This window comes from Micromys minutus (assembly GCF_963924665.1).
Source record: "Micromys minutus genome assembly, chromosome: 7".
Lineage (NCBI taxonomy): Eukaryota > Metazoa > Chordata > Mammalia > Rodentia > Muridae > Micromys > Micromys minutus.
Genome location: NC_137976.1, coordinates 73,244,104 through 73,385,144, shown reverse-complemented (window position 1 = coordinate 73,385,144; position 141,041 = coordinate 73,244,104). Strand labels below are relative to the sequence as shown.

The 141,041-nt window shown below is 48.5% G+C and overlaps 8 protein-coding genes across 9 annotated transcripts; 5 read left to right on the top strand and 3 right to left on the bottom strand.

Annotated features, from left to right (window-relative positions):
- Positions 1-18,772: 18,772 nt before the first annotated feature.
- Positions 18,773-21,792, top strand: SLC25A1 (solute carrier family 25 member 1). Its single transcript, XM_080919408.1, has 9 exons — positions 18,773-18,987; positions 19,298-19,405; positions 19,485-19,584; positions 19,657-19,795; positions 20,247-20,331; positions 20,450-20,554; positions 20,706-20,821; positions 20,907-20,980; positions 21,084-21,792. Exons 1-9 carry the CDS (start codon positions 18,894-18,896, stop codon positions 21,196-21,198), a joined length of 936 nt encoding a protein of 311 aa, XP_080775534.1. The 5' UTR covers positions 18,773-18,893; the 3' UTR covers positions 21,199-21,792.
- A 12,281-nt stretch (positions 21,793-34,073) lies between these two features.
- GSC2 (goosecoid homeobox 2) lies at positions 34,074-35,487 on the top strand (the record flags this gene model as incomplete). The annotated part of the gene is made up of 3 exons (XM_080919562.1): positions 34,074-34,323; positions 34,439-34,692; positions 35,386-35,487. The coding sequence occupies 3 exons, from the start codon at positions 34,074-34,076 to the stop codon at positions 35,485-35,487; spliced, it is 606 nt and encodes a 201-aa protein (XP_080775688.1).
- Positions 35,488-37,832: 2,345 nt separating this feature from the next.
- ESS2 (ess-2 splicing factor homolog) lies at positions 37,833-47,668 on the top strand. Of its 2 annotated transcripts, none has more exons than XM_080919141.1 (10): positions 37,833-37,981; positions 38,856-39,024; positions 39,109-39,204; positions 41,229-41,398; positions 41,511-41,628; positions 41,882-42,015; positions 42,553-42,655; positions 43,229-43,338; positions 45,442-45,557; positions 46,088-47,668. In XM_080919141.1, exons 1-10 carry the CDS (start codon positions 37,838-37,840, stop codon positions 46,365-46,367), a joined length of 1,440 nt encoding a protein of 479 aa, XP_080775267.1. In that variant the 5' UTR covers positions 37,833-37,837; the 3' UTR covers positions 46,368-47,668. The 2 variants fall into 2 exon arrangements, with proteins under 2 accessions (XP_080775267.1, XP_080775266.1); XM_080919140.1 differs by having other exon boundaries at positions 41,226-41,398.
- A 954-nt stretch (positions 47,669-48,622) lies between these two features.
- TSSK2 (testis specific serine kinase 2) lies at positions 48,623-49,699 on the bottom strand (the record flags this gene model as incomplete). The annotated part of the gene is made up of 1 exon (XM_080919329.1): positions 48,623-49,699. One exon carries the CDS (start codon positions 49,697-49,699, stop codon positions 48,623-48,625), a length of 1,077 nt encoding a protein of 358 aa, XP_080775455.1.
- Positions 49,700-52,797: 3,098 nt separating this feature from the next.
- Positions 52,798-53,895, bottom strand: TSSK1B (testis specific serine kinase 1B; the record flags this gene model as incomplete). The annotated part of the gene is made up of 1 exon (XM_080918749.1): positions 52,798-53,895. The coding sequence occupies one exon, from the start codon at positions 53,893-53,895 to the stop codon at positions 52,798-52,800; it is 1,098 nt and encodes a 365-aa protein (XP_080774875.1).
- A 2,339-nt stretch (positions 53,896-56,234) lies between these two features.
- Positions 56,235-104,621, top strand: DGCR2 (DiGeorge syndrome critical region gene 2). Its single transcript, XM_080918864.1, has 10 exons — positions 56,235-56,512; positions 76,840-76,962; positions 87,461-87,583; positions 88,722-88,932; positions 90,020-90,096; positions 90,422-90,598; positions 95,229-95,432; positions 99,975-100,127; positions 100,980-101,216; positions 102,348-104,621. The coding sequence occupies exons 1-10, from the start codon at positions 56,434-56,436 to the stop codon at positions 102,602-102,604; spliced, it is 1,641 nt and encodes a 546-aa protein (XP_080774990.1). The 5' UTR covers positions 56,235-56,433; the 3' UTR covers positions 102,605-104,621.
- A 2,596-nt stretch (positions 104,622-107,217) lies between these two features.
- LOC308422354 (carbonic anhydrase 15) lies at positions 107,218-109,991 on the top strand (the record flags this gene model as incomplete). The annotated part of the gene is made up of 8 exons (XM_080918900.1): positions 107,218-107,284; positions 107,490-107,525; positions 107,887-108,057; positions 108,447-108,607; positions 108,700-108,792; positions 109,340-109,406; positions 109,501-109,667; positions 109,779-109,991. The coding sequence occupies 8 exons, from the start codon at positions 107,218-107,220 to the stop codon at positions 109,989-109,991; spliced, it is 975 nt and encodes a 324-aa protein (XP_080775026.1).
- A 1,044-nt stretch (positions 109,992-111,035) lies between these two features.
- FAM246C (family with sequence similarity 246 member C) lies at positions 111,036-111,716 on the bottom strand (the record flags this gene model as incomplete). The annotated part of the gene is made up of 1 exon (XM_080919062.1): positions 111,036-111,716. The coding sequence occupies one exon, from the start codon at positions 111,714-111,716 to the stop codon at positions 111,036-111,038; it is 681 nt and encodes a 226-aa protein (XP_080775188.1).
- Positions 111,717-141,041: the final 29,325 nt, after the last annotated feature.

The following is a 141,041-nucleotide window of genomic DNA, read 5'->3' as shown; positions in this document are numbered from 1 at the left end:
GACTGTTGCAGACCCACGGACACACAGATGATACAGGTTAAACCCAGATCACAAAACTATGAGCCGGGTGTGAGTCATCAGAGCGCACAGTGTGCATGAAAGTGTCAAGAGCACACGTTTCATTAGCTTGTAAAAACCAATTCCAGTCACATAGATATGGTTACCGCCATCTTGGCCTTCCTGCTTCCAATATAACAGGAACAAGAGTGGATTGACTTCTTTATGGAGAGAGCCTTCCTGTGTTCAAAAGGGGAATTGTATTCTAAAACCTAAGCAAAAGGTTTCCTGCCGAAAAGTGAAAGGAAACATGGTGGTCCTGAAGATAAAACAGTGCAGTGGGCAGAGGCACTGTCCCCTTGATGACATGGGATCCCAAAGCGTCTCCCAACTCGCTGTTGTCCCCACCCTCTCCAACTGCATTCCTCTAGCAGAGCGGTTCTCAACCAACCCAGTGCTGCCGCCATTAATATGGTTCCCAACCGTAAACGTTTTCTATTGCTACCTCAAAACTGTAATTTTTCTACTGTTAAGAATCATAACATAGTCATCTGTGTTTTATGATGGTTTTATGTGACCTCTGTGAAAGGGTCAAGACCCACAGGTTGAGAACTACAGTTCTAGCATTTTCCAGGAGCATAAGCTTGCCTGCATTGTCACCAAGGCCATCCCCCCCTGACGCCAGCAAAGTCTCCTCAAGCTCCCTTCTGCAACCGTTTCCAAACCCCTTCATCTGTGTACAGGGGAGACTCTGTGTCCCACCCCCTGCAACATTCCCACAATTTCTGGAGGATTTCTGCCGCCTTGAGACATCAGTAGACAGTGTTTCTTTTGTCCCCCATACTCTCCAGGACTGCTGGGCATACTGCTTAGGGCAGCCAAGACGAGCAAGGGAACAAACCCCACACAGAAAGGACCTTCAGCCGCAAGCTGGCCTCCCCTGTCCCTTACCAGTCTGGCCCTTTAAGCTCTGGGGCTCCAACTCCCCTTTTCCTCTCCTGTGATTCACCTGCTTGTCTTCTGTCCACTTTTCCCTAAAACTCTTGCCATTACATTTTAATAAACCTTTGGAAGCAGCATTAGAGAAAAGCCCATGCCTTTTGAATCTTTATTGTAATCACTTTCAGATCTAACTGGCTTGAGGATTTATCTGATGGTAGACATTTTCTATGTCTCCAAAATAAACACACACACACACATATGTATACACACATACACACACTCACACACGTACGCACACAACCATTGAACTCCACAGGGACCAGGAAGAGTCTGTCAGATTCTAATGCGATCTATATTTATATTCACGCTCATGACGTCAAACACCTCTCCAGGCATAGCCCAGCCTCAAAAGACATGGGGGTGGGGCAGAAAACAGCATGTGGCTGCAGTCAGTGGGACCCCTTGCCGCCTGGTTTCTTTGTTACTTCTGGGCTAATCCTTGTGTCTGTTCTGATTGTCTGTAGCCACCTCCCAGTGGGCACACTTCTAGTAAAAGTGTACAGGCAGGAACATGCTGCTTTCAGGCCTAGAGTGGACCTCATTACACAGACTTCTGAGAGCAGTGTGTCCCCAGGAGATCTTAGCTTGGATGTTGATTCAGCTAGCGCAGGCAGTAACAGGCGGAAATCCACGTCCACCCTCAAACCCACTCGGATATGTGTAAAGGCTCTGCTGTTTTCAGGAGCTGTAGCAATGTCAGACAGTGCATCTGCTTCTCTGGATGATCTGTGTACTGTACTTCTTCATGCCTGTCCCTCAAAGTCAGCCTTTCTGACAGGACATCTATGCTCTGTGTATTGATGAGACTTTGTACTTGGTGAAAATTGGTAGGTAAGTCACTGAATGCTGAGGGTTGAGGTTAGTCTGATTGTGTGTTGTAATGCTAAGCGCTGGCCCCCGAGACCTGGGACTGTATCTAGACCTGTCACTCTGCCCCCAACAGATGCCAATGTAAATAAAGATGCCAACAGCTAATAGCTGGGCAGGAGAAACATAGTTGGGGTTTAGGGTTCCCAAGCTTGGGGGTCAGAGGAGAACCAGGAGGAGGGTGAAGAAAGTGATGGAGGAAGAGGAAGATGCCATGAGGTAGAAGTCAAGAAAGAATGGCACTGAGGGCTGGCCAATTGGAGTTAAGAGCAGCCCAGATGAAACATAGTGTGGTGGTTTGAATATGCTTGGCCCAGGGAGTGGCCCTATTAGAGGAAGTGTGTCACTGTGGCAGTGGGCAATGAGACCCTCCTCCTAACCATGTGGGACCCGGTCTTCTAGCAGCCTTCAGATGAAGATGCAGAACTCTCAGCTCCTCCTGCACCACGCCTGCCTGGATGCTGCCATGCTCCTGCCTTTTTTTTTAAAGATTTATTTATTTTATGTATATGAGTACACTGTAGGTGTCTTCAGACACACCAGAAGAGGGCATCAGATCTCATTACAGATGGTTATGAGTCACCATGTGGTTGCTGGGAATTGAACTCAGGACCTCTGGAAGAGCAGTCAGTGCTCTTAACCACTGAGCCATCTCTCCAGCCCCTGCTCCCACCTTGATGATTCTGAACTGAACCTCTGAACCTATAGGCCAGCCCCAATTAAATGTTGTCCTTATAAGAGTTGCCTTGGCCATGGCGTCTGTTTGCAGCAGTAAAACCCTGACTAAGACACATAGTAAGTAACAGCTCAGGGTTAATAGGAAAGTAGATCCTAACAGCATAGAGGGTAGGTATCTGCCCAGCTCTTGTGCTATTTAAGGCTTATTGTAAATATAAAGGTTGTGCGTATCTTTTATCCAGGAACTAAATGATCAAAGGCAGGGTCAGAATGGAAACTTTCTATAACGGGTGAGTATTGGTGGGTGAACTACTGAGGTTGGTGAGTGAGTGTCAGTGGGGAGGCACTGGGACTGATGAGGGCATCATAACCAGGGATTGGTTGCTCACTTCAGAGGATGATTCTCAGCACATCTGGGCTCAGGGTGCACATAACACAGCCGGTGTGTGCTGTGTGACAGTGACAGTTCCGTGCTAGCACAAGCTTCAGAAGCTCCCCTCTCCCAGGGTGGGTATGGGGACACACACCTTTAATCTTAACACTTGGGATGAAGAAGAGGCTGATGTCCACAGTGAGTTCCAGAACAACCAGTGCTATATAGAGACATTATCTCAAGTAAACAAATGAACAAATGAATTCAGGTGCCACCATACTCACTGCAGCGCAGGTGGACACAGACTGTCTGGATGTCTTTGGTGTGAGAGGCAGGACACTGTGCCCAGCACTGAAGCTCTCTGAAGTACTCCCTACCTACCTTGACAGAGGATCCCATTTTCTGTCCTGCTCCAGAGCATCTGGAGTCCTCCCTCCTCCTCCTTCTTTTGATTTGTTTTTATTTTATGCTTGCCTACATGCATGCAATGCCTGTGGCGGCCAGAAGAGGCGGTTGGGAGCTACCATGTAGATATTAGGAACCCAGATCCTTTGCAAGAGCTGCAAAATTTCTCCCTTTTCTTCTTTTTAAAAATTACTTATTTATGTAATTTTTCTCATGCATGAGTGTCTGCAGGTACACCTGCATGCCAGAAGAGGGCATCAGATTCTTTTAGAGATGGTCGTGAGCCACCATGTGGTTGCCGGGAATTGAACTCAGGACCTCTGGAAGATGGTTCACTGAGGCATCTCTCCACTACATGGCAAAAATTCCCAACTTCTCCAACCCTGCCCATTCTTTTTAACTTTAAAGATACCTTCCTTTATCCCACCACACAGGAGGCTGAGATAGAAGGATCAAGAGTTCCAAGCTGGCCTGGGCTACATAAGACACTAAAATTTAGGGCTGGAGAGATGGCTCAATGGTTAAGAGCACTGGCTGCTCTTCCAGAGGTTCTGAGTTCAATCCCCAGCAACCACATGGTGGCTCACAACCATCTGTAATGGGATCTGATGCCCTCTTCTGGTGTGTCTGAAGACAGCTACAGTGTACTTATAAAATAAATAAATCTTTAAAAAAAAAAAAAGACACTAAAATTTAAAACTATATGTTTTAAAATGAATATTAAATCAGCTCAAAACATGGAGTGTGGAGGCTGGAGAGATGGCTCAGAGATTAAGAGCACTGACTGCTCTTCCAGAGGTCCTGAGTTCAAATTCCAGCAACCACATGGTGGCTCACAACCATCTGAAATGAGATCTGATGCCCTTTTCTGGTGTGTCTGAAGACAGTGATAGTGTAGCTACATACATGAAATAAATAAATAAATCTTAAAAGAAAAAGAGAAAACATCAAGTTGCTCAACTGTTTTCTAAGCTCAGAGAAGTGGGATTTGAAGATGCTCTAGCCTCTGTCAGACACCTGCTCAATAGTCACCCCAAAGACCTTGCCTGATCCCACCTTCAGCTTCCCACACCCCACCCCATCCTATGACTTCCACCTCAGCTTCAGACCACCCTAACCTCCTTTCTTACACCTGCCTGACTCACAGCACATCGTCAATCTGTCCTTCTTTCGAGAGCCTTTGTTGCTCTTGCTGCCATAGGACACACTGCTCTGAAACCACAGCGCTGTGGCAGAGCTGGTGCCTGGTGAGGGGCTTCGCATCCTCAGCATGTGTCTGTGCTGGAGACAGAGTGCAGGGGACAGAAGGAGGCACATAACCAGTGGGACTCTGCAAAGGGGAAGACCAGATGAGAGGAAGCAGTGGGAGGAGGGGCATGCTGGACACAAGTGTCTAAATCAGGCCCTGGGAGCTCAGACAACGTCTTCACCACAGGGTCCTCTCACATGCTGCCACTTCAAAATCAGCCACAGCAGAGGCTGTGCTGGTCTGTGGGGCACACGCTTCCTAAACCCTGCTGGGAAGATTTAACTGTGAGATTAATTGTTAAGGCCGGAAAGGCTTTTAAGGGCTTTGAAGCTGTAGGAAGAGGTGGGTGGTTCTGAACTTAGAAATTCCATGTGATAGATTATGTGATTCGTAATATATTACAGGATCATAAGCCATGAGTTGTGACAGACAGGATGGTGGGGCCCATGGTGGCTAGACTATTCTAGTTTGCTGTCCTGCACAACTTTCTTAGGCACTGGCTGCCAGGCACTCTGACCACTCCATTACCTTCCTGCATCCACTTGTGCAGGGGACCAAACTCTCATGCAGATGGAAATAGTCCAGGTTGATGGAGAACAGCTAAGGTTCTGGATCACCCAGTTACAGGTCTGTTGTTGGATTTCTCCTGTCTTCGTCTCCGTATGCTAAGGTTACAGGTGTGAACACCACCCCTTTTATTTTTTACAGTATCTTTTATTTTTGCAGTATCATATTTTTAAAGTAATATTTATGAAACTGTTTGACTGTTTAATGTCATAATGTGTTTTCATTTGAGATGAGTAGAAAATGGAAAGTTTTTAAAAGGTGTGAATACTCAGCATGTTAAAAGTGAAACCTTAATCAAAAAAGAAGAAGGAGGAGGAGGAGGAGGAGGAACGAAAGAAAAGAAAGAAAGAGAAAATAGTCCAGGTTGCCAATATGTGCTAGAAAGCTTGAAAGGTCCTATAAGAAGAATTTTTCTAAATTTGGGGTGAATTTCAAACTCTTGTGAATTATTGAGCAAAGAGGAGGCAAATAGAGGCTGCGTGAGAAGAGGGGTGGTGGGGCTCAGGGCACCGTCTGACCCCAGGGGCAGTGGGGCTCAGGGCACTGTCTGACCCCAGGGGCAGTGGGACTCAGGGCACTGTCTACTGCCAGATGGAGCCAGGCTGGAATGCTCCCCATGCAAGAGGCCTTGTAAGTTTCGTGAACTTTTCTCCTTCTAAGAGGGTGTATTTCAAGAACTGACACTGTGGGGAATACATCCTAAACATGAAGGGCAGCTCAGGATTGCACATCCCTCTGCCAGAGGCCAAACAGAACTCAGGGCAAGTTCACATTCACTAACACAAGGTTAAACATGCTCAGGGAAGTGAACTCAGCTGTCTTGCAGAGAATAACAAATCCTGAGAAGAACCTGTCTTCTAGAGAAAGATGTTAAAGATTCGTGCAGAGAGCTGGGCTACTGCTCCGTTGGTAGGACACTTACCCCGCATGCGTGAAGCCCTGGAGCTTACCCCGCATGCGTGAAGCCCAGAATCAACCCCCAGCATCAGAAGCTGGGTATGGAGGCTCCTGGGTGTGGCCGCACACCTGTAATTTAAAAATCTGGGAAACAGAAACAAGAGAACCAGATGTTCAAAATCATTCATGGCACATTTGAGGCCGTCCTCTGAGCCTTCTGGGCATACCTGCAGGAGACTATTAATCTCATTAATTAAGGTGGGAAGCCCCCCGCACACTATGAATGGCACTTTTCCCTGCCTGAGCTATGTGAGTGAAAAGGGGATGGAGCGGAAGCCAGCCTTCTGTTTCTTGTTTGTGGATGCCATGTGACCAGCTACTTCACGCTCCTGTGGCCTTGGACTGTGAATTGAAGTGAACCCTCTTGAGTTGTTTATATCGGTGTTTCCTCACAGTAGTAGGGGAAAAAATAAGACAGAGATTAAGCACAGTTTCCAAAGCTCCAAATAACTTTGCCCGCATTTTGAAGACAACTCCAAATGGGTTTCGTGCTGTTAGAGAACAAATGCCAAGAAAACATGAAAGAGGTCAGGAAGGAAAGGACAGAGAGAAACCCAGTCGGATCACCGAAAGGCACAGGAAGCAGCAGACGCTCCGTCTGGAGGAGACCAGGACAAGACCTGACAGAACAGTCTAAAGCTCGGGAAGCTACGGCTGGAGAGACGGCTCGGTGGCCAAGAGTGCAAGGTGCTTTTCCAGAGGATGTGGCTTGAATTCTCAGCACCCTCATAGCAGCTCAATCCATATGAACCCCCAGTTCCAGGGGATGCGACACCCTCTTCTTGCCTCCATAGGCATTGCTTACATGTGGTGTACCAACGTACTCACAGGCAAAACATTCATTTACACAAAATCAGTAAAAACTTTAAAGAGATCCAGGAAGCTCTGAAGGTCTAAAGGTAACTATTATTTTTAATTTTAATTCAGAGCTGGGCATGGACCTAAGGGCCCCACCCATGTTACACACGACCTACCACTGAGCCACTGTCACCCCATGTCACACACGATCTACCACTGAACCACTGTCACCCCATGTCACACACTACCTACCACTAAGCCACTGTCACTCCATACACCCATCACAGAACGTCAAAGCATCAAGGAAGAAAATTTAAGTAGCTGTAGAAAAGACAGATAGATTGGCTATAATATTATATATTATCAGGTGAGTATAGCTCGGTGGTTAACAGTGCATACTGCTCTTCTTGTAGGTTGATGTCAAGGCAATGCATGATTGGACAGTAGAGAGGTAGGCGGGGAGAAGTCTAGGAAAGTGGAAGAGGAGAGTAGGAGGAAAATTCAGGAAGAGGCAACATGGAAGTAGACATGGATGTTCCTCTCAGTGCATCTCTAAATTGATTAAGATTGTTATGGTTATTTCTAAGGGTTTCTATGGGAGCCGACCCTAGTGTGGGTTAAAAGGTTAGTAACATGTTTAATATTTACCGCAACAGGACCTGAATTCAATTCCCAGCACTCATGTCAGGCAGTTCCGCTCCAGGAGATCCAAGGCCTCCTTCTGTCCCCTCAGGTCCCTGAATACAAATGGCAAGCAGACGGTCATATCAGCACATACATGCGAATAAAAACTAAAATAGCCATTTCTTACGTGACTCAGAAGCTAAGAGTGCTTGCAGCTCTTCCAGAGGACCCAGATCTGGTTCCCGGTACCCACGTTGGCAGCTCACAATTGTTTGTGACTTCAGCTGGCTTCTGAGGGCACCAAACATGCATGGCATACACTTGCATAGTCATATGCACATCCTTTGTAAAGTTAAAGTAAGGGACACAACAGTGATTGGTACAATGACTCCGGAGTACTTAGGAAAGTAACTGTGAATGCATCTACGATGCTCCTGCAGCTGCCTCCGCTCAACCTTTGCTGACACTGGCATCCAGCTGCTTCCACCTTCCAGTGTGGCCTGAGCACTGATGTCTCCAGACGTTCCCCTGGCCTTCAGCACCAGATTACGGTAGCCGAAGCCCAGCCTCATCACTGAGAAGCTACTGGTTTTGTTTCTCATTCAGACTCAATGCATCCCTGGCTGGCCTGGGATTTAATATGTATACCAGGCTGGCCTCAAATTCAGAGATCCGCTAATCTCTGACTCCTTGAAGATGTGCCACCATGTTCAGTAGAACACATGATAACACATCTTAAATTTCAGCAGAAGCTCAAACAGTCAATCGTGAGGGAGAAAACAGTGCTGGGGGCACCACCACTGACTTCCAGTTGTGTTACAGAATAACCAAACCAGCACAGTACTGACACACACACACCAAACAGAAGAGCCAGGTGTGAGCCCATGCAGCTTTGGGAAAACCAAACCAAACCAACCAAACAATGGTGTCAGGAAAACTGGCTATTTCCATGCTGAAGAAAGAATGATTCTAGATTATTTCTTGCCCTTAGGAAGAATAACTTTCGATTGATCGAGGACTTTGAAAGGACATCTGAAAGTCTGAACTATCGTTTTCCAGAAGCAGAAACTGTACAGATATTCAGGCACAGGCAAGGGCTTTCTAAACATGACACTAGTTCTTTCAAAAACACAGCCCATGACGGACAGATGGGCCTCATGGCTTCTACACGACACAGAAAACAATACTGCACGGTGACAGCCTTCGGAGTGAGAGGAAGTATTTACCAGATAGGCATCTATATAGAGAACACGGGGGTAGGGAGGACTCAATCAAAAATGGCTTAAGGGGAGCCGGGGAAGTGAGTTGGTTGATAAGAGCACAAGCTACACAAACATGAAGCCCTGGGTTCAAATCCCCAGCATCCAGAAGGAAATAGAATCTGTCTGTGCCAACAACTGCCAAGTACTTATGTATACCCCTGGCCTGCTGCTTCCTCTCAACCTTCTATCCGTGTATAGCTGGCCCCATTCCCAGTGTGGCCACATGAACTCTCCTTTCTCTGCTTTAGTATTTCTCTTCTCGTCACGTCCCATTAAGAGCCAAGCTTGTTAGCACTGCCAAGACCCAGCCTCTCACCTGCACAACTGGAAACAAAAACTCTTTATTCTCTTCTCTTTTCCTTTCCCATCTTCCCACAACTGCAAGTGAAACTTCTAAGAAACACACAAGCTATGGTCTCCCTCATCTGGAAGCCACTGCAACTGCCAAAACCTGTACTACCACCTGGGGGCAGCCTCGCCAGCTGCCCAGCCAAGCCAGCCCTGCTGGGGCCAATGAGCTAGCCTGCTCCCAACATTCACACAACCTGCAGTGCTGTCTCCCGTCAGGATAAAAAGGCACCTTCAATGTTGTGCCTCCAGTCAGCAAAGCTCGTGTAAGAGAGTATCTGCATGCATTTCCTTTCTGTTAGCGTTTCTGTGTCTGTGAAACCCCTGCCCATACAGTGGCTTCTGTCTCCATCAATCCTTTCATCTAAGAAACACTTGGGAGAGGCAGGGGGATTTCTGTAAGATCAAGACCATCCTGGTCTACAGAGTGATTTCCAGGATAACAGCCGGGGCTGCACAGAGAAACCCTGTCTCAAAAAGGCAAAAGAAATACAAAACAAAAACCCCAGGTGGCCCAAGAAATATTTGGTGTCCAACCGCTTTGCACTAAATTGAAATGTTCAGGTGACTGTAGCAGCATAAGCTAATGAAACAAGTATGTCTGGTTCTAGGAGTGTCCAGTAGCTGTGACACAGGCAGACCCTACTCTAAATCCTGGGTCCTGTGAGACACGGTAGAAACCGAGACTGGACTTGTAAGTTTGCAATGATCACGGTGAGCCAGCCACTTGGAGTCCCCTGCCAGACCCACTGTGGGCAGGCCCCACTACAAGAGCCATGAACTTCATCAGGGCCTGGGATGCTGTTAGAATAAGGGGGCGCAGGAGCCAAATGAGGCTCTAATGCCTTCCTTCTCTCGTTCTTCTTCTAGTGAGAATTCTAGTCATGATGAGAAGCACACCCCAGGGACCTGGGCGCGTGAGACGTCAGAGTGGCAAGGCTACACTTGACTCTGGTCTTCAGCTCACTAGGTAAGGTGGTTTAACCACTGCTGTGGCTATTACAACATCACTGACTTACAGTCTGTCCCCGGACATCTCTGCTGTTACTAGTTGATTTTGGCACCAGCTCTTTGGTGGCTGGATGGGGAAGGAGGGATGGGAGGAGGTGGGTGTGAAGTAGTTACTGACCTGCAGGACTCAGATCCCTGCACTGAGATGAGCTTTCTTCTGCAGTGGGATGGGGCTTCCAGCAGAAGACTCCCCTGCTGTGCTCCATCCAGATGAGGGTCACAGTGACAAGCACAGTTCCTGAAATGTGGCTGGGGAGAGGGGCAGGGTGCTTCCCACCACAGGATGCATCCTGGTGGAAGAGCTGACCGGGCTGGCTGACTCTTTTAGTCTGAGAGAGGAGCCCACATGAGCCCCGTGGTGTGATGAAACAGCTGATGTGGGAGCCAGGGGGAAGGCAGCCTGGGGGAAACAGGGCTCCTGCTGCACGTCTGCCTTCTGTCTGCTAGGTGCCACATAGCTCTACAAGGAATGCTGGGGGATCAGACTTCAGAGGGATGGACACACACAGCACATGGTGCACAGTGCTCACCGCCATTGCTCAAAGAGGAAGTCAACAGGCCTGACACCTCAACGTTCCAGAGCAGGAGAAACGGATCGGAAAGAGGCTGGAGACTCTTGAGAACGTAGTTTCCTAAATACCATGTCGTCTTCTGGAAGTAAAGTCTCTGGTTGGACTCCTGAAGTAAAGTCTCCTGAAGAAGTGCCCAGGAAAGAGAGGTGAAGCGGTGGCAGCCTCTGGGTAACATGAGGCTAGAGCAATAAGATTCACTGTGTTGTCCTTGTTTCTCGGGAAAGAACAGCATTTCCTTAAGCCTATTGAACTGGTGGGTTGATATGAGCTTGCTGGGAACTAATTATGGAGCAAAAGCAGAAACTAGTGATTCAGAGTGCTGGTGAGGGAGATTCCAGAGTCCCAGAAAGGTGGAAGGGCTCTTCTGAGGGGAAACAGCAAGCTATGTGCTCACCTTGTGGAGTTAGAGGTTTGAGGGGAGAAAATAGGAAGAAGTCACCAGGAAGGAGTCCTGCTCATCCAGGCCCATGCTCATGATTCTCAGAAGCCCAGCAGCAGTCTGCTGAGGCCCTCTCTGGCTCTTTCTCCAGGCCCCAGACTAGGTCACGCACAGAAGTGGCACAGGGCTGACAACACCCAAGAGGGTCAAGGGCCACACAGCATGAGCTGAGCTGCTTGAAATCAGCACAGGCGCTAAGCAGGGAATAGGTGCCAAGTGGTGCTGGACGGAGGTGCTTGGGCGGGGCCCAGTGCAGGCGGAGTGGGTGCCTAAGACAGGGATTCCTGTATGGCAGCATTTGGGCCTGGTGTCAAATGGCCTCTGTGCTAAGGAAGGCAAAGTTCTCCGAGTACAGGGCATCGAAGACCTTGTCTGGGGATAAGGAAGACTCTCTGCAAATGGTAGCAAGGAGGAAGGCTGCTGGGGCAGTATGACACCAGCTTCAGTCACAGGCTGGGGGTACAGCCAGTGCCCCTGAAGCCCAGGTGTGGAAGGTGACAGCAACAGTCACATGGGAGCACTCAGGCTGAGGTGCCCTGGAGAGGAGGTGGGCGTCATAGGAATGGAAGGCTCATCTTGCTTTGCAGGTGTTCTGAGTGACCAGGAACATGCTTGTCTCCTGGGGACACGAGAAAACATACCATCCAGTCTCTGAGAACCAGGTCAGGGGAAAGCGTCCCATGTCAGAACACCTCAGCAGAGTTCCTAGTTGGCTGTGGGGAAAGAGACTATTAAGAGGGGCATATGAGGTCACCACACTGCCATAGAATTCTATTTCTGACTTTGTCTTCCTGGCCTCCTCTGTGTTCCCACACTGGTGCCAACAGCACCTAGTTGTGAAAGGTGAGCCCAGCCGTTCCAGGTAAGACAGTGCAGTGAGCAAACACTGGCCCTGGTGGCCGCGGTGTCATACTGGTAGGCTCCAAGAGCATGGTGTCCACAGCACTGTGTTATCACACTAATTCTGAATCAAGTGGCGATGTTTGTGGTGTAATTAGTAGAAACGGACATTATTAGTCTTATGGCAAGTCAGTAAGGCAGGTTGTTATCGGGTCTCCAATAATGTCAGAGTCATCTGTAAGTGACCAACTTTAGTCATAAAGAGAGATACAGATTAGCTGTCCTGTTCCGCAACAAGACTGCTTACGGGGAGATTCAAATTAACCACCACTACGTCCTGACTCTTCCGTTAAGTGGTTCACTTGCTACTCCTCTACTACAGCGCTCAAAACAAACAGGCCGGGTGAGTGACAGCGGTGGCGTTCTATTGGTACAGCGTTGTCCTCACAGGCATGACGTCCTGGTTTGATAGTGGACATGGTGCCAGCTCTCAGCAGGCAGCAGCAGAAGCTGTCTGATGTGGCTCTGGGCTTCTCAGAAGCTCCTCGCCATCAATGAAGGTAATGGGGCACTGGCATTAGAGGGGTGGCCACTTTTAAAACACAGGGTGAGAAATGGGAGGGATATGTGGCCCCATTAAATTTATTAGGATTGAAAGGTTCTTATGCTAGACCTAGTGACACAGGCCTATAATCCTTGCTACTCTAAAGGTTAAGACAGAAGCATAGAAAATTTGAGCAGGTTCAGCTACACAGTAAGGTCAGCACCAGCCCGAATGATCTTATAAAAACTAATCTCTGTTCATGAATTGTGAGCCAGTGGGTGAAGCATGTGGAAGGTAGAGGCAGGGGGGCAGGAGTTCAAGGGTCCACATAAGTTTTGAGGCCAGTTTGGGGTCCATAGCTCAAGAAAAGAAAGGAAAAGTGAAAGAGAAGGCTGTGGATGTAGCTCAGAGGGAAAAACATTTGCTTATTATCTGAGACCTAAGCTTCAATGCCTAGTAGAACAAAAGGCAGGGGAGGGGAGAAAGAATAGGCTAAAAGGCAGATTCTTTTTTTTTTAAGATTTATTTATTTATTTATTTATTTATTATATGTAAGTACACTGTAGCTGTCTTCAGACACACCAGAAGAGGGCATCAGATCCCATTACAGATGGTTGTGAGCCACCATGTGGTTGCTGGGATTTGAACTCAGGACCTTTGGAAGAGCTGTCAGTGCTCTTAACCACTGAGCCACCTCTCCAGCCCCTAAAAGGCAGATTCTTAAAGATATATCTTTTAAGATATATGTGTGTATGTGTGTTTTGCTTCCACATGACTGCGTGTGCCACATTCTGGGTGCCTGAGGAAGTCAGAAGCCAGATTCCCTGGATCTGAAATTATGAAAGCTGTGAGCTGTGTGAAGTTAGGAATCAAACCAAGGTCCTCTGCAAGAAAACAGAGCTCTGAACCACAAAGCCCTCTCTCTAGGCCCAACAAAAGGCAATTTCTTTTTTTTTTTTTTCTTGAAAAGATTTACCTTGTGTATTTGGTTTCGTGTCTGTACACAGTGTGTGCACAGTGCTCCCAGAGGCAGGAACGGACTGTTGTGAGCCCCGTGTGGGTTCTGGAAACTGAACCTGTGTTCTCAGCAAGTGCAGCTAGTGTTCTTAACCGCTGAGCCACCTTTTCATCCCCAAAAGGCAGATTTTAAGGCATCTTCTCCAGAATGAGGTGGTTGTAACTCAATCTAACCAGTGTGACAGAACTCACTTCCTGTCTCCTGCTTCACTTCCTGTTGAAATGAAAAACCTAAGCTAACGCCGAACCTAAAACATGCTCCTGCCAATGGGAGGTAGCACAGACCTGAATCCGGGAATCTGCTAGTCAGGTTGGGCAGCCTGAGGGACTGCCAAGACCCTGGAGGCATTGCCAGCTCTGTCCAGCCTGAGCCTGTCCCCAGTGGGACAAAGTGAGGTTACACAAGCCAGCTACCCTGGTCGCATCATGCCTGCTCTCTCAAGAGCTCCATGTGCCAGAACTTAATGAACCCCAGCAGCTGGCAAACTTGCCTGAGAATGTAACTCTCCATTGTTGTCCCTGGGCTTTTCTAAGTATCTTCCCGGGGCACACAGGCTGCTATGCACACAGCACGGGTGCTTCACTCTCAGAGTACTTGGTCTATACCTTAGACTCCAGAAAAACCATGATTCTCAGTTATTTCAGTCGTCCCATGACATCCAGCCCTCGGTGACCGTGTACATGAATGGTCTTTCTTGAGGGCTAAAGCTGAGAGGCGGCTCAGTGCTGCCTGCTGTGGGGGGAAACTCGGCTATACCCTAGCGAGGTGACAGTTGCTCAGAGCTGCAGCAGAAGGGCTGCTGAGACCTGCCTCTTCCAGCCAGAGGAAGACAAAGCCACCAGCAGAGAGCCGCATGTTCCGCATAAGAGGAGAATTTTTGGTCTTTCTGTCACGACTTGGGATATGTAGGAGATAGAGGCCAGCAGTGGTGCCCAAGGCAAGCCCGCCCCCCCAGTGCGAGACTTAGCACTCCTGTGAGAAGAGCCTGCTCTGCAGTGCTGGAAGAAGGTAGGTGCTCCTGTCACAGTGCCCTACAGGAAGCAGTATCTGCAGTGATAACAGTGGACAGTGGCAGTTTTGGAGGCTGGAATGCAATTAGCTTAGCTGCTGTGAAGACTATACAAGAGTCTAAACAAGAGGCCAGTGAGGGACGGGACCCTGCCACACACGCCAGTTAAGGAAGGGCTGGAGCCAGGCAATGGAGTGACAGTCATGAGTGAGGGTCACCAGGCCCAAGTCTGACAGGAGGAGGCAAGGCCTGCAGAAGTGCCTTGAGAGGACGCAGTGGAGAATGGTGCTGTGAAAGGGAGAAAGTAGGGATCTCAGCCCAGAGCCAGCTCCAGCACAGGGCCAGGACTCAGTGCTCACCAGGGGTAACCCTTGCACCCCGAGTCTGCTAAGAAACCACCTTGGCTGGCTACACTTGGTCTGGAGCACTGGAGATCTGGAGATGGGCCTTTTCTTTATAGCAGTGGTTCTCAACCTGCAAGTCATGAGCTCTTTGGGGAATCAAACAGCCCTTCAATGGTTGCCTAAGACCACTGAAAACATTTATATTAAGATTCATAACAGTAGCAAAATTACAGTTATGGAGTAGCAAGGAAAAGAATGTCATGGTTGGGGGTCACCACAGTATAAGGACCCGTATTAAGGGTCATACACAACACAGAAAGCTCGAGAGACACTGAACTATGGCTTCATCCCACAACATGTCTATGTCAGGTCAAAGCCCATGAAGGGAAAAGGACAGAAGAGACCACATGAACTCAATTATAAAACAAGCCTACCAAAGATAGCCCAGTCAGGTAATCATGAAAATTGAAACTGTGACCCTGTTGGTATCAGAGGTCCTCATAGATGCATGTGACAGAAACTTAGAGCTTCCACTTCAGGAGCAAGGCAGGACGCTAAGACAGGTATGAGCAGGTGGGGAAAAAAATCCACTTATACTGATTTTCAAGATACCTTACATATCAGATATTTACATTATAATTCACAGCAGTAACAAAGTTACAGTTATGAAGTAGCAATGAAAATAATTTTATGGTTAGGGGTCACAATGTGAGGAACTGTTTTAAAGGGCCAAAGCGTTAGGAAGGTTGAGAAGCACTGGGTGAGGAGAAAGGCAGCAGATGAACTAGTCAGAGGTTGCCAGATCAACAGCCAGATCTCAGTGGTGGCCGTGAGATTAGACTTCCCTAACCTCACGTTCTTCCTCCACAGTACAGGTCACAGTGGTGCATAAGCAGTGGGCTGTGTGACCAGGATCAAGTGACTTCCCAGTCTCCTTTTCTCCAAAAGAGGCAGTAGCTAACACCTGGCCCAAAGGAGGAGCCAACAGTGTGACAAGCTTGCATAGGACTTTGGAACACTAGCTACAGGAACAGACCACTATCCTGGCATCACTGAGAGGCTGGGTAGGCCTGGGCATGAGCCACTTGCAGTATTTCTGCTTAGACTCCTTGGGAACTTTATCAGCACATACCCCCCAGTGTGTAAGACAGCCCTGGGCTTTACCAGTGGCAGTGGGGTACCAGCTGACATACTGCTATCCAGTGAAACCTTCCGCATAGCACAATGGGCTCTGTGCAGCCAGGCTGTGTTCCTGTAAAACATCCAATGGAGCCTGGGGTGCACAGGTTAGTGACCCCATCGGAGTGATGCCCTTCTGCTAAACTCTTGGTAGTAATGTTACCACACAAATAAATGAATGGCTCCTTTCAACAGTTGGGGGGGTGACTTTACTTAGCTCACTGAGGTGACAAGATGATAATGCATGATTTTAAAGTCCTTCCTGGGTATCAGAGTTCTACTCCAGGGACCCATGTCACCTGACCGAGCCTGGTGTTTCTAATGATATGGAAAATCCATCTCCCAGGAGCACTTTCTAACCCACTGCTGAGTTCCAAGACCACTTCAAGCCATGTGGATCCCAAAGTCCTATCCTGAGGCTGTGATTCTAAGGCAGGGAAGCTATCCTGGTTGGTGGAAACTAGAAAATAAACAGGTCTCCTGGGTTAAGGCTGCTAGCCCTGAGTGCCTTTGTAGGCTAAGGCTGTCAGCTGCCTGTAGCCCCTCCAGCAGCTTCCTGCCTTATCAAGGGCCCCCAACGAGGCCAACGAAGGGTCATCACCCTGTTATAGCTAAGAGTTCCATCCACACAGCAGGCATGGGAATGAGGCACATAAACACATAAACGGGTTAGGTTTACAAAGGTCCTTAATTACCTATGATCACAGACCGCAGTTCCCTGTAGGAACAGCCCTCTGTAGATCAGCTTCTCTTTTCCCTAAAATGTATTAACGGGTAGTCAGTGCAGAGGCCAGTGGAATGGAGTGTAGCCTGAGTCTCTCTTGGCAGTGAGAGCTGAGAGTAAAGCAGGGCCCACAGACCTCAGGGATGCCAGTATGCGTGGCCTCAGCTTTATTCTCCTGGAGGCTCCTGTCTAGACAGACAAACTCGGTGCCTGCAAGAGACTGAGCAAACAAGGAGCACGTGGAGAGCACGAGGGCTGCGTTCTTGCTCTGGTGCATGCTAGTGTTTGGCAGGTGGCATCTTGGAGTAGAGAGGGACATAGGCAATCCATGGCACCCTGCCCTGGTGCCAGATGGGGAGGTAGGGTGGGAAAGACCCAGTGGAAACCAGGTGTAGCAGTCAGTGTGTCTAGAGACACTGGTAAAGTCCCAATGCCCAGCTGTGGACTGCTGCCGTGACCCATCAGGCTCTGGGAGAGTTCTTTCTGATGTGTGCTGGAAAGGGCTTTGCATTGAAAGCTCAGCCAGGGTTGCATGGAACAAGACCTCAGAGGCTGTCGGACCCTGAGTCTATTGGGTACAGTGAGTGCTAATGCTGATGGGAGAGGATGGGGTGCCAGCTAGCCTTCACCAGCTGTGCTTACCTAAACTAAGAGTTCAGGTTGGGGGTCCAGCTGCATCTCTAGCCTGGCCAGTCTCCCACTGCCTCCCAACCACCCTCCCCATACTCCTTCCCAGACATCTGCTGGCCCTATGCCTCAGGCTCTGATTAGTAGAACTGATTCTGTTCTTTCTGCCCCTTGACTACTCAGTGGCATCCAGAACAAGACTCCATCTCCCAAAATATTAACAGGCAGCAGGATCTGTGCTGGCTATGAAGGCTTATAGGCTTATAGGCCAGAAGCCAGGCTAGCTGTAGGCTCTCCTCTGCGGCCCACCAGCCCTACTGGCTTCCCCTATTAATATTCTATAGCTCCTGCTTGGACCGAGCCTCCTCTGAGTGCTTTTGTTTATACTGGGTACTGTGTCCACACCCAACCCTCAACCTCTAGAATCACAAATGACTCCAAGTGGGAAGTACAATACCTGGACACTGTTTTTTGCTAAAGCCCAGTAATAACTTCTGAGCCAACCCAGAGCCTGAGGAGGTCACTGACCACCTAAAGAGACTGCTTCCATCCGACAGCAGGGTGGTGGACCCCTAGGCCTTGCCAAGCAAAGATTATTGTCTACAAAGACTCCAGGGAGCTTCACCCCAAGCCGGCTGGAGCTGCCCCCTCCAGGCGGCTTTGAGGATATGTATGGCAACAAAGACTTCTCAAGACTTAGAGCCTCCTGCCGACCATAAATATTAAAACATGTACATCAGAGAAAAGCAGCTCTGCCTGGCGATTGTGTGGGTAGGAGGGACAAAGGCCAACTTAATAGGCCCTTCAAAGATTCGCTAGAAACTGAGAGGAAGGGAAACCTGCATTTTTCCGGGGAACCCGCCTAGAATTCTGTTTCCGGATGGATCCGGGAAGGGCAGAGTGATCGTCGCGCTGCCCAGTAGGGTGCACGAAGGCCAAGCTCTGTGATTACAATGTGTCCAGAAGACTGAACTCCCGCACTGGGGAGGAAATGTCCTTACCGTCCCCAGGATCTTGGGGAATCCTGTCATTCGAGGCCCACCTGATCGCCAAGGCGCGCTCCAGGCGCACGTGTCTCTACTTTAAGAGTTAATAGAAACTGCACCTTGACCCACTGCTACCCGCCTTGGCGTAGAGTTGCTGTCCAGAGACCACGCCTCCGGTTCTCCGTCTACCCGGAACCCAGCAGCGGCCATTGGCTGCTCTCAGCTCTCCGCCCCGACGCGTGCCTCGGTGTATCCCGCCCAAGCCTCAGTTTCCCGGCTGGTACGGGGCGTGGCGTGGGCGGGGCTCAGCTCAGGCCACGCGGGGCGGAGCCCGGGATCTGACGTGACCACCCCGCCTCCAGGACCAGGACTGGTCGCGGTCTCAGTAGCCTCCGGCCCCGTTTCTTCCCCAGTGCCCCGCGCCGGAGGCTCGGACCCGAGGTCGACGCTGGGCGCCCCTCCTCCTGACCGCCATGGCTGCGCCTCGCGCACCCCGCGCTCTGACGGCCGCAGCGCCCGGGTCCGGGAAGGCCAAACTGACGCACCCCGGGAAGGCTATCCTAGCAGGTGGGTCACTCGGAACCCCAACTCAGAATCTGTCCGACAGCGCTTCCGGGTGGGCCGGGGACGCCCAGGCCCCGCCCAACTTCCGGAGGGGCGGAGGTGTGGGGTGTGCGACCCCGGACCCTAGCCTACGCGCCTTCTCTGCCCCGGAGTTTCTCGAGCGCTCCCGGCGGAGACCACCGGATGGGGGCGTAAACGTGGGCATCGCCGGGACGTGGGCAAAGTCCGAGCGGGGGAGGGGCCGCACGGCGGCGGCGGCGGCTGGGTCTACCGGGTAAGGGTGTCCCAAGCCCCCGGCATTTGGTACCCACAGGCGGCCTGGCTGGAGGCATCGAAATCTGCATCACCTTCCCGACCGAATATGTGAAGACGCAGCTGCAGCTAGATGAACGCGCAAACCCACCGCGGTACCGGGGCATTGGTAAGGAGGGGCTGGGGGAGGCTGGCGAGGGGGACACTGAGGGGCGGAGGAGCTAGGGTCCTAACCGCGCCTCCCATAGGGGACTGCGTGCGCCAAACTGTCCGCAGCCATGGCGTCCTGGGCCTGTACCGCGGCCTCAGCTCCTTGCTCTACGGCTCCATCCCCAAGGCGGCTGTCAGGTGAGACTCGGCTTGCCTGAACGACCCGGAGGGAGTGGCCGCAGCGGCCCCCTCATATGCCGTTTTCTTTAGGTTTGGGATGTTCGAGTTCCTCAGCAACCACATGCGAGATGCCCAAGGTAGGCTCGACAGCAGGAGAGGACTGTTGTGCGGTCTGGGTGCTGGCGTGGCAGAAGCAGTGGTAGTCGTGTGCCCCATGGAGACCATCAAGGTGAGGGATTGAGTCTTTCATGGCTAGCCAGGGTGTCTTTGAGGTTCCCAGTTTTAAGGGCCATGTGCCCCCATGGAGACCGTCAAGGTGGGAAGGGTCTCCACACATCCACACCAGGTTCTTGGAAAATGGGTGGCAGAAAGGATCTCCTGTGGAGGCTGTCCCTCCATAGCAAAAGCATGATCAAAGTCTTTAAAGCTACTTCTGTGGGTACAAAACCTAGCATAACTCACTGTTGAAAATCTAGGAATAGCAAATGTGGTGGAGGCCCTTAAACCTGAGGAATCCTTGGAGATCTTGAGGCCTCTGTGTAACTGAACTCAAGAACAGCCTTGGGGGGGGGATTATGCAGAAGAGCTGGGAGTCCTCAGCTTTGGCCTGACCTTGGTGGGGCCTAGATCTGCTAGCCAAATGTGGCCAAGGATCAAGGCCATTGCTTCCTTCCTTTTAGGTGAAGTTTATCCATGACCAGACTTCTTCCAACCCCAAGTACCGAGGATTTTTCCATGGGGTTAGAGAAATTGTTCGGGAACAAGGTAAGCCTGGAGAATCAAGACCTCTGCCAAGTGGGATAGCCTCTACTTGAGTGGCTCCCCCTTGACTACAGGAGGGGCCTGGAAGGTCCCAGCTTGACCCATGTCTGCCTGCCCCAAGGACTAAAGGGGACATACCAAGGCCTCACAGCTACTGTACTGAAGCAGGGCTCAAACCAAGCTATCCGATTCTTCGTCATGACCTCCCTACGCAACTGGTACCAAGGTATACCTGTGGCCCAGAGACAATTTCCAAACCCTGAAGGCTAGCTTGTTCCTGGAAGGGGAGGCGCACCCTACCCCAGGTTCTTCCTGACTTCAAAGCTCCCTCTGATTCAGTCCCCCCAGTATTCTCACAGCAACTCTGCTCTATCCAGGAGACAACCACAACAAACCTATGAACCCACTGGTCACAGGGGTCTTTGGAGCTATTGCGGGTGCAGCCAGTGTGTTTGGAAACACACCCTTGGATGTGATCAAGACCAGGATGCAGGTATGGATGGGAAGCTGAGAGAGTGGGGATAAGAGCCCTAGTCAGAGGCTAGTTGCTAAGGACTCTGGCCTTCGGTGTCCTGCAGGGCCTGGAGGCACACAAATACCGGAACACCCTGGACTGTGGCGTGCAGATCCTAAAGAATGAGGGGCTCAAGGCGTGAGTAGGACAGAGGCAGAGCTATTGTCCCCATTGCAGGCCCTCTTGCCCTAGGCTGTCTTCCTTCTTCCATTGCTCACCTCAGACTCTCTGCTCTACCCAGATTCTACAAGGGCACCGTTCCCCGGCTGGGCCGAGTCTGCCTAGATGTGGCCATCGTATTCATCATCTATGATGAAGTGGTGAAACTGCTTAATAAAGTGTGGAAGACAGACTAACCCTGGAGGGCAGTGGGGTGTCCCAGCTCCTCCAGTCCAGACCCCCGCCACCTACTCTGACGATTCCAGTGCAGTAGTGCCAAAAGGCCCCTTCCTTTGTCCTTCAAGTTCTGTGCCCTGGTGTGTCATAGTGACTATCCATAGTTCTGTGTCTCCCATGTGCTCTGTGTGTGACACTACTATTGTATCTGTGCCCAGCCTGGCCATGGCTGGGTGTCTCTTTGGCCTGTGAATATGTGCTCACTTATCCATGTGCTTGCTTGTGAGCCATGTGCCTGTTTCATGTTCTATGTCATGTGACCCTGTGCCCCACTTCCTGGGGTGCCTATGTGCCCTGATCCATGGCCTTGGAGCCATGGGTCAGGTCACAATCCGGTGCCTTCCACCCCCTATGGCAAGGGTACCCTGCCCTGGCCTACCACAGCTGCCTCCGGGCTTCGGCCTGGCTTCACCGCATTCCAGGGGCTATAGGCCCCCTGCTTCTCCCGCCTTTGGCCTTAAATGGCCCTCGGGCCCTCCCTCTGCCCGGAACAGGGTGGCACCTGCCACTCTCAGGACCACCTTGCCAAGGAGAATAAACCGGATCCTGTTACACTCTCCTGTCCATCCCTTTGTAGTTGGGGGGCATTGGTGACTGAGCCTGCTCAGAGACCAGCCTCCCCTGCACCTGAAGACACTGAAGGTGACTGGGCAGTAGGAAAGCTCTGCAGCCCCTAAGAGCTCCTTTAGGAGGCCCAACTTGGAACCAAAAGGGATTTGTGCTACTTCCTGGCCTTATAGGCCAATTGCTGCCATCAGCTGAAAGGGTTTATTCACAAGGCCCTTGGTGGACTGGCAGGATAGAGGGCTAGCACTGGATAATGTTCCCAGGGTGCCTCTGCCCATCACTGAGAAGGGCTGGTTATAGGGCTTGTTGGCCTGTCTGCCTGTGGCATAGCCGACCCACCCTCTCAATCTGAAATGCAGGGAGGACAGTAGTAAGTGCTTAGGGCTGAGGCAGAGAGACACTGACCCTGTGCTCCCTTAAGATTGTAAGCACTGGGGTGACAGGGAGAGCTTCTCCCAGAGTAGGACACAGCTGTTGTGCTAGATTGAGTCCCTAAGGCCAGGGAACATCCAGGTGCCTCAATCCTGGACCCTGAACATTAGCAGGTATGCCCAAGGTGGAAGTTCCCTGCTATAGAGTCTGGGTACAGATGAAAGGCAATTCAAGGCTGGAAGCTATATAGCTGAACTAAGGTCATTGTGGCTGGGACCCCTTCTGCCATAACCATGGGCAAAGAGTAGGAACCCAGTAGACAGGGTCAACAGGTAATACTCCCAGCCATGCTGGGAGAGGCAGCTTCCATGCCTGGAAATTAGGGACGGGATGGGGAGTTGTAAGCCTTTTGTCCAGCCCTGGGGGATTGGGGTGGGGACCTGACAGTATGAGCATCCCTGTAGGCCTGGGCCTTTGGGGAAGCGTGGCAGATACCGTGGAGACAGCCATGAATTGTAGGTGGAACCTGTGGCAGGTGAGAAGACAGTGCAAAGTAGGCGTGGGCAACGTAAAGATGGGTATGGTGTAGAAGCCTTCAGTGGGACTTGGGCAGAATGATCTTAGTGGTCACAGCTATTCCAGGCCTCTACAGAGAATGGTGCCCACGCCTCCAAGGCCTGCTTCTACCTCCATCAGAGAGGGCTGCCCCTGCTACCGAGATCCCACACTGACTTCCTGTCTCTTAGGCCCAGGCCACTTCCAAATTCCACCTTGGCTGTAGTGGTAAAATGGCACTAGCCTTCCTGATGTCCACTCCCAAGAAGTACCTGAGAAGATGGATGAGTCATGCTCTGCCTCTCTCCCACATCTGTACAACCTTGGGCAAATTACCTAACCTCAATTCCCTAATCGGAGAAATACGGTTAAAAGAACACACCACTAGGCTGCATATCTGAAATGACTCCTGTGGGGAGGAACGTGGCACCTGGCAATTTCACAAGGGTTGCTTTTCTTGAGTTACAGTTAAGTGGCTTTTAGTTTCCCCAGGTGCCTGATGCTACCAAGACAGGAAAAGCCCAACAATTGCCCAAAAGGAGTTCCTATACCCACTATGGTCATAACGATATCGATCACTGTACAGACATAGAGGCTCATGCCCTTCATAGGAAGGACCAATAGCTATACATGATGGCCCTTGACTGGCCCCAGATCCTCTTGGCCTTGGAATATGATTAGGCCTCTAAGCTAGGGCCACTGCCTCTCCGGATAGCAGTGGGGGCAGAGATATGAGATGTGGGTCTTTGATCAAGATGCTATGCAGAACACACCCAACTACCTCTTCTTAAAACCCTGGAGGCAGACAGTTTATGTAGGGAAGAATTGTGCCAGGAAGAACAATAGCCTCAGAATGAGGACAGAGCTAGGCAGCAGGACAGCAGAACCCCAAGCTGATGTCTTCCACCCCATTCTAAATTATGTTAAGCTCCCCTTAAAGCTGTATAGGTACCCCCTGGAGTTTACTGTGTATGCCCCTGTGTAGGTGATGAAATGGCAAATCATGGTTTAATACCAAAAGAAGCCACACTTTGGAGAAATGCTTGTTTCCTGCCCCGCCCCCAAAGACTAGAGAACCAAGAGATTCAGAGTCCAAGTTTGCCCCAGCCCAGGGACTGTCTTGTTTTAGGCAAATAAAAGAATTCTTGCTTTTATGTTGTATCCCTCCCGGCACTCAGAAAACAGTCTTAAGTGTAAGACTTCACAATTCTTTTTCTTGCTGGCTTTTAATTTCCTGTTTCACAGATTCCAGGACTTATAAATTTGTAGGTATAAGGCACAGACTTAGAGTCTGAGGAACTCCTGGCCTCCTCAAGATCTGGGACCACCAGGTCCTGGACACAGGACAAAGAATGGAGATGCCGACACTGCATCTCCTAAAAGGACAATGGAAAAAGCACTGGAGATCGTGGCCCTGTAACTTACCATGTCCCACTCTCTCCTGGCGATACCCAAGAGCATTCTCCCTTCTGATCTGGTTGTGGCAAGTCCTGAGTCCCCAAAGTGGCCTTTAACACTGTTGCCACATTTGTCTTTTCTGTGGAAGCCAGTCACCTATCCACCCCACACGTTATCCTCCATGGCGACGCTTAACTGGAAGCTACTGCCTAAGTGTCCTATGCTCCAAAGGCATTATCTTAAGTGATCCAGGAGACAAATTACCCTTTGGTCTTCAGCCTTGCTGAAATGCCTACATTAGCCTATTATCTTGACTACCAGCGCAGCGCAGCCTCCTGCCGTTCCCAGGCTTGGGGGGGGGGGGTTCAAGTACTGACTAGTAAGGGGGGACAGCTCAGGCTCTCTGGTCAGCCTGCACAAAGGTCCACACAGACCTACACCGGTTGGCCACGTGCCAGGATCTCTCCGCCAAGGTAGCACCTCAAGTAACTAGCTCCTCGGGTGTCCGGGAGATTCTCCCGGTGCTCTAATAGGAAAAGCAAAACGCCTGCTACCATGATCCAAAAGCTGATCCGGACGAAGCAGAACACAAGAGAGGAGCTGTGCCCACCTCGACACGCAGCTTGGAGGGCACAGACAGTTTTGTGTGCGAGCGAAGTTTTCCAGAGTTCACTTTTCGAAGAAGCGCTAGCAAGCGCGTTCCAAGGCTTTGAGAACACGGGACAGAAACACTTCACCAGAAGCCGGAGCAAGCCCACTCACATGCCAGGCGGCGCTTGTTGATGACATCACAAGGACGCGGCCGTAGCCAGGGGCCGCGCATGCGCTCTGCCGGCGGCTGGGGGCGCAGGAATTGCTTTAATAGATCTGACTACCGTATCCTGTGGGTTTTGCTCTCGGTCGCCAGTCTAATCTGGAGGCGTCTCAGGGACACTCCCGGTCCTTAGGTTTTCCTGCGCTCGCTTGCACGCCCCACCACACTGTCCAGCTCAGCCGTCACAGTCCACTCTCCGGAGTGTGATGGTGCCACAGGCGAACCCTAACCCCTCAGTTTGAGGAGACAGTCCCCACCAAGTCCCAGAGTTCCGCCCCCTGTGGCTCCTTCCTTCTGGCCCATGCTTTTTGACTCTCCATATTTGCCCTGTGATTCTAACTGCCCGTAAGGCCCTGTGTAACCTATGTGCAGGCCAGGGACCTAATCCTTTTTTTTTTTTCTGAACTACTCTCTCACCTGTTTGTCTTCCTGTGCGTTCGTATCCAAACTCACTGACAACGTGGCATTTATTTCCCCAGTGTCCCCTCTACAGAGAATAGATTGGAAACTCATTACTCACTATTAAACAAAGAAAGGAAAAACAGCATTTCGTTGCCTTTTTAATGGTCCAGTGCGGATTGGGGTACAGGTTGGGAACCAAAGAACTTCACTTATTTCTGGTGCTGGCCTCCACATCCTTCCTACCTGGCTAGCTCCAGTCCAGTCTCCTATTGCTATTGTGGGTTTCTCAAAGGCACAGTATTTGTATTTCCGTGGGGAAAGAGACTAGATGCAGCCACATGTCTGAGTACCCTGCTCTGGGCCATGTCGTAGCAGCAGGAGGAAGTTATTTTTGTATGAAAGGCAGCAATGTGCACAGGCTGCACTGCTGTGCCCTGTCCTGCCCTGTCTCCTATGGGCCAGCCTCACTGATCAGGAGAGAAAAGCTGCACAGTGGAAACATGTACACCTTCCTGGGCAACCCAAACTAGGAAAACTGATGCCTCACTGCAGCGTGGGTCCATAAAGGGGCAAGGAATGTTCTTCCTTTTGCCAGGAACAGAAAGGGCAGAGGCAGTATGCTATATACTCTGTCCCCAAAGAGGGATAGCAATGAACCAAAGACCAATCAGGTTTCACACGCAGCACCTGCCCAGATCCACCCCCATCTGCCTCTGAACACGCGACAACTGGGGAAACTGAGACCTGCTAGCTGGCCCCAGGTCTGTCCAGCTCAGGAATGTTCCTTGCTTGCGACAATTGAGCGGCCAAAGCAGATTAACCTGGGTGTTAATCCCCTCTAATGGTTTCAGAATCCTCGGTGCGAGGCGCTAAGCCGGCCTTTCTCCGCGGCCTGCCCAAGCCCTTCCCGAAGCATCGCCTGCAGCCTCGCCGATGCTATCTCAGCCCCGCCTGGCAGCGAACCCGCGCTAATCCCCGGTGCTCGCTTTCTTCCCCTGCCTGCCTGAGATGGGGCCGATTGGCGTTTGATTACCGCGCTATCGAGGACCCTTTGTGCAATCGGTCCCAAATCCCCTAATTCTGTGATAAAGGAGGCATTAGTAGACGTTTGCTGTAGAAAAGGCACTGGCATGAAAGAATGCAATCAGGGGATTCCTGATGGCCTGGCCCAAGCCTGCTAGCGAGGGGGACGCCTCCATCTTACAGGACAAGGGGAGGGGTTGTGAGGCCCAGCAGAGGGCTTCTTGAGTCCTGGCTTTTTCTGATATCTCCAATCCATCTTCCCCAGCTCTGAACGTTTGGGGTGCAAGAAAGTCCACCCCACCTTCACCCTCACCATCTATCTCACTTTCAAGACCTGTCTTTGGCTGTATCTGCCCTTGTCTGCTCAGCCTCTGCCCGTTGAGAACCTGGAGCTTGTCAGAAGTAGGATCCTCTCATCTGCCCTTCTCTTTGGGCAAGGATGTTGCTGGGATCAGTATGCTGTCTTCACATTGGGGATAGGAGAGATGGGAAGAGAGAAACAAGGTAATAAACTCCTAAATGAGGAAAAGCTACCAAAAAAAAAAAAAGGCCTAATTCAGCTACATTAGTACTTGCCTTAAAGTTGACCCAAGAGACTGGCTCTGTGAAGCCAAGTCATGTAAAAGGTAATAATACTATTAAAGACAAAACCTGTGCTGCACAGCAGTGTAGGGACTGGAACCTGGGTCCTAGTGTTTGCACTCCAGCAGTGAACACTATTACAGCCCCATTTTGTTTTATTTTATTCAATATGGAAGACCATGCCCCCCTCAAACTTGAAAACGTCTGCCTGCCTCTTCCTCTGAGTACTGGGATTATAGATGTTCAGCACACGCCTGGCTCCTCCAAGGTATTTCTGGGTTTTGTTCGTTTGGTTTCGAGATAGGGTCTATTGTAGTCAGGCTAACCTCAAATTGACTACATAACTAAGAAGACCTTGAACTGCTGATCCTCAGCTCTATCTCCTAAATTCTGAGAATCTGGATGTTGGCCGCCAAGTCTAGTTTTAAATACACAACCAATGGGTGTATGTGTGTGTAACTTTTCCTTTCCTTTTTTGAGACATGTTCTCAAGATCATCCTTCTATATAATCTCTATGAGGTCCGCTTAGAATACATGAGAACCTGTCCCAAAACAAACAGACACCCCCCAGTGGGGCAGCAGCGTCTTGAATGTGCTCAGGTGTGGGGAATACCGTACACCCAGGAATCCACTAACAGCAAGAGATCCTTCCGGATTAAAGGGGGGGAAAGGCACTTTTAGGGAGTTGGAGAGATGCCTCAGAGGCTAAGAGATTATCTTAAAAAAATAATAGTAAGGAAGTCTGAAACAGTCATAAGGAATCATTATTATCAACCTACCTAAAAGTATTATAACACATATAAATCTGTGTATACATATTCATATACATATACATATACATATACATATACAGTTAAGATGAAAGATTTCCCATCAGTCAATGCTCCCTAGAGCCACAGACTATTTAATAAAACTCCAACACCAGGCATAAGGAATATCTTTTGAGGTGTTGATCAGTTGTCAAGGTTATTCCAGAAGTTACAGGTAAGTCCTATGGCTGAAGACACCATGTACTTTGGACGCAGGATCCAAAATGGAACTGACCTGGAAGCCTCCTCCTTGAGGACTAGCTTTCATGACACCAGAACAAGACTTACAAGTTGTGGTGTATGTGTGTGTGTGTGTGTGTGTGTGTGTGTGTGTGTGTGTGTGTGTGTGTGTCTAACAACCAACAGCCAGCATAGCATTATGTCCTGAAGGGGACAAGAGTGGCACTCACACCATGGCAGTAACCAACAGCTCTCGAACTAAACTTTAGACACAAAGTGAAATTACTCCCGGATACCGGAAACCTAGACAACTATATAATGCTAGTGACGTCATGGGTCCTGGAGGAGAACCTACACCCACCATTTACTAAACAGGTGGGTAAACAGGAAAGCGGTGCAAAGGAAGAGTTGTAATATTTTATCTCATGGGTCACCCTGCCATAAAAGATGGCATGTACACTGAGCAGGCCGGGCATTGCGATGCATGCCTGTTATACCAGGGCGTGGGAGCTGGAGACAGGTGGATCGTGTTTCCCCATCTGTTTAGCATCTCTTTCCCCTGGAACGAACTGAGTTCCACCAACATTGGTTACTTTTAGTACACAGACCTTCCTTTGGTATTTCTTGAAGCTCAGGGCTGAAGGCCATCTTAGTTTTATCTAAAGGTGCTTTTAAAAAAATACTTTATATGAGTACCATAAGAGGAATCAGGTCCCATTACAGATGGCTGTGAGCCCCCATGTGGTTGCTGGGAATTGATCTCAGGACCTTTGGAAGAGCAATCAGTGCTCTTAACCACTGAGCCACCTCTCCAGCCCATTCCTTGCTATTATTGTACCCCTATTATTGTACCCCTCTGTCTCATTCTTCTGTATTAATCTCTCTCTCTCCAAAGCCTTGTTTTCCCCACTCCTCCCTTCAAAACACTATGTCCTACTATTCCTCTCTACTGTACCTCCACCATAGTCTGGTTTTAGTTATTGGATTCTGAAGTTCTTCAGGCTACAGACTCACATCCGAAGCCTCTAGGAACCTACAGTGAGATCTAAGTGAACATGCAATATTTCTCTCTCTTGGTCCCTGGGTTACCTCACTCAACAAATATGTTTTCTAGTTCCATCCTGCAAATTTCATAATTTTCGGTTTTTCTTTTACAGTGATAGCATTCCATGGTACATATGTGCCACATTTTCATTATCCCTCTATCAGCTAAAAGATGTTTCACTTGTTCCCATTTCCCAGCCATTGTGAACTGAGCTGGAATGAACGTGGCTGAGCAGGTGTCTCTGGAGTAGGATGTTCAGTCTTTGGGGCATACACCATGAAGTGGTGTGACTGGTCACATGGCAGATTTGTTTGTTCATTTGGTCTTTCAAGAAGAGTTTCCAGACAGTTTCTGGCTGTCCTGGAACTCAAACTGTAGACCAGGCTGGCCTCCAGTTTGGAGACCTGCTTACCTCTGCCTCCAATTGCCAGAATAGAGGAGTGTATCACCATACCAAGCAGGCAGATTTACTTTTAGCAGTAGAGGAGATCTCATACTTCAAACCCTGCAATCAAAGCAGAAACCCACCCTCACTATGCCTCTACAACCAGCCCCTCCTTTTATGGGCCCCCATAAAAGGAAGCTCCAAACAATAACCCAGTCTTGAGGAGTCTCTCACTCCGGTGACCTGCTGCAGTTTACAGCATAGCTCGTCTGTATTATTGCTTTGCTTCTCAATAAAACGTCCTCACTACTTTGCAATTTGCATGTACCTTTATTTCAGTTATTCCAATTAGATGCCAAGAACCTGAGATCTTCAGACCGGACATGAACCACAAGTAGCAAAAAGAGGGCTGGGGATGCAGTTCAGTGATAGAGGCCCTGCCTCACATCATAAGACTCTAGGTTTGTTCTCCAGTATTGAAAAACGGGCAGAATAATGGTAGCGTGAGAATAAACATACATGGACTGGAGAGATGGTTCAGCAGTTAAGAGGACTTATAGCTCCTCCAGAGGACCCAGGTTCTATTCCCAGCACTGACATAACATCTTACAGCTGCTTGTATCACCACTTCCAGGTGGTCCAATGTCTTCTTCTAACCTCCTCAAGTATTTCACGGATGAGCTACAGGGCCAAAGCTGCCAGCAAAACACCCACACCACATAAAATAAAAATAAGCAATAAAATCGTTGTTTTACAAAGTAAATCAGTAGCTCAATAGAGGAAAATTCATAATAAGCTTCCTGGATGAGGACTGTAGCTTTGTGGTAGATGCTTGCCTAGCATGTATGAGGCCCTGTGTGGCCAATAAATAAATCAATAAATACACTTTGTACTTGAGGTCAATCGATTTTTCACAGAAATATAAAACTCAACATGGAAAGGATAATCTTGTTAACATATGGTGCTGGGGTGAAATGTGGGGCACATGTGTGTAATCCTGGTGAGATGTGGGGCACATGTGTGTAATCCTAGGGCTCTCAGAGATGGATGGAGGAAGTTAAGAGTTCACAGTCATCCTCAGATACACAGTGAGCTGGAGGCCAGGCTTGGATACATGAGTCTCTGCCTCAAAATAACAACAAAAATCCCAAAACACAAATCATATCCTTACACAGAAGAAAAGGGTTGAACCCTGGGTTGGGGTGGGATAGGCATATGGCTCAGTGGTAGAGCATTCACCTGGCATGGTCAAGACCATGAGTTCTATCCCCAGCACCCACACACATAGATGGGCATGGTTTTAAATCATATCTTACATTATATACAAAACTTAAATGGATCAATGTAAGAGTTACAAAGCATAAAGCACATAAAACTATAGGCTGTAATACTCCTGCCCCAATCTCCACTGCTGGAGATGGAACCCAGGGCTTTGTGAATGCCTAACAAGTACTCTCTCATCTGAAGTAGATCCCCCAGCTCCTAGCAGGGAGTCTTGGATATAACAGTGGCTTCTTAAATGTGGCACCAACAACTTATACAACCAAATACAAAATAAATTTGCTTTATTCAATTTTTAAAATATTTTTGTTCTTTTCTTGTTGCTCAGCAGTTTCCTCCAAAGTCTTGTTGGAACCTAGGACGTTTTAAAGGAGGAAATTTCAAAGAGAACCTCATTAAGACAAAGGGAGGAAGCAATTCAAGAGTCTCAGGAAGTTGCTGAAACTAACCAGATTCACAAGACCTCTCCCTACCCATGGTGATAGAAAAAGGAAGAGCTGCTGAGAAAACAGATGTGACTGATAGGTTATTTCTCCACTGCTGAAATGAGCCAATTCAAGCCAGATTAGATTATATTAGAGGCAGGTTCATTGAGAAGCTGCTCTCAGGTGGATGAGTCACTGGCTCCAAGGACCAAGGCCAGGGCGGTAGCCATGAAGAAAGGGGAATAGGAGAGGGAGAAAGAAAGAAGGGCTAGAGTTTAGAGAGAGGAGGGAAGAGAGAGGAAAGAGAGAGGAGGGAGGAGGGAGAGGGAGAGAGCAAGTGCCCTCTTTGAATCATATAGGGAGGAACCTCTGGGGAAGGGCAGTTCAGTGACAACCCCCCCAAAGTGTGGGGGCAGGGTATGCCAGGTAGGGATTGAGGAATGCTGGGAGAACCTGGAAGCCATGTCTGCTTTGGTGTGTAAATTATGCACTTCAGTCCCTTGTCCCCCATCTGAAACCAAACAAAGACCAACTGCCTGCAGCTTTTAAGAGCTGTCACTCATGCAGGACAGGACATTTGGTCACTGCATTAGTTATGTGTCTATTACTGTGATCAAACATGATGGGAAAACTTACAGAAGGAGGGTTTATGGGCTTACAGTTTTAGAGAAATAAGGGTCATTCCTGGGCTGGAGAGATGGCTCAGCAGTTAAGAGCACTGACTGCTCTTCCAGAGGTCCTGAGTTCAAATTCCAGCGACCGCATGGTGGCTCACAACCATCTGTAAAGGGATTTGATGCCCTCTTCTGGTGTGTCTGAAGACAGCTACAGTGCACTCACTTATAACAAGTAATAAACAAATCTTTTTTTAAAAAGTTCATTCCTATTATGGCTTTTAAACCTCAAAACCCAAGCTCAGTGCTGTAAATCCTTTAGCGAGGCCACACCTCCTAAGCCTATGCAAACAGCGCCACCTACTGGGATCAATTAAACATCTGAGCCTATGGGGATTGGTGTTTAAATCCACCACTGGGATACTGCTGTTGTTGAGTGTTTCCATTGCTGTTAAGTAACCCCTCAACCACATTCCTAGTCACCCCACCAAGTTAGACTTCCAAAGTGTTCTTCCTTTGTCCATCACTGGCTCCCTGCCCGGGCTGAGTACTTGTTTGCTTGATCCTTTTAGAAATAGAGCTTGGCTCACTGACACTCACCGTGGCCCTGGATGGCAGCATTTATAGAGAAGTCCCCAAGGGCACAGCTTTGGCAGAGTCATCTTCCTCCACGGGGAGAGATGCAAGAGAAAGGAAGCAGGGAGAGAGGAGAAATCACAGAGGCCTTGCTGGCCCGTCCTGAGCAGAACTCCAATTTGAGTGAGTATAAATGGTACTGTGGTGGGTTTAGGCACAGCTGTTCTATATGGAACCACATGAAAGTTTGCTAGACACAGTTCCTACATCCAAAGGAACACACAGGGAGGTCTGGGGGCTGTGGCAGCCATTCTGTAAGTGTTAGCGGCGCTGACTACTCAGGGAAGCCTTTTATATGAACACATTCTGGGACCCTTGACAGAGAGGAGCCAGCAGTGCCCATCATTTCAAGTTCTCAGAGTCCTTACTGGTACTAAAGGGCAGCCAGCAGAAGGACTTACAAGAGAACTTGGTGATGTGGGAGATGGGTAACCAGCCTGCTGCCTGCCCTGGCAGCTTATGTTCCTGGGCCCTCACACCCAGGAACTGCTTAAACTCTAAGAACACATAATTTTTCTTTTCAGACAGGGTGTCACCATGTAGCTCTGGCTGGCCAGGAACTCACAAAGATCTGTCTGTCTCTGCCTCTCAAATGCTGGGATTAAAGGTGCCACCATACCAGGCCTTAAAAAAACAAACAAACAACCCAAGACCCTCACCAGATTGGCCTTTCCCTCGCAGTAATTCTCTTGCCTCTGGAACCCCTGGAATCCTGCAACTATAGACTTGGTTCAACACTTGTCCCTTTAGGAAGAGCTCTTGATGGTTGATCAGTATTATGACATTAGACAAGGCACAGAGCTTAGTAAAAGTGAGGCAGTCTGCTGCCCTGTTCTGCAAGACACACAACATACTCTCAGAGATCAAAAAACAAAGTGTCTTAAGCAAAGGGCTGGAGGTCCAAAGCTTCAAAACTGAGGATGACATAAATTGGGCTATTTGCTCGTGGTTGGGAAGAACGGAGGCGGGAGTTATATTGTACACAGCAGAACTGGTCTGAGCAAAGGGTAGGGCTGGGGCACGGGAAACAGGTCTCAGTGTGGTGTGAGGGAGCTGTTGATGTGCGAAGAAGGAGCCCAGCAAGGGTATCAGGTACCTTCTAAGATGGGTGATAAGAGTATCAGCCCTAGAAGTAGGAAAATCTTCTAGACTCTAGAAAGGCGGCACAGAATTGGTGGCTTGTGCCTTTGATCCCAGCACTCAGGAGACACAGCAAGAGGATGAGTTGGAGTTAGCCTCAGCTTCCCACCCTAAAGATGGGTTCAGACTTCATGGGGGGGCCTCAAAGGGAGCAAGAGCTGTCAAGTGGGGTTATCCTACTGGCAAAGGTTCTGAGCTCACCCAAAGTAGGAGAGCTAGAAATCTTCATCTAGGAATCTTCAGTTTCAAGGGTAGCGACAGAAGGAGGGGAGCCGGAGTCAGAGCGGTGGCGGGACCCTGTGGGTTACAGGTTTCCAGGGTTCTGGCATCTCTCCGGGCACTGCCATAGAACATAACAGAGCGTGGGCTCCTGAGCCCTTTCTTTTCCTCCATCTCTGGACGTGGCGGATAGCAGGGCTCCCTCCTCGCAGCGTAGACCCCGTACTCAGACGGAGGGGCTCGCCCTCTTCGGTGGCCGGGGATTAGCTCTCTGAGGACTGGATGACGGGATTATCGCACGCGAACGCGGCGCCCGGTCTGGGGATTACCGCACCTCCCACCCCCTATGTATATATATTCCGCCTCTCGCGCCGGCCGCCTTCGGGCATGGCGACTGCAGGCAGCGCGGCGAGCCGCAGGGACCCTGGGCGTCTGTGCCCTTTCTCCATCGAGCACATCCTCTCCAGCCTGCCCGAGCGCAGGCCCGCGGCGCGGCCACCGCAGCCCGTCGGTGGTCGGAACACCGCTGAGCCGGACGAACCCGAGGCTCCGGTCCGCGATGCTCCCTGCGCCTGCTGCTGCTGCTGCAACCCACGCGCCGCGCCCCACGAATCCCCGGAGACGCCGTCCAGGCCGGGTGAGTGCGCGCCCAGGGGCATGGCTAGGCGGGGGATCTCGCGGGGGCGGCGGGCGGGGCGAGCCCGGCTCCCACCCTAACCCTATGCCTGACCGCCCTCCTCCCCGTCCGGTAGGCTTGCGGCTAGCGTGGCCACTGCGGCTGGCGCCCGCGTCGCCCTCGCCCTTGACGGCGCCGAGCGCAGGCTCCCCGGCGCTGACTGGCACGGGCGGTCCCGGCCCGCAGCGGCGCACGCGGCGCCACCGTACCATCTTCAGCGAGGAGCAGCTGCAGGCGCTCGAGGCGCTCTTCGTGCAGAACCAGTATCCCGACGTGGGCACGCGCGAACGCTTGGCGGTCCGCATCCGCCTGCGAGAGGAGCGCGTGGAGGTGGGTGTTCCGCCCTCAGCCTGGAGGCCAGCTCCGGGGCCGCCTCTTTTCTTTCAGAGACCGACCTTCCAGACGGTGCTTCACCTCGCAGCCGTCTACACTGGAGGAGAACCCCATGATCACTTAATGGGGGCGCGGGGCCAGTTCTTCCAACATGCTATTTGGATGTCGCTGGAACTGGAAGGGGTTAAGAGTCGTTTTCTCTGCTTTTGTCCGGCTCCCCGGTTTCTCCTGATGATGAAATACGCATTTGTTCCTGCCCCAGATTCGAGAAAGTTTAGAAATGTCCAAAACTAGCCAGGTGTAGTGCGTAGTTACATGCAATTGTAATCTCAACACTTGGGGAGATGGAGGCAGGAGGATCGTGAGTTTGTCAAAGCCATTTTCTTCACATAGTGAGAAGCCACCTAAGTTACACGGTTAGTGGGAGAGAGAGAGTGGGAAGATGGCGGGGGGGGGGGGGCAGGAAAGGCAGAGAGACAGACAGATCCTGGTTGCTACTGGGCTCAGGCTGGGGAGACTAGGGAAGTAGTAAGTCTTGGTCCTTTTCTTCTGTGTGTGAGGGAAGGACATGGTACAGATCCATTCACTTACACCTCCGTGGTGAAGCCTACCACCTGGCCCACCCATCAGTCTTTTCTTTGGATGGTAGGTCCTCGGGGCCTGAGCTGTCCTGGTCTCCCTCCTCCTCAGGTCTGGTTCAAGAACCGCCGGGCCAAGTGGAGACACCAAAAGCGTGCTTCCTCGTCGAGGCTTGTGCCCGGGACTAAGAAACCTCACAAGGAGAGTTGTTGATGGTGTCCGGAGTTTCTTCTGGCTTTGGCCGGTGAAGTGGAGCACAAGGAAGTAGGAGGGAACAGACCTACTTGAACAGGAACTAAAGCTGCCAGTGCTGGGAGACAGGGCATCCAAAGCCTTCTCACCCGTGAAAGGAGGGCGTGTAGGGCAGGAACCAGAGACCTCCTGCAGGTAAAGTGCAGACACAAAGCAGGTCAACTTCCTCAGCCACCAGGAGCACCTAGAAGCTCTAGCTCCATGCAGGACACAGAGCCTTCCTCCCACCTCATGCCTGTCTCCAAGACTGGCCTCTTCTTTGTTCCTCCACCTTCCCGTGCAAGGCAACACCGTCTCACTCTGTCCTCAAAGGCCTTGCACTGGCCCTGGTGTCAGGAGGATAAATTATCGTTGGGAATTTCCAGGTCTCTGCATCTGCACCTTCATCTCGGCCTTGAGGTGATGCCAAGAAATAAACAAAATCGGCAAAGACCACAGACCAGCCCAGGATGCCAAGTCCTGGTGTCTCAGGCTTTGTTTCCACCCCGACTGAGGAGCTGGGGGGGGGTCAACAAGTGCTGAAGAGCACGGCTCGACAAGTCCTCAGACCCAGTACCATGTTTAAAGCCAGTCAATGGTGGCAAGGCCTCCTGGGGGTTCTTACCTCGGGCCTCTAGGCACTACCATCCAGTTTCACAGATGGAGGGATCTCCAGCTATTTGCACGTGCACGTGCGAAAGCACACCTGTGTATGTTGCATATATATATATATATATATATATATATATATATATATACATACATACACACACACACACACACACATGTGCACCACAGGTTTGCCTGGTGCACGTGGAGATCAGAAGAAGGTATTGGAACCCCTGAAAATAGAGTAGAGTTATGGATAATTGTGTGCCACTGTCTAGGTGCTGGGAATTGAACCTAGACCCTCTGCTTGTAACAGATGCGCTATCCTCCAGCCCCTCCACACTCTTCTTGATGTACCTTTCACATCCTTGGGCTCAGTTCCCATCTCTTTGTCACATATATACCTGATGCCCGAGCTAGGTGTTTGACAGTCTGCCCCTATGACAATACCTGGAAGCCCACAGGCTCCTTGCAGGCACCACGTATACAGCAAACCGTTTCTCCACACACTGGCCTGTTTAGGGCACAGGAATCAGGGTTCTTGGTCACTAATTGCTTTCTGTCATCCCCTAATCATACCCAGTCCAGCCGATTTCACCTCTAAACATATCAATAAACCCCAGAAAACAGCTCCTCTGCGGCTTTAGACACACTGACCTCATGAAAGCTGAATCCCTTGCATGGTGACCATTGCAGCTTTCTCTGGTTTTCACCTGAGCTCGATCTGGCCTTCCTGTAATTCAAAATAAAATAATATTTCTTGCCAGGACCTCAAGGATACTGTGCAACCTGGCCCTGCCACTCTGGTGTCTTTCTTCAGCGCACTGTATACCCAAAGGTCTGCTTTGGCATTGGCCTTGCTCCATCCCACTGCTGGGCCTTTGCACGTGTCTTCCGATTTCACTTACCTGGTGCCTATCCATTTGTCCTTTTGGTCTACAATCATGGCCTGGGAAAATGCCACTTGACATGTCCTGTGTAGAAATCGAGATTCTCTGAGTTCTGACTTCTTGCAGGTCACAGATGTAATTTTACACATTTGCAGGATGATTTAATATATGATTTTTCAATTGTCAACTCTGGAAGCAGGGACATCATCATAAAGTCCCCAATGACTCACAATGAAGGAAGAGATCGCTGGAAAAGCAAAATTGTAACAAATCATTCTAGGTTACAGCTTGTTTCATCTAATTCACCAGCTCCCTTAAGAAGAAAGTTCCATGAATGCTTTCAGTGAGAACAGGCCTCTTTTGGGAAGCCCACGCTCGAAGGCAGGGAACTAATAAATCCAACCAAAGATTTAAGCACCCTTTTGTTCTTTCTTTTCACTTAAATTTTGTTAGATAACTATATGGGAAGAATTGTCTTAGTGTTCTTTTTCTGAGTTTGGAAGTCATATATAGCCGAATTTTTTAAGTATTTAAAATGTCTTTGAAGCATCTACTATATATATATTATTTTATTATTTTATTTTTTTTAAAGAAAACTGGAACTTGTTTTGTAACAGAGGAACTGTGGCGTCAGTCACCCCACAGCTCCCCCTAGTGACCATAGTTTAGACAGGCATGAGCAACGCGGGTGGGGATAAAAGACTACAACTCCCTTAAGATCCGGCGCTCCCAGTGACATCATTGAAGCGCCGGCTTTGTTACAAAAATACTGTTTCTCCATTGGCTCGCTGTTGGAGTGGTACCGACGCCGCCCGAGAGGTTCTGGGATAGCGATGGGGACGCCCGGGGGCTCGGCGGGTGCTCTGTTTCCGTCCTCCGGGTCCGCGCCCCCGAGGAAGCGCGCGGCTGGCGAGGCGGGAGAAGCCGGGGTTGCGAGAAGCAGGCAGCGGGTTCTGGATGAAGAAGAGTACATCGAGGTACCAGTTCAGTGGAGTGCTGGCGACTTCCGGGCCGCTCCCCGGATTCGCGTTCCTCTCCAGTCCTTTGAATTTTTTCTGGTCCTGGCACTCTCAGCCGCCCATGGAAGTGGAACAACTGTCTTTGAGTTTGGAAAGCATTGAGAACCAAGAAAACAGTGCTGAAGTGGGCATCCAGTTTCCTGTTGAGGGTCAAGGAAATAGTTTCCTGTAGTATAGGCAGAATTTTGACATGTTTTTCAAGTGATGGCGGAGACGACTTTCCGTAAAGCTGTAAAGTGTCAAAGGCTGGGGGTCCCGGAATTAGACAGTGGAACTGGCCACGTCATTGAGTGAGTGAGACTCAGTTGCTCCTCGAGTTAAGGGATCCGCTGCAAACATGCTCGAGGGCAGGCTGCCGTAGGGTTGTTTTTAGACTGGTTAGATTTAAGACGCTTCTGGGATATGCTGGCTTGTACCAGTGCCACGTAGCTGTCTGTACAGGCTTGCAGCTTCAAAGCAAGGTCTGTCTGGAGGTGAATTTTTTCGAACTTCATCCTGTCGTGGTGACTGGCTTTCAAGAGAAAGGTTTGGATTGAAATAAAAATGGATGGGTGGGATGAGGATGACGACATACATTTAGTCTGTCTGGTGCTCTACGGGGAGCCAGCAAAGAGAACAGTCGGTGAGGGATCGCATGGGCTTCAAGAGATTGTTCAGTAACGTTAAATAACACATCCTATCCATGTGAGATGAACAGCCTTACTCGAAAATGCTTCTAAACTATTTCCCAGATCACAGTCGTCCAGGTAGGGGTGGAACATGGACAGTGGTGGACTGTGAGTCGGGACTCCTAGATGCCAACTCTGGCCTTTGTTCTGATTGCTTATGGCAGGGACTTCAGACAGTTATCCAGAGAGACTTCTTCCCGGATGTGGAGAAGCTACAGGCACAGAAGGAGTACCTGGAAGCTGAGGAAAATGGAGATTTGGAGCGCATGCGCCAGATTGCCATCAAGTTTGGCTCTGCTTTGGGCAAGATATCTCGGGAGCCTCCACCACCCTGTAAGAAGATGCTGCTGTAGAGGGCTTAGGGTATATTCTATTGTTACATAAGTCTGCCTCTAATTTCTGGTTTGCTTCCCTCAGATGTTACTCCAGCCACGTTTGAAACTCCCGAAGTACACCCAGGCTCTGGTGTGCTGGGTAGCAAGCCCCGGCCCCAGGGCCGAGACCTAGATGATGGTGAGTGTGTGAGTGAACTCTCTCTTTTGGTCTCATGGTCAAGATTGCTTGGGGATCGTATTCTTGTGAATTTTCTCAGGGTCACATTTCATCCTTGAGGGGTCACCTAACTATCAGCTTTTGGGATCCAAAACACTGGTCTGGGAGGCAGAAGAGCTCAGGCCAGCTCCCAGCTGTGGAGGAGCTGCGTTCTCTGTCTCTGGCCTGTCTCTGTCACCAGTCAGCACTTAGTGTGCCAGCCTTTGCCTTATGGGTGTACCAGGCTCTTCATTGATGTCTCCTGAAGATCGCTCAGGCCCCTTCTACCTCCTTTCTTCCAAGGCAGTGCTTGTGTCTCTCCCTTTAGGGCAGTATTTAGGTGTCACCTGTTTGGGCTAAGAGGCGGAAGCTAGTCTGGACGATGGGTTCTTGACTTTTGTGTAAAGTTGGAGCCACCTAGAATGGAGTGTTCCTCACTGACTGCCTTTGGTTTTCTAATTTGTTCTGTTGAGACCAGAGAGTCTCACTGTGTTTCCTTCACTGTTCGGGAGGCATTTTAGTTTATTGCCTCTCAGCCTAATTACTAACTGGCAAGCCCTCCTGGAGAGCAGGGTCTAGGTCTTGCTTCCACCAGTGAGCTCCACATTTAGAATAGCACATGGTGTACTGTATCAACAGGCACATGTAGAACAGATGTTTTGTTTTCGACATGTTTCTATCCCATACAAGTATGAGATATATCTTAAGGTTAGGAGGAACACTTTATAAACCTATTGAATATGTGAGTGTGCCACTAATGGACTTGTCTGGGTCAGTAGTAAGCTATATCGCCAGAGGTGAGCAAAGGCATTTCTGTGCTAGGCACTAGTTGACAGTATACTGTACTAGGGCAAGTGTGCAACATGCTCACACAAACATGTTTTCTCAGCAGCCCAGCCTTTTCTGCCATGGACATGTTATATTAATAGTTATTCTTGGAGTTTGACCCTTAATTGAAGAACAGCAGAGTAATAGGACAATTTGAAGATGTTCTTTTTATACGTATATTTTACCAGTAAACATAGGAGTCCTTATAGGAGTCCTTGTAATTACACATGCAGGAAGCAGGCTTCAAAAGGCTCTAACTTTTGTAGGTGTCAGGAATAATGGTAGAATGGAGCCCAGGTTTGCCCCTTTTCTTCCTTCCTTCCTTCCTTCCTTCCTTTCTTTCTTTCTTTCTCCCCCCTCTTTCTTTCTTTCATTCTTTCTTTTTGAGACATGATTTCTCTGTGTAGCCTTGGCTGTCCTGGAGATTGCTTGTAGATCAGGCTAACCTTGAACTCAGATAATCCATTTGCCTCTGCCTCCTGAGTGCTGGGATTAAGGGCATGTGCCACCACCACCTGGCCCGAGTATACCCTTTTTTAACTCAGGACTTGAACTCATAACCACTGTGTTTGGCATTGGCTGGCACACAGCTTGTGGTCAAGACTGTGAGTAGGAGGGATGAGAAACCTCAGCTTCACGTGTCCCCCTGAAGTTTGCAGTGCTACCTCCACAAGGATCACTTTCCTTGGTAGCAGGGATCGAGGTGGTTTGGTTGGTTTTTTTGGCCCAGGGTCTGTGTGGTGCTCCCTGGAGCTCTGGGCCATATGGGCTCCTGCCTTAGGAATTAACTGTCATACCCTGAGGTATTGGTGTATACCACTCACATGTAGTATCAGTCAGAAAGGGAAGGGAAAGACAATTCCAGGAAGGAAAGAAGAGCTTGTGGGGCTCTGGAGGTAGATCCTACATGATTAATACACGTTGGGCAGAAGAAAAGCCTACTAGGCTGTTGTCATGAGCTCCTGCTCTAGTGTCTGCCCTGTCCCTTCACTAGTCAACCAGATCCCAGACTTCTCTTGTCATCCAGCACCTGGGTCTGCACGAACAGTCCAGTTTGTTGTGTCAGCTAGAGGAGCTAGGGTTCTGACTCTTACAGAGTGGGGTGTCGTCTTCCCCAGCCCTACAGTGGTAATCATGCTGTGTGTGGTATTGTTTCCCTGCTTGGGACCCCTTAGCAGGAGAGGCTGGAGAGGAGGAGGAGAAGGAGCCATTGCCAAGCCTGGACGTCTTCTTGAGCCGCTACACAAGTGAGGACAACGCCTCCTTCCAGGAGATCATGGAGGTGGCCAAGGAAAAAAGCCATGCCCGCCATGCTTGGCTCTACCAGGCTGAGGAGGAATTTGAGAAGGTAGCCCTGAAGCTTGAAAACAAAGACACCTTCTTTTGGGATGGAATCCCAGGGCCACAGGTACAGGTTCTGGGTGCCTCTCTGACCCTACTTTCCCCCCATGTCACTATAGCGACAGAAAGATAATCTTGAACTCCCATCGGCAGAGCACCAAGCCATTGAGAGCAGTCAGGCTGGAGTGGAGACCTGGAAGTACAAGGCCAAGAACTCTCTGATGTACTATCCCGAGGGTGAGTGACTGGGGCAGAGGGCAGGACAGAAGACAGCATGGACCACAGAGAAAAATGTGTGACGTTTTGCAGATATTGTGGTCTCCCCTACTGCTTTGCTGAGGGTCTGTAAGCTAAGGCAGGTCTACTGCTCTGCCGGGGTGACTTAGCTGAGGAGGTGTAGTTTCAGCCCTCAGGCTATGTGACTTGTAAGGCTGAGGTGAGAGAGTTTCCCACCCCTTGGGTCCCTGCTACCTTGTTCTTCATATGACAGGTGTCCCTGATGAAGAGCAACTGTTTAAGAAGCCGCGGCAGATAGTGCACAAGAACACACGTTTCCTCCGGGACCCCTTCAGTCAGGCTCTGAGCCGGTCCCAGCTCCAGCAGGCAGCTGCCCTCAATGCCCAGGTGAGTTAGTGGAGCCCCAGGCAGCGGAGCAGGTGTACTGGGAAAACTGGAGAGGTGTGGCCCCTCCCAGCTTACTCATTGCTTTAAGTGAGGGTTTTCCCCGAGGCTGGCTAGATGGAGCATAATTGTTAGAACTACTGCAGCCCCTGTGTGGCAGGACCCGTATCTCCTTTTGGCCCCATCCATTGGGGCCAGACATATGGGTCCAGTCATGTACTAGACCCTATGATGTTGACCAGAGAGGAGAGAAGTTTCTGGAAGCTATACCTGTATTTGTATACCGTACATATGTGTCATACTGATACAGCAGCCAGTGAGCTGAATGAAGCAGTGAATGCTGGGAAGCGCCAGAAAGAGCCTGGGATCCGGGTGAGCGAGTGCTCTCCTCAGCGTTCTGGGGGAGAGGTGAGAACGGGGCCTTCCTCTCTCTGAGAGCCCCAGCTCTTTGCCAGAGGGAAGTGCTTCCTATGTGCACCTCAGGACCGACCCATAGTCTGCTGTGGAGAACCCCTGACACTGGTCTCTCTCTGCTTCCAGCACAAACAGGGCAAGGTCGGCCCTGATGGCAAGGAACTCATTCCCCAGGAGTCCCCCAGAGTGGGAGGCTTTGGATTTGTTGCCACTCCTTCTCCTGCTCCTGGTAAGAAACAGGCTATAAGCCCAGGCTGGACTCTCGCATGTGACCTGAAATGCCTTAGGTTGCTCTGGTCTCGCCTGTGGTATGTTGCACAGATTGCTGCTTGTATACATAGTTCTTACAGATCTAAATGTGGAGAGTTCTGTGGTGGAGAGGTTCTGGACACTAATCCTATAGTCAGGGCAAGGGAGGCAGGTGAGCCTTGGCTGTCCTCGGTGCCCCACTACACACTGGCCTCCACACAGGTGCTGGTTGCTGTGATGGCACCCACCCTAGAGTGTCACATGTGAAGGCACCATATGGTTGCACTGGCATTTAGGAAACCTTGGAAAGCAAGAGTGTTTTCTTCTGTTGACACGCCTGGCCCTGTGCTAGGATGGGGTCCATAGACCCGCTTTTCCCAACCTAAGTACAGCCACCTTGCCTTGAGCTATGCTAGCCTTGAATTTTCTCTTCAAATGGTGAGGGAAGGAGAAGAGTTTGTTGGCTTTAATGTCAGCTAGGCTACACATATTAGGGAGAAAGATAACTCCCACTCTAGGACTCTGGCCTGAGGTGTGTGCTCTCCCCCTGCAGGTGTGAATGAGTCCCCACTGATGACATGGGGAGAGGTTGAGAATACGCCCCTGCGAGTCGAAGGATCTGAGAGCCCCTATGTGGACAGGACACCTGGACCCACATTCAAGGTGTGTTGTGCTGAGCGGGATCGGTCTGAGACTCTGTGTGGACGCCTTAGTACTAGCTGCTCAGGACTCAGCACAGACACTGCACTTCTGCAGAAGAGGGCATTATGGTAGGACTGTCAGACGGATTTGGAAGAGTGGAGGCCATGCCAAGGCAACAAGGCAGGCCTGGAGGCTTAACTGTCACAGAGTCAGACCAGGAGCTCTGGCTACCCTGTAGACATGAAGACTGTGTCCTCAGGAGGGCTATGTGCTAGCCTCTGGTTACATAACATAGTTAAAGGTACTCACGATAGTGCAGATGAACCAGTGCTGTAGGTGTGGGTAGAGTGGAGGGGAGACCTAGAGCAGACTCAGAAAGTCCGAGTCAGTTAGGGCCTGCTGTATACCATGTGTCCCTTCAGGTGGAGCAGGAGACTAAAGATAGGCAGACAGCATACACAGTTAGGTGGCCCTTGATGGCAGGGATGGGCGGGTGAGCAGATAACACCCTGAGAGCTATCAGGAAAAGACTCCTGGGAGTCTGTGGATGAAACAGTGTCTGGTGGACAAAGCAAGGTCTCTGATACTTGACAGTATGTATACCATGAGCGTCCTGAGCCCCAGGGACTCACGGTATACATGGACAGGCCAAGAATATGAGTCTTCTTTGGAAACCCAACAGGATTAGATATAGTGGTGAATAAATATATAGATATGCTTTAGTGGCTGGGTCACAGATCACCTTTGTCAGGCTTCCAAACTGCCTGTGACCAACATTGCAGTGTAGCGGTGGAGTCAGTCACCAGGGGTAGCATAGTTCTCAGAAGTCGAGAATCCTCGCCCGGGCCAGCAGGTCTCCCCGACACGGCCCTGGGGTCCTTCCCTAGGTTGTAGAGGTTCTTCACTACACACCTAGACAAATAAAACTGGACAGAGATTTTGGAGGTCTTGGTTGTAGACTGTCTGAGATGTAAGATAACCTAGACAAACATGAGAGAGAAACAAACGAGATGCTGTGTGGCCCAAAGCTCTGACCTGCTGCCAGGGAGCAACACTAGACCAGTGGGCTCTACCAGGGCAGAGGATTCTGAGACAAAAGAAGCCCTGGGCCCGCTCTGCAGGGGTCAGGGCAGAAGGAGCCTGCTGTGTCCTTGTTGCCCAAGTGTCAAGTAGGGTGGAAAGCTAGGGACAGAAAAGCAAGAGTGGAGGGTATGGTTAAGATGGTGATTCAGATGGTGCGGGATTGCCAGACCTTTGTTGATAAAGTAAATGAGGTCCTGAGTATTGGCAGCAGCAAAGTAAGTTCCAGAAAAGTGAAGTCCTTCACATAAACAATTGTAAAGCAGCTCAAAGGTAACGTACTTTGAACCGTTACTGTCTGCTTAACTTTGCTCTTGTGCTGTGCTGTTCTGGGGATTTTACCCGGGATCTGGTGTCTGTACACACCCTCCATCTCTTTTAGCATCTGCTGGGACTTGCTCTTTTATTTTTGTTTATCAAGACAGGGTTTTACTATGTCGTTCAGATTTGCCTGAAATTCACTGTGGATCAAAGCTGCCCTGAAACTCACAGCTCTGCTCCCAAGCTGAGACTGAAGGCATGCACCCCCACTACCAGCTCTCAGCCCTTTACTCTATTTTGTTTTACATTTATTTATTGTGTGAGTATGTGTAGAAGCATTCTGCATGATCCATGCCACAGCACATATATATATATATATATATATATATATATATATATATATATATATATATATATGCGTCAGAGGACAACCTGTAACAGTGGTTCTCTCTCTACCCCGCCGGGTCTCAAGAGAGGATTCAAACCAGGTTGTCAGTCTCTTAACACTTTTACCCACTGAATCATTTTGGCTTTTTTTTTTTTTTTTAAACAGTCTCACTGTGTAGCTCAGGGTGTCCTCAAATTCTACAATCTGCCAGTTGCTGGGATTGCGGGGATACACCACTATATCCAGTTGGGAGTGGGGGGTATTGGGAAGGCACCTTTTGATAGGCTGTTGGGAAAGATTGTAGCAACCATGAGGAAAACAGACTTCTGGATAAAGGGCAGTCTGGCCAGGTAGCGGGGCCAGCACAGGTCTCTGACGTGCCCACTGCGTTATAGATCTTGGAGCCAGGACGCAGGGAGCGTCTGGGCCTGAAGATGGCCAATGAAGCAGCTGCCAAAAACCGGGCCAAGAAGCAGGAAGCATTGCGGAGAGTTACAGAGAACTTGGCCAGGTGAGAGGCAGCTGGGTCCTTGGGTAGGAGTTGGGGATAGAGGTGTTTGTGTCTGCCTCATTCCTATTTTCTCAGCCTCCAAGGCCATGTGTGTACACAGCTTGCAGGACAGAGCCCAGGATATATCCACAGGGTTCTTCTCTAAGTGGCTGCTTATCTGTGACTTTGTGTGGAGCAGGCTAGGAGGCCCTCTCTCTCCATTCTCCTTGGCCTTTCCCTGAGAGGCACCTTTTGGCTCCTTACCCGACTACCAGCCCCTGTTAGTCCTGTGGGGTCAATGCCATGCGAGTTACATAGAGGTGGGAGACTCCAGCTCTCAAAAGTCTGTAATCCATCCAGCCCCACAGCCAAAGGAAGCAGTCCGAGGGGCTTGAGGTTTGCCTTACTCCTTGAGCAGTGTTGTTATCTTTCTCAGTTCAGAGTGACCATGTCTCTTGATAGGTCTCCTCCTGAGGGGCTGAGGGAGGCCTTGCCTTAAGCAGCCCTTACCCCCTAACGTGGTTGCTTTCTTCTGTCCCTTCTCTATACAGTCTTACTCCCAAAGGCCTGAGCCCAGCCATGTCCCCAGCCCTACAGCGCCTCGTAAGCAGGACAGCCAGCAAGTATACAGACCGTGCCCTGCGGGCCAGTTATACACCATCTCCAGCACGCTCTGCCCACCTCAAGACCCCAACTGGTGGGCCACAGACACCCACAAGCACACCAGCCCCTGGGTCTGCTACACGCACACCCCTCACACAGGACCCAGCCTCCATCACAGACAACCTGCTGCAGCTCCCTGCCCGGCGCAAAGCTTCAGACTTCTTTTAGAGCCAGGCCTGGCTGGATCTGTGGACATTTTGTGGGACACTTTGTGGAACGTCTAAAGCAGCTTTCTACTCCTCAGAGAATTCCAGGCCTTGGAGAACCAGGTCACGGGCAATAATTATTCCAGGAACCACAAGGCTACAGTGCTGTGCCGGGGCCAGGTTAGCACTTTACGCTGCCACTCCCTTGGGAGTATAGCGTTGGTGCTGTCCCCCAGAGCCCTGCTGAAACTGCCTTCTAGTTAACCCCCAACTGAGTCCTCATTAAAGAACACCTGGCACTGTCTTGCTGGGCTGTTGTTCCGTGTCCTGGGGCCCACGTGGGTGTCTCAGAATCTCGGGGTTAGAAACAAGGGGCTCTGGGAGAGGAAACTTTGGCTCACAGAGCTGCCTTCTATGCTAGGTCACCCAGAGCCTTCCACTGTAAAGGGTAGCACAGACCCCAAAAGTTGCGCCATTGAGCTCATGGCCTCCCAGGCAGGGCTGACCATTCAGTTTGTTGGTTCCGGGCTCTGAAAGGACCTGCACATCAGGTTCACCAGGGCCAGTCCTCTTCCTGTGACTTGTGCTAGTATCTCCCAGCATTGAGGCTGCCTCCCGTCTTCCTCTCTGCCTACTGGACTCTGCTGAGACATCGGCTTACCTCAGCCTGAGCTGCACTGTGAGAAGAAAGAGTGGGCTTCCTGCAAACTTGCAAACACCATGTGCACCAGCAGCTGAGACTTAACTAGCCCTCAAGTGACTAGAGGCTAGCTATGTCTGTGAGCCTGTGTCTACAGAGACAGCTAAAGGGTCCCTGTTTGGCCTAGTCAAAAACTGATCTAATTCCCCAGCCTACAGTTTTCAGGCCCCAAGTGGCATCCTAGGGCCTGCCCTCTGAACAGCTCAGGCTATTGATGCAGCCAGACTCTTCTGACACCTGGGTCTTGCTTTGATTCCATGAGAGCCACCTTTTCTAGCCTGCTGGCCTTGGGTCTCTCGGGCCTCAGCACTCATGGTCTCTGGAGACCACCAAGGTTGGGTACCTTCCTCCTTGTGCTACTTAGTTTTTGTCAGTTTGACAGAAGCTAGAATCGCCTGGGAAGAAGGAACCTCAACTGAAGAATTACCTCTCATCAGATTGGCCTCACAGCATGTCTGCAGGCACTTTCTTGATTGCTAGTTGATGTAGGAGGGCAGGGCCCCACAGTGGCATCCTTGGGCAAGAGGTCCTGTGTTGTGTAAGAAAGCCTGGGAGGAAGCGAGAGAGGAAGCCAGCCTAGAAGCAGCACTCCTTCATGGTTTCTTCTTCAGCTCCTACTTATTCCCTGCTCTGGCTTCCCTCAGTGATGGACGAATAAACCATTTCCTCCCTTAAGTTACTTTTCTCTCTAGTGTCTTCTATCAAGGCAACAGAGACAAACTAGGCCAGGCTCTACTAACCTGAAGTTCCCCACAGTGAAGCTGCTCTGGGCTAGGGAAGCTTCAGCTTTAATCCAAGGGATTCTTCCAGTAAGTGGGAAGCAGATAGGAGCTGGGGAGGATGGGTGTGGTCTAGGTGCTGACCACATCAAGCATTTGGCCAGCATGAGAAAGTCTTAAAGGAGAGATGGTAACCAGAGAATGACATCTAAGCACTTTGAGGGCTGCTGAGGGTTGGGCATTGTGGTTCTACAGAATGGGTAAAATAGCAACAAGTTTCCAGGCAGGCTGCCCCATTCCTGAGGATGGTGAGGATGAGAGGCTTGCGTAGCAAAGGTCTCTGATTTTGATTGCTTCTTTGAAGTGAATGAACAATGACCACCTTGTCAGAACAAGACAGGGGTGGGATAGCTTGTGTTGCATAAGAGAGAGGCGTGAAGCTGTCCAGTGCTGGAGGCCTTGTGGCTAGAGGAAAGTCAGAGGCCAACAAGTGTGAGTCTAGCAAAAGGACCGAGGTAGCGGTCCCCTCTGCCACAGCCTCACTGAGTCTGCCTGTTCCTGCGTCCAGGTCCCTGAGCCCCTATGCTGGAGATCCCCGCGCTGGATGAGTCCTAGAGAAAAAGACTCCCCACTGGGCACTCTCAATGCTTGTATACACTTTGTGGTTTATTTGGTGGTCAGTAATTAATGGCTTTGCTACGAAGTGGAAGAAAGCTAATAGAACGTAATCAAAATAGTGGTTTTAATTGACGGATTTTACTTGTTCTTGCACCTGTGCCTTCTTCAGCTCCTATCTGCCTACTTAGCTTATGTGGTGCAGACTGCACACCATGACCCCCCCCAGGGCCCTCTCCACCACTAGGTACTTGCTTTCCCCACCTCAGCTCCAGAGATGTGATGGTCTTTAGCTCTGGAAGTCTCAGCCAGCCTCTCCTCCATCCTATCTTCATTCTCGGGTGCCACCAGCATCCGGTGCTGGGGTTTGGTCCCAGGTTTGTGGTCGGACCGGTGTTCGGGCCTTGAGCCTGGTCGACTATCCAGCTTGCAATCAGCTCGATACTTGCCTTCCCCCTCCCTCTTGAAGGAGGCAGAAGACATGGCTTTGGGCTTGGGGGGCTGTAGCCACGAGTGGCTGAGGATCTCATCAATGTGCAGCCGCCGGTTGACATCTGGCTGTAGGATGCGGTAGATGAGGTCCTTGCACTCACCAGTCAGATTCTTGGAGCGTGGGAAGTCAACTCGGTGCTCCTTCTGGATGCGCAGCATCTTTTTGATGTCAGAGTCATCGTAGGGCATGGAGCCACAGACCATGATGTAGAGGATCACACCCAGGCTCCAGATGTCATACACCTTGGGCTGGTAGGGGATGCCCTGCAGTACCTCGGGGGCCGCATAAGCTGCTGACCCACAGAAGGTCTTGCTGAGGACAATGCGCCCGCTCCCGTCCCGCAGGCAGCGCTTGGAGAAGCCGAAGTCAGACAGCTTGATGTTGAAGTCCTTGTCGAGCAGAAGGTTCTCACACTTGAGGTCTCGGTGGACGACATCCAGGTCATGGCAGTACTTGACGGCCGAGGAGAGCTGGCGGAACATCTTGCGTGCCACGTCCTCATGCAGGGCTCCCCGGCACTTGATGAACTCGAGGAGGTCACCCTGGACGCCCAGCTCCATGACAATGTAGATGCGTCCATCAGAGGTCTCAAAGATCTCGTAGGTCTTAATGATGGAACGGTGGTTGACGGTCGCCAGGATGTCCATCTCCCTAGGAAGGAATCTTTCCACAAAGTCAGTGGGTGTTTTCTTGCGGTCTATGATCTTGACTGCCACATTGAACTTGAGGCGCTCTGAGTAGGCAGATTTGACTTTTGCGTAGGAGCCCTTCCCCAGATTGATTCCCACGATGTAACCCTTCTTCCTTAGGACCGCGGCATCGTCCATGGTGCCAGGAGCGGCCGGTGCCGCCGCCCTCTACATCCCCTCCCCACACAGGCCAGCAGGCATTGTCCTCATTCCCACTGTGGGGAGGCGTCTGGCTGGGCTGGGCCTGGAGTGGAACGCTCAGCATTGTCACCAAGTGACCAGTGAATGAAGTCATAAAGCTGGGCTGCTGGGAGTGGGGACTAGGCTTGGGGAATGGGGCCCTGGATGGAAGCCAGAAAGGCCTAGAAGGAGCAACCCTTCCCCACCCACTGGAATGAAGCTGGCATTCAGACCTGTGGTAACCCTCCCTGGCCCTTTATCTTGGTGTGGCTTCGTTGTCACCAGTGAGGCCCAAGGAGAAGCGATACAGGTCCAGTCTCATCTCTGTTTCCCCGTTGGACCATGGGAACTGGTCCTGTGTCAGTCTTCACTAGAGCCATTTCCCCGCCATTTTGTTGGGGTTTGAAGAAAACTTCCTATGAGTTTGTATCAGTCAGTGGAAGCTGCCCAGGTCGGGTCAGTCCAGTGGTGGTTCCAGTCTACTGGATGAAAGCAGTTCCATGTTTGGGGTCTAGAGTTGGCAAGAGTCTTTGGGTTACAGAGTGGGCAGATGAGCCACATCCCTGGTGAGCAGGTGTGTGGGGACAGGAGGGTAGATAGTACAAGGGGGTGTACTGAGGGTCCAAGTAGGCAGGTGCATGCTTGGGAGGGTGTGGTATAGAAGATGGGGAGGCTTCAACTAGATGCACAAGGTGGCGAGGTCCCAGAGCAGACAAGTACGGTTAAAGTGTAAGTCAGGAAAGAAGGTCATGAGCTTTTTTCTGCAAATGATGGGCAGCCCCTATAGAACCTAACACCCTGTAAGATGGTTGCTATTAGGAAGAGAAACCAACTGGCTTTGGGATGCATTGGAGCCCCAGGGCTTCAGGCCAGAGCAGGCACCTGGGGGTAAAGGGGAGGGGAATTAGGTAAAGCCAACCTGGGCCTGGTTAGTGAGGAGGGGACTGTGTTAGGCTTGGTGCTGAATAGCCCAGGGATGGATGGCCCTAAGCATTGCCCATAAAAGAGCAAGCTTGGGGTTTTGTGAGCAGGTGAGTCAGGGCTACACAAAGGGTTCTGGCAATGCTCACGAGTTGCCTTGTGTTTGTGCATGGGTGTTCTGCAAGGTGGCATCCTGTATGTATCTTCTTGGCTCCTTTAGAAGTCCTGTGCTCACTTTTGAATCCCACAGAAGTCTTGGCTTTCAGTGAGTTGCCAGAATGTGAAGGTGCTGTGCTCAGAAGGAAATCAAGAAGGCCTGTTTCGAGATGGGGAGGTGGGACGGACAGCATCAAACAGGAAGTGACATAGGCAGGTGCAGAGTGGACAAGAGGGAAAGATGATGGGGGAACAAGAATACACCATAGAGGGCTCCTTTTAAGACCTGGTCCTAACGTCCCAGTGATGCACACAGCAGGAGCTATCTCAGGCCATCTTGGTGTCTTTTGTCCCCAAAACTTTGGCAAGACTACAGAGATAAAAGAGCAGGTGCCTACAAACTTGTCAGCACACTCCATCAGCCAGCCCCATGTCCTGGAACCATGTTTTTTCATGGCACTTCTCCAGTCTCTCATCTGAGTGTTGCTCAGGGTCTGCACTATGCCGAACCCTGGCAGAATTCACAGAAGCAGGCTACAGAGTGTTGCTTGGTCCCAGAAGGCTTTGAGGAGGACAAAGCCCCTTGGCTGAGCCTGGGGAGATGGGCACAGTCTTCAAAGGTGAATTGGCAAGTATGCTTATGGTGCACATGTTGGGGTACATGGATGAAGGGGGCATTGATGGGCAGATCAGAAGGTAGCACTGAAATTCTATCCGAGCATGGGAGGATGTAGCCTGGGTGTTGCTGTGAACACTGGGAGGCAACTGGTGGAACAGGGCACAGTGCGCAAAGGTGGCCTGGATATGGTAGGGTGCAAGAGGAACACGTCCAGGAACTCACTGAGTACCCACTTTTCTAGGGTACTTGGTGTCATCCTAAGGCAGAAACATAGGTAGGTTCAAGGTTGAGATGAGTCTAAATGTTTTTGTTAACATTTGTGTGTTAAACCCTTAGACTTCCATGAGGTTGCCCAGAGTGAGGCGAAGAAAGGGGCCACAATGGCAAGGTGAAGACTGCCTGGGACATGATAGAAGCAAGGCAGGCAGCACATGGAAGCCAGTGGTGCCAGGTGCAGGTCATGCCCATTTGGGGTACAATAGCTGCCTTCCTTGCCCATAGGGCTCAGACATGCCAGTTTTACTTTGCAGAAGTCAGCTTCCAGCTCTGCTGGGGCATCCCCTCTGGAAATGATTGAGATTGGAGGGGAATGGAATACAGTCAAAAGCTGTACAGGGCTGTGGGACATGCTTGGGTTAACTAGTAGAGCCCCCTACTCCTGGACTGGGCAACGGTGGTGTGTAGCATCTGAGTCCCAGCTGGACAGGGAGAAACATGTCCCATGCTGGGCAGAGCTCAAAACAAGCTGCTAAGCAAGTCCCAAGAGGGATTATAGGGCTGGTCAGTGTGGGTAGTGATAAAACACCTGCCTCGCCCCTGAGCCCCGATGCAGGACGCCAGCTCTTCTAGTGCAAGGCCAGCTCTGGCTTCCAGCTCTTCCTCTACCGGTAGCCATGCCCATCCTTCTTGGACTAGCCTCCCCATGCCTTCTCTCCACCCTTCTTTACATTTCCCAGCCTCCCTCTGTAAGTTATCTTCTTCACCTAGCAATCTTCTGTGGCCTCTACCCCTCCAACTACCCCCAACCATCCTTTCACTTGCCACAACCTAAGGATACAGTCCTTGCTTGGGGTGCAGAAATGATCTCCCTATGAGTGAGAATTTGCAGTCTAATAGGAAGACAAGGGGAACTACAGTGATCTGGGCAAAGACGTTCACCTGAGGGTGTGCACCAATATAGTGATTTATTGCTTCTGTAACCATGTAAGTTACCAAGTTCAAAGTGGGGGAGAAGAAAGTGACGAAAATAGCTCATCCAGGAGTGTCTTCCTTCTCTCTCGTCCCTTGACTTCTAGGCTCAGGCTTCAAGCCGTGAGCTCTGCCTCATTCCCTGCTGGCCCCCTGGGCTGCAAGAGGCTCACTAAGTATGTGTCTCTGAAGGCTGTTGGGGGTGCCCTTCCTCTGTGTCCCTGTTCAGTTCGCTGCTGAGGCCCACGTTCTCTGACTGCCTGGCCACCTGCACAGAATCTTCCTGAGGTTTTGTCTCAGGTTGGGTCTCGGATCGTGCCTCTTCCTTAGGCTCCAACTTGGTGGCAGACTTCTTATCAGGACCAGATTCAGGAGTCCAAGAGGGCTCAGTGGCCCGGGAGCTTTCCCCCTCTTTGTTGATGGCTCCAGAGGATAGACCTCGCGCCTTGGGCTGCACCCAGCAATGGCTGAGGATCTCATCAATGTGCAGCCGCCGGTTGACATCTGGCTGTAACATGCGGTAGATGAGGTCCTTGCACTCACCAGTCAGGTGTTTGGAGCGTGGAAAGTTGACACGGTGCTCCTTCTGGATGCGCAGCATCTTTTTGATGTTGGAGTCATCGTAGGGCATGGAGCCACAGACCATGATGTAGAGGATCACACCCAGGCTCCAGATGTCATACACCTTGGGCTGGTAGGGGATGCCCTGCAGTACCTCGGGGGCCGCATAAGCTGCTGACCCACAGAAGGTCTTGCTTAATGTCAGTCGACCACTATCGTCCCGCAGGCAGCGCTTGGAGAAGCCGAAGTCAGACAGCTTGATGTTGAAGTCCTTGTCGAGCAGAAGGTTCTCACACTTGAGGTCTCGGTGGACGACATCCAGGTCATGGCAGTACTTGACGGCCGAGGAGAGCTGGTGGAACTTCTTTCGAGCATCATCCTCATGCAGGGCTCCTCTGGTTTTGATGAATTCAAGGAGGTCACCCTGGACCCCAAGCTCCATGACAATGTAGACCTTGCCATCTGATGTCTCAAAGATCTCATAGGTCTTGACAATAGAGCGGTGGTTTAGCATGGCCAGAATCTCAATCTCCCGGGGAAGGAATTTCTCCAGGAAGTCCGTGGGGGCTTTCTTGCGATCGATGATCTTGACCGCCACGTTGAACTTAAGGCGCTCAGAGTAAGCGGATTTGACTTTGGCATATGAGCCCTCTCCCAAGTTTATCCCCATGATGTAGCCTCGTCGCTTGAGGACGGCAGCGTCATCCATGGTGCCGGGAGTGCCCAGTGCCTCTGAGGCTGCCCTCTACATCCTTGCCAGACATTGGCCAGCAGTGTCCTCATTTACACTGTGGACAGAGAGTCCTCTGAACTGGCCAGGCCTGGTGTCCCTGCCTCCTAAGAGGCCCAAGACTCTAGCATGGAACATTCAGCACTGTCTCCTGGGTGACTTCAGTGGGTGAAGTCACAAAGGAGTAATGCTCTGGGGGAAATTGCCTGGGTCGCTTGAACTTAGAACCTGGAAGGTTTGGCATGTACTGGAGCAGATTAAAGTGGACAAAATGGCTTCATGCTTGGCTCCAACCAGAAGTAAGAGAGGCTTATGAGACACAAAGGTCTGCTCATGTTTCTAATCCTAGAAATTGAACGGCTCTACAGTGGCATGATTCATTATTGCAAACCAGGTCAATCCGGGGACTCAGTGTGGGTCGTCCTATGAGTCAAGGGTCCCAGGAAGTAGAAGATAACACTCATGCAAGGATAATAGGAAGTCTTGATAAAGGGGTGCTTCATAAAGGTTGGAGCAAAATGCCAGGAACCCTGGGGGAGCTGCAGTGCCCTAAGGTAAGTAGCAGACTCCTGACTCATGTGGTAGGGGTCGGGAATGGAGAGAGCTAAACTGACAGTAACCTTTGTTAGAGGAAAAACACCAGTCTGCACTACTCTACAGGCCAGTAGTAAGGAAGCCATTCGTGACACCCCACCCCTTCAGCTTTGATGCTGTCTACACAGGCAACCCTCAAAGTCACTGAGAAGGTGACTTCAGTGGGTGAAGTCACAAAGGAGTAATGCCCAGGGGGAAATGTGGCTATTGCCTGGGGTGCTTTGACTTAGAACCTGGAAAGTCTGCCATGTACTGGAGCAGATAAAAGTGGACAAAATGGCTTCATGCTTGGCTCTAGCCTGCGGTAAGGGCTTTCATCTTTTAAAAGATCACTTTTGAATGTCTGTTGGGCCCTGAGACAGACCTGGGCCACAGCTGTGAAGATCCTTCAGGTTCTTTATCTCCTGGCCCAGTGGTGGTGGCGGGTTAGAGAGTTAACACTGGGCTTTCACTGTATCATACAGCTGGACTTGTCACTTTATGTCCTGCTTTTTTTTCTTTTCCAAACCTTTCCTGGACTCTGCAGGTGGACAATTGGCAGGAAGTCTGCACTTGGCTGAGTTCCCTCCAAAGGACCTGTCCAACTCATAGCTCTGGCTCAGCTCCCAGGGCAGATGATTTGCAGTGGGGGTGGGATGGGGGCAGGAGGCTAGGCCTGGATCTTGTACTTGCTGGGAATGTGTCATAAAACTCTCCGAATACTGGACAGGTACCTTTGCTTTTGCCAGCAAGGAGCTCTCTTTCTGTTGTGACAAAACCTATGTCCAACATTTTGGGCCAAGACCTGGGAAAGTTGAAATATTTGATACTTTGACTGGCTTTATCCACCTATAAGGAGTTAGCATCTTTCACTTACATGGCTCCATGTATTTATCATAGGTTGGAATCCTGGGACTTTGGTGGAGTGGCAATAAGAGTGAGTCAGGCATGCTGCAGGTGACTGTCCTTACGCCCTTTTCACTTCCTTCCCCTGAGCAGATTGGTCCTTCATTTGCTGTCTCTCCTTCCATGGTCATGCTGCTTATGAAAACAAGTGTGAGTTTAGCATGTGGAGCCTTGTTCCCAGGCTTTAGCCCCGTCTCTGCCTGTGCTTTTGTCTCCTTTGTATAGACAGCTCCTTCTCTAGATCTGGTCCAGAGACTGTTATTCTGACATCCCTTAAGCCATTTCCTCCTCTGTTTGATATTCTTTGTGTCATTTCCCCATCTACAGAGCCTGCTGATCCTTTATTTTCACTAGAGTTCTTCACTTTCTTCACAGCAGTTCTGCGCTTAGAAGACCACTTTAGGGAATATGTTGGCACTGGGACCGACCTGGGCCTCTGGGAGTAAAGATCACTCAGATCCAGTTATACCTTCTTAATTTTTTAATCCTGGACCCCCACTCCTACCCAACCCCAGACCCTGGCGCCAGCACTGTCAATCCCTGTGGCCCTACCAGCATTAGGGACCCCTTTGGGTACTTCGCCGCCAAGACTGCGTTTCCCTCCCCTGAGTCCCACCTCTCGGCTCACCCAATGGCACGTTTCATTTCCTAATAGCCCCGCCCTGACCACGCCCACTGCAGCCCAGACCCTCTGGCCTCTCCTGCTCACGCTCCGCCCCGCGTCTGGCGCTCCGGTCTTGCCCCCTCCGCCCCTACCTCCGCCCAACTCGGCGTTCATTGGTTAGTACGGGCTGGAGGCGGGGTGGCGCGGGCCGGAGCAGGACGGCCGCCATCTTGCGCGAGCCGGAATTTCATCCCGCTCCTGCGGCCTGGAGTGTCCGCGAGTTGGTGGCATTCTCTTGCCGCGGCCCAGCTGGATCCCTCGCCTGCCGTCCCTCTGCCCCAGGCCGGAGTTCGGCCTTCACCCCCTCCTCTCGGCCAGGTCCGGCCTCCCCGCGGGGTCACGCGGCTGCCCCGGGGACGATGAACGGAGGATAAATGGTGCCCAAGGCAGACAGCGGTGCCTTCCTGCTACTCTTCCTGCTGGTTCTCACTGTCACCGAGCCGCTGCGGCCAGGTGCGCGGCGCTGAGGGTGGGGGCGCGGTCGGGGGTGGGGCTGCGGACGTCCGTCCACCCGCGGCTGCTGGGCGCCACTGCGCCTCGGCCGGACACAGGCGAGGCCTGACCGCGGGCCTCTGGGCGTCCCCTGCCGCGGCACAAGTTGGAGTATACCAGGGTTCGGAGCCTCGATGATGTCGCCTTTGGACATCTACCGAGCGCCGCGTGCTCTGGGACCCACTGGCCTGGAGCTGCGTCTCGGGCGCACCCTTCTGCTGGGCTCAGTGGAAGTCTGGGAAGCAGCTTGTGGAAGCACCTGGTGCCCCAAGTGTCCGCCCAACTGTGGCCTAGTGCCAGCATTTCAGCCCTGGACAGCGATGGCTGGTTGCTTATTACCACTCAGTGAAACGCTGTAATACAGAAGTCCAGCCAAAGGAGCTACTGGGAGTAAACTGAATGATCATCGTGTGCAGGGGACAGTCTTCTCAGCGGTGCCTGACACTTTGTGCTTTGTGTGGTGTGGTTAACTACTTTTGGTACTCCCTTGGACTTTTGTGTGGTGGGGAACCTCAAGGTCCTTTTTCAACTTATTTCAGATATTTCTGAACTGTGCCAAAAAATTCCTTACTGCTCCTCACCTCCCAAACTAAGAGGGGTCGATTTATTCACCACTACATCCTCACTGTCCTATTAGGAATCTGTGGAAAAGTTTTACAAACAGCAGGGATATCTTGTGTGTGAACTTTCAGGTGAAAGAGTCGCTGTAGCATGAGTACTCTATGTTAGAGACGCCACTCTGAACTAGAGTGCTTCAAACTTTTAGCAGAGGAAGGTTCCCATGAAGGAATGCCCAAGGCAAGTCTTCTGTGGGTGACATCATGGCTGGGTGTCAGAACAGGTGGGTGCATCTTCTGCAGTGTCCTAGTCCAGTTCCCATCCTGCAACATATTTCAGTGCTTGGCTTTGTGCTTTTGTCCCATGTGGAAACATCTGCCAGATCTTTAGTGACCAATCCTAAGCCAACACTCAACTGAAGAGTGTTTCCCTGGACTCCAGGAGTGGAACAGCTAGTGCTCTGCAGAGTGAGCTGACTGGTTGTTAAGTAGCCTGCTAGGAACCCTTGTGGATATGATTCTCTTTTTGGGCTAATGGGTTTGTGGGATATTGTGCTTTTTACATCTTGGTAAACGTGTTTGTATACCTCTGCATACAGTGAACCCATTCTGATTCTTGGGTCCAGTTTTGCAGGGGAGGACCACACGTGTCTTTCTTTCGCCTCTTGTTCTAGGGCCAGCATCTCTTGCCTAGATCTGATGTCCCTAACCGGTTTTCCTTGCCAGTTTGTTCATATATCCTGCCAGCTGGCTGAGAGCAGTTCAGAAAGGACATGTGAGTTCTTGCTGCCTGCCCAACAGTAGAGATATTCAAATGCAGAGAACACAACCTCTTTTTAAAAGTGCTCAATATTGAAGAAGAGCGTGTATGAATTCTTCAGTATATTCCTGTGTGTTGGGTATCCTGGTGAGATGGCAGAGGCCATCCTTGTGTGCACGTGCAGCAAGGGAACCCTCATTCAATCTGAATGGGACAAACAGTGGAAGAGGCTCCAGTAGAGTCAGTGATGTGAACTTGAACCCATGGCTTTCTAGGCTGGAACTTGGCATCAGCCCCAAGTTTTGTCTTAAGTTGTCCTGCAGAACCCTAAGCACCCTACTGTCCCTTGACATGGGCAGCAAAGACAGGCATTGCTGGGTCAGATTTGTTTTCTTGTGTGCTATTGTGTCTCTTTACACATTCATCATGTCTGTCCTGGGAGTGTTGGGCAGAGTCTTTATAGCTGACTTTGCAGAACGAAGGTCCTATTCTAGATATGCTTGCTTCTTTCAAGGTCTGAGGTCTTCACCATGCATGGGTGTAAGGACTAGTTAGAACCCACCTCTTAGGACAAGGCATACGGTTCTCCTCTTACTCCTGCCCAGTGTTGTGAAGGAGAGCCAGGGCATGTGGGTTTCTTCTTTGATGCAGCCTAAAGCTTTGAGTGATGATGAGGGAGGCAGTGTGTGGAGTTGGGCTTGACTTGTCTAAACTCTTTTTCTATTCTTTTGTTTTTGTGTGCCAGCTCATCCAACTCAGGGCCTTGATCATGGGAGGCAAGCATTCTACCACCAAGCTTCACCTCCAGCCCCCAAATTCCCTCTAAAGAATGAACATTTAATCTTAGGTGTTTGAGGATATTACATGTCAGGTAGTGTTCTAAGGACTAATGTATGTTAACTTTCAAGTGGTCACTGGAAGACTGTTATTAGCCCAGTTTTATAGACAGAAACTAAAATAGAGAACTTTAATAAAGCCAGTGACCTAGATGAGATTTAATTCTGGGAACCTGGCTGCTTTGATCATTATGCACCTATATAGGGAGTGCAGCATTATTAATTTTTTTGCTCACCCTAACACTGTTTAAGTTCTCAGTGAGAAACAACATTATGCCATAGTTTCAGCAATCACTTTCTTCAGGGTGATCCCAGCATTCATAGCCAAAGAAAACTTGCTTTCCCAGCAGGACCACTGTCCAAAAATCCTGGTCCTTTCCCTGTCTGTTGCTGGCCCCTGAGAAAGGCTTGGGCCACCTTGAGAGGTAGCAGCAATAACAGCTAGCTTGTGCTGCTCCTAGCTGGGAGTGACCTTCAGGAAGTCACCTGCCTCCCACTAACCTAGTTCATAGATACTCTCCTCTTAGCAGTGAGGAGAGATAGTCTGTTTACCAGGTAGTGCCCCAGCAGTGATGGCAAACGCTCTGTCTGTATGTGGTTCTCATACTGTGGAGCTGATCTTGCTGTGCATTTGTCTTCTTGGCAGTGATGGCAGGTCCTCCTAGGGATGACAGAAATCCAGTAGTTGATTTCCCCCTTGTGGGCTGAGCCTCTGACTGTTGGTGAGTTCGTTTGGCAGGTTTCTAATTCTGAAATGTCAATAACAATATTTAGGACCCAGTAGAGCCCATGACTAAGCATGTGTCCTTTAAGGAGTGCAGCTCTGTCATTTGTTCACTGCCTGTGCTTACGTGCAGAGCACATTGACGACCTGTGAAGCTCAGCAACTGAGCAGAGGGATCCCTGAGTATAAAATGTGGTTATTCTGTGACACCTTTGGTTTTGTTTCTGCTTGACTGACTCACCAACTAACTATCTTAGAAAGTTTAGAGGGGGTGGGTCATATTTTGTCTTGGCAGGCTGGAGGTAGATAGGTTTGGGGCCTGTGGTTCTGGTGGTATGGACTTAGATGGCTTTATGCTTAGGTAGACAGCGAGATGTCTCTCAGAAGAGGACTGGAAGTTTGCTTTCTGTTGCTGCATAACACAGCCACAACAACTTAGAGAAGGGGTTTATTTCACCTTACAGATTATAGTCCATCATGAGGAGGCTCAGGGCAGGAGTGGACTTGCTTTCCCCCAACTTTCTTATAGAGCCTTCTTCTGCATCAATTAGTAATCAAGAAAATGTTCTACAGACTTGCCCTCCTGTCAAGTTGGCAAAACTGACAAGTTAGGCAAAGTTTTTTTTTCTCTTTCTGGCCAATGGCTGGTGATTTTGTGGATTCAAAGCGTGTACCCTGAAGCTACGCTGCCTGGGTCAAGGTTGTCATGGTGCTTTAGGGTCTCCTCTCCGTCTGCTCCCCTCCCCTCCCTGTCCCTGTCCCTGTCCTTCCTCCTCTTTCCCCCATCTCTCTCTTCTCCCCTCCTTCCATCCCTCCTCTCTAGATTACTTTTGTGCTTCAGCTTCCTCACTGAATATAAGCATCATAATATGGATTCATGGAGATGTAAGAATTAAAATGGGTGAGGGGATATTCCAAGTGCTCTACACAGATCATATGTTGGTATTCTTCACAGGTAGATCTGAAGGAGTCTAGGGAACCCTTGAGTCTGTGAGCAAGATGGTGTGTGCATGTAAGTCAGCGGGGCCTCCCTCTAGGAGGCCCCAGAGCTCAGTGCAGTGGTTTTAAATCTTGCCACACACATAGCAACCACTGCAGGATTTTCTGGTTCACATTATTTTAGTTATTTCTGAGAATTTCATGTGTGAATACTGTATATCATTTTTATCCCACTCTCTCCCCCCAACTGCTGTGTGCCAACTGGAAATTGCTGACCTCTTTTTCTTTATTATTATTACATCTATTGCATATACACATGCATACATAAATACAAACCTGCTGAGTCATTTAGTGTTGCTGTCTGTATATGTCTATGTGCTGACTGGGGTTGATTCAGGGACTCATCTCCTGGAAAATGATTTTTTCTTCTCTTAGCAACCATTATTTGCCCATAGCTCTTCCTCTAAGTGTGGTGCTTCGTGAGATTTACCTCATTCACATTGGATGCCAATTGGTAGTTTCTGTGCAGGTCTCATTTGAGCAAATGTATCATTAAGCTTTCATGGCTATAGCTCCCTGTCAGAAGATACTGTCTTGCAGTGAATATCCTAGTCCTCTGCCTCTTACACTTTTCTGCCCTACTCCCACCCCCTTTTAGGGTCTGTGACCACTTCTGCGTGTTCCCTAAGCCTTGATTGTAGGAGTTGGGTATGGATACCCCTTACTCAGTTGTTCTCTGAATTTTGACATGACTTCCTTCAGTCCAGTCAAACTGCTGTTGGTTACTTCCAAGATACAAGTGCCACTGTTGCACCCTTGGTACTCCCTTGCCATGCAGGTCTCTGCTGTGCTGTACAGCTTCCACAGCTGGCTAAGGCGGTTGACCGCCCTTCCCCCTCAGCAGCTTGTGGAACACCTGGATATTAGCTAGTCCTCAGGGAGGAGGAGTCAAGGTCAGATCCAGCTCAACTTTTCTACCTTATGCATGTAAAATATATGGTGTCTTTAGCAATAGGGACTTAACTTTCAAATTCTGGGAGGCAACCAAGGGTAACAGCAATACCCTGCATTGTTTTGGGAGTCTCTTGGACTCTCCTAACCAAAAATTTGAAGGGAGGTTTCCCATGCCTGGTTAGTAGGGTTTTTGATAGTCTATGGCTCTTGGGAGGAGCATTACTACTCCAAGTTGTATAAGCTCATTTGACTCATATAGTATATATGATTAATTTTTTGAGACAGGGTCTCTCTACAGTCCTGGTTGTCCTGGACTATAGTGACATAGTTGTCCTGTCACTATGTAGACCAACCAGGTTGGCCCAAATTCACACATTTACCACTGCCTTCCCTCCAGTTTATCTTCTTTTTCATCCCTCCTCCCTCTATATTACCTGCCCTTTCCTTCCCCTAGACAAAGCCTCCCTGCTCCTTTTTCCCATTCTCCCTCTAGGTACCTGGGTCTTACTATTCCCTTCCCCAGGGCCACGCCCCCTTTTACTCTCTATGTTTACTCTAGGTTATGCACCCACTTGTAAAGATTGGGAGCTAGGATCCATAAATAAAGGCGAAGGTACAGTCACTGCACTTCTCTCAGTGCTAGGGTTATTCACAGTGACAGCCTCTACTCATTGACACATTTTGTGTGTGTCCCCTATGCCTGGACAGGCACAGAGTGGGCACTTAGAAACCAGTTTCTGAGGAGCTGGAGAGATGGCCTAGCAGTTAAGAGCACTGGCTGCTCTTCTAGAGGACCTGGGTTTAATTCCCAGAAACCACATGGAGCCCACAGTTGTCTGTAATGGCAGTTTCAGGGCTTCCAGCACCCTCACACAGACATCCATGCAGGCAAAACACAAATGCATACAAAATAAAGATAAAATGCATATGTACATTTGAATATATGTGTGTGTCTGTGTCTGTATATACACACACATATTAAAATGGCTATTTGTATCTTTCTAACATAAAGGACAGTAGTTCCTTTAGTCATTGTGCCTTGCAGCTGCCCTAATGGAGGTGGCAAGGAGGATGAGGTCCTTGTAGTCACTCTGCAGGGATGGGAGTTGGATGAGGAAGGAGGCAGAGCCATCTGGTTGGGCCTCATTTTTGGTGGATCTTGCTCCTTGGGTGTTAGCTACACTGAGAGACAGAGCCAGCAAGGGCTTCTTGCCAATATGGATCCTTCCTAAAGCTTACCAGCCACTCAGTCTAGGGTACAGGTGGGTGTCCCAGAGAAAGGGGGTATGGCTTGGCATCTGGACTTGGGAACAGAGTTGGCTACATGAACTGGGCAGCTCATCACGTAGCCTTGGTTGTGGACTGGTTTGATGTGAAGCTGCAGTCTCCCTCTTCTGCCCAGTGAAGCTGTTACTTCAGTTACCCTGAGCTGCTTCTCCTAACTCTGCACTCCTTGCTCCCTCTCTGCTGCTTTCTACATAGGCTGGCTTCTGTTTGCTCACACCAGCCATCATTTCACTCAACCTGTCTGTCTCTGTCATCCGGGGGGCTGCTTCCTGTTGGACAGGACAAGGCTGATGTGGGGCTAGGTGAGTTAGCCCGCTTGAGAGTATACCAGGTGGGTCCTGTGTGCTCCTCTTACCTGAAGGAACATTAGGAGATCATCGCCATACATGTGGGAGGGGGTGGGTGGGTGTGGGAGTGTGCACAGTTGAGCATGGAGGGCAAGGACAAGCTCAGTTGTCAGTACTTAGGCACCCCCATCTGATGGTGTATATAGTTGTGTTCCTATGCAAATATATGGATATGTGTGCATGTGCACGTGTGTGGGTGGGTGTGAAAACTAGAGATTAATGCTGACTCTCCTCAATCCACTTTCCATCTCGGTTTGTGAAGCAAGGTCTCGCTGTATTCTTAGCACACGGACTTGGTTAGATTGGCTGGGCAGTAAGCCCTGTAGAGGCCTGTCTTTACCTTCCCAGTGCTAGAATTAGGCACATGCTGCCACATCAGTTTTTAAATAGATTCTGGGACCAAACTCAGATCTTCATGTGTGCACCAAAAGCTGTTTCTTGACTGGGCCATTTTCACAGCCCCAAACTGGTTTTGTGAGTTTTTCACTAGCCTGGGACTCACCCCCTTAGGCCAGCCAGGTATCCACCCTGCCTCCCTCCCCTGCATTGGGGTTACAAGCTCACACTACCTCATCTGGGTTTGTTTGTTGTTTTAGGGTTTGTTGTTGTTTCAAGACAAACTGTGTGTCCCTGGCTATCCTAAAAGTCAATCTGAAGAACAGGCTGGCTGAGAACTCAAGAGATCTGCCTGTCCCTGTCTCCCAAGTGCTGGGATTAAAAGCATGCATCACGATGTTCAGTTTGACAGAACCGTTTTTTATTATTTTAAGATTTATTTTATTGTTTTGTTTATATGAGTACACTGTAACTGGCTTCAGACACACCAGAAAGGAGCATCAGATCCCATAACAGATGGTTGTGAGCCACCATATGGTTGCTAGGAATTGAACTCAGGACCCTTGGAAGAACAGTCAGTGCTCTTAACTGCTAAGCCATCTCTACAGCCCCACGACTGGTTTTTAAAAGTGGTTTCTAGGGATTGAACTTTACCAGCTGATTTGTTTGTTTGTTTGTTTGAAACAGGATCTTACTTTGCAGCCCAGATGTCCTAGGATTTACTTACTGCATAACATAGGCAGGACTTGAACCCATGGTGATTCTCTTGCCTTAACCTCCCAAGTAAGCATGAGCTGCTGCCACACCCACCCCTTCTTTGTTTGTATGTTATTGTTTTCAGTATGTACGTTTATTTCTGTGTATCTGTACACAGGTGTCCTTCAGGAATTCCCACACTCAGCCTGTCAGGAACTGAACACATTCCTCCTCACCTGCCCTATAGTCTGTCTTGGGCTTAGCTGCTTCTGTCTTTGTCCTTCTTCCTCCACGTCGTGTCTGAGCGTCCCATACTCTGTTAAGCACTTTGGGTGCATAGCCTAGATAGCCATAAATGACACCATTCCTTTTCAGATAGTTTGTGGTGTGTTGGTCTTGTACTTGACTGAAGATTACCAAGGAGTATCTGAAATGATGTTTTTAGGTTGTGTAGATCGCTCAGCAGAGATCAGAGCAGGATACTGTTTAGATTTAGAGGGTGGAGTAAAGCTGTCCATTGCTGCTTGGCCTTAGACCATCTTTCTGTATGCCTCAGAGCTTCAGCTTTGCTTCAGGCGTTTCCTTGTTTAATTTAGTAATGCTCTTAGGTGGGGCTGGAATGTAGCTCAGTGGTAGAGTGCTTGTTTAATATATGTAAGATCCTGACCTCCACTCTCCACTACTGGGGAGGAGGGAGAATTTTATTGGTGGTTAGCCTGGGCTACAAAACCAAAACCTTCATCTCAACAACAGAAACTTACCTGTAGGACTTTGGAATCTTTCCATATCTTGAATTTGCTTTTGTGATTCAAGTAATTTGTCTGCCATTCCAATTGGAAAGTTGGTCTCAGAGGCATGGGGACCTCATTTCTTTTTCTCTAAATAGGGATGGTACTTAAAAAGTACTATAGGAGACTATTTACTAGACACAGGAGAGCAAAGTTTAGTTTTCTTGTGTTACATGTTTGTATGTGTGCACATGCATGTGTGTGCCTTTACCCACTGAGCCAGCCTGCCAGTACTAAAGTTAAGTTTTCTTGAGACAGTGTCTCGTGTAGTCTCAGAATCAGCTATGTAGCTGTGTTGGTTTGAGTGAGAATGGCCCCTCTGGGCTCATATATTTTAATGCTTGGTTTTTGGTTGGTAGACTGTTTTAAGACTAGGAGGTGCGGCCTTATTGGAGTAGGCTTTGAGGTTTTAGAAACCGCCACTGCCTCCTGTGTTGTCTTGACATGCAAACTCTCAGCTACTGCTCCAGCCCCATTCCTGCCTGCCTGAGGGCAGTGCTCTTCACCCTGGTGGTCAGAACTCAAACTCTGAGTCTCCAGTAAGCGCTTCTGTAAGGTGCCTTGGTCATAGTGTCTCTTCATAGCAATAGAGGTCTGTCCAGATGGCTTTTGAATTTAGGCTTCGGGTTCAACTGGGTACTGGCCACTCTAACCAGGGCTTTACTGGAAAGACCCAGTTATGCTCTGCAAAGCCCTGGGCTCTGGTTCTTCCCTTTGCTTAGGGGACTTTTACAGAGCATTCACGTGAGTAAGGAGGAGTACTTGAGTGAGTTCTTCTCAGCCTTCAGGACCGCCAGGAATGGTTACCTCAGTGCATCTCAGAGCAAGGGATGTAGCCTAACAAGATATGGTCGTTGCCATGTAGTCTGGAACCAAGGCTAGTCTTAAATGGTTCCTGGTGCCTCTTTCTATACTGATTTCCTTATGCACCATCCCAGGAAGCTGTAGAGGCCAGGAGGTTTCACATGGCAGTGACCAGAAAGAAGCTCCATGGTTACAGAGACTGCCAAATCCGGGAGTCTTGGGGCAAGGGTGTAAATGTCCCTGGGCGCTCATGAAAGCACAAATGTACTTTTGAAGGTGGTAGGAAGTTTGTAAACATCACAAAGGTCTGGTCATTGTCCTCCTTTCCTGGCTCTGTCTTCCCTGGCATGTGCTGGACAAGCACTCTGATCCATTTTCCCTCATTGGCAGCTGCAGTCCTTGAGCCAGACCATATTCTATGGAACAGCTAGGCTCAGTCCCTCCTGCTGCACATGGATGGGCCCTCCGTCTTTATTGTACCTTTCCTACTGATTGGTTCTTGTCCAGGCTGCACTGCTGATTGTAGGGTTGCCTACATTGGTGTTACTGGAGCCTCCTTAATAGATGTCATTACTCTTGAAGTTAATGAGGTAAGGGCTGGAGATCTCTCTTCTTAGTGTCACTGATGGCTTCGATATTGGCCTGAGACCTTGTTTAGGCCCTTCTGAACTCTTACCTTAGGATGGGATCTGTTTTGTTAGGTATTTATTGTTAATAGTGGTTTGTGTCTCTTCTTGATGGTCCATAGGAAAAACTAGAATAGTGTGGCCAAATGGAAAAGGAGTCCCTCTAGATACCCTTTCAGATCCTCTGCTCTGCTGCTGGTTTGGAGTGTGGTCCTGGACACTTGTGGTACAGATTGAGAGCCTTTGCAAAGCCTGCTAGGCCGCAGTGCTCTCAGTGTAGAGCAGAGAGCACTCGCACTTGCTGACCATTCTACACGTGTCCTCATTGTCTTGGGCACTCAGGTGGATGGTGGAAGGAGGTCACCTTTTCAGCATTTCTTTGTGACATGAATATGTGCTAGTGCTCCATCGTTTGCCCTTTGTGGGCAAAGTTGAAGAGAAATTTATTTCAAACAATTTAGAAAGTATTCTAGATTTCCTAGAGACATTTGAGACAGCTCAATTTACATAATTTAAAACGAGACCAAATCTTGCTGACAGAGGTGATTCTAGAAAAAGAATTTTATCGATAAGACAGACACAAACTACAAACTCTCAATTCACACGAATAGCACAATGTCTTAGCAGTAATCTCCAAATACCCAGGGGCCACTATGATATCCCTAATTGTCAGGCCCCAGAAGGAAAATTACTCACTTCATAGTACCATCTGCCGCTCATCTTACCACATGAACACATTAGTGTTTCTGGAGCCTCCATGATACGATGTCATTACTCTTGAAGTTAATGAGGTAAGGGCTGGAGCTCTCTCTTCTTAAAGACTTGAAAAATGTGGTACAATATACATCACGTGACATCATATCAGATATCCTTTCAGATTCTTTCTGCTCTGCTGCTGATTTGGAGTGTGGTCCTGGGAAAAAAAATAACCTTCTTTTTATCTAGAAGATCCTGGTATAGATTGAGAGCCTTTGCAGAGGCTACTCTCAATCTTTTCAGCCCCTTAACTGTTTTAATTATTTATACTTTTGCTGTTCTGTTAAACTCAGGGGCCTTGCTTGCAAATTCTGGGAAATGCTCTGCCCTGAGCTACATTCCAGTCCTTAACTGTGCCTTGTTTTGCATGTGTCTGTGTATGTGCGTGACTATGTGCAGTTTGTGTGAGGATGGGTATACATGTGCAAATCAGACGGTACCTGCCTAACTTCCAGGGAGTCTCATATCTCTGCCTGCCTCTTGCTTTGCTATAGGAGCTCTGGGGGTTACAGAAACATGATATACAGGCAGCTTTTAATGAGGTTTCTAGGGACTTGAACCCAGGTCTTCCGTGCTTATATGGCATGACATGTTTTACACACTGAGCCGTCTTTTCAGCCCCTTAACTATTTTAAGCATATGGTTCAGTGGCATACAGTACATCCATATTACTATATAGTCACCATCTCTGCATATTCCTACGGTTTTTATGATGCCAATCAGAAACTACGTGCCCATTAAATAATAACTTCTCCTCACTTTTCCCCTAGCAACCACTAGTCAGCTCTGTCTCTGTGGATCTGTGTATTCTGGACATTTTATGTAAGTGAAATCATCATTCTGCATATATATGGTCTTTGGTGATTTGTTTCTTTGACTTAGCATATTTTCAGGTTCATTCACATTGTAACACATGTAAGTTATTATAACCAAATACTATTCTGCTGAGTGAATATACCACATTTCTCTCCATCCTCCAGCTGATGAATATTAGTTGCTTCTATAATAAGTGCTGCTGTGGACTTTGGTACACAACTACCTGTTAGAGTCTCTGCTTTCAGTTCTCTTGAGTATATGTCTGAGTGAGATTGCTAGTTGATATGTTAATTCTATGTCCCACAGATGCTGAGTCATCTCTCAGCTACTGCAGCGGTCGAAGGCTCATTCTCCCCCCTTGTCAGGACATTTTGCCTTAAGAAATAGCTGTTCTCATGGATATGAGGCCCTGGCTTACTTGGCTTGTGTTTCTCTGAGGACTAGTGCTGCTGAGCATCTTTTCATGTGTTTATTGATAAATCACATATCCTTCTGTTTTGTTTTTTTTAAGACAGAGTTTCTCCATGTAGCCTTGGCTGTCCTAGAACTCACTGTGTAGACCAGACTGGCCTTGAACTCTCAAAGATCTACCTGCCTTTGCATCCCAAGTGCTGGGATTAAAGATAGTTATTTATATTTCTTTGGGGAAAGAACTACATGATTTTTTTAGTTGGTCACTTGGGTTTTTATATTGTTATAAGAAATCTTTATATATTCTGACTATACTAGTGTTGTGTTGTGTGTATAGTCTGGTCTTTGATCGTGTCCTGAGATCCACAAAATTCATTTATTGTGAAGTCACCATTATCTGTTTATTCTTTTGTCGACTGTGCTGTTGGTCTCACATTCAGGAAGTGGTTCCCAAGGCTGATATCAGGACAGGCCCCCTATTTTCTAGATGTTTTATAATTTTAGCACTTAGGATAGAAGTCTTTTATCTACTTTCTAGTAACTTTAATTTTTTTCAAAACTTTTTTAATGATGGTTCTTAAATGCTTTAACATTCCTCATAACCCACCACTTAGCAGAGGGAGTAGAAAAGAAAGGATATAGGATCAGGGAGTAGACCTGTTTAAAAAGGTTCTTCAGAGCAACTTCCATCTGTGTTGTCTGGAAATCTGCAGTTCACTTTGCAGGTTAGCAGGCAGCGGCAGCTCATTCCACTCGAAAACACCCCAGGGATACACCAGCAGTCCAGTTTGGTAGAGGCAGATTAGAACATCGGTGACACAGCCTAGCAGAGAGCCAGGCCTCAGCAGCCGCCCAAGTCAACAGGATGGACCAGGAGGAATTCGAGAAGAAGTTCTCAGCTGTGCCTTTTTCAGTGAAGCAAAGGTCAGGGAAGACCCATTAGGGTTGCACAGCTAGCTCTGTAAGCAAGCTCTGTCTCCATCACTGTCCCTCGCATTCTGTTTGTACCCTCTAAACATAATATATCCTCCATGGGTCTGCCTGAGCTGACATCACTCTGCCAATCAGCCCAAGTCCACTGAAACATCAAGAAGAAACTGCAGCAAGCCACCAGAAGTTTTTTTGGTGTATTTCTCTCTATGGAGTCCTGACAATTGTAGCTCAACTATGCAATGTAAGGTGAACCAATGCATGTGTGTTGTTAGCAAAGACTCCTTCATCACATGTCCTTTCATGTGCTTGCTTTAGCAGAGCATCCTTTTACCTGTGTGTGCTTCAGTGAAATGTACTAGTCTGTCACCCGTGTCCACTTCAGCTAAACACTCCTTCACGTGTTTGCCCCAGCAAAACACCATCCAACACATGTACTTTTCAAAGAACCCTAAAGTTTCCACTTCAGCTTTAAGTTGGTTTTTATTTGTATTGAAAGCCATCTTCCCTTTTAGATGAACATGTAGTCACACTTAAGCACCATTTGCTGAAAAGACTGTAATTTCCCATGGACTAATGCAGTAATCAGCTTTTTGTCATGACAAAATTCCTGAGCAAATGTACTTAAAGGAAAAAATAAAGGAAAAAAAGGTTTAACTTTAATTGAAAGGGTATGTGGTAATGTAAGTGAGAATGGTCACCAACGTGGACTCACATATTTGAAAGCTTGGTCTAGTTAGTGGAACTGTTTGGAAAGTGTGGCCTCGGAGGAGGTGTTTCACTGGGGGTTTCAAAAGCCCACACTATTCCCAGTTTGTCCTCACCCGCTTCGTGGTTGGTTGTGGATCAGTGTAAGTGGTTGTGGATCAGTGTGTAAACTCTCAGCTGCTGTTCCAGTGCCATGACTGCTTCCACGATCGCTCCCCACCATGGTGGTTATGACATTGTGCCTTATCAATTCTCTCCTATATATTGCCTTGGTCATGGTGTCTCTTCACACCAAAGGGAAATTAACTCAGAATGGGATAAAGGCTCAGGTTTTCAGAGGCTCCAGTCTGAGATCTGGTGGCTCTGCTACTTGGCTTAGAAGCAAGGCAGAATGCCATGAAGGTACTAGCATATGGTGAAGGAGGAGGAGGGTACCTGTCATCACCAGGAAGCAGAGAGAAAGAAGGGGTGAAGAAGAGACATCTTTCCTGATGAATTGTTTGCGCTAACTAGCCCCACCCAATAACCCACTCTGCCGGGAGTTCATCAGTAGATCAGATTAAGCCCAGTGATGGGGTTAGAAACCTTTTGATTTAAGCTGAGAAGCCTCCAACACAAGTGCTTTTGGGGAGACAGTTCATGGCCACACATAACAGATGTTTATTGAAAATCTGTTTAATATGTTGGGCATGTGCTTTCATTCTTGTGAATTTTTTTTTTTTTTGCTTTAGTAACAAAATACTGATAGATAAAAGCCACATATCAAAAACTGTTTTAAATCCTCAGCAATTTTAGCATATGAAGAGGCCTTGCATTAAAATGTGTTAAGGGACCAGTTATGGTGGTGGCACATGACTTTAATTCTAGCACATGGGCAGCAGAGGCAAGCAGAACTATGAGTTTGAGGCCAGCCTGGTCTATGGAGTCTTCCAGGACAGCCAGAGCTACATAGAGGAACCCTGTCTCAAAACAGAAATACGAGACAAAACAAAACAAAAATATGTTAAGGGGTGTGTGATGATACCTGAACTGTTGGTGTAGTGGAGCTTCCTGTTGTATTGTGGCTACACACTTGTATCAGTCAGGAAGGCAATAAAGTGACAGCTGACCTGCCTCACTCATGTCTACAAGGAGAGTGTCATAAGGCCTGGTTACCTGGGTGTCAGCAGACTTGCTTTTTGAGTAGTGTCCTATGTGGCAGAAACTCATACTAGTTACCTTATGGAGAGACAGAATCTTGAGAGAGAAGGGAAAAGAAATGTTGGCGTTCAGCTAACATCTAGCCAGGGCCTATGGAGTCAGCACCCATCATTGTGAGTGATACAGACTCCAGATGCCAGAATTCACTCCCATAGTACAGCAGCCCACCCTCCTAGCTAAGACTAGACACTCCTTACATTGTTAGAAGGCCGGATTCCCTGTTGTGTTAAGAGGAGGAACTCACCTGTTCAGGTGCTCCCAGCATAGCCTCTGCCCTCCAGAGGGGGCAGGAAGGAACATTATTTCTTAACACTTGGTCATCTACAAATGTTTATAGCAAGATGTTTGAACAACACAGTTCATCGGATACTTGGAGTTAATCCAACAGCTAGGCATGTGTGCCCAACTCTAAGAGTGGGCTAATACCTGCTTAAGGAGACAAGTCCACAAGCCTACTTACTAAAAGGTTGGGCTAAGAGACACAACAGACCCCACTGGGGAAGAAGTGAGAGAAGGGTTGTAAGAAGAAGGTGTGTTTTGAAACCTGAGGTCCAGTTAAGCCAGAGAAGGGAGCCAGGTGTATTCAGGATGAGGCAAACAAAGGACTTTGCTGAGAGCTGTCTGCTCTCATTTTTTTCTTTAAATAAAAGTTTAAAGGAGCAGTTTTAACCAAATTGTAGGAGGAGGGGGAGGAGGAGGCCCTTTTCTCTGGACCGAGGAAGGGTTCCTACCTTCCCTGGTTTTCATCTGCATCAGGTGCACACACAGCTTGAAGTGGTCATGCCTCAGCATCACCTCCCAGTGTCTGACAAGGTTGTCTGTCCGTCCAGGCAGTTAATAGTCTACATAGGCAGTTTCCAACTAGAGTGTTGGAGCCTCAGGACCCTTTGCTAGAAGGAGTTTACGTGCAAAAGTGAGAAAACAACCTCCCCCACTCCCAAGTGCTAAGCAGCAAATAAAGTTGGGTGTGTGTGGAAATAAGGAACTGTTTGCCAGAGCAGGCACGCTGTCCTCAAAACAGTTGCTTTTTAAGGAAATAATAGGAATGTTGGGAAAGAAAACCTCAGGGGAAGACCATTTCCCAAAGTTCTTTGCTTCTCCCCCTTTTCTGACTTTAGTTTAGAAATTATTTTTTAACCAAAAAAATCAGGAATGCCTAGAATGGCTTGGAAAAAAACGGAACATTTTAGGTACTTAACTTAATGCTTAGGGATGGAGACTTGAGGCCAAAAGAGACTCTCATTATTAATTCCTCGTTGAATAAATAGTCTTCAGCAGGCAGTCAGCCCTGGCACTGTGACTATGAATCTTACCCCTGCTCTGGAGCTGTGGTAGAATTGTGAGCCAAGTTCAGCTTGTCCAGGTGAAGCAGCCATAGAGGAAGTAACTAATCATACTGAACTCCCTCAAGAACATTAAGACACTGGACAGTTAGCCTCAGCATCAGTGCCTTCTCCTTGGTTCTTGTTTCCTGATTTGGTGAGCTGAAATCTGTTTTATAACAGTCTTTAAAATAGCCTTTTATTGTGGTACAGTTATCTTACAATAAACTATGCATATTTAAGGCATAAGAGTTGAGAAGCCTCCTCCCCTCAAGGTCTGATAATTTGTCTTTTGTTTGTTGGGATTCTTACTTTGTGAACCAAGCTGACCTCAAACTGACAGAAATTTGCTTGTCTCTGCTTCCCAAGTGCTAAGTGGTCTGAGCCACTTCACCCAACTTTTTTACTTCTAAATACTTATCTTTGACTGGACTCAGAAATAGACAGTCCCCTGTAGATTGTCCTGAAGCTGTTTGTATTTTAATGTTAATTCCACTTCCCCAAGAAGGGCTGCCTAGTTACTGACTCCAACTGAACCTTCCCATTTTAATTAGTAAAATAAAGGAAAGCCAGTGACTGGGCAGGGCGAGGTGGTGAGGTCTGAGGAGGTCAGAGGACGGAGGGTGAAGGTCGTGGTAACATGGAGTTTCCCAAGGTCCAGCTGGACCCAGGTGATATTGTTTGGTGTTAAATAGCTGTGAACATTAAGGATTTTGTAGGTCTAATATCTCATATAGAAGGGCAGTTTGTATCTTTGTCTATTTGATGTAAACTTGTTGTATAGAGGGTTTGTAAATTGAGAGTTGAATATGTAAACCTGAATGAAAAGCTAACGGGCTGTAGAATTGTATTTCTGTGGGATTTTGGGGTAGAAAAACAACCCAGGACAGAGGCAGAGAGAACCAGCAGCAGAAAACCGCCAAGGGAAGGGAGTTTCGTGGACAAGTTGGGCCGTGGTGGCGGATCAGACTGGGCGCCAGAGTTGTGAGTGACTCCGTTGTATCAGGGCTGACAAAGAGATAAACGTTTTTTTATATTTTAATATTTACTGCAACAGTCCCCAATCAGAGAGATGGTTTTGAGGTTAAGAACATGCTCTTGCAAAGGATCCACGTTCAATTTCTAGCACAGTGCCCAACTGCCTCTAGTGCCAGAATCTCTGATGCCTCTGGCCAGCCTTCTGGGTTAGTTGGATCATATTTACATTCTCCACAGAGATAAACAGATACATACAGAGTTATAAATAAAGTAAGTCTTCCAAGACAGAAGCAGAAGCTCTCAGGAAGGAGAGTCTTTTATGTCTCTTGGCAGCCTGCTCTCGGCTTCTCCCTTTGGCTTTTCTCATTCTCTTAAGCTAAAATGTTTAGCTTATTTTGCAGCCTCCTCATCTTTCTTAGTGCATTTCTGCTGCAGGAATGTGGAGTAACACTGAGTCTTGGATGCTTTGGTCCTGTTCTCACCGCCTTTTTAGGGCTTCCTGACAACACTTCCTGACAGAGATGAGAAGGCTTTCAGATGCTGCTAGCTCTTGGGCCCCAGTCACTAGGACACAGTTGTGAAGTAGTTCAGAAGTCTCCACTCCTCTTTCTAAACAGTACCCAAGTTGAGAACACTCGGATTGGTGTCCACACTGCATCTGTGAACAGGCGTGTGCTTTCTCTCCTCAGTCAGCAGCAGGCACACTGCCATGGGTCAGGACACCTGGCTTCATGGGGAAGCCTTGTTCTTCCCATCACTGGTGGGGACTGGAACCTCATAATTCTTCCACTTTTCACCCAGAGCAGCAGCAGCAGCAACTTCTGTGGCCACACAAAATTACAAAGCTTGAGTTCATTGTCTACTTAATTTAGTTTCTCACGGCCAGTGGCTGGAAAGGAGATATTCAGCTTGCTCCAGCCTACTACCTAAAAAGCACCCCATAAAAGAGCAAGAAGTTTTGATGTGTGTAGTGTGTCTACTGTGTGCACATTTGTGTGTGGGTATATTTCCCAAGTGTCTTTGGTCATGGGATTTTATCACTGTAATTAAGACAATGACGTTTTCCTTTCAAACTTAAAAAAAAAAAAATGTTGCTCCTTTGCCCTCCAGTTTATATTATTTCTAATAAAAGAATGTGGCAGCACCTGGCACTCAGAAGGCAGCAGGTGGGTCTCTGTGTTTGAGGCCAGCCTGGTCTGCAGAGAGCTCCAGGACAGCCAGGGCTGCACAGAGAAACCCTGTCTCAAATCAAAACAAAAGACCAACAACAAAACAAACAAACAAAAAAGCTGTCATTTTTTCCTGTGAGATTACAACCTGTACAGGTAAGTCTGGCTTCCTCTGGTCTTAACCAGCTCAATTGCCATGTGACTTGGAGTCATTTTCTATTTCTGGTGTTTAAGGTTCATTGGATTGCTTAGATTTGTAAATTTGATTTTCAACATATTGAAGAATTATTCTTCATATCATTTAATCTTTGTTTGTTGGTTCCGATGCTCAGCAGGGACATCCCATCTCCAAGCCGTGCTCTTCTTTCTTGGTGGCATAGCTTTGTTCTCCTCGTAGTTTCACCTCGGCTTTTTGTGTTTACTTTGAGCTTCTTGAGCATTTGCCAGGGCATTAGTTTTTGAAATGCCTGTTTATGTTATCCTACGTACCAGGTCGGTTTTATTTTAAGATTTTGTTTTTATTTGAGGGCTGTAGAGTTGACTCAGTGGTTCAGAGTGCTAGCTGCTCAGAAGACTCTGGGTTTGATTTCTAGCACCAGTATGGTGGCTGACAACAGTTTCCGGGATGTCGTCACCTTCTGGCCTCCACAAGGAATCATGTAAGCACGGACTACTACAAAGACATGCATGCAGCCAAAACACTTGTGTTCATTAAATAAAATACATTTTAAATTAAAAGGAACAAAGTTAACGGGACTGGAGAGATGTTGCAGTGGTTAAGAGCACTTGTTATTCTTGGAGAGGACCCAAGTTCAATTCCCAGCACCCATACAGTGGCTCACAACCATCCATAACTCCAGTTCCAGGGATCCAGTGACCTCTTCTAGCCTCCAGGGTACTGAATGCAAATGATTCACAGCCATACCCGCCCCCACAGACACACACAAAGAATACAGTAGTGTAAGTTCTACGCCCTAGCTGGAGGTGCGCCCTTTTCATCCATTCCGAAGACATGAGGGCATATGTGAGCCTTTATGTGGGAATCAAACGCAGGCCAGGTCCTCTAGAAGAACAGACAGTGCTCTTAACCAGTAAGTCATCTCCCCAGCAACACCCCAACCCCCTCCCTCCCCTTTTAAAACTTTATTACATTTAAACTTCTGTATGTTGGGGGTGTATGTGTGTGTGTGGGTGCATGTGTGGAGGTCAGGGAATGACTTGCAAGAGTCGATTCTCTCCTTCTAACATGTGGGTTACAGGGATCAGACTTAGTGCTCAGACTTGCCTACAGGGCCACCTTACCCATTCAACCACCACACTGCTCCTCCTATTCCTTGTCCAAAGATGAAGCCTTAAGTCCAGCTCCTTATCTTGGGTAAAATTCTCTATAGAATGGCATTGTGGCCTTAGGAGATATCTTGGTCAGTAAAGTGTTTTCTATGTAAACATGAGGGCCTGGGTTCAATCCCTAGCACCCATGGTGCATACTTACTGTCTTGGGTGCATGGGGAGGCAAGCCCGAGAAGAATACATCATCCAAATAACAAATAGCAGACACTCTGTATGGAAAGTGAGACAGGCTATAGCTCAAGCTCAGGCAAGGCCCGGGCTCCAAGCCCAGCACAGAGACAACCATGTGCTGGTGTGTACTTGGGCCATAAGAAGAGAGCCTGCCTCCAAAGGAAAAGGCATGAGGGAGAGAGAGTAAAGGGAAAGTCACCAAGAAGGCACGCGTCCAGCCTTGGCTCCACTATCTGTTGCTGCCTCATCTTATAGCCTGTTGCTGTGTTTGTTTAGCATTTCAGAAACGACTGCCAGCTTTACCTTACTCAAACACATCTTCTCATATTACTGCCTTAGTAACCTGGCTGCCTGCAATGTGCCAATAAAAGTCAGGAATCCCAGCCTGCAGCCTCTGACAGCTGGGCTTACAGTTTGAGTGGTCCCGTCTGTTCACACGTCACCTTGACGAGCCCTCTTGTAAGCCCTTATTTTTGGATAGTGTTGTTGCTGTTACACCACACAGAACAGATGGAAGTGTTGCCCTGTCCAAGTTCCACCTGTTTAGGAAGGTGTTCCAGAGTCCCTTGGCTGGAGATGGTCTGTCCTTCACCTTGTTTTGGCATGCCATTTAAATATTCTGTCTATTCTGATTCGAGGGTATAGCCACTTTACTTAGGGAGCATGCTCAGATCCTGCTGAGGAAGCAGTCCATGGCAGCCCACTCAGCTCCTAGACTACTTTCCCAGAGCTATGGCGGTATGGACTTCTAGGTTTCCACTTCCCTTCTAGGTTTCTGCTTTTGTGCCACTTCCTTAACAGCATGTTACCCTTTGTTCTGCAGAGCTTCGGTGCAGCCCTGGACAGTTTGCATGTCACAGTGGTACCATCCAGTGCATACCCCTCCCCTGGCAGTGTGATGGCTGGCCAACGTGTGAGGATAAGAGTGATGAAGCCAACTGTCCAGGTGAGTGTGGATCTGCCTGTCTCTGTCATAGTCTCCACAGGGAGGAGTGTGACCAGGCGGTCTGTGTGGTCTGTACACATTGGAAAGATAGTGTGAGCTGACCTACTCTTAGGTTTTTTAAAAGATAAGTGGTGTACATGGACTGATCTAGAAGTCATGAGTTAACAGTACTGGGATATACTGTTAGCCCTGGACTCACAGAACCTTGAGAGGGTGCGTGTGTGTTTGCTCACTGGCTCTGGGTATCGGTGCCTATGCCTGCTGAGGCTTGACAAGTGTAAACTGCAAACTAGCACTGCCCTTGTTTCCCTTGCCCAGGCATTTTCTAGTAACATGGCACTTGGGGTTTTCTCGTTGCCAGTTATAAGCTCCTAAAGACATGAAGAGCCACAGAAGTTGTATGTTGTTGGATATCTACTGGTTTCTACCTCAGCACCCTGATGAACTTAAAGCACCATAAATAATAGCATTCATTCCGTCCATAGGTCTTGTCTTGCGATATTTGGTTGGGCAGCATCCCATGCACTTGTTCATGTCTGTGTGACGTTCACACGATGCACACATGCAGGATCTTTCAGGATGCTGAGGAAGCCTGTCAGCAGAAGGCATGTCATGTAATAGAAATAATGTTTTTCTCAGTGAGAAATTACTCCACACACTTAGAGATGAAGGGAAGCTCTTTACTTAGCACCTGATCAACTGGTCTAATGCCTGAATAACAGTCAACTCCCAACAGAAGAGTTTATTGGCTTATATACACCTGAGGCTTATGCATTCCCCATATGCTGGCTTCCTTAAGTCTCATTTGAATCCCAGCCCCAGGCTACAGTTTGAATACTTTAAACAGAGACAGGAGGCTGCAAATCTGGCTTAGTTTGGGCAGATAGGCTTACATAGCAAAGATACTATTTAGTACCAGAATGATTTAAGTACACCAGTGTGTTCTGTTTTAAATAATTATTACCCAGAGTCATCTTGCCCACCTGACAGAGTTATATTTCTCCTGATAAGAGAGCACAGGGGACTTTATGGTAGGCCTGGACTTAATGATGGCTGTGACTCTGTTGGGGGAATCTTTGTAGAAAAAGCACTCTGGCACCAGTAAGCATGGACGAGAGGAAATGTCACCCATGTGGGTCCAGTTTACATTCTCAGTTTATTCTCTAAAACCCCAAGATGGGGCAAACAAGCAAACAACATTACACAGGGGTAAAGATGACAGCAGGCAGCTAAGAGTGACGTTAGCAGTTTCTCTTGGTCATTCTGCCCAGGAAACAAGTGAAGTCATGCTTGGCAAGTCCGAAGTACAGCAGTGCCTGAGTAAGTGCTTGGCTCGCTAAGTCAGTATGTAATGATTAGTCTTCTCTACTTTATTCCACTTTGACTTTGTACTCACCCCCAGAGCTGGCTGCTGGAGATGCATCCCTTTTGTCCCTAGGTTTATTTTATTTGTGCATGCATGCATGGCAGAAAAAGAGTTAACCGCTTGGAGCTAGAGTGGGTAGTTGTGAGCTGCCTGACATGGTAGTGACAACCTATGGGCTACTCCTCAGTCCTGCTGAAGAGACATCTATATCCTAGCATCCTAGATTCTCAACGATATTTCTAAAGGGCCTGTTAGCATACTGCTTTTCTTGGGGTACTTTGGAGGCACTGCCCCTTTAGCTAAATTCCACTTGGGGTATTCAGTGTCTCCTCAGCACATCTATTGGTGAGTCCTTTAGAGTACCAAGTCTATCAGTAAATGTACTAGTAAATGCTTTGGAATACCCAGTCGGTCAGTTTGATCAGTCACTTGGGGAACTCAGTGAGTCCTTTAGATACCAAATCTATGAATTAGTCAGTCATACTGCAGCTCAAGAGTCACAGTCTTAAGCTGTGTTTGGTGGTGTACACCTCTGATCCCAGGACCTGGGAGGCAGAAACAGGCAAATCTGAGTTTGAGGCCAACCTGGTCTACATAGTGAGACACTGTTGAAAAGGAAGAAAAGAAAGTAATGTGAAGCTGGCCTAGCACTGAGCCCCCTTACCGCCTGGCATAATTCATCCTGCCAAGCCCGTATGCCATTGCTGTCTGTATCAGCTGATGTGCTTCCTGTGTCCATCCCGGTGACTCCTCCAGGCATGTGTCCTGGGTTTCCTGGAATGTCTTTGTTCTGTTCCTGCCTGCATCAGCAAGCTTTCCTTCAAGATTTGTCTCAAATGACAGCTTCCACAGTAAAAAAAAATTCCTCTGTCCCTCTGGCTGAGTCACCTGTTCTGTCCTCTTAGCACATCTAGAACTGCTGGTTAATTCTCACTGTTAGGAACCCATTTTGCATTTCTCCTTCCAGACCACAAGCTCTAAGAATGTGAAATCTTTTCTATCCCTGGATGGGTCCCAAACTGAGGTAGAAAAGGTATACTGTAGCTCTTGTTTGTTTCCCTAAAGGGTTTCTCTGTGTAGCCCTGGCTGTCTCAGAACTTGCTTTGTAGACCAGGCTGGCCTTGAACTCAGAGGGGTAAAGAGCTGTGCCTACAAGAAACAAGCCTTCCTTAGAGTTGATTTAGAAAGGCACCAAATGGCCTGTGAGAGACAATTTTACTGACTACAGATAGACACATGACATTTGACACATGGCAGAGGCAGAGTTGGATTACGGGCCTGTGACAGTTGGGGAAATGAAATTGGATCCCTAATTCCTAACACACAGAAAAATAATGGTTTAGGTTAAAGAAAAGAATTTAAAGGCAGTGTAAGTGATTATCAACTCTGATAAGGAGGTTAAAATATCTTAAAAATAGCTGGTTTTGCTAGATTAAAACCTTTATTAAGATTTTCCTGTTATTAAAAGACACTAGCAAAAGCTAGACAGTGGTGGCACATGCCTTTAATCCTAGCACTTGGGAGGTAGAAGCAGGCAGATCTCTGAGTTCAAGGCCATACTATGTTTAGAGTTAAGTCTAGGACAATCAGGACTACATGGAGAAACCCTGTCTTTAAAAACAAATAAAAACAAAAAAAGGGGGGGGGGACACTAATAAAAAAATTGAAAATATTAGCCGTAAAATGGAGAAATGGAAGGCAGGGAGATGACTCAGTTGGTAACGTGCTCGCCGTACAAGCTTGCGAACCCAAGTTTGGTCCCAGATTGTGGCTAAGGTTGTAGTCACATACTTATGAGGTGCAGAAATAGGCAGATCCCTAGGAATTATTGGTCAGATCAGCAACCACCAGGCCCCACAGAGTCTGTGCCAAAACCCCCACAGTTTTAAGGCATAGCTGTTTCTCAGAAAAGTTACTAGTTACAAGTAAACACAGAGCTATACAAGTTAGTACTCTAAAGGCTGGGTAAGTGGTTGTTACACACTTGAGGTTGGCAGAAATTAAGTTGTCTGCCAGACTAAGTGGTGGGGTGTGATGGCTTGGGACTCCCTGTTGTGTGGGTAAAGTAGCTAAAGTGATCCACCTCCTTTAAAAGACAGGCATTGTCCTCCATTGTTCTCATGATCTGAGAGTCTTATTTGGGAGAACCATGAAGAGATTCTTCTAGCATTTTTGTCCTAATATCTTAGAAAACAACTCACATGATCACATGATAAAATGTTTTGTGCTAATGACAGAGAATGGTGTTAGGTCTACATATCAACATTTGTGTCAGTAGACAAGAGCAAGTTGACAGAAAACTGACAGTGAGGCATGGGTGTGGGTCATTCTGTGTTAGCCAAGGAGGTAAGCTGAAGAAAGCACAGGAGTCATGGCTCGGTGGCAGATCGATCCTCCAGAGTTACTCTTGGTCCTTTCCGGTGGGGAAACAAGGACAGACCCTGGGAGGGGCCGGCGGGTGAGCTTTTGTTCCTTACTGTGTTTCACTTAAGCTTTCATTCTCTGGAACTCTGGTTGTCTGAGGAGACAAAGTTATGTTGCTCAGTCTGGGTTCAAGCTTTTAGACTCACAAGATCCTCCTGCCTTAGGTCCAAGTGCTGAAGCTATAGACATGGGCCTGTAGTTTCTAAAGAGCTGCAGTAGGAGCAGAGTGTGAGCTGACCTAACCTAACAGCAGCTGCAGCATGGACCTCCTTCCTGAAAAGCAATAAGAAATGCACTTTGCCCTGCAGGATCCCTGAAAATTAGGAGGTAACAGGCTTCTGGCAGGGGAGATGAGTTGGGACTGGTGAGAGTCTCAGCACCACTCCCTTCTTTCTGCATTCTGCACAGCTGACACCTCCCACCAAAATATCATAGGCCTATTTTCTAGTTCTATGCAATCCAGTGGTACCTGTGAGTTCATACACAAAGGTAGGAGTCAGGGACCTAGGACTATCTGGGGTGAAGAAGTGGGGAAGTATACAGTATGCAGCAATTATCAGCTCCAGTGCACACCAAGAGGTAAAAGCACCAGTGGCTGTGCCTGTAAAAGATTCATCCAGTCCTTTCCTTGCTGAAGAGCTGATTGCATTCACTTGGAATTTGGAGCCACTTGAACACAGATAGGGAGGAATTGAGGAGGATTATCTTGGAAGAGAACTGAAGAGTCTTATCTGGAGATAAACAGGTGTGTCACAGGAATAGCCATAATAGAAGAGTCCTGGCTAAAAAGCTGTGCCTCATTCAAGTGCCCACAGTCTGGCTTACTTAGATTTCTTAACCATGAAAAACAATTGGTACTCTGGATGCTCAGCAGCCTTGACACAGGATTCTAAGCCAAGAGAGTCAGAACACGATTACCTGAGGTAACTGCAGCATGTGAAATAGTGGCTAAATTAAGGATATCCTTGGATAACCGGGTACATAGAACAGTCGGGTACTTAGAAAAAAGCATAGCATGCAGTGATCCTGCAGTGGAGACAACCAGTTACTGTTACCTTAACTCAAGGAGTAAACGAAAACTTTAAAATATGTTCTGACTGGACAGTTGTGGCACATGTCTTTAATACCAGCACTTGGGAGGCAGAGGCAGGTGGATCTCAGAGTTTGAGGTCAGGGCAGCCAGGCTTACACAGAGAAAACCTGTCTCAAAAACAAAAAGCTGTGTGTGTGTGTGTGTGTGTGTGTGTGTGTGCGCGCGCGCGCGTGCGCCTGCGTGCTTGCGTGCACAAACACTCTCTGACTTAACAAAATGGAAGTCTAGGAAATTCTAAGTCCTAACTGCCACAGAAACATTTGAATGCAACTAGAGGCTGGACAAAGGGACCTGTAGCACCTCTGGGAAATATTGGAAGTTTATATCTACCAAGGAGACACCTTGTTAGGACGAAGCCATATTCAGCTGCTATCATGGTTACATTCCCAGTCTCAGCTCTTGGGAGGCTGAAGCAGGGTTGCCAGCTCACAGCTTTCCTGCACCACAACAAGACCTTGTGTCACACAAACAGAACATGAAGTACTGGAAGCATAGCTGAGTTGGCAGACTTTGGTCCTAACGTTGTATGGACTCGGTCTGCTTGTACGTACCTGGAGTCAATACTGGGAAGAGGATCCAAAGTTAAGGCTAGCCTTGGCTACATAGTTTAGACCAATCTGATCTGACTCTTAGGTTTTGCACTGGGACGCATGCGTGCATGTATGCATACATATTGAAACAAGGTCTTTATGTAGGGGGGGTGGGCCATGTACACAAGGCTAGCTCTGGATTCATAAAGCTCTACCTGCCTCTGCCTCCCGAGTGCTGGGACTAAAGGTGTGCACCAGCATGCCCAGCTCAACATGGTTTGTATTTGTGTTTACTCCACTTGGTTCCTAGTGTCCACCTCCAGTGTTCCTAGCTGGATAGGGCTCCCTGAGACACTGATGTCAGTTTATCCTGATGATGTAATGTGGCAGGTGGGAAGGCGCTGTGCAGAGTAGAGTGTAGGTGTCTGAAGTGAAGGGGCTGCACACTGAGCAGTGGTGCACACTTTCAATCCTAGCACTCTGGAGGCAGAGACAGGCAGGTCTCTGAATTTAAGGCCAGCCTGATCTACAGAGCTACTTCTAGGACAGCCAAAGCTACAACAGAGAAACCCTATCTCAAACACACATACTCTCTCTGTATTGTGACTCCTTTAGCAAACCACTGTCTCCAAAAATATTTACATTACAATTAGTAACAAAATAGTAGCAAAATTACAGTTATGAGGTAGCAATAAAAATAATTTTATGGTTGGGAGTCGCACAATATGAGGAATAACTGTGTTAAAGGGTCACATAACTAGGAAGGTAGAGAGCTGCTGCCTGAAGAAGTCTTTCAGAAGGGAGATGAATACATTTAAAGTTAGTGTGTGTGTGAAGGGCTGGAGAGATGGCTCAGTGGTTAAGAGCACTGATTGTTCTTCCAGAGGTCCTGAGTTCAATTCCCAGCAACCACATGGTGGCTCACAGCCATCTGTAATTGAATCTGATGACCTCTTCTGGTGTGTCTGAAGACAGCTACAGTGGGCTCATAAATAAAATAAAAGAGTGTGTGTGTAAATCAGGAAAAGCTTACACATCAGGCACTGGCAAGACCATGCACAAAGAGATCTGAGAAGACCTTAAAAACAAAAAACCATCTCACAGTGATTGAGGCCCTGCTGAGTAGTTGTCTTCTCCAGCACAGGGCACGTTTTCAAAGACTAGGACAGACGCAAAGAGAACATGGCCTATCTCTGTAGAAAATCAGAGACAGTGTTCATTTTATTTCTTTTCATTAAGTAAGTAGTCAATCTGTTTTTCAGCACAGGTCTCTCTGTGTAGCTCTGACTGTTCTGGAACTCACTCTAGACCAGTCTGGCTTCAAATTTACAGAGATCCCCCTGCCTCTGCCTCCTGAGTGCTAGATTAAAGGTGGCACCACCACTGCCTGCTGGCAATGTTTATTTTTATTCTTTGGCAGTTTCTTACATGTATATGAAACATTTTAGTCCTTATCTTTACTCTGTTTTATGGCTCTCTTCCCAGGAAGTCCCTTAGTATTCTCAGGTCTTTTTTATATAAGAAATACAGATTTTAAAAATAATATCTTAAGTGTGCTGAAGGAACTAAAGGAGAATATGGACAAAGACCTAAAACAAAGGGGAACAAGGAAGTAGGGCTGAGGCTATTGCTCAGTGGCAGAATGCTTGCCTAGCATGGGGTTCTGCCTCTAGGGGAGCTGACAAAACTGAGAACTCCCAGACCCAGTTGGCTGCTCAACACCTGTAATCTCAGTATTCAGGGGGCCGAGACAGCCCATGTTCCAGAGTTAGACTCTCTCAAACAGTGAACATTTCCCCCCAGGAACATGGCAGGTGACACTCAGGCACAGTCCTAAAAAAGTCATAGGCATTCTATAAACACTTGAGAAAACAGGGTTAGAAGGAGAAACCTGGAAAAACCCTCTCTCCTTGCTGGGATTTTGGCCACTCTACAGAGCAGAAGAGTTCTGTTGTGGTGGTTTGGCAGCCCAAGAGCCAAGTGTCATGATAATACAGAATAAAACCTGTCGAGTAGAATCCAGTGAGACTGTGGGAAAGAAAACTTTGAAATCAGATCTGCACAGTACTCAGCTGAAAGCCTTTGGTGGGAATCTAAGTATACGTGGGAATTTGCACAGATTCTAAGCAGCGCACAGGACACTGCAAGAGCTGCTTAGAAATGTGGTCAGCATTTGCGCTCAGAACCTGAAGGGAAATCACAGAGATTTGGCTACCTCTTGAGACTTCACTATCAGGCAGAGGGAAGTTGGGAGGGAAGAATAGTTGCAGAAAGAGTGGGAAGAAGCCTGAGGAAGGAAGGCAGGAGACTAGAGGGAATTCACAACTAGGCCAGTAAGTTTCCATGGTCTGTCTCTACCCAGTGTTCTCCCTTTTTATGAACTGTAGGAGACCAGCCCAGGTTCCTTTCTCTCTCTCTCCCCCTCCTCTTCCCTCCCCCATCTCGCTCCTTAATCTTGGCTTTTACTAGAACACAGTCTGGCAGGATTTGCGGGGTCTCTGTGTCTTGGCTTCCTGAGATGGGATTGTTATCTCAGGGTGTATTTTCTCCTCATATCAGTCTACCTTTGTTTAACCTCCCTCAGGCTCTCACCTGCTTTCTTGCCCCTATAGTTTCCCCTTCTGTTGTCTCCTTTGCTTTGCATCATCCCAGTACTGAACACCAATCTTGCTGTGGGGGTGGGGGTGGGGGAGGGGGAGTTCTTTTTTTCTTTTCTTTCCACTTTTGTTCATGGTGACATGTGAATACACAGTATTAACATGTCAAATTAGCATTTAATGATGATTATTTGGGGAGTTGCTCATGTATGTGTGTGTGTGTTAATGTGTCTGTTTTTGTGGGGTTTGTTTGTAGTTGACTCTTCATAGAGGGTTTATCCCTGCGTTTTGAATGTTTGTTGTTGCAGATAGATTCTGCTAATGGAGGAGGAGTGCTGATGGAGCCTCATACTCTTCCCACTAGGCTAGCAAAGCAATACTTCAACTCCTATTACCACCTAGTTTTCCCTTAAGAAAGGTGACATCTAATTCCTGATTCCAACCCCAAACACAAGTAGAATGAAGTTTCACAAAATGGCTCAGCAAGTAAATACTTGCCGCTAATCTGACAGCCTGAGTTTAATCCCCAGATCCCAGGGATAAAGAAAGAACTGAGTCCTGAAGGCTATTTCTGACCTACACACAATAAAACTTTAAAGCACAATCACCCTGACTCCCACAACAAATCTCATCTAAAATGCACAGTCCTTGAATCAAATCCCCCAGTGACAGTGACTTCTATGAATTTCCAAAGAACTCAAAAGTATGATGAAACTCTTTAAGTAACTAAAGAGTGAATCCAAGGAGACAAGAGACAAAGATGAATTAGACAAAGAAGTCAGTGCAGAGCACTATTAGAAAACCAGACTGAAATGATACTGCAAATAAGAGTTCAGAAGGCAGAGGGCAAGCACATTGGAGAGCCTCACACGTAGAGTGGCCACAGGCAGGCAGACGTCAGGGCTGAAAGACAGGAGCACTAATAAGACCTTAGACAATACAAACAGCATGTGCAAAAACACTGAGAAAGCCATGTCTACAAACTGTGGGCATAGCCAGAGAGGAAGGCCGTGCCAGAACATAGAGTGTATTTTAATACAAACAGCAGAGAATGTCCCAAATCTAGGGAAGGTGAAGTCCATCCAATACAGAAGACAGAGTTGGAATGAGTGGCCTTGTTGGAGTAGGCACGCTGCTGGGGAAATGCTTTGAAGTCTCAAAGCTTACTCCTTCCCAGTTAGCTTTTCCCTCTTTGTTTCTGGCTTGTATCTCAAGATATGAGCTCTCATCTACCGCTCCAGCACCACACCTGCCTGCCTGCTGCCATACTCCCTGCCATCTTGGTCATGGACTCTAACCCTCTGAAACCGTAAGCCCCGGATTAAAGCTTTCTTTTACAAGTTGCCTTGGTCATGGTGTCTTATCACAGCAGTAGAAAAGAAACTAGATTCCCCTCCCCCTTTCCCTCTTGTTTTCTATGTGAAAATGGAGCTCAGAGTCCCAAGCTCACTGACTATTTCCATTGACCTCTCCCAGTGTTTTTAAGGATTTGCATAGAAAAAAACAGGAGACTTAAGAGAGACTTAATGTAGTAATGGTTGATACAGTTTAACTTTTAAACTTAAGCACTTTAAATATTTTACATTAAATATGTTTCATAGTGAGAGGACTGAATTCTATTAAGTAAAATTAACTTAGAGCCCAAGCTATTAACAGAATCGAGTATGGAGAGAAAGCAGCTGTCACTGATAGAGTCAAGGAAGTACTTTGTAGGTCATCCCTTGCCATTTTAGTCTCAGGCTAGCCATCACAGCCAGACTCTGGTGTCTGATCTTCCTATGAGGGAAGCCACTGTCCTACTGTTTGGCTTCACCTTGTCCTCATATAGGTGAAGTGGGAGGGGGTGATCCCGGGAAGTCATTTTGGCTCTGGTGTCTCCTGATCAATTACTTTGGGTCAGTCGCCTTCCTTCTTTTTGTCACTCTTCCTTTGTGAGGTGAAAGGAATGACCTGCAAATGTTTGATCATTCTCTGTAAAGCTAGAATGTTCCTCCTATCATCAACCTCCTGTTTATACTTTGAACCATGCTTTGAGATCTTTTGCCCACCAGGATTGTGCCAGGTATTCTGTATCCTGAGACACTGGCCTGAAGGTTAACAGCCTTGGGACCTTCAAACCAGTGCACAGACATGTGGAACAGGCCTCTGACTGTGGTAGAAGATTGCATGTGGTAGGTTTCCTCTGCACACTGACAGGAGGTTCCCAGGCCTGTGAGGCTGGGGAGGGCAGCCTGGACCTTAGGAAGAACTGTCTCTCCAGGGAGGTGCCTTGTAGAGCTGGCAGAGCTGAGGATTATGAAGCACGAATGGCTGGCCCAGGGCTGTGCGAGGAGTGCTTGTAAAAGACAAGACCCTGTGCATAAAGGCAATAAAGTGGAATAAGGTATGCTTCTCGGAAACATGCTTTGTCCTGGTCATAGGAATTTCCGAACAGGTCAGTGTCCTGGCTACTGTTAATGAGCTCACGCCATACTTTCTTTGCTTTCAGAAGTGACTGGAGAGGCCCGTCCTTATGGGAAGGAAACTGTGGACCTGCGCCAGGGGCGGACCAGAGGAGGCGACCCCACACACTTCCACACCGTGAATGTGGCTCAGCCTGTTCGCTTCAGCAGTAAGTTGCAGACCTGCCTTCAGGCAATGCCCACTAAAGTGTTTGTTAGCCCACTTTGAGTGGCCCTCATGTAGCCCTGGAAGTTGCTGGGAGGACATGAATGAGGCTACACGCTGGCCTGCCATGGGCATCTAGCTCCCAAGTGGTACCCAAGCAGACTGACTCTCAAGCCAAGCTGCATGTTTTCACAGTGCTACCCTCAGAGATAGTAATACTGACTGAATATTCTCGCTTTCTTAGTGATTAGTAAATGAATAGCCCGTGACATTAAGTTTGTGAAGGAGTGTAACAGCTGAAAAAGTACAAAACATAGTTTAAAATTCCCTACCCTGAGCAGACATGCTAAAGTTATGGTATTCTCTTATGTTCAAGAATAGCCAGATTGTTCGCAGAAAAAAGTTTAACATGCCTGTTTAATGAGCACAGTCTGTGTTAACTCTTAGCTCATAGCCTCAGCATGGGAGAGCTACTCTGCAAACTCAGCTTGTGCCTGTTGTCTGTGCTGACCATCACCAGTCCTAGGGCTTGGCCATCAGCCTGTAGTGACAACACAGTCCATTCAGTGACGGCCCTGCATACTTCACAGCTCCCACCCTTGCATGGAGCTGTAGTTGTTGGTCTGAGTAAATGGAGGAATGTGAAAGCTGGTATCTGAGTGTGTGTGAGAAACTTGAATTCAGTGCTGCCCCATCCCTACTCTCAGAAGTGTGTCCTGTGTATACTGAGCCGTACTTAGTGCCCGTGCACTGTGCTTACCTAAGGCCCGGGCAGTGAGCACACAGTGCTGAGTCAGTCACACATTAAACCTGAACATGCGGATTGGGCTGGTGAGATAGCTATTCCAGGAGCCTTGGGTTTGATTACAAGCACCCACAACCCTGTGTAACTTCTAACTCCAGGACTAGGGATTTGACGCCCTCTTCTGGCCTCTGCAGGCTTTGGCATACACATAGTTTACAGATACATGTAGACAAAACACCCACACTCATAAGATAAAAATAAAAACAAAACACAAGCCCTAGTTCTCCAAGGTGATTCTGAAGTGTAACTGTTGTTGACACAGCCCATGTAATTCCACTTTTGAAATAAGGATCCTAATTTTGGGGACAACTCCCTTTTCGTTTTCCATGCTTCCTAGGGAAATGCCCGAGTGGGTGGCATCACTATGAAGGCACAGCCAGCTGCTACCGGGTCTACCTCACTGGAGAGAACTACTGGGATGCCGCACAGACCTGTCAGCGTGTGAATGGCTCACTTGCCACCTTCTCCACTGACCAGGAGCTGCGCTTTGTCCTAGCCCAGGAATGGGACCAGCCAGAGCGGAGCTTCGGCTGGAAAGACCAGCGCAAGTGAGTCCTGGGGTCACTGCTGAGCACTCACTGGCAGCTCACATCCGTAGGAGCAGGTAGAGTTTGGCATCAAGATGGAAGTTGGGGGGGGGGGGGGGCTTGTAAAGAAAGGAGGAAGACACCTGGTCTTTTTTTTTTTTGAAACTTATTTACTTATTAGATCTTCAGACACACCAGAAGAGGGCATCAGATCTCATTACAGATGGTTGTGAGTCACCATGTGGTTGCTGGGATTGAACTCAGGACCTCTGGAAAAGCAGTCAGTGCTCTTAACTGCTGAGCCATCTCTCCAGCCCGAGGACACTGCCTTGTTCATTTCCCCTATGGGTACAGCTGCACTTGGTGCCTGGCCAGAGTGTGCTAGCCTGAATCCCAGGGGGTTGCTCCACATGGGGCTCTGCGAATGATAAGAAGGGCACACAGGCGGGTGGAGTGCCTCCTGGGAAAGAGAGGATTGTCAGCTCTGCTGGGTGCTTCCTGGAGCCCTACTTAGTCTGACCTCTCAGAACCCTTCGGCTTCCAAGTTGCGTGCATGTGTGACATTGGGTGTGGGGATGTGCCAGGCACAGCTCAGGCAGTCTGCCCAGAGCCTGCCATCCGAGCCAGATCCTGCTCATCTAGAGGAAACAGGAATGTATCAAAGTCCTCACTGTGCCTCCTTTTGAAAGCTGCACCATGCTCCCTACGCATGCTGGAGGGTAGAAGCTGGAAATGGTGGCCAGTTGTTTCCCCTTCTCTAGAAGGAATCTCAGTTCTTTGAGTCCAAACAATGGCCAGTGTTCACTGTCAGTCACCTGCTGCCTCCCAATGATAGCACAGCTGCCATTCTATCAGGGGAGCAAGATGACCTAAGAGGCAAGTGGCCAGAGGGCCATTTCAAGATAAACTTGAGTTATGTCATGTATGGCAGACCTTATGCGGCGAATGAGGAATGTATTATGCAGGCGTAGAGTGCTTGCTTGCACACTCAAGGCCCTGGGACTAGGAAAGGTAATGTCCTCAGTCCTCTAACTCCTACAGATGTACACATGGAGTCATCAGTGGCTGTTTTGCTCAGGTACTGAGGTTTTCCCTCTGTCCTCTGCAGGCTCTGGGTTGGTTATCAGTATGTTATTACTGGCCGGAACCATTCCTTAGAAGGTCGCTGGGAAGTGGCATTCAAAGGTAAGTGTCATGAGTGTTAACTTTGAAACAGGGAGTTGCCCTAACTCAGAAGATACTGTTGAAGTCTCCCTGCTTCCTTGCACAGAGTTGGGACAAGGCACATGGAAATGGGGGGTAATTACAGAGGATGCTCCTGGCCAGCATGCTGCCCTATGGTTAGGTCCTGTGTTTCTGGGGCCTCCTCTGGAGCTGCAGCAACTCTAACTCTTGGCTGTCCTCCAGCCCTGCGGTTGGTGTTCTGTTGACACTAGGACTTCCTTGAGGACTGTTTGGCAATCTGTTAAAGGCTTGGCATGTCTGGCCTCACCATTAGTCTCCCCTACAGGCTCCCCAGAAGTGTTCCTGCCCCCAGACCCCATCTTTGCCTCTGCCATGTCTGAGAATGACAACGTGTTCTGCGCCCAGCTCCAGTGCTTTCACTTTCCTACCCTGCGGCACCATGACCTCCACAGCTGGCACGCCGAGAGCTGCTCCGAGAAGTCGTCATTTCTGTGTAAAAGAAGTGAGTCCCCGGGTCAGCCTCCAGTAGGTGCCAACCTCATGGTGCTTTGAAATAGAGCTACCCACCTGGTCTCTGGCCCAGGCAACCAGAGAGGGGTAGTTGACCCCTGGTTCTCTTTCCCCTGACGGGGGCAATTATTGCTTCCTGGCTTCAGTGTTCTCAAGACATTGAGTGAGAGCAGTGATCTGGGGACTTGGGAAGCCTGTGGCACCTCTGCACCATCCAGGGCCCTGGTAACTATTGAGCTGGTATCTTGGCTGTCTGCTCTGTGTGAATTCTCTTCCCTAGCATATGGGTTGGGAGTCTCCCCAGCCAGTTGCCAACACATCCACCCAAACTTTACATCAAGGGTCAAGCAAAGCTAGGACTGCCCCTCCTGCAGCCCGTCCTCTGGGTTCAAGTTAGGTGTGTCCTCAGCTGAAGTGTTGATACTCCCTCCTTCCCCCACTTTGTCACAGGCCTGTGTTTCAGGTATCTGGGCCTATTCCGACCCTTGCTCTCTGTCAGTTTGTATGAGCACCACACTTCAAGGGAGTATCAGGCCAGGCTGGACCTCCATGTCTGCCTGTGTTTTCACTCTCTCTGCCTCTTGCTCTTCTGGGCCTTCTTCTCTTCTGCACCAATTTTAGGGCTTTTGGCTTTCTTCTTCTTCTTCTTCTTCTTCTTCTTCTTCTTCTTCTTCTTCTTCTTCTTTTTTTTTTACTAGTTCTTTTACGGTAGGATTCTCTTACATGTCTGTATATAGTTTTGTGATTTTAACGTCTTACTCCTAGACTTCTTACTGCCACGTTGATCAGGAGTACTAAGGACGGTGATCTTTACAGGGTTGTCACTGAGCACATGGGGTGTTACTAGAGGGTCTCCCGTGTCTGGAGTTATATGGGTTTCCTTCCTTAATCTTATCACTTGGTTCATTTTTTTGTTAGACTTAGTTTTGATCTAGGTTTTCTCTGTGTTGCCCTCGCTGACCGTGGGTGGGGCTCAGACACTTGTTTACCGTCCTTGTGGTCTGTGTATCTTACATTGCGGAATTTCATTTGTTGATATTTCGTTTCACTTTTTTTTTTTAACTCTTAAGAAGTGAGTTGGGCCTGGTGCATTCCTCTTCTGTACTCCTTGGCTGATATTTCTGTTGTTTTCTAAATGAAGTTCAAACTTATTGTTACAACTTTTCCTTCATAATTCAGATTGCAAAATGTGAAGAAAATTAGCTTTCCACAATAAATAAGTCAATGATTGGCACTAAAAGATATCCCCAAGGACCATGACATGGTGCTTGCTGCTGAGTCTGACCACCTGAGTGCAGTATCCAGGACCCCTTGGTATTAGAGAACCACTTTCTCAAGTTGTCTTCCGACCACGTACTTGTGCCATGCCACATACACACTCATCACAAACAAACAAGTAAATAAATATAATTTGAAATTTTTAAAAAGTTTTTCAGATAGAAATAAAAATATCAAATAGAGATCCAGTTATCAAAATGAAATGACTAAACATATTAAAAGTTAACAATAATTTGTGTAGAGCATATAAAAAGTAACAGTCTGCTGGGCTTGTTGGCACAAACTATTAATCCCAACCCTAGGAAGGTTGGGCCAGGTGGGTCTCTTGAGTTCTAGGGCAACCACAGCTATACTATGTGACCTTGTCTCAAAATAACAACAAAACCTTTTGTCTTTATTAGAAAAGCATTAAGTTTTGAATATACCAATTTTTATAGCCAAGTTGTTTGTTTTTTAATAAATGGCAATATAGTGCTGGTCCGGCAGTCTTTTCTTTTAAAACAGTCCAAGTAATCAAGAGGCATCCAGGAAACATGCTTCTTAGCTCCAAAAGCCTTTGAAAATAACAACAACAAATCCTTGGTGGGCTGGGGAAATAAGGGTAGAGTTGCTAGGGAGAGGGGCGGGGCACAGGGAGAGGGGCGGGGCACTGGGAGAGGGTGGGGCACAGGGAGAGGGGCGGGGCACAGGGAGAGGGGTGGGGCACTGGGAGAGGGGTGGGGCACAGGGAGAGGACTAAAATGAGGGAGCACTTGAGGACTAAGGGTGTGTGTTGGCTCCATTCTTCCCTTGGCTGTTTTTTCATTCCCTTGATTACAATTGTCTTTTCCTTTTTATCATAAGAAGTGTAGAATATAGCCAGGTAGTGGCTTATGCCTTTAATCCCAGCACTTGGATTGCAGAGGAGGCAGGAGGATCTTCGAGTTCAAGGTTAGCCTGGTCTACAGAGTGAGACAGGACAGCCAGGGCTACACAGAGAAACCCTGTCTTGGGGGGAAACAATAGGAACAGTATCTATCAAACTATCTACATAGTATTAAATCCCATCAAATCTTAGATAATTGAGTAATGTGCACACTATCAGGGTACAAAAAGAACTAAACAGTTCATATTTAATTCACATAAGCTGCAAATTCTCAGTGTGCAGTTAAGCATAACGGTTTGTCTTCTCATATACTCATTACACATCCCCGTGTGAGGATGTTTGCTTTTACTGTTTCGAATCAGATCAGAATCTCATTACCAACCGTCCAGACATACCAGGTCATTAGAAAGATTGTCTGTCTTCTGTCTCCCTAACCTTAATGACTGGGTCAGTTTTATGACACAAAGTTGGGATGACATGCTGGTGCAGTCTTGGTGTGGAAGCCTGCATCGATGCTCTAAAGCCACATGTGATATCTCGGATCCAGGCTGTCGCTGCTCAGTCCTCCAGCCTCAGCCTCACATCTACAGCTCTGTTCCAATCCCTGCCAAAGTCCCCGAAAATGGCTCAGGACAGTATTCCTATAGAGGACATCTGACACCTGTAGGGAGTTCTGAATTATTAAAGTTCATCTGTAACTTCAAGATAGGTTGTGTTAAATCAAGCTCAAGAAGAAAAATGGTTTTTAAGGCTGAAGACAAAGCTTGGTGGTTAAGATTGTGTACAACACACAGTTGGCCATGTGAGGCAAGTCATGGCCACCTGTAACTCCAGGGAATCGAATGCCCTCTCCTGACTTCCACAGGCACCCACACACATGAACGTTCCTACACATTCACATACACATGTACACATAATTAAAGTTTCAGGGATTCTTGTTGTTTTAAGTTTCAGGTCCTAAGAATCTCTTTCAGTGACAGTGGAAAGATTCTTTTTGTGTGCACACGCGTGTGCAAGTGTGCACATATGTAAAGATCTGAGGACAACTCTCAGAAGTGTGTTGGTTTTCTTTTTCCACCATGTGGTTTCTGGAGATTGAATTCAGGTCATTGGCTTGGGAGACAAATGTCTTCCCCAAGATTTTATTTTCCTGAATAAAGTTTTATTTTCCTAAATAAAGTTGACTCCAGTGTACTGTTGAGTCCAGGCTGAGCCGTCTGTGTTATACCCGTTTGGTTCTTTCACCGAGTCTGCAGATGTAGCTGCAGTACTTAGTCTTAGCACTTGGCATGGATTTTTTTTTTTTTACAGGGCTTCTACTTCTGCATCTCTGAGCAGTTGTTGAGTAGAATAATCCTGTTCTGTGACTAGAATGTGCTTCACAGAGCTGACAGCTACATATCCTCCACCTGTGGAATGGTGTGGTGGCTCCTCTGCTCTCTGGTACAGTGCCCATCAAAGCCCATTGTCCTACATGTCTTGAGTTTTAGAATGTAGTTAAAAAGAACAGCCTGTATATGGTTGGAGCATTAAAAGACTCAGCTGTCTCAGCAATCTAGTCCTCTTTCCTGGTGTAGGCAGAGGAGAGCTAACGAACACAGGGTAATGGTCTTCAGTTTCTACCCTTACATGCTTACAGATCACATAGCCCTTTCCGTTGGATGGCTTCAGCTTGACCATGGGGCATGGCCACCTTACTGTGTATGTAGATTTTAAGTTACTTTTTCTTGGATTGTAGAAGTTGTCAGCCATTATTTTTTAAACTGCTTTTCTGTTTCCTTTCTCCCCTTGGTACTTGGCATCTGACATGTGTTGATGCTTAACCTTATTGGGGTGCTTAATGGTACCTGTAGTTCTCTAAGGATTCTGTTTCTTTCCCTTCTTTTCCCATGGCTGTACCAGAGAATGTTCTCTTTCTTCCCCTGAACATGATGGCCGTGTGTGGAAGGATGACCCCCGTTCTAACGGAGAAGAGCTGTCAGATTTCTAAAGTCTCCTCAGATACCTCCATGTCGTTTGGAGAGTGAACCAAGCTTTCTGTTCTGGTTTCCTTACCTCATCCCCATCCCCTCCCCAGGCATCTGCTGCATCTGCTTACTGGCTTAAGGGTCTGGCTGTAGCTCTTTCCCTTGCTCTAGTACCATATCACTTCTGTGCAGTTTACCACACATGGCTCTGTTTCAGGACCACTGCTGGGCAGTACCCAGAGACTCATTCTAAACACACTCCAGTTTTAATGGTTACCATCCATAGCACTTGGGAGATGCTGTTCTGAGGCAGTGGGCTCCATCTTGGCTAGTTGTGCTTTCTCCAGACTGATGCCACCTTAGAACCATAGCGTGCCTGCAGAGGGGACTTGCATAAAAGAGCTGACCAACTCTTCAGTTGCCCTGTTCTCTCCAAAGGTGCAGGGGGGGGGGGAATTTGGGTTCGGTGCTGCTGGTAACACATAACATCCGTGCACATTTGTCCCTTGCAGGTCAGACGTGTGTTGATATCAAGGACAATGTGGTGGATGAAGGGTTCTACTTCACTCCCAAGGGGGACGACCCATGCTTGAGCTGTACCTGCCATCGAGGGGAGCCTGAAATGTGTGTTGCTGCCCTGTGTGAGCGGCCCCAGGGATGTCAGCAGTACCGCAAGGACCCTAAGGAATGCTGCAAGTTCATGTGTCTGGACCCAGGTGAGACAGCCACCCCTTGGCCAGAAGCCGTGATGAGAATTCTCAGAGCTTGTCTGTGGCACAGCAGTGCTGGCAGCATGCACTAATACAGCTAGCTCAGGACCTCAGGGAGCACCTGTGACATGCCACATAGCTGCCACACTTCACGCTGCCTGCTTCTCACTAAGGTAATACTTAGAGAAATAAACTCTAATCTCAGCATGGCTGACTGTTTACAGATCAACTTGGCAGTTTCAGACCTGTCTTTCACTTCCTAAGTGTAAGAGCTAAACTTAAAATCTACATGTTCATTTGAGTTCTTCCTCATGTTATGGTGGGATATGGAACGTGGTGAAATAAATAGTCCTTGCTTATAGTCATCATGTTAAGGATTATGCCCCAGTGTTCAGATAAAACACTTAGACACTAGGTGGTGCTCTTGAGGTGCACACTGCATAGCCAGCTTTCAGGATAACTGTCCTTCCACTTTTAGCAATAGAACATTAGTGGGGCTTGGACATTTTCAGTAGTAGAGCACTTACCTAGCATGTGCAAAGCCCTGGATTCTATATCCTCTCCTTGGAGGAAACCCAGCAGGTTTAAGTCCTGTTCAGGACATCACATGTGGCCTCCTTTGTGGTACCTCAGAACCACTAACATCTCAGCATGAACTTGGGTCTTGGGGAGTATAAATTAAAAGCATGAATTTCTTTTTTTTCCTGGATGCCACTGTATGAAAGTGATGTGGGTAGGCATGAAGATTATGCCCTCATTCTCCCGGAGCTCTGTGAAGGGAGGCACAACAGTGAGTACTGTCCCCTAAGCAGAGTGCCATCATCATCCCTCCAGGAGAGAAGCTTAGGTAGGAGAATAGAGCAGTCCTTTAGAGGCTGTGTCTGAGGCTGGACAGAAGCAGGCATTCCAGCACATGTACCATCAGACATGCAGGTGACTGTAGGAAGTTCAGAGGCTGTGCAGAGAACATGGGATCAGGGAGATTGACACTTGGCCCCTTTTCACAGAACAGTAAGTCTTCTCATTGTATGGACCCGTCTATGCAGCGTCATGGACATATATGTACTAGTTGTGTGGTCACAAAGTTCCCCGTGCACCAGCCACATTGCTGCAGTTGTCCAGCTCGTTTGCTGTAGGCTCTGCAGCAACAACAGGCCGGACAGGATGGCCCATCTGTGTATATTTAGCCTAGTGAGCCTGCCCACTCCTGGGGACTTCTCAGCAGAGCAGAACCCTTGGTGTGTCAGCGCAGGCCCAGAGCTCTGCAGGCCACTTTGCTATGCAGGTGAGCAGGTTCACCTGCTCTGCTGAGCCTGTTCCCACAGGCTCTTGTCTTTCTCACAGAGGCCTTTCCTAGGAATTACTCACTGCACTAAGGAGCAACCTGCCTCCTGGAGTGGACACAGTAGGAAGGGAGTCTCCATAATCACCTTTAGTTTACCTTCAGCAATGCAAGGAGTCAGCATTTCTTCAAGGCCAGGGTCATTGCAAGAGGAAGAGAAAAGTGAAAATATCATTCTTTTCAAATGACGTAATTACAAAGAAAGTCCTGGAGGATCTACAGGCAGCTAGAACTACTAATATGTTTAGCAAGGTCTAGATGTAATACCAACACACAGAAATAAATCCATTGTATTTCTGTATAGTATCTACACAGTTAAACAGTGAAAATTTAAAGATGGTACCACTTAAAATAGGCCCCAAAACAGGAAATATCTAACTGTAAATGTTGTACATTGTACATGCTGCCAGCACAAAACACTGGGGTAAGAACAAGATCAAAGACTACGCCTTACCAAAAATACAGCTGTGTGTTCTTAAGCTGGTCGTCAGACTTACTTGGAATGACAGAAGAAGCAGGAGAGCTCAGGGGGGTTGGGGGTGGTCCCTGATTAGCCGTAGCCTGCAGTCTTATTAGCCAACCTGTGTGCTGCAGATAGGAACTAAGAAAGACCAGAAGGAACCCCAATGTGATCAGTCGTATTTGATAACAAGAAAGAGAAACTCAGTAGAGAAAGCACAGCTGTTGAGCAGATGGTGCGGGACAGGCCTGTGCCACACCTGCTACCACACAGGAGTAACTTGGATCCTCATTAGTAAGAAATGTTAAGTTCGAAAGTTTTTGTAAGAAAATAGAAGGGGAAATCTTTTGCCATGAGATTGGCAAAAATTTAAAGATAAACATGATCCTTAAAATGATTGCTACATTATATTTCATTACACTTTGAACCCGCTCCTTTAAATGCACTGAGATGAGAGGACAAGAGTATTTCTAAAACATAAGTTTCCTCAAGATTCTTACATTTGGGATATATGAAGAACTCTGAGACTGGGACATAACAGTTCATACCATGTCTGCCTGTCATGCACAAGTCCCTGGGTTTGATCTCCAGCCCTGCACTGTCGCACGCCCCACTTCCCGCCGGCAGGAATAGGCATGCAACAACAGGATTCTTCTGCAAACAACCTTTATTGTACAACACTCTCTGAGCAGGGGACCCACGTGGAAGGAAAATGCACTGCATATATATGCCCAGGAGACTCGTGTCGCTACCTGATTGGTGCGCCCTCCAGTAACTCATTATGCTCCGAGATTGGGCTGTGACGTCTGTGGTACATGCGCACTATGTCTCTTGGGCTGGGCAACAGCTCTGTTTGCTGAGTCATCGGCGGGAAGCCGGCGCCATGTTTGGGTGCGGCACAAACAGCTCTCTACACTGCACAATAGAGCTAGCTGCACAGGCCTGAAGCATGGAGATCAGGGCTATCCTGGGCTACAGAGCCATTTTGAGATATGCAAGATTTTGGTCTCAACAAAACAGACAAAATAAGAAAACACAAACTTCACCAAAGAAGATATATATATGAGTATACTGTGAAGGACCTGGGGGGAAAAGTTCCATATCAGTCATATGGGAAACCAATCCATATGGACTGGGAAAAGAGTTAAACTTCATAGCACCAGGACCTGGCATGGAGTAGCTAAATACCTCATGTGTCCTTGAAGACTTTTGACCCACCATTGGATTCTTGTACCGTTCTTTGTTTTGTACTTGACTGTAGGTGGCTTGGTCTTAGATGTGTCTTCCTGTTCCCCACAGTGGTAAGCCAGCCCTGGAACTTAGTTAGAACCAGTTCAGAATTAGTCTTGCAAAGGGGCTGCTTCTTTGGGACTCACCTGGGAACTTGGTGTTGGACTCCAGCAAACAGGCCTGTCAGCATCCCACAGGCAGGGACCCTGGAGGGTCAGTAGGGACATGCAAACAAGCAGCTAATTGACTGGGTAGATGTTTTTTACATATCCACTCCACAGTTTTAAGCACCACTTCCTGGTCGTATGAGAAGAGGGCAGATCTATCTGGGCCATTTGTATTGGTCTAGATCAGGCTGGCTGGCAGCAGGAATCATTAGGGCTCTATAGCCTGCCTGCTCATGTGTGGGTTGTGGAGTATTTTTTTTCTAGGTCAGTCTTTGGGGATCTGCCTTCCAAAACCGTTGTAGAGGTGGAATAGACAACTCTTCTGAAGCTTAGGTTATCACATATGCAGGGCCTCCTGCTTCCAGGTGAGAGGCCTGGTATGTACCATGACCATCATGGTGTTATCATACAGAACCAGTATGGAGTTGGTAGGGGGCTTCCTGGCTGCCTTTTCCCTGGCCCTGACTTACTAAATGCCAGTAGTGCCCCTTTCTGAGTGAGGACCACTAAAAGAACAGAAGGACTGAGGAAGGCTCCACAGGTGGGACGGGCTTCCTGATCTGCAGTGCAGTGGGAGTCCAGTTTAGCATCTTCTTTCCCCAAAAGTGATCCTGTGAAGAGGTTGCTGGTGCTGCCCCTGCCCTTCCTGTACATAAGCGTGTACAGTATAACGGGTCTTTTTATAACAGTTATACAGTATAACGCTTGCTTCGGGCATGTGCAGTGTCGGCAAAGGTGCTGTCCAGTGGGACCGAGTATGCACTGGGAACCACTTCTCTCTGCTTAGCTGCAGTGAGAACCGCTGTGAACAGTGAGCAGGTTGACCGTCCTTTGTGAATCTGGGCCACACAGTCATTGGAGGACACGGTAGCAGCTCTCCTCTGTGCAGCCCTTCAGAGTTCAGGCGGAGTCTTTCCTGTATTGTCATTCTGTCGCTGTTAGACACACATACCCTTGGGAAGGCACCTGGGCAAGATATGTCACAGCCCAGCTACCTCAGTCAAGAACAGAAGTCTCTTTCCTTGCTTAGTGGCAGTTACAGCACATTTCACACAGTGGCAGACGAGAAAGAACAGGAGCAGGGCCAGATGGCCACTGTGTCCCCGAATAGAGAAGTGTTGTCATTTGTGTAGCGCCTTTGGAGACTTCTGGGCTGCGTGCCTACTCTCTCTTGCTTTTTCAGTGGTGTTAGTTTTCTCAATTTTGAAACGTTTTTTTTGTTTGTTTGTTTTTGCCCTCTGTACTAAGAAATTGTCAAGAGCATTGTAAATGCTACTGGGTGTAGGAGAAGCCTGGACCAACCCAAGCACTCAGAACAGCTGGTTTCTCCTCTTTACCCCTCCTCATAGATGGTAGCAGCCTGTTTGACTCCATGGCTAGTGGGATGCGCCTGGTCGTCAGCTGCATTTCCTCCTTCCTCATCCTCTCGCTGCTGCTTTTCATGGTCCACCGGCTGCGCCAGCGGCGCCGGGAGCGCATCGAGTCCCTGATTGGAGCAAACTGTGAGTGCCCTCCAAGGACCACAATAGTCACACACATTCCCCAGCCCTCCTAGGTCTCCAGGTCCCCACTGTCTAAGCTGTATCCTTGCAGAGTGGAGTCTGTGGTAAGATAGGAGAGAAAGGTGTCCCTCTGTAGCCACATGAGGTGCCTTCTTCAGGGCTGAACCCACCCTGGGAGCCAGAAAAGTAGGATACCTGAGAGGCTGAAGTTTAGGGTAGGTCTTCTGCCCTCTCAGCTCTGTATCAAGAACAGTATCCCTGAATAGTCACTTCTCATGATGAGGAGAAGGCTCCGATAATTAGTAGCCACAGCAGGTACCTGAGATAATTCTTATCCAGAGACTTTCTCATCTCTTCTCTGGAATGTTCTTCCTTAGCAATAAGAGGGCTGGGAGCAAGTTGCCAGCAGCTACAAGGGATCTCATTTGCTCGGTGAAGGGATCCCCAGTGTTTCCTAGGGCATGGTTGATGTTGACATCACTAACGCCCTGATTCTTTAGCCTTGGGAGCAGTTCTCCTAATCTGCCTTGGTGTTCACTGAAGCTTCTTTAGTATATGGAAACCAAAAGTGAGTTGGACCCGGGGGCTATAGCAATATATAGGTTGCTCTTGCAGTCAAGTGGCAGGGCTAGGATAGGTTGCATATAAGTGGGGTGAGGACACTTTGGTTGGAGAGACCCAGGGATGAGAGGTTCTGGCCAAATCAGGGTCTCATGTGACATGTTGGGTGGGTGTGGCTGGCAAGAGGGCAGGTGGGTTCTAGGCTAGTGACTCTGGGATAGAGGCTTAGGAACCAGCAGCCTGCTCCAAATCACACAGCTTCCCTCCTGTTTCTCTGTTTTGATGGCTCAGTGCACCATTTCAACCTTGGTCGGAGGATCCCTGGCTTTGACTATGGCCCAGATGGGTTTGGCACAGGCCTCACTCCACTACATCTTTCTGACGACGGGGAAGGTGGGACCTTCCATTTCCACGACCCTCCACCTCCTTATACAGCTTACAAGTACCCAGACATGGACCAGCCGGATGATCCACCGCCACCCTATGAGGCTTCTATCAACCCAGACAGTGTGTTCTACGACCCTGCAGGTGCCTGTTCACCCTAGGGAGAGGGAATATGGAATTGTCAAGCTATCAGGAATTCAGGCTTTGCTGGAACCTGGGAACCTTCTTTTCTTTCTGGCTGCCTTCCAAATCTTTAGGGCCCTTTCCAAGTTTGCTCTTGCAGAAGGTGCTTGGTCCTGGCCTCCTTAGGGATGTTGAGAGTTCCTTCTCTCCCTCCTATGAGCACCTATTAGTGGTACAGCCCTCAGGACCTCTCAGCCTGTCTTTGTGAAGCAGTGGACTGGGCACTAGGAATTCTAAAGTCCTGACCCAGCTCAGGAGCTTGTTCTGAATCATAAACACACATTATAATTCCTCCTCCTGTGGTGTCAGAAAGCTGCCTTAGGGTTGCTGTTCTTCACCTGACCCGAGGAGTGTCCAGTGTCACCTTCCATACACACCTGTTTCTTGTGTGGAACACGCCTGGCTCATTACAGGCCTGCACTCTGTAGCAAAGTGGGACTTTTAACACTGCTGTGGTCTAGGGCTATGAGAATATGATTGCTGCCTTCAGAGCAGATTATCAGAACTTTCTCTAAGAGGCCACAGTCACAGCTGGGGGCACAGCTCAACTGATAGCATATTTGCCTAGCACAGAAGCCCTTTTTGGATCTTCACACCACAAAGGGGTTGAGATAGGAAGTTTTCTGCCAAGACGACCCCACTCTGTCCAGCCTTGGCTTCAGGGCAGGGTTGGAGTCCTGGAGACTGTTCATAGCCTAGGCCTCATCGCCAGCACTTAGAAACAGCCCAAAACATGAGGCAGGGTATTTGAGGAGTGCCTTGGTCTGGATTTCTACTGGCACGGGTTCTCACGGATGCCTGCTCCCACCCACCCCCTTGCTCTAGTTGCCATAGTTCTGCTGCAGCCCTGGGTATGATGTGTCCCTGCTGAGCAGAGGTGGCTTCCCTCTGCTCCCTCTTTGTTCTGACCTGTTGGTCACTGCATTTCACCTATCATAAACTGGTGCCAAGATGAACTTTTGTCTGCCAGAACATTAAGCAAGTATCTCCCCTGGGTCCTGTGAGCACTCAGAAATCAAGGCATGTTTAGGACAGGAATCCTAATCTGCCCAGGCCTTCATTTACTTCTGACATCCTTTTGTTCCCCCACAGATGATGATGCCTTTGAGCCCGTGGAGACCAGCCTCCCAACCCCAAGAGATGGTGGCATTGAAGGTGCATTGCCCAGGCACTTGGATCAGCCGCTGCCCCCTGCAGAGACCTCCTTAGCAGATCTGGAAGACTCTACAGACAGTAGCAGTGCCCTGCTGGTGCCTCCTGATCCTGCCCAGAGTGGAAGTACCCCAGCTACAGACGCACCACCAGGGGGTGGGCGCCTCCCCCGTGGCTCCCTCAATACTGTGGTTTAGGTGGCTCAACTTGTGGCCCCCTGTGGGCTAGGAGTGTATGTTTCTTGTTCAGAAGACACCTATCTCAGTGGGGGACATGAAGGGGTCCTGTCATAGCCTGGACCTACTCAACTGCCACATCCCCGCCAGCAGTAGGTGTGTACATAGAAACTGAAGCCAGGCACTCGGAGGAGCAAGTGCCCGACGGTCCTAACCTAGGGCTGTTAGCCTTGATTTTTAAATGGTGGAATGACAGGTGTTACCACACATTTCCAAGAGAGCAGAGGCAGTGGGCTTCACACACATCTTTGGATGGGCTTGTTTCTGCACTCTCACCCTTCGAAGCCAGTCATCAGCCAGTGTAGACACAGTAGAGCTAGCACTAGTGGCTGCTTAGAGGCGGCAGAGCATCTGGACTTCTGGGGAAGGTATTCGCAGCTGCTGCACTGGCTCTCGGGGGCTTCCTGCCCAGGTCCATCTGAATTCCAAGGTGCCGGTCGATCCTGGGAGGAAATTGAACTGGCCACACCACTTGCAGCTTTCCATTGAGGCCAGCACTGCAGCAGGAGGCCCTGCTCATTCCTAGCACTCTCATGGTACTCCTCTGCATGGCTCCCCAGGAGTAGACTCTAGGCCCCTGTGCAGGGCTGGGGCATGCTGGCTTTTCTCTGCCACACCCTGGATTCCTGTGCTCTGCTTGCTGGCGAATGACCACTGTGTCTAGCCATGCCCCTTCACCTCATCTGTGCCATAAGGGGTTGTCTGGGAAGAGAATGGTTCAGGTGGACAGCCTGTGTTGTGTCGTCTGAGTCCACTTCGCCATAGACACTGCTGGAGCCCAGCGTCTACCAGCCACATTCATGCCTCCCATTTCCTCCACAGCAATGGGGTACCTGGGGATTTTGCCCAAAGGACCCTGTTGCCAGCTCCAGCTCCATGCAGTGGTCTTGTCTCCCGACATGGGCCTTTAGCATTTCTAGGGTTTGGAGATTAAGCAAGGTTCTGTGCATTTTTAGCACATTTGTGTCTTTTCTATGTTGGATGTCTGAGTCTTTCTGTATCTGTGTGTGTCCTCACGTGGCCAAATGTTTGCAGGCGGTGATGGCTCACAGGAGCTCAGGACAGGGCCAATACCCCGCATGAGCCATTTGCCCTTGGACCACTCTACCACCTCTGTCTAAGCTGCTTCTGGGCTGTGGTAGGTGGGGCTGCAGTGCGACTCCTGTCCAGGTGAGACCAGGCGTGGGGTGCTGACCTCTAGTTCTGTTGATCTGGATCAGACCAGATCCCAGGGCTGAGGGGGTTATGATAGTCTGCCCCGTGTCTGAGCCCGCAGACCAGCTGCCACAGCTGTCCCTCTGCCAGAAGGCTCTTGCCCCACACCCTCTGCTGAGAACAGCAGCAAGTACTAAGTGCTGGGCACTGGGCAGCCATGCTCCAGAGGAACAGTTGGGAATTGTATTGGTGCCAGGCCACCCAAAAGAGCCCTAAGGACCACACACCAGTGCCTCAGAAGACTGTATGTACAGACTGGAACTTAAGTGGGGACCAAATGGCTGTTGGGGTTGAGAATAGGAGGCTCAGGGGAGAGGGTGACCTAAAGTGGACTGGTGCTGCAGAGCTAGGCCTGTCAGGACTGCGAGGATCCGTTCCCCATGCCATCAGGGTGCATGGAATGCCTGTGTTTGGGGCTGTTCGGACAATTGCTACTCCAGTTCCAAGCACTGGGGTCTGCCAGTTTACTGATGAATAATCCCAAATCCAGGATTTGCTGAGGTTTGTGTTTCCTCGCCCATCCCACAAGGCCCCAGAGGGATAGGCTCCTAGGAGGCCTCTTGCCCAGGACTGCCTTGCCACCTCTTCTGAGAGGCCAGGTACCCTCTGACCTGCCTTGAAGTGGAATTTGATACTGTACATTGTCTCAATGCCTGTTTTTACATATTCCTTTCATTAAAGGTTTTAGTTTGGGTGTATTTTTGGTCAGGTTGGCATTGATCCTTTCTTAAGATGCTGTGAGAACCATTTCATCCAATGCCAAATAAACGTGTTATGGAAAAAGCATGGTCAGTTCTTGCTGTGGCCCAGCCCCATTGATTGACAGGGCTCTCCTAAGTTTTCAGCCCTTACAGGCATCCAGTTGGCTTCTGACATCCCTTGGTTGAGGACCAGATGGCTGAGCTTCCAGCTTTGTGCAGGGTACCTGACAAGGGGCCACACTACTCCCTCTGAAGTTTTGCTACAGTCAGTGTCAGGGCTGGTGTATCTGGTTACTAGCGACCAGTGTGAAATAAGCTGAGCAGGGAAGGGCAGGGGACTTTTATCTAGCCATTTCGGAGGATGTAAGCTGCTCCTTCTAGCAGGAGCTGCTTCTCAGAGGGTTGTGGCTGGCTACATACACCCAGGGCTAGGCTAGACAATGCCTCCTCCTGCAGGGCTGGAAAGGCCTGAGTCTTCTGAGAAGATTCCCATCTATAAAAGATTGGATGATATGATCTTGTTTTTCCAGAAGTCCTGAGATTCTATAACAGCCGATTTGCTTGGGCTGGAGCCCCTCCACCCAAACACTGTGGCACTTGCAGCCTGTTGGGGTGAGAAGGGTCTATAAACAAAACTCTGTGTGTGTGTGTGTGTGTGTGTGTGTGTGTGTGTGTGTGTGTGTTTTCGTTCAGTCTCTGCATGGCATGGCATCGGTTGTCCTGGAACTCACTATGGTAGACCAGGCTGGCCTTGAACTCACAGAGATCCACCTGCCTCCCAAATGCTGAAATTAAGGTGTAGTTTTAAAAAACACTTTATGGCTACTGCCTTGCCCCTCCTCGTTCCCCTTTGTTCCACCTAGTTTAGCTCTGGGATCATTGCAACTTGCCCTAACCCAGCTTCCTTTTCTATCCACCTCTGTCCCTGGAGGGGCTGAGTTATCAGCCCACTCCCAAGACCCTAGAATCTGCTGATATAAAGGCTCAGCCTTGTTACCTTGACTGTTAAGCACAATTGCTGGCACAAATACCTCCTGCCTGGAGATGGATCCTAAGAGGGAAGGAGAGAAGGCTTTTCTGCCATGCTTTGGAGGAAAAGGGACACAGCAACCATGTAAGATCTCGGGGGCATCTAGGGCTTTCGACCTCTGCTCCAGGCAGGTTGCCAAAGATGTTTGGCAGGGGCTAATTGGAACTAGCCACTAAGTTTAGGGCGGAAGGAGAGACAGGGATAATAAATTGGAAAGAGCACGCATTTCTAGGCAGGAGATGTTTGCACCCAGCAATTGTGCTTTGCAGTCAAGGTAACAAGGCTGAGAGTGTCTTTTAAGGTGGGTTCTAGGGTCTTGGGAGTGGGCTGGTAACTCAACCCCTCCCGGGACAGAGGTGGGTAGGAAAGGAAGCTGGGTTAGGGCGGGTTGCAATGATCCAGGAACTAAACCGAGTGAAACAAGGGAGCCAGGAGGGGCTGGTAGTGCCGCAGCTCCTGGGCAAGGTTGTAGTGTTTTTTAAAACCATGTGTAACAAAGGTGTGCACCTTCATGCCCTTCACATATCTTAATTTTCATAGTATTTGTATGTTTGTGCCTGGGTGTATGTTTTAGCAACCCATACATGCAAGAACCCTCCTCAAACTCGGGAACTAGACTTCCAGATGTGATCAAGTTCACTGTCCTAACCAGCTCTCCCTAGCTCAGAAGGAACAGTGACAGCAGGCTATCACAAAGGCTGGTAGGAAGTTGGACCTGCTGAGGCCTTTGGTAGGGATAGGAGCTACCAGCTCGCAGGGTGCCCGGGTAACCACCCTTTCCTCTCTGCAGGGAGGAGCCTGGTCCTCAAGCAGTTGCTATTGGTTTTTGCAGTGCTGAGGGCGAATCCAGGGAGACATGCTAAGCAAGTACTCTTCCACTGAGCTATACCCCACCTCCCCTGGGCTATGGGAACACTGAGAGGGGCAGCAGCCCTCCAGCCTACTCCCTGGTAGTCATTGTTCAGCCTAACCTGCTCACACCCACAGACATGGTGCCCACGTGCAGAACTCCTGTCAAGTGATCACATGTCCCATCAGGAAGCCAAGGAGTCAGACACGTCCTCCAGAATGCCAGGGGCTTGATCCACTGCAGTGCCCGCACCACAACAGGCCTGCAGCTTCTCCCAAGACCGTTTTGGTTTTTTTTGTTTTTTAATTAGGGAAGTCCTCAGACAGGAGCATCAGTAGGTAGGCAAGCGTGGACATGACTGTGGAACAGGGGTTGGAGTCTCAAACTTTCAGCAAGGCAAGAGACACCCATGCCTCCTATCCTAGCCTCTTAAGTCTTGGGCAGTAGAATCCAAAGTGCCCTCAACCCTTGAACTAGTTTCTTTGACGGTGGCTTTGGCATGTCATTCCTGGTCTCTGTCACCCATTTTCACTGCTGTGAGAGTAACAACCAGACACCCTTCAGGAGTAATGCCAGCCACTAACTGGCAGCTGCAGCTCTGAAGTCTGGGCTCCAGCCCACCTCCATTCTTAGTGGCTGTACCTAGTCTCCACCCACTCTAGCCCCACCTCAGTATGTCTGCAGGACTTCTCCAGACCTCTAGTTCACCTACCAATGAACACAGAGCAGCCTTCTAAGTAGCCTGGCTGAACATTCCAGAGTCAGCCACTGCAGCACCATGTGGCCCCTGGGCTTCCTGCTCTGCTTCCTCCTCATACAACTGGCGGCACAGGTGGACTCCAATGGTGAGCACCAAGGCTCTGCCTATGTCATCTTAGAGCTACCAGACACCATCTACCCACTGGTGGTGGGACAGGTTTGGGAGGAGACACACTGACAAGGGAACAGCCTCTGCTGGCTAACCCGGCTCCATTTCTGGTCCGAGGCCAGCCTAGAACTTTAAAGAACCACATAGTGGTTCTCAGCTCAGTCCCTGCCTCCTGTTTGTAGGTACCTGGTGCTACGACTCCCAAGACCCCAAGTGTGGTGAGAACAGTTGTAATAGGCTATGTGGATCTGTCTGGTCTCTGTCAGCTCCTGTGCTCTAAAGGAACCAGGCAGCAGGCACGCTGTGATTCTGTGTGTCTGCTGTCAGGGTCTGTGAGCCTATGGGTGTGGCTAGACCATGTGTGTGTTAGGATGGTCCTCAGCATGAGTATGCAGCACGTCCCAGATCCTCCTACTTTATCTCTCTATCTTGCTAGCTAAGTCTGATAGACGCTACTGCAGCCAGGTGTGTGGAGGACAGAGGGAGGGAGGGCATCTGGGCACATGGCAACCCCCCCTCATTGAACCCCCAAACTGCCTCCTAGACTCCTGCTGTAGACTTCAGTCCTTGTTCCCTCAGGTCCCGCCCACTGGAAGGAGCTAGCACCTGCCTGTGGGGGCCTGACCCAGTCTCCTATCAACATTGACCTTCGATGGGTCCAGAGGGACCACACTCTTAAGCCCTTCGTCTTCCAAGGCTATGATTCAGCACCTCAAGGTCCTTGGATCCTGGAGAATGATGGCCATACAGGTCAGCATCGTGAGGTTAAGGCAGGAATCCACACAGCTTATAGGAATCTCTCCATACACAGGCATGAGGACTCACAGGCGAGCTAGGACACCAGCTTCTCAAAAGAGCTCACCCACACACACATACACACAGGCTAAGCATCTATAAGAATGGGATCCACAGATGAGTCCAAATCCTCGTGAACAAAGCAGAGGCGGCTCTACACCCAGTGTAGGGAGTGGCAGGAGACCCCTATAAATGAAACTGGCCATGACCCCTGAGATTCATGTCTAGATGCGAAGATGCTGGAAAGGAGTCAAGGTCCTTATAACCAAAACTGCCAGTGACAGTCATTCCTACCCAGGGGAGACTGCTGGGGAGGAATGCTCTCATGTGTTCCCTGCCTTCAGTGCTTCTGCGACTAAGTTCCTGTCAGCAGAACTGCCCTGCCATCCGAGGGGCTGGGCTCCCATCACCAGAGTACCGGCTACTGCAGCTGCACTTCCACTGGGGCAGCCCAGGGCGCAAAGGCTCAGAGCACAGCGTGGATGAGAAGCACGGTTCTATGGAGGTGGGTGCAGCAGGGACCAGAGGGAAATGGGCACGGGGGCAGGGCACGGGGCCAGAGAGCACCTGGACACCACCTTTGGTTTGTATCCCTAGATGCACATGGTCCACATGAACACAAAGTACCAGAGCATGTGGGAGGCACGGAGCCAACCAGATGGGTTCGCTATACTGGCTGTGCTGTTGGTGGTGAGGAAGGGGCTGTGGCCCATGCATGTTTCCAGAAAGAGGGACTTGGAGTTGTGTGGAGGGACCAGGGATCTTCAGGTCTGGAAGGCTTAGGGAACTCAGAAGAGCTCACACCCTGCCCCAACACACACACACACACACACACATACACACAGGTTAAGCATCTATAAGAATGGGATACACAGAGGAGTCCAAATCCTCGTGAACAAAGCAGAGGCGGCTCTACACACGATGTAGGAAGTGGCAGGAGACCCCTATAAATGAAACTGGCCATGACCCCCGAGGACAGTTCATGTCTAGATGTCCAGGGGTGGGGGCCTTAGGAATGAAGTGTTGGTGGACCCCGTGGCAGGTTATCTTCCTCACCCACAGATCTCCCAGACCCTCCAATTTCGTCCTTCCCAACCAATGGTGTCCCAGTTATTCCTACGTTACCTTTACACACACACACACACACACACACACACACACACACAGAGTAGAGGCAGATGGAGGGAATAGGAAGAGAAAGAACACCAAAACATCTTTTACTAAAACTCTTCCACAGGAGGAGGACAAGGACAATACCAATTTCTCTGCCATTGTGTCTGGCCTGAAAAACTTATCTTCCTCTGGTAAGGAGCTGTGGGGTCCCATCTGGGCTGGAAGTTATGTGGGTGAGGAGCGAGAGCAGGAGAGGTGAGTTGCAGCTTTCCGCCCACCATCCAGGGCTCTCTGTGAATCTGACGTCTACCTTTGCGCTGGCCTCTCTGCTGCCAAGTGCTGTGGGGCTCTCCCGCTACTACCGATACTCTGGGTCTCTGACTACGCCGGGCTGTGAGCCGGCAGTGCTCTGGACTGTCTTTGAAAACACGGTACCCATTGGACGTGCGCAGGTGGGAGCCACTGCCCCTCCTCCACGACCAGGTTCTTTCCCAGTATCAGTTGTCACCCCTACCTTCTCTGCCTGCCCAGTTACATCTTGACCCATCTTTGCCCTCCTTCAGGTAGTCCAGTTCCAGGCTGTGCCCCAGACTGGGCCACCAGGTTTGCACCCCAGACCGCTCACCGATAATTTCCGCCCCCAGCAGCCTGTTGGAGGGCGAAGGATATCGGCCTCTCCCGGAGCATCTGTCCGTTCATCAGTCCCTGCCCTGCCAGGTTTGCACCTGGCTCTTTTGGGCTTGGGAGTTGGCCTGAGGCTCTGGCAGGGTCCCTAAGATGCAGCAATGACTCCACAATAGTACTTCCACAATAAATCACGCACAGTGATCTGGGCCTAATGTGGCTGGGAAGGGTTGTGCCTAGTGGTCAAGGCGATGGTGGGTAGAGAACCCTCCCTAGCCTCGCTGCAGCCTCAATGTTCCTGTCCTGAGTGACTGTCCTCTTGCCCACCAAGGCCATAGAAACAGCATCCAAAACTGAGACCCACTCAAGATACCCACTGGCAACAACCTGTTATTTGAGTCTCCTGGGAAGGGAGAGTCAGTACACCTTAGAAATGCCACCTATTCCAGAAATTGCATTTTATTATACAAACAATCTGGGAGATCAACAAGGGGAGTTCCCGTGTCCAATTAAAATGATGACCCAGGTTGAGATTCCGAGGACAGTCTTTAAGGAAAAGCAGGCTTCAACAGGAGGCACCAAGGCGGCTGGTTTTGTGAGAGACAGCAAGCGCTGTGAGACCACGCCTGCTGAACTATTGCCCCGTGGAGAGTTTTCTAAAGAGAAGCTGGAGTTGGGCTAAGTAAGAGTGTAAATATCCTCCTTATCAGTGTCTGAGGCTGATCCAAGGGGATACTGATAACACCACAACAGAAGGGTGGCCCCCATCACCAGTCGAGTGGTGGTAAAAGCGATGTGCCGTTCATGCCATGTAGAAGGGTATATTGAAGTGGCACTGTCCTCAGCTACCTAGGTCCCTAAAGTCCGTTACACAGTGCATAGTTGACACTATTCTAGTGCACAGGGCTTCTGCCTGCTCTCTAGGACTTTAAAGGAAAAGACAAGCTCAAGGCTGCAGATCCCTTAGCTCCTCCAGCTACTCCTCTCAGGCAGTGCCACTCTGGTCCAGATTCTTCCCCAACTCCAAGGCCAAAAGGGGCTCTACAGCCCAGACTCAGTCCCGGGCGGCCATCAACCACACCGCCAAACTATCTACACAACCTCTGCCGCTCACCCTCTAAATAATGGAATGTCAGCTGGCGGCATCTGGGAATCCTGTAAGAGCACCGCACCCCTTCTGGGGACGCCAGAACCCCTTAATCCCCGCCGCCTTGGGCAGCCGCTGGAGGCACTGGAGTTTTCTTGTGGTTCTTGCGGGCCACGGCTCGGTTCGCCAAGCTGTCCGCGGGGACGTCCGGGCCGTTCTCCGTGGCCCTGGAGGACGAAACCAAGGCGTTCACCGTGCCGAGCGCCCGCAGCAGGGCGGGACCGCGGGGCTCGCGGCGGGCGGGCGGCGGCGGTGGCGGCGGCAGCAGGGCGCGCAGGGCGTCCAGCTCGCTCCGCAGCTCCACACGCAGTGCCTCGAGCCCCGCGCCCAGCTCCGCGCGCACGGCCGCCAGCCCCTCCTGCAGCCGCCGCTCGCTCACCTCCAAGACGCCCGCCGGGTAGGTGGCGCCGCCGCGCGGCTCCCCGCACACTGAGCACACTGAGCCGCTGCTGCGCGCGTCGCTCCTGTCGCCGGTCCCCGCCGCCCCGGCCCGCGCGCCCGCGCGCTCCACCACCCGCAGCAGTCGCGGCGCCTCGGCTCGCGCCGCCGCCTCGACCCGCAGCTGGCCACGCAGGCGAGCCAGGCGGCCCGGGGCGCGGGCATCTTCGGGAACCGGCCCGTTGGGCTGCGAGCTCGGCTCCAGCCGGCGGCCCACGCCTCGCCTCAGCGCCTCTCTAACGCCGTACGCGCCGCGCGCCTGAGTCCACGAGCGTCCGGGCTCTGCCGCCATGCGCTGCCGCCTGCACCGCTCTCTGCCAGCCCAGCGGAGAGGCCCAGGGCCCCAGCCTGCAGCCTAGCGACCGCTGGGCCCGCGGGAATGCTCCCTTGGGACGTCTGTGGGAACGACCAGGCCTGGGGGAACCCCTGCAGGACCAATTCCAGAGTGGCTGGCGCTCCAGGGAGGCCGCGGGTGTGGGGGAGGACTGTGCCAGGAGGCAGGGGTATTTGAAACTTGGCCATAGGGACCGTGTTGTCGGCTGGGGCCCCCATATGGGACTTCGGTTGGCCTCTAGGCAGTGGCAATAGCACGTGGCACAACGGCTGCTAAATCCTAGACACCGTAGGGCCGGAATCAAAGCCCACTTGACATTCTTTCACGTCCTGGCCACATCAGCTGCCGCTCTGTCTCTTGTGTCTCCCATACAGCCTACTCAGCCACAAGAATTCATCTTTCTCACTGGCATCTCCAGCCCCAAGCTCTCGCCCCTCTACACAACTTTCTGAGGCGCTTAGAGACCGCTGAGCCCCGGCTCATGTCATACTGTATCCTGCTCATATCCTGTTTAGCCTGTTCTGACTTTACGTACATAGGCTCCCTGCTGACAGTTTCTGCTTCTCCCACCAGGACAGTGGTCCTTCCTTGTCCATCCAGTCTCACAAGTAACTGGAGCCTCTACCGCAGGTAACGCTCACATTGTTTCTTAAACAGGGTCTCATGTAGCCAAAGCTGACCTCAAACTCCTTACGTAGCCAGGACTGAATTCCCGGGCCTCTTGCTCTGCCTCCTGAGTGTCACCACGCCCAATTAATGCAGTCAGACTGGGGATTAAACCCAGGAATTCATTTTTGCTGAGGAAGTGCTCCACTAACTAAAATATGTCTCCAGCTGGCTTTGTTTTTTGTTTAGTTTGGGGGTGATTTTTTTTCTTAGATCTTTTTGTTATTTTATGGAAATGGGCATTTTTGCCTGCATGTGTGTTATAAGCCACATGCATGCTTGGTGCCTGAGCTGGTGGTGAGCCTCCATGTGAATGCTGGGAATCAAACCCAGGTCTTTTGGATGTGACTGTAATGAGCCAGTTCTCCAGTGCATTTCCTCTAGTTCTGAGACAAGGCCTTGCCATGTTGCCCAGTCTTGAACTCCTGTACTCAAATGGTCTCTCCTGCCTCCGCCTCACCTCATACCATTGCCTCTGGCTTCCAGTGATTGTCAACGACTCTCCTACAGTGAGGTGCCCGAGCCCATGGCTGGCTCTTCTGTGTTAAGTCTGGCACAGGGCTAGGTCCTTAGTGTTGCTAAGTGTGCTGAATGTTTGACAAAAAAATCTATGGACGCCCAGCCCTGAGCACAGGGGCCCAGCTGAGCACCCCCACTCAGCCTGCCAAGTCCCGTGGCTACTCTAGCTAATCTTTCATCTCCTGTCTTCATGACCCTTGCACTTTCTGTGGAGCCTGGTTCTTTACCACCCCTGCACTGGTACCCTGGGTTCTATAACCCTCCGGAGGCCAGGATCTTCCCACCAAGCATGTTGTTCTCCTTGTACACCCGGGGCATTGTTAGCTGTCTGGGTGCTCAGTGCCCTGGGACCTCCAAGAACTTTGTGAGGAGGGAGGGCTCTGCAGAGACCCAGCAGCGCTGGGCAGGGAGGCTGGATCTGTGGGCCCAGGTGCAGAGGCTCTGCATCCCTGTAACTGCACGTGTGCAGGGGTGGGGTGGGTGCTGTGGGCTGTTTGTGGCAGCAGGGAACCACCTGTCTCACTTCTAGTTCACTCACCGTGGCTCATGGAGGTAAAGCCAGGGGATGAGAATGTGGTGCTCACATCTTAGCTGTCCCCTGTTCTTGCTGACTTACCTGTTCCCCTAGGACCTCCTGTATTGGCCCAGATGAATTCTAGAGCTCATTAGCCATGTCTCCACAAAGCCCTGCCGCTGACTACAAGACACCTTTCGTGCACACACATACAAATGCGCAAATCACACCTCTCCCTGCCTCTGAGCTCAAGGAGAGGTCAAGAAGTGGGTGGGAAGGCCTGGCGTGCTGTGCTTGTCTCATGTGGACAAGACCCTGGGGTCCTGTCTCGGCACAGAGCGAGGGCAGGCTGCCTTCTGCTTCCTCTTGGAAGCTTCTCAGAACCAGCTTGCCTTTTAGCTCCCTGCATGGAGGGGCTGACTACACCAGGGCTAGGCAAGGCACTGTGGCACAGGGAGCCTGGCTGCAGAGTTGTCCCCATCTGGCCCCTGCTCTAGCCCTGTGCATCCAGGTGGGACCTCGTGAAAGGGCAGTCGGTGACCAAACCATTCATTAACTCATGAACAAGGCCAGTGGGGGTGGAACACTGGGAGCTCCAAGCAGGGCTGGAGATGGGGCAACCTCCTCCTGTGACTCAAATGTCGTCACCACTGCCACTATTATGCTCTTGGTATTAAGCTCCAGCAGTCACCAAGACAGGATTTATTTCCCAGAGCCAGAGGGCATGTGGGAGCCAGGAGAGCACTCAGCCATGTTGGAGGGGCTCTGGGGGCTTTAGAGGAGGTGGAACCACTAGCTTCACATCCCTACTGGAGAGAGAGTGTCAGCACAAGTGCCCCCAAACCCAGGCTTCGTGATCTGGAACTGTCTTCTCCAGGAGACCTGCCAAACTCAGGCCGCCTTAGTTCATGGCGAGGCTGCACGCCAGCACAGAGTCCTTGGAGATGCCTGGCTAGCTTTTGAGTCACCTGTGCAGCTCCAGGGCCCTGGCATTGCCTCATGAGTGTGACAGGGAGTGAGGAGATGGGAGAAGCAGGACCAGGGCACAGCTAGGGAGTGAGGAGATGGGAGAAGCAGGGCCAGCGCACAGCTGTGTGTGTTCAGGGTCCCAGTTCATACACAGAGCTCCGGTGCCCTGTCACCACAGTTCCTAGGGTACAAGCTGGACCTTGGAAGTCCTAACAAGTTCACCCTCAACAAACAAAATGACAAGTAGTATTAAAGCACAGAGACAGGAGAAAGACCCTCAGTGAGAAGAGGCACAGGGGCCTACTGACCTCCTGGTGGGCTTAGGTTAGTGGAGAGCAAGAAGTAAAAGCAGCCAAACCATCTGGTCAGTGTGGTCCTGTCCCTTACTGACTTGTGAAATCTCTGGGAGGCAAGTGCCCCTCTACTGGTGTGCCAGGCTTTCCTCTCCTCCAGCATTACATTTCTGGGGAGATTCTAATTTCTTAACTGTTCAAACAGTCTGACGGCCATGTGGGAGGGTGCAAACACCTCTCTTGACTTAGCTCCTGCTAGACAGTCATATTTTCCATGGGTTCGCCTTAGTTTCCCCTCCTGTCAGACTTCTGTGGGAGTCTATGCTGCTGGAAAGTGACGGGGAAAGGCAGGTTTGTGCTCACACAGAATTGCGAACTTCTGGATCTTGGACTTGGGGAATCTGTTCCCAACTGAGTGGAAGAGGACGGGGACCCGCGTGTCATTCAACGGTCCATGGCTTCCTTCCATGGGGGCTGAACCTGGACAAATCTTGCCCCAAACGCCCCTGGGCACTGGCCACAGAGAGGTTTTCTGGGAATTGTACTGAGGCTAGTGACTCTGCAGGGGGCAGATTCATTACTCAGTAATGACCTTGTCTGACCTCCTAATGAGCTCATTACCTGGTAATGACTCTGTTTGCAGGGTCCTGGCGTCACCAGCTTCCAGCCCTGCAATGTCTGGCCTGAGGTGGCTCTGACCGGTCTGTGCCTTGGGCCCTGTCTGGGAGAGAGATGGAAATAAACCCAGCAGCTGAGTACCTCAGCCCCTACCGACTGCTCCTCCCAAACGAACAGCCTGTGTGGAGAAAGCCTTGTTCATGTTCTGCTCCAACTTACCACAGACAGAGGCAGAAATCCTTTGCCCAGCCAAACTTTACTCAGCTCCTAAAGTTCTCCAGGTTCTTGTGGGTTCTAGTTTCTCAGCCTAAAAGTCATTACTCATGCCTGTAATCCCAGCATTCGGGAAGCAGAAACTGGAGAACTGCTATGGGTTCAAGACCAGCCTGTGCTATACAGTGAGTCCCAGGGACAGCCTGGGCTAAAGAGACCCTGTTTCTGAAAACAAACAGGAATTCTGCTAAGTCAGTTTAGCAAGGGCCAATATCTACCCACCTTGGCCTCCACTGTGTCCCAAACAATCTGGTGACCTCATCTATCTTCAACAAGAACCCCCACCCAGCCACCCACCTGTTTCCTCTGTGTGATATCTCATTATGGCCCCTCCCAGCTACTCAGCTACAGATTCCCATTTGTGATTCTGTGTTCAGAAATGAATCCCATCTCTTCCTCCTATAGCAGAATCTACACCACCACAGCGCTCGGCTCTACCCAGATATGTGGCTGAGTCTGTCTGTTTCTTTGACTTTGGTTTTTTTGTTTTGCTTTTTAAGTCAGGGTCTCTGTGTAGCCCTGGATGCCCTGGAACTCACTCTGTAGACCAGGCTGGCCTTGAACTCAGAGATTCTCCTGCCTCTGCTTCCCAAGTGCTGGGATTAAAGGTGTGTGGTTCCACCACTCAACAGCTGAATCATTCTAAATGTAGCCAGGGACACAAAAGAGGGCCAGCGTGTAGGGTGCTGTGGCAGGACAGGGCATGGCTGGTCACCTGGGCATGTGTTCAGTTGTCTGACGGTCTTTCAAAGTCTCCCTTCCCCTGCCTGCTGAGCTGTTTCTGTCATGGTCGTCTTCCAAACCGTGGAGGAATCTTTTTCATTGTTCCTAGAGAAGAAGCCATAAAGCAGGTCAGCCTGCCTGAGGGCCTGGCTGTGCCACTGTAGTAGGGCACCCTCTCCTGGTCCCTTTCCAGCAAGTGCCTGTTCTGTGTCTGGGATTCCATGTTCCATAAACTGTTTCTCTGCTCAGCCTCAGGACAGTTTACACATCCCTGTCCTTGCCCCTTAGCCTTCCTTTTGGAAACTGTCCTTCTCTCTCAAGTCTGTGCCTTTGTGACCCCTCCTGTCTTATTTGGCTTTTGACTGATGTCTACCTATACTTTCAGACTCTTAGAGAAATGCTCATATGTAGCAGGCATATCATAAATGCTGAGGCTACGCTGTCAGAGAGGTGTGAGGCCAGCAGGTAAGAAGCCTCTAATGAGCTCATTACCTGGTAATGACTCTGTTTGCTGGATCCTGGTGTCAGCTGGGGAGATAACTTAGTTGGTAAAACACTTGAGGACCCAAGTTCAAATTCATGAAAGCCAGGCATGGTAGGGAATGCGCCTGTAACCCCAGTGCACGACACTCCAGAAATGGTGGCAGACACAAGTGAATCCCCAGAAGCTCATTGGCTAGCTAGTCTGGCCTTGAGACCTCGAAGTGGGAGATGAGGAAACTCACCCAGGTTGTACTCTGAGCCCACACTCACACATAGAAACACACACACATGTAAACTCACACGCAGGAACATGAACACGCACACATACACAAACTAGAGGAACATGCACACACACATACACACACTTGCACAAGAATATATACACACTGATGATATATGCACACATGCACTCACACATAGGAACTGTGCGCGCACACACAGGAACATAACCCACACTATTCAATAAACGAAGTCATATTCCTTGTCGATGCAGTTCAGTAGGCCTTACTATTTGGGCAGGGCCAGATGCTGGTACTGGCTCCATCTCTACACTTCCTGCCCAGTGAGAGCCCAGGGCACCCCATTCCTGTCGTCTTCAGCTGAGAGGCAGAGGCTTTGCTCACCTGTACATCTCGGGAGTGGGGGGTGGGGGGAGACAGTGTGGCCCTTGGGCTCCTGGTGCTGTCCTCTAACCAGGAGGGGTCATGGAGGTCACCAGCAGCAGACACCGCACAACAGACCTCCTGCAGGCCCTGAACCAGATTACTGTAGGCATTTGCACCTTTCAGCCAATACCCTTCCCCCATCAGCTTCCCTCCCCAGCCTCTATGTCCAAATGAGAAAGCTTGAAGTTGGTTAATTATTTTTTTTATTATTCGTTTACTGTAAACTGCAATAGAACACAAAATACTACCCACTGTCTGCTTAAAGCAAAACCTCATTACATAAGGTGCACCCGTTAACCAGCTATTCACCCGGGTGACCCCAGCTCTTCCCCCATCTGCCAGAGTCAAGTACTATCTCTGAACAGCGTATGCCTTGGCTTACCTGCGTCTGTCTAAGTGTAAGTTGGTTTGTGCTTTCTGTGGTCTCTGGCACTTGCTGTGCAACCCAAATCCCTTTTTTGTGTTTTGTTTTTGTACAGGGGTTGTCTTCCTTGCTCCAAGCAAGCACCCTGCCACTGAGATACACTTCAGTCTTTACAAGGTTCACACATTTGTTTGTGTAGCTTTAGACCATTTATTTTAACTGCTGTATAGTATTTCAACTGAATTATTTATACTTCTAGCAATGGACAGTTGAAACATTCTGGTTTATGTTTGCTGCAAATGTATGTGGCCATGTTTTAACCTGGCCTTGAACTCCTGCATGCCCTGCCTCCACCGCCTCCCAAGGGCTAGGATTCCCAGCATGCATTGCTACACCATGCTTCACCAGGATTCCCAGCATGCATTGCTACACCATGCTTCACCAGGATTTCCAGCATGCATTGCTACACCATGCTTCACCATCCCATTCATGTTAATCATGCACAGTCCCTGCTCTGTGAAGTGTTTGTTTCTACACTTTGTTGTTTTTATTATAAATTGTAGCCATCTCATTCTGTTAACTTATTTTTATTAAGATATGTACCTTGCAGGAGCTGGAAAAATGGCTCAGCACTTAAGAACACTGGCTGCTCTTCCAGGGGACCTGGGCTTCCATAGCTTCAGTCCAGAGGATTCTATGTCTTCCTGTGACCTCCCCAGGCACCAGGCCCACACAGCACAAAGACATGCATTTAGGCAAACACATACATAGAAGCTTTAAAAATGTTCTGTTTTTTGAGACAGGGTCTCTCTGTATAGTTCTGGCTGTCCTGGAACTCAAAGTCAGAGATCAGCCTACTTCTGCCTCCAGAGAACAGGGATTAAAGGTGTGCACCGCCACCACCCCAGTTAAGTAAAAAATTTCTTTTAAATTAATAAAATACTCAGCTTCTATAGAACATGACCCATGCAACTATATAGATAGGATTTTACAACAGTGTTCAGCCTTTTAGCTACTTTGTGGATTCTTCCATCTATCCACCTCCAGCCTCCTAACACAAGGGGGGTGAGGAAAAACATAGAGAGGACAGGAGACGTTATCACTGGACTACTTCCTGTCGATTGGGGGCATCACACTCTTTGGAGCAAATTTGGTCTTTGCTGTTAGTATGTCTAATTTCTTGTTTCTTCTTTGCACACAACTGCTCAACAAATCATGACCAATAGCAGCCAAGTAAGCAAACATCCAACAACCCACACCACCTCTCAGGGCCCTAGCATTTATATACCCTCTGAAGAGTCCTCAGACTCCCAAACATCACACACTTGTAGAAACTTATCTACAGCTGGCAAAAATCACACCCCTGCTAGAGCATGAGACAAACCATAGTCAGCTGCCATGGACGATCTGAGGCAGCCCCATATTCTACACCTGGGATTAAAATGAAAACACATTCTTATACTTCTGTGTTTTTAAAGAAACCAAAATTCTCATTGCAATCAAATTGTGCTATTTTTAGCACCTAGAAAATTCCTCAAGTCAGCTTCCTCCAACAGGCAAGTTTCAGAAATTCTGTGGATGTCTGTGTGCACCCTTCCTCTCTTGCAGCGAGTGCCTTACTACAACTGATTTCATCACTCACTTCTTTTATTGTTAGTGTATCATGTGTTTTTAACATTTTCCCTCCTGATAAAGGAAAGCAGCCTGTATCCACTCTTTCTCTGTGTTGGGAGGTAGACAGGATGGGAGACTGCTAGGAGCCCCTGACGATGAAAGATGTGCTCTGTGTCCTCACCTGGGCAGGGCAGTGTCAGGCAAGGCTATAGAGTGGGGCCTTGGTGCTTGACATTTCCCCCATATGTATGTGGTCAAATGTTGCAAACACGGAGCTATGAAGTGCGTGCTTTGCCTTCCCAGAGCATGTCTAGCTAAGGAGAACTGGAAACACTGAGCTCTCTGCAGGGCTGTTGTCTATGTAGTTTGCTGCTTGCTCTCTGTTTTCTCGCCGGAGGGCAGGGCAAGAGATGTGCAGGTTGCTTTCAGCCCTTGCAGCCCTCCTGAGTCCAGCCTCTGACTATTCCTTCATCCCAGGTCCTCCCACCAGGGACACTGTCAGGAACCCTGATATGGCTGTTCTCCACATGTGTGTGCGTGTGCATGCAACACACACACACACACACTGACACACACACACTGATCCTGCCTCATGATTTCAACGACTGCTCAAGCACTCTGCCTGCTGCCATGTTCCCTGCCGTGATGGTCACGGACTCTGCTACTCTCTGGAACCATGAACCCCAAAATTAAATGTTTTCTTTTATAAGTTGTTTTAGTCATAGTGTCTCTTCATTACAATAGCAACCAGTGCATGTGTGTGCATATACACACACATACATACATACATACATACTATGGTTGACTTCATTTTGAAAACTGTTAAATAAAATTTGTCTGGGGATTAAAATAGAATTTCCAAGAGTCTCTGACTTGACCCTAAACACACTTTTGCTACATTGCAGCATGCTGTTCCAACAAGGGACATTCTCAGCACTGCCCTTGATCAGTGACAGAATCACTCCACTCCACTGAAGGTGCTTTACACTCCACAGGGACCAAATATCCAGCAGGGAGATGACTCTAGATAGAAGCCTAGCTGGTCTTCCAGAAGCATCAGGTTCAAGTCCCAGCACCCACATGAATCTCACAACTGTTCATAGCTATAGTTCCAGGGGATCTGATGCCATTCTCTTTCTTCTCTGTCCACTAAGCACACATGGTGCACAGACACACATACAGGTAAAATACCTGTACACATAAAAGAAACATAATTATAAAATTTAAAATAGCATCTATTTATTCTATATGTGTAGGTGTGTATGTCTGTAGATGTGTGCATGTGAGTGTGTATAAGTGTGCATGAGAATGTAGGTATGTGTAAATGTGTGTAGGTGTATGCATGAATGTGTATATGTTGGGGCATGTGTCTAGGTGTGTGTAGATGTGTGTGTGAGTGTATCTAGGGGTATGTGTATAGGTGTGTATGTGTAAATATGTGCATGAGTGTAGGTGTGTATTTAGGCATGTGTAGGTATATGTGTGTGTAAATGTGTATGAGTGTAGGCATGTATATAGTTATGCATGTGTGTACATAGGATGTGTGTGTGTGTTTGTGGAAGTCCTCTATAGATGTCAGAGTAGAACTCTGGGGGTTGGTTCTCTCCTGCCACCTTGTGGGATCTAGAGATTGAACTCAGGTCCTGAAGACCTGTGTGTGCACTTCTGCCTACTGAGAAATCTCCCAACAGTGTGTCCATCTCATTAGCATCCAACTTGCCTGTTTTTAATAAACGATAAAATTTGGACATGATGGTGGATAGCTTTAATCCCAGCACTCAAGAGGCAGAGGAAGGTGGATCGCAGTGAATTTGAGGCCAACCTGGTCCACATAGAGAATTCCAGGACAGCCAGGGGTACACAGAGATACCCTGTCTCAAAATGCAAGCCAACAACATGTTGGGGATTTGTGTTCACACAGGAATTTGCACATCCCCTGCGGGTCCCTGCCAACAGTTGGTTTTTTGACTGGTCAGTAAAGAGGCAGCAGCCGATGGCTGGGCAGGGGGACAGGGGCAGGACTTAACGCAGGAGAGTGAGAAGAAGACTGGCCAGGGCAGAAGGAAGGAAGAGGACACAAACATGAGAGCTGTGGAGGACAGAGAACCAGCCATGTAAGAATCAGGGAAAAGCAGCCCCAGGGGTCTGGGGTAGCATAAAGTTTAGATTTTAGAAAGTAGTAACTCAGGAATATTGGGGGGGTATGTGTTAGCCACGTGGAGGTTCAGGAGTGGCCCAGCCATTGAGTTAATTCCCAGAGTGGTTTAAAGACTCACTGCATCAACGGTAAATAATAAATGGTAAAATTCTAAGTATACCAAAAGTTGTAAGACAAAGCGTTTGGTTTTTGCTTTAATGAGACATTCTCATTTTGTAGCCCTGGCTGTGTTGGAACTCACTGTGTAGACCAGGCTGCTCTTGAATTCACGGAGGTTCTCCTGCCTCTGCCTTCTAAGGCTGGAACTAAAGCTTTGTGCTATCATACTCAACCAAAATAAAGTCACTTTAATTTATTATCGATTGTATTTGATTTGCACACCTATTCTACATACCTACAAAGCCAGGGCCATGTAAAATTACTCAGATACAAAGGGCGGTAAGCAGAAAAGAAATTAAAAGCCTGCTCTATAGATCTCACGGCATCTGTGTTCCCCTTAATACCCATCTCCCTGCTCTCCTGCCCACTGCTCTCCTGACCTCTGCTCTCCTGACCCCTGCTCTCCTGACCTCTGCTCTCCTGACCCCTGCCCACTGCTCTCCTGACCTCTGCTCTCCTGACCTCTGCCCACTGCTCTCCTGACCTCTGCTCTCCTGACCTCTGCCCACTGCTCTCCTGACCCCTGCCCACTGCTCTCCTGACCTCTGCTCTCCTGACCTCTGCCCACTGCTCTCCTGACACCTGCCCCTGCTCTCTTGGCATCTGCCCACTGTTGGATTTCTGTGTAGCTCTTTCCCATTTGTCTTGATTTAGCTATTTCCACTCATGCTGTGAGTGTCCTTACCTACTGTTCTACAGTAGAGCACCTGCCCTCTAATAGATGGGTCAGAACATCAGTCTCTAGTTACCCTCACCATGTCTGGCTAGATGTGCTTTCTCAGGACCTTTCATGAGCTGTACCTTCCAGATCAATTCCACTTCGGCTAATGAAGCTGTAAAGGATAGAAACAAGAGACCAGTTTCTTGCTGTTGAGATCTAATGTCCTAAAGATACTGGCTCTCCCAGACTAATCCAGGAAGCAAGGCACAAGATGCAGCCTTTATGACTTAGCTCAATTATTCACACATTGACATTTTCACAATATTTTGTTTCAGAGGCCTACCTAGTCATGGGAGATATTATCACTAGGGTGTAAACTCAAAATTTTTAGGACCACACAGGAAGCTAGCCATCACTGCAGAAGTCTGGGCAGTGGTGCGAAGGCTAAGATGCCTGCTCCTTCAGGGAGGGATGTTCTGAAAGGCATCATGGGGCCACTGTCACCACAACCGGAGCAGAGGGGTAGTTTCCCTTTGTCAGTAAATGCCTGTTTGCAGAAACCTAAAGGAAAATATTCTACACTTGATCTTAGCCAAAAGGCCGAGATGCCATAAGGAAAATATTCTGATGTAAAATTCTGTTAAAAAAAAAAAAAATACCAGTGAGAGCTGCCCAAACTCAAGACTCTTTTCTGCACAGCGTTAGGCAAAAACAAGGAGTCTATACAATGTCCATACAGAATGATTCCATTTAACTTAATATTTAATACACTATTTTATTGAAATTTTCTTACAATTTATTTTGAACACACTTTACCACTCCCAACTCCACCCTCATCAAACCTCCTGTTGCTCCCCCACCCCCCACCCCCTGCAACTTTGAAATTACTTTTTCCTTCTTCGCCTGTTTGTATTCTCCAGCTAGTCTTGAGTTTGGGTCTTCTTGCTGTGTGTGGTCAGCCTTCCAGGGTACCAACCTACAATATCAATAAAAACAACAGGAAGACGAACAAACAAAACAACAGACAACAGTTCTCCAACCCAGAGGCGATTCAGTGGTACCTCCCTCCTATGCAGGGAGCTTTATCTGTCTGGAGCCTGTGCAGATGTGTTCGCGCTGTCAAAACTGCTATGAGTTCATATGTACACCTGCTCTATTTTATCTGCAAAATACTGCTTCCTTGGAGTTAACCACCTCCTTGGTTTGTCATGGATAAAAGGGGAGCACAGCCAGAGACAGGGACATCTGTGGGGAGTCCAGAGTGAACACGACCCTGAGCTAGACCATGTGAGGAAACCAGAAAAGGGGGGGGGGGAGAGCCAGGAACTCAAAAGGATCAGTGTAGCCAAAATGGCTGGATTATATAGGAAATGGCAACTGGAGGAAAGGAGAGGGGGAGGGGTATGCTAGCCATACCCTTTAACTGACGGGATTGAGGAATGTTGGGAGACCTGGTGGTCAGGTGCACTTTGATATGATAAATAGGAAACTCATTTAGCCATTTCTCCGGGGTTTGAGACCTAACACCCCAGCCTTTGTTGATAATACATGATAAGGGGTGATGTCATCTTTTCTATGAGTACTTCTGCTGACCCTGGGGCATCACTGGGGATTCAAGAAAGCTGGATTGCTGCTCAGGCCAGGAAGAGAGAAGAGAGTGAAGGCTGTTTTCAATCCTGCCCAGGCTCTGTGGGACCATCGGGGCTAGGGAAGTACAGGCCATTGTGGAGCAATCCAGGACGCAGAGGCTTAGGCTGGCTGGACATTCCTTCAGAAGCATCTAGAGCTGGTGAGTTTGCAGCAGATTTTAGCTGGCTGGAAATCAGCTGGGACAGATACAGATTAGAGCAGAAGGTAAAATTAAGACGTTTAGGGGAAAGGTTTTATCCAAGATGTCTATTTGAAACTTCCAGCCTGGTAGTTCCAAGACCAGGGAGAGGCAAGCATCCCCAGAAATAGGCAGGGAAACTTAGGTTGTTGGTTGACTTGTCTGAAGTCTATTTGATCTGTGAGAAGTGGGTCTAAGCCAACTCTCTGAAGCTTACAAGAATTCTTTATAAAGATGTAAAAGTTTTAGACATGCTAGCATTACCATGACTATGGTAAATGCAGCAGAGGTGCCGAGAACCCGTGGCAGGCCTAGGCCAAGATGTGCCACCGAGAAATTATGCCATGCAACAGACCTAGAATAAGAGGTTTATTAGGGGAAGAGAGAAACTGAAAGTCTGTCTCAGGGTGAGGACATGAGGGAGAGATGGAGACAGACAGATGGAGAAAGAACAAGACAGAGAAGGAGGGAAGAGAGAGAGAGGGAGAGAGAATGACAGAGAGACAACAGACAGACGAACAGACAGGTAGGTAGATCTGGTGTTGGGAAGCTTTTATGAACCACATCTGTCTGGCAGGTGATAACATAAAGTTATATTATTGCATCTACTTGAAAAGGACAAAGAAGGGTAGATTATTGTATCTCCTTTTAGACTAGAAAGAAACAGGTCTCAAATAGTTTAGATTGATAGACTTTGTGTATGATGATGATTAAAATTTAAGGTTATATTTGCTATAACATACTGTATGTATAATTCAACTCTTATTTAAGGTATATGTGCCTGTGCAACTCAATTAAAAATTTAATGTATAGACCTAGTCTTATGCAAGCAACTGTCATGAACTGTTAAGGATAATTAAATACAAGTTAGTAGTCAGCCACCTATAAATACTTGTGCTCATATTAGGTGATTGAACTGGAAATTTCTGGTTTCTTTGGAGACTTGGTTGTATCATATGGTGCTTTTCTGGATACTGTCTTATAAGAGGATGTTTTTGCTAAAGCAGACATATAGGAGGATGTTTTTCTGGGAACAGACATGTGGTCATTTTCTTGAAGCAGCCTAGGGGAAGAGCTTGTGATGTTTGGCCAGAGCAGACACTTGAGAGAACACATAATATTTGGAAGGGGTATAAATATTACCCAGCAGACAGTGGTCAATGCTGTGTGATATTGGTTCACCTTGCCACGCTTTGCTGATTGTTGTTGGACTTTGCTGACATTGGTATTCCCTGATGACACTTGGTGGTATTGGTTTGCCTTACCACTCTTTGCTGGTCATTGTCATGACGTCATAGAGAGAAATGCACCAAAAAACCTCAGGTAGTGTTCTGATGGCCTTTTGCCATTTCTTCAAGCTTGGACCAATTGGCAGAGCCTCATGGTTTCTTCTGGATTGAACTGTCATTGCTTATTTGTGTGAACTGGACTGCTGATATCCTAACAACGTAGATTAAATTCACTGGAAAGAACTATTTCTACCCTTCCTTTCCACTACCTCTGGTGGCTGGTGGGTTAGAAGGGAGGTTAAAGCATTTAAGAACCCGTATTGAAGTGGGTTTTGAAAAATATAAGCCTACAAGTACTACTTTTGTTAATTACAGAAATAAGCTTTGTTGCTGTAAATATTAAAAAGAAGTACCAACCCTCGCTATAGCTGGCATTGTTAGAGCCATATGGCATCAGCGGGGTATATTCATCTCAGTGGCAGCCGCCTGCCTGGCTCTCTGGTCCCAGCAACCACCCCCTTTGCTAACTACAGGCTGTTGCCCCCTCTCCTGGCAGAGGGCCAGCCTTGAACTCTGCCCAGACTCCCACCAACCCAAAAATTCAAAATTCCAGAAATTTGTAATTTAGCAATGGCTTTATCTAAGATTATCTCAGTAAATTTATAACCCACAAAATGTCCACACAATAAACTCAGAGCCAATTGATATGATATAATCTGCCCACCTAGATAAGCCAAACTGTCCTATAATAATCTATCCCTTATAAAAGATATTGATAACTACCTGTGGCTGTGCAGAGCCACACGGAGATGGACCATCTTCGTCCTCCATCTTGTTTCTCCCTCCCTATGGCTTCTCTCCCCCTTTCCAAAATTCTGTTCCCGCCTATCCTTTTTTTTTTTCTCATCCAATCACAGGCCTCAGTTTACCTTGTGCCTGCCTTCACCTGCATAATGACAACAATCTTCAAAGCTTGATTTGGCCTCCTGTCTTCAAAGTTAAAGAGAAAGTTGCTAGAAACAATGTTTTTCTACTTAGATTTACCAAGATAGATAGGTGTTCTTCAGACACTTAGGAGAGCTGCAGACTATGACATTAAAGATGTTTGTGACAGAGAAAGACATCAGCTCCTGGCATCATCCTTAATCTACTCCAAAGAAGATAATGGGTGTCTAAGAACCTCCACCTGGAGTTTGCTTTAAATGTGGCCAAGAACAGGGCTATAAACAGCCTTTCACGTTGACGCTGACAGCATTCTGTCCAAACTGTGGTCAAGCAGGACACTGGGGAGTCGGTTGCCCCACTTTGCCAAGACAAGGTAGGATGGTCCTTCAAAATTCCTACTTCATAGAAAAGTCTGCAAAATTTAGGCCTGTTGGCTAAAGATGGAGTCCCCACCAATGCAGAGGAGCCTTGGGTGACTGTCCAGATAGCCAGTAACTCTCTGTCATTTTTATAGATTTGGAAGCTGCTTGCTCAACACTTCTTGTTTACCCAAGTAACATGTGTCCTTCTCAAGTCTCTGACAGGTTCGAAGATTAGATAATCTTATAGTTTTCCTTGTTATCTGACTCAAAAAGGAAAACTCACAAAAGAGATGCAAAGTTTATAGAAATTAATGACATAAAAGCTTAAGTTGTTTAACATCTAAGAAAGTGGGCTGGAGAGATGGCTCAGTGGTTAAGAGCACTGACTGCTCTTCCAGAGGAACCACATGGTGACTCATAACCATCTGTAATGGGATCTGACGCCCCCTTTTGGTGTGTCTGAAGAAGGGTACAGTGTGCTCATATACATTAAATAAAGAAATCTTTTTTAAAAATCTAAGAAAGCATCTTATGGTTTTAAAGGTGTTTGAAGGTTGGTAAATACAAGTTATGAAGGTTGGCGAACGTGAAAGCTTAAATGCTGATAGGAATGCAGTTGAGGTACAGACAGGATAGACCGGGACGTTCCCCAAGGTTGCCAGATACAGACTGGACATTATGAATATAGTCATTACCTGATGGTTCTTACACTTGTTCTTATTGTGTATCATTTATTGATTTTAGCAACAAAGCCATTTCTTGGACTAAAAGGGGAGACGTTGGGATGGCTACCCTCATACTGAACGGAGGTGTGTCCCTGTAGTTTCTCTTGTCAATTGCTATACTGACAGGATTTTTGTACTGCCATTTTCATGGCCTATCACTGGTTTTCTATATGTAACCATGTCCTTTTTAAAACCTGCTCCAAAGATAATTAATTCTCTGAGATTATCATATTAAAATGCAAGCTGCTGTGGTGGTGAAGGTAAATCAGCCCTCGGTGCCAGAGGGCAGCCCTAAGGGACGAATCAGACACTTTTCTGCTGATTAGTTCAGACTGGAATGGGGCTTTATATATAATAAAGAGTGGATGGCGAGAGCTGGGCGGGAAATACAGGGGTGGTGCCCCTGGGCAGGCAGAGATGCAGGAGATGCAGGCAGAAAGGAGACTGGATGGAGCTGGAAGCAGGCAGTGAGGACCACATGGAGAAATGAATGGCAGAGAGACTGCAGCAGCCAAAAGCCATCTGATTTAAACTATATCGATGCCTTTGTGTCAAGCAGGCTCTGGGACGGCCTCCATATACAGCATATTCTAAATAACAGTTGAATCACATATATAGTAAATTGTATCAAATTAAGATTATAATTTTGTTATAAAATTTAATCCAAATTTTTGTTACAAATTTTATAGATTTTTAAAAACATACCCAATGAATTTAGAAATCTTGAGATAGAATTTATAACATACCATAGTCTTGAGAGATTTTTGAGAGCATAGTGATAAAAAGATTTTTTTTTCGTAGTGGGTTTGGCCAAATGCTGCTTGTATTCTAATGTTTATTTGGGTCCCCAAACTGCACAAGAGTCTGAACATGGCTTCTGGGAACCTGCCATTTGTTTCTGACTGATTAATAAAGTTGCCAACAGCCAATAGTTGGGAAGGGCAGACAGAGTCAAGACTTGAGAATTCCTGGGCTTGGGACCTGGAGGCGGGGAAGAAAGAGGAGGAGGAGGAGGAGGAGGAGGAGGAGGAGGAGGAGGAGGAGGAGGAGGAGGAGGAGGAGGAGGAGGAGGAGGTCCACTATGGCAGGAGAGTGTGGAGGAGAGATGCTATGCCTGAGAGGAGAGTACAGGACAGAGAGGCATGGCCCACCATGTGAAGGATCAAGGAGAGTGTGGTCCAAGAGGGCTGCCCAACTGTGTGGGTAACCAAGATAGAATATAGAGTTTAGTAAGTAATAACTTGGGATTATTGGTGGGAGGTGGATTAACTTCGTGGAGGTTAGGCCATGGCCCAACTATTGTGTTGCTTATGATATATTAAAATATAAAGGCTGTGTTAGCATCTTTCATACAGGAACGCAAACCACTGAGGCGGGCAGAGAACTTGCTGCCAGCATTTATTAAATATTTAATTCAACAGTTTTAAAAGTGGGAAGCAGAGAAACCGTAGAGATAAGAGCCAGTTAAAAGATACTGATCACTTCACTGAGCAGCAGAGAATCTGAGTGTGGAAAGCACCCGTCTTCGGCCATTGATCTGTGCTTGGGCCGAGCCTGTTTGTTGTCCAAGGAGGAAAGCAAGAGAAGATCAAAACAATGAAAACCAGCAGGGCGGAAATCCTGTAAGTTCCAAGAAGGCGGTGAGAGAAAGCAGAGAGGACAGGAGACAATAAACGTCTTTAGAAGAGAGGTCCAGGAAGGTGTAGCAGGCCAGAGTAAGAGATGCAGGTGGCCATGTGCTTGGGAGGGTGGAGAAGGCTCTAGAAGCCAGACACACTGATGACATGGACAAGGAGAGGACCGGTTAGAGCACGTGGACCAGAGCAGTAGCTGAGAAGCTGGACTCTGGCAGGAGCCAACAGAAGCAAATGATTCGTACATACCTTGGGGACTCAGATCAGTAGCTTGGTTCAGAAAGGCTATGTCCCTTGGAAAGGAACTCAATTACGCCAACCGTAGGGCTTCAACACCAGATGAATTAAAACACAACATCAAGAACAACAAAATGACTCTCTTCCAGCCCAGGCGCTCCGGGAGCCGTGGGTTACCGTGCAGACATGGCCAAGAACCACACCACACACAACCAGTCCCGAAAATGGCATGGAAATGGCATCACGAAACCCCGGTCACAAAGATATGAATCTCTTAAGGGGGTTGATCCCAAGTTCCTAAGGAACATGCGCTTTGCCATATGCACAGCACGGAAGGCCTGAAGAAAACGCCCGCCAACAATGCGGAGGCAGTGAGAGGCCCATCGAGCCCAAGATGCCAACGGGCCCCAGCCTCATACTCAGCCGTCTGGCTTTCTTCGCTCACCCCAAGCTTGGGAAGAGGATTCGAAGCCACATGGCCAAGACTCGAAGGCTCTGCCAACCAAAGCCCAAGGTTCAAACCGAGGCCGAGGTCAAAGCTCCAGCTAAGGCCCAGGCTTCGGCTCCAGCTCAGGCTCCCAAAGGTGCCCAGGCCCCTGTGAAGGCTCCATAGAAAAGATTCCTACCAATGTGAAGACAGACGGACTGCTGGGACACACCTACCTACACACTATTTACAGATGACCAGTGTCTTAAGCTGTTTTTGAAATAAGAAAAAAAAAAAAAAAAAAAAAAAAAACCCTCTTCCTAGGTATAGTCTACAGAGAGAGTTCCAGAATATAGAAACACTGTCTCAATGTTTAACCCAAGTAAACACATTTTTTTAAAATGTTAAAAGAAAGAAATATAAAAGCACAGTTCCTTTTCCTCCAGGCTGAAAAGAGTATTAGTTATGGTGTCTTTTTCCAAATAATGAAATCAGTAACTAATTTTGAATTTTAGTTATCATATTTCAAAGTGTACTATAGTTTTTCATATGTCTTCCTATAGCAGAGATAGCTAATACTGTTGGTTTAACTTTTTAGAGACAGAGTCTCACTGTGTAACCTTAATTGGTTTGGAACTTTTTATGCAGACCAAGGTGACCTTGAACTCACCAGAGATCTGCCTGCCTCTGCCTCCTAAGTGCTGAGATTAAAAGCATGTGACACCGAGACATTCTTGTTTTTTTACATTTTATACAGGACACTGAGCATTTATTTTATAAGAGGATGAAGAATATTTGACTTAGAGTTAGAAGAATGAATGGAGGTGTCTTAGGTTAAGAATCTGTATTTGTCCATCATCGGTATAATCACTATAGACAATTGTAGAGCATGACATGACAAATCTTTTAATAACAGACGCAGTTTGGAAAATTGATTTAATATATGTCATTAATATAAGTCGTACTGAATTATATATAATTCAGCCTCACCCTCCGGGAGAATACACTGATCCCACTGCTGAGGCAGTGGTTCTCTGGCAAGTGAAGGCATTTGGCTAATGGAAACATACAAACAGCATTTAGAGAAATCTAGCTATCGTTTAAAATGGTTTGTTTACTAAAAGAATTTTTTTTAACTAACTTGATCCCCAACACTAATCCTAACCCCAAACCAATAGCTATCCATAGTTCTAACCTTAACTCCAGCACTTCCTCTAATGCTAACCCTAGCCCTGCCTTTATCTAACTAGCACACAAACATTCATATTTTTTAATGGCCGTCAGTCTCATGTCAACAGATTTCTGAGAAATACACACACACACATACACACACACACACACACACACACACACACACACACACACACACACACATACACACACACACACACACACACGCCTTCCAGGTTTGAATCGTCTGGCTGCCCTAAAGGAGGACCTGGGGTTGTCTTTTGAGGATTTTCCCATTGGCCTTAGGGGGCACAACGGAGAGGAAAATTCTCCAAGGATGAAGTTGACTCCAGTTATTCTCACACTGTGCAAGGTAAGAAGCACATCGAGCTCAGTGCTGACACCTGGAAACTACATTTCCCAGAAGCCTATGTTACCCATTCCCCAGTGAGAGGTTCTGATAGTTTGCTGGGGCAGGAGGGAGAACTGTTTATGTGAGGGATCCCAGGTTTCCTGAGAATGGAGTCAATGCACAGCCTCCTGGGAAATGTAGTCCGTACCTGCTCCCAAGCAGGCATTCTTGTATGGGGTTCAGATTTTCAGGCTGTGGCATTGAGCAATTATCGACCTATCCGTACGTGTGTCCCGGAATTTCTCTGCCAGCCGTGCTCTGCTTCCGGTGGTCCCGGGCGACAGAGTCCTAATTCTGTCTCCAGGAAGAATAAGATGGTAGTAAGAAATGGTGTGTGACTGCGACAGGTCCAGAGCAGGCCCTGACTGTGTGTCAGTGGGTGAGAGTGCTGGAGACTCATGCCCTCTAGACCTGAGGTTGCCCTGTCGGCTGCAGTACCTGGATCTTGTCAGACCTGAGCAGGATCACAGAGGCTATAAAGCTGCTCACTCCTTCAGGCGATGCTCCAAGGGTCTCTATGGAAACCCTGGGCCTGGAGCCTGAGCAGACAGATACACCTTTGCTCTGTCTCAAAGAGCTGTGGATTTACACCTAAGGAGGATAACACTCAAGAGAGTCGGACCAGGTTACCTGAAGAAGCATCTCCTGTCTGTTGAGCTTACTTGGACGGAAGGGAACCGTTGTGTTTAATAATAAAAGAAAAGGAAAAAAAAAAAAAAGGCATCACGCCACTACTCTCTGGTCCCGGTGATCTTGCTGCCTCCCCGGCTAGCCCCATGCAGAGACCGGCTATCTCGCGGCTCTCTTGCAGCAGACTGCTCACATTCCCAGTCATCTGGTCCCTGTGGTTATAGTCACAATTCCCAGTAACCCGGTAAAACCAAAACTCTTGAGGCTTGTAACTTACCAGTCAGATTTATATCAGTAAATTCTCACCCCACAAAACGGCCACACACACAAGAAACTCAGAGCCAATTGATATTGATATAAACTGCACACCTAGATAAGACAAATAGTCCTTATAAGATATTCATAGCTGCCTGTGGCCATTTAAAGCCACACAGATCTAGGTCGTCTTTCTCTTCCTCCATCTTCCTTCTCCCTCTCTGAACTCTCTCCTGCCTCTCAAAAGCTCTCAGCCCGCCCTCCTTTTCTACTGTCCAATCACAGGCTCCAGCCTTGTCTTTCATCTGCCCTCATAGACAGCAAGCTACATTTCCCCCTTTTTTGACCAATTAAAATGCTCTTTTCTCTCAGATATGATTGAGCACTGTTACCATTCTGTAATTTATAAAGTACAAAATACACCTAACATCCAGTCCATCATTTTCATCAATTAAATAGAACACTCTTATCCATCCTAACTTAATAAAGGCTTGAAGTTCATATGTTATGTCCAGGTTAGCTTGTATCTTATCTGAAAACTATCCAGTTAAATGTTTCCTCAATGTTAAACAGCCTGGGTTGGCTATGAGACTATAATTAGTTTTCAACACCGTCAGAAATCTGAGAGTGATGCATATTAACTGGGAATAAAGGAAACCTTACACGACGTCTAGAACTGACACAAGTCGTTGAGAACCGAGACAGCCCGTTAGCAACACGCCAGAGCATCAGTGTTTAGCCTTCTGGTCCAGGATCATCTGACAGACCTTGTGAAACAGGAATTATTAATGACTAGCTTATTCCGTCTGGGCAGAACTAAACTGTCCTATCCTGTAACTTGTGTCTTCTCACGAACAGTACAGGTCTGTAGAAGAAATAGACAGTTTCTGCCCAGGGGCCACAATGTATAACCGCACTTGGAGGTAGATTGCTCAGTTTCTTCTTTGAACCCACGAAAGGGAGCTGTTAGGAGCAGATATGTCTCAACAAATGATAAACAACATTAAATGTCACATTCTGTAGATGTCTGACGTTTTTTGAAAACTATATATCTATGTAAAGTAATCTGGACCGCTGTTTGTTAACTACTCTCAGCTGTTCCTAAATAAAATATCCAGCAAGCACTCTAGTAATTAGCTCAGAGCCAAGAATTTGTTATCTGGTCTTTAACTCATATTGCTTAATCATCTAAAGACAGTTTGTAACAGCATTTATAGAAGGACTGGGTCCAAGCCTTGTACTTTAAAAATTTTTTTTTGTAACAATAGAAGAAATTTATGCCAATGAAACCCCTGATTTTGCATCAAAACAAACTCTGTATCAATGCAAGAAATTATAACTTCAACTTAGTAACAATTATAAAGATTTTTACCGAACGAGATGAGATTATGGTTGCACAATCAATTCTAGTTAATTCCTCTCTGTTAAATTATGACCATTTCTTAATTTCCCAGAAAGACAACCCTAGAATAACCACCTTCAGCACCCCCAAAGTCCAAGGAACTGGGTCAACGACTCTTCATAACTTCTTCAGTCTGAATTTGGGTGTTGAGACATCTTGAGGGGGGGTTAGGGAAAATGAGGGAGTTAGTTAGGCCTTAAGAAGGTCACACCATCAATTATTATAGTGTCTAATGCCTGTCCTGACTGGATCCATATAAGAGTCCCTGAGATCAGGAGTTCAGCGTGTCTGGCAATGGATCCCACCAAAACTGTACATTCTACAATACACAAATCTCAGAACAAAATTTCAGTATCATCAAGATATCTGTATGGGTTGTACCAGTCTGTGCAGGGTGTACAGATTGATTAGGATGAAGTTTTGCTCCTTTCTTTGTACTATTTTCTTGACTCTAGTTCTTCAGGGTCTCCCTCAATCAAATCTAATCCACATCACTCAGGAAGATAATCACCTTTTCTAAAAATGCAAAGACAAAACCTTTTCCCGAAATCAGCATATCTTTCAGTCGACAACCAAAAAAGCTTGTATATTGCATTCTCTTCCAGAGAAGTAATATAACCACAAACCTCAAAATCACACCATTTTGAAAATTAAAACAATCCAAAACAAATGAAGTAACTAAAACACTGTATGAGCCTATTCTTAGGCTTTTCTAATTTGTTATGCAGAATATAAACCCAAAATGCCCGTGTTTATATCCTGCATAACATGTCAGAGCCCACATTAGAGAATATGAGTTTCCTGCAGACTTTAATATACCATCTACCTGTTACGTTCTCTCCCTGGAGCCACAGACTCATGTTTATTAGTAACTTTTATAATATCTGGTATGCTCTCTATTTGGAGACAGTGACTAATTTTCCCTTAGTTCCGAACCATGGGTGAAATTCCCCATGTGATTCGGACAAACTGTATATAAATCTGCTCTAAAAGCAAACAAACCAGCCTTTGATTTAACCATACTCCAGTCAACATCTGCTAAGGGAGCAGGCAGCTTCCATTCTCTGGCTCTCTGACTCTGAGCAGCCATCTTGTCTCTTTCCACAGCAGGGGACCTCAGAGCCCTTTCTTGGTTTCAAAGTTCCAGCATTACAGTTCACATGACTCACCCCAGCACCACCTTTCTCTCACTTAGAAAATAAAACTCTAACTCTTAGGCTGATAATCTTAAATTTCTAGTGGATTCTTGCCTAACACCACCTGTTTCGTTAAATATTTTTAAAGGAAATGATTTTCCTTTTTGAGTGAAGAGTTTGGGACACTGAGAGGCAGAGTTGACCCCTGAGATTGTATTAGACTGTGCCAGATATGGGGTCTTCCCCTGTGCTATATCTGTCCTGTTTTCTCTGAATTGTGACTCTGCCAAGGGCTTTAGTACAGCTATTATGTAGATAATACTGGATGTAGATAAACTTGACTCGTTTCTTGATAAGTTTCTCCATCTCCACGCAGCTCTGGACCCTGCCCTTTCTCCCAAAGAGACTCCCCAGGATAAATGAGACTGGAGACTCCTAGAAGCCAGATCTGAGGTGAGTGTCTGTCTATTTTCCATTTGCAGAGATGATGGCCATATTTCTTGCCTAGCTCTGGATCTGCAGTCTTCCACGGACTCACAATGGGGCACCTACTTTCCAGTCTTTAAGGAGCTTCTGGATAGTGGAAGCAGTCTCAGTAAGAGTGCAGACGGTACCTGAATCCCTTCCAGCCAGATTCAGTCTAGTAGGTGGCTCTGTGTGAGAAACTGCTGGGATAACTTGGAGGACTCTCCTGGCTTTGATATGTGGCTTCTGAGACTGAACTTCATGCACCTTATTAGCATTTTACCAACTAGGCTGCTTCCCTGCTTTCAGGGGCTACCTTTTAGCTGAGTGCGAACCATTTGCACTGAATGTTATTAGTAACACAGCTGGGGTTCAGCTGGTAGCCTTGCTACTCACTGCTCTCTGTACCATGTGCCATTTTGTTTCTGTCTCAGTATTTTGATATTCTCTTGGTGCTTGTGATTTTCCTTTCTTTTCTCCTTCCTCTTTTCTTGAGTGCACATTAGACATTGAAAACTGCGTTGGTGAATGTTGCCCCTTTTGGGATTCTTTAAATAGTTTTAGGATTCACTGGGAGTAGCAAAAATATGGGGCGTCAGTTTGTTCCTCTAAGGACGAAGCAAGTCGGGATGATGTGGTGGATGGAATGCTGCTTGGGATATTCAAGGCACAAGAGTGGATGGCAGTCTGCTTGAGGGTGCCTTGGAGCACAAAATTTGCTGATACATAGTTTCCTTCCTTAAAAACAACCATTTCCAGCCTGGAGTTGGTGAATTTTCAATAAAATTGCTGTGTTCTTTGTACCATATATTCAAGGTTTCAGGTTTTTAAATTTTATTTATTTATTTATTTACATACCAGAAGACGGCATCAGATCCCATTACAGATGGTTGTGAGCCACCATGTGGTTGCTGGGATTTGAACTCAAGACCTCTGGAAGAGCAGTCAGTGCTCTTAACCGCTGAGCCACTTCTCCAACCCCTTGAATTAAAAAATCAAAACAAAACAAAGCAAAGCAAAACAAAAAAAACCCTTATTTTTATTAATGTATACTGGAGATACACTTGGAGGCCAACCTCCTGGAGCAGGAGTTACTGACAGTTAAACGGGTCCTGGGAACTGAATTCCAATCCTCTCAAAGGGCAGCAAATGTTCTTTAATGCTGAGTCATCCCTCCCAGAGCCCCTAACTTTCAAGTTTAAGTTTTTAAGTTTGTAATTCTTGGCCATGGAAAACAAAACATTCTACCCAAGACATGCACAAAAACCAGGATCAGGACCCAAGGTCCACGGAGTGCAGTCTAACTGCCAAAGCCCAGAATTCAGTCGGCACTTCCTTCCCCACCCCTCACCCTTTTGCATGGTGCTTTCTGCTTCTGAGGTCAGCTGTTCACACTGAGCTCTACAAGGTTCTCAATCCCGGGCTCCCTTGGAACCAAGGACACAGAATCTCTCCTGTCCTAGGTGAATGTATATGCCATTTCAGGAACCGGTGATTGATGTGACCATAGACTTTACCCAGGAGGAGCGGGGTCAGCTGGACTCTCCTCAAAAGGCTCTGTATCGGGAGGTGATGCTGGAGAACTACCAGAACCTTCTGCAGGCTCCTCCAAACCTGGTCAGCTTTCTTTCCATGTTAGGGAAGAGTCCTTCGGCACCAGTGCTGGTACATTGGGAGCCAGGGTCCACCATGCCAGAAGTAGCCAGAAAGCGGTATCCTTGCCTTGAGCTGTGGCTGGTCTCAGAGCCAGACCACATGAGAGAAGGAGGCCTGCTAAGGAGGTAAGGTGGGAGCTGGGAGCCTTAGAGCTTTTTCAGGTGACAAAGGGGGCGTGCCATGTATGGACCTGAAAGTGTGTGCTACCGTGGGGGTCTGTATCTGAGACTCTTCAACGAGCACAGGAAGATCCTAAGAGAGACATGTGCAGGTGAGCGTGTAACTGTTAGAGGGAAACAGACTTTGCTCCATTCTCCCCTCCCTTCTCCCCTCCCAGTAGCTCTCCCCAGCAGAGCTCCCTTCTTTCCTCAGCTTTGCTGAGCCTATCTGTGCCTTCCCTGTGCCCCTCCCAGCCCTGTCCTCACTCTTCCATACACTGAATACGGACAGTGCCCTGCTGGATACAGAGTGGGCAAAGCTCATCCATCGCCTCCTTGCAGAGTCCGTGAGAATCAATGAGGAGCCGGGGCCTCGTTCAGTGAGAGCTGGTGGGAGAAGCAGGAGACTGAGGAGGCACAGGAAGGGGCGGACAAGGCCACATTACATGCCCCACTTCTTGATCAAAGAGCCAGGGGCAGATCTTCAGTAGGAGGCTGACAAAACTTTCCTTATTTAAAAAAAAAAAAATGGGAGGAGGCCTGTTGAGGCAGGATCTCATGCTGGCCTTGAACTCACTATGTGATCGAAACTTGCCTCAGACTCGAACAGATCCTCCTGCTTCAGCCTCCCAACTACTGGAATGTGTGACAAGCTCTCAGACATTTTCTTTTTAGTGACTTCTCATAAAAAGTTGTTTAATGCACCAGGCAGTGGTGACACACACCGTTAGTCCCAGCACTTGGAAGGCAAAGGCAGGCAGATTTCCTTAGTTTGAGGCCAACCTGGTCTATAAAGTGAGTTCCAGGACAGCCTGGGCTATACAGAGAAGCCCTGTCTCAAAACAAAACAAAATGTTGTTTAATCGATTGATTTAAGAGTAATTGGCTACATTAGGCCTCAGAAGCTTAAGAAAGACGTTTTTGTGAGAAATAAAGAAAAAGCAATCAAAGCAAAGTCTTCGAGAGCACGGTGCTGAGAAACGTGGTGCAGAGGCCGGGTGGGCCTCTTCCATTCTCAACCCCATCTGTCTTCACAGCCCCAGGCCCCAACCTGAGGCAGGCTCTATAGTAGCCAGTCCCAAAGTCTGGACTCTGTTTCTGACCTCAGCTTCTTTAGCCTTCTCTGCCCTCTTTACCAAAATTACATCCTTAACACCTTTGTATGTCTAATGTACGAGTTTCCTGAAAATATGGGTAACAGAGAGAAATATTGAAATCCTGGGTTTTCTTCTTATTTTACTGTTTCTTCCGTTGTCCCTCAGGCGGGCCTCTACACACGTGGGCACTGCATCTACAAGCTCCATCATCCTCGGAGTGCAGGCTGCCCTCACACTACTGCTCTCACCTTTATGCCTCTCCCAGCACAGCACAGCACCCACCTCCAGTGTTACCACTGTCTAGGACAGTGTCTCTCACCCTTCCTCATGCTGTGACCCTTAATACAGTTCTTCATGTGGTGACCCCAACCATAAAATTATTCTTGTTGCTTCTCCATAACTGTTGTTTTGCTGTTGTGAATCACAATGTAAACATAAGTGTTTCTGACTATCTTAGGCGACCCCTGTAAAAGGGTTATTCAAACCCACAGCGTCTCAGACATCATCTAAGGATAGGTTGAGCTCATGGGTGGATGTGTGTGTGTAGAGGTATTACGGCATTTGCATAAGAGATCTAGGCTGAGGTTCTGAGGGCTGTGTGCAGGTAGCACTGCACCTATGCACCGCATCATACAAGCTGTAAGATGTTCTTGGTGCTTGCTGTGCACTTGACAACCTTACTATAGACTGTCCTGAAGCTGTTGGTATTTTAAAGTTAATTCCACTTCCCCAAGAAGGGCTGCCTAGTCACATGACTCCAACTGTACCTTCCCATGTTAATCAGTAAAAATAAAGAAAAGCCAGTGACAGGGTGGGGCAAGGTAAGTGGAGAGGGCTGAGGAGGCCAGAGGACAGAGGTTAGAGATCGTGGCAAGATGGAGCTTCCCAAGGACCAGCTAGACCCAGGTGATATTGGTTGGTGTTAAAAAGCTATGAACATTAAGGATTTTGTAGGTCTAATATCTCATATAGAAGGGCAGTTTGTATCTTTGTCTATTTGATGCAATCTTGTTGTGTAGAGGATTTGTGGATTGAGAGTTGAATATATAAACCTGTATGAAAAGCTATCAGGCTATAAAGTTGTGTTTGTGGGATTTTGGGGTACAAAAATACCCCAGGACAGAGGCGGAGAACAGGCGGTAGTAAACTGCTAGGGAAGGAAGTTCCACGACGAAGGGCTGTGTTGGCTCCAGAGGTGCGTGGCTCCGTATCAGGGTGCGGACTGAGGAGTGAGACCTCAGGACCAGTAAAGAGATAAACCGATTTTTATTTTTTGATATTTACAGCACTATGAGTGCATAATGTTCCCCATATGCAGGGCACTGCTACTGTCAGCCATGAGTGTAGTCCCTCCTTTTCTTCTTTCTTGGACCCTTCCTTTCTTAACCTTACCAAGGGCAGTGCCCATCTGTTTGCAGTGTGGTGATGAGGACTGCGGTCCTCCAAGGTGTGCCTCTGCCCTCACGTTCCATCCACTGGCCCCTCTCCACACTTCCTCTTCCCACCCATTTGCAAATCTTGCACTGGCCACCCAGGTTTGGGCATAGCCAGGTTCTGCCTTCTCTTTCCTCCTTCCTGCCACCTTCTTGAGTCACAGGTTTCCTGCTCATGTTCATAATGGCAATTCGAGTCTAGAGGATGTTTTTGCTAAGTTATTTCTGCACAGAGCCATCTTTAATGTTCCCCTTTATAGTTATACCACTCACAGTGTGGGAATTGGCCTCCCCAGAACCTTCTGCCTCCCCAGGACCTTCTTCTGCCTCCCCAGGACCTTCTGCCTCCTCAGGACCTTCTTCTGCCCCCCCAGGACCTTCTACCTCCCCAGGATCTTCTGCCTCCCCAGGACCTTCTTCTGCCCCCCCAGGACCTTCTACCTCCCCAGGACCTTCTTCTGCCCCCCCAGGACCTTCTTCTGCCTCCCCAGGACCTTCTTCTGTTCCCCCAGGACCTTCTTCTGCCTCTCCAGGACTTTCTTCTGCCTCCCCAGGACCTTCTACCTCCCTAGGACCTTCTTCTGCCCCCCCAGGACCTTCTACCTCCCCAGGACCTTCTTCTGCCCCCCCAGGACCTTCTTCTGTCTCCCCAGGACCTTCTTCTGCTCCCCAGGACCTTCTTCTGCCTCCCTAGGACCTTCTTCTGCCTCCCCAGGACCTTCTTCTGCCCCCCCAGGACCTTCTTCTGCCTCCCCAGGACCTTCTGCCCCCTCAGGACCTTCTGCCTCATTGCCTCCTTGCCTGAACTGATTGCCTGGAAGGGCCATTCTCCTCACATTTGTCCCTCACACCCTCACTTCCACTCCTGCCTGTGTGCCTCAGCACAGACCCTCTCCTGCTCACCCTACATCTAGCTGCCTGCTCTCTACCTGCTCTTCAGGTGCCAGTCTGACTGTCCCCTCCTCTTTGTAGCTGAGACCCCTACAGCATACTGAGAGCGTGTAGAGAAGACAGACTTAGGAAGTAAGGTTCTCAACAGCACAGAGCCCACCCCAGTACTGGGAAAAAGAAACATCAAATTTGTTGTCTGGTCTCCAAGAGAAAATGCAGCTTCTCTCCTTTTTGGGACAGAATCTCCGCACACAGCCCTGGCTGTCCTATGCTCACTATGAAGACAGACCCTGAGCAGTGGGGTTAAAGGTACGCCATCATGCCAGGCCTGCTTCTTCCATCTTTTTGAGAAACACTGTTACATCTCAAACTAAACTCCTACAGAATAAGGAGCTGGGTCAGAGAAAACAGTGGAATTGCTCCTGAGTAGTCAGACAAAGCACACTGCGCAGAAGTCAGAGGTGAGCAAGGAAACTGAGGTTGGGGCAGCCCTGGTTCACATGTGCTACCTC

What these genes read in the sequence shown, in the direction of transcription:
- ESS2 (XM_080919140.1), top strand. Translation starts at nt 37,838, where the DNA reads ATGGGGACGCCCGGGGGCTCGGCGGGTGCTCTGTTTCCGTCCTCCGGG. An exon ending in CTGAGGAGGAATTTGAGAAG is followed by an intron (nt 41,399 to 41,510) that starts GTAGCCCTGAAG and finishes ATGTCACTATAG; the next exon opens with CGACAGAAAGATAATCTTGA. An exon ending in TCTGATGTACTATCCCGAGG is followed by an intron (nt 41,629 to 41,881) that starts GTGAGTGACTGG and finishes TTCATATGACAG; the next exon opens with GTGTCCCTGATGAAGAGCAA.
- DGCR2 (XM_080918864.1), top strand. Translation starts at nt 56,434, where the DNA reads ATGGTGCCCAAGGCAGACAGCGGTGCCTTCCTGCTACTCTTCCTGCTG. An exon ending in CACCGAGCCGCTGCGGCCAG is followed by an intron (nt 56,513 to 76,839) that starts GTGCGCGGCGCT and finishes TTTGTTCTGCAG; the next exon opens with AGCTTCGGTGCAGCCCTGGA. An exon ending in CTGGGAAGTGGCATTCAAAG is followed by an intron (nt 90,097 to 90,421) that starts GTAAGTGTCATG and finishes TCTCCCCTACAG; the next exon opens with GCTCCCCAGAAGTGTTCCTG.
- SLC25A1 (XM_080919408.1), top strand. Translation starts at nt 18,894, where the DNA reads ATGGCTGCGCCTCGCGCACCCCGCGCTCTGACGGCCGCAGCGCCCGGG. An exon ending in GCCCCATGGAGACCATCAAG is followed by an intron (nt 19,796 to 20,246) that starts GTGAGGGATTGA and finishes CCTTCCTTTTAG; the next exon opens with GTGAAGTTTATCCATGACCA. An exon ending in CCTACGCAACTGGTACCAAG is followed by an intron (nt 20,555 to 20,705) that starts GTATACCTGTGG and finishes TGCTCTATCCAG; the next exon opens with GAGACAACCACAACAAACCT.